The following is a 138,389-nucleotide window of genomic DNA, read 5'->3' on the forward strand; positions in this document are numbered from 1 at the left end:
TTATCTTCTTTATATCAGAAAAAATATTGGTAAAGTTTTCAAATTAAGTGTGAAAGTCACATTCTTTAATTATAATTCAACTTATTTGGGTTAATGGTTACATAAATCACATGAAATCCAATTAATATGGAAGATGTTCAATACAATTGAAAAATAACTTTGTGCTTTTAATTAATGATTAATAAAAAAAAATTGGTATTTAATTTTACAATTGAAAAATATTCTTTTAATTAATGATTAATATACAAATTTTGGTATTTAATTTTAAAGACATACAAAAAATATAATAAAGGATGATACAAAAGAGATTATCAATAAATTCTATGGAAATAATCACGAGGCTTCAAGAAGTGCAATGGCAAATTCTTTAGAAGGTAATCATACAAGAAAAGTTAAATTATCATTGATAGCTACAAACATAAAACAAATGGCATATGCCAATCTCAATGCAATAAAAGAATCAATCAAAAAAATAAGAAGACTAAAATGAAAAATAAAAAAACAATTGAAGATAAATATATTATTTAATATTACAATATCACATCACAACTATTTATTTTCTTACTCATAACTTAAATTCTTTTCATTTCTCATGCACATAATTTATTTAATATTCATAAATTATATAAGTATTTGTTTGACGAATAATTATTTATTTCTAAAATAATTATAATATTACAAATCAATTTAATTTTTAACAGTTATTAGAAAGTTAAATAAAGTAAAAGTTAAATATGAAATAAAAAATGAAAAATAAAAATTCACTATTCCCGGGCATTTACTCACGGGGTTGTTTTCTAGTTAATATAAAACCAAACATGGAAAAACAAATAGAGAACTATAGAAACTTCAAATCTAAAAACAAGCTTATTTCCACCTTTTTATTCATCTGAAAACAAGCTTACAAGTTAATAAACATCCAGAAAGTTTCACTAATTCTTTGATCATATGGTTCTTGAGAATCCTACCCGTTCTGATATCTGGATTTGTGATCAGTGGATAGATCGTTACAGTCTTCAATCTCCCAGCATTTCTGAGGATGTAACTCGCTAATTTTTTCTCATCTTCTGTTCCTTCATAACCTCTCCACTCGAAAGTTTCAAGATGAGAAGCAAAACATGCAGGAACAGAACTAGGTTCTTTCCATCTAACGGTGGGATCTGTAGTCCCAAAGATATGTTTCTGATGAAGCTTGAGAATGCATAGTTTAGGTGAACTTAACAAAACCTTCTCAAGAACATTCCACCATTCTTGTTGACATGTGCAAATCTCCAAACGAACAAGTTGATTAAAGAATACACTAACCCGCATAATCTACAAAAAAAAAAAACAGAACATAGAAATCTAGATCAGTAAACTGTAAACCGAAATCTTGTTGATATTTAGTATGATGATCATCACCTTTGAAGTGACTACACATAACGATAGGCGTTTCACGGATATAATAGCTCTCACAAGCTTCTCGGTATCGATATAACAAACATTGACATCTGCTTCAATGAGCTCGTCCATCTTCTCCTCAGAAAAAGAAACGTTTCTCCAGTGATCTTCAACGTTCAAGTATTTCAAAGAAGGTGCATTAACGCTCAGCCTCACAAGATGACTCCCACAATACTCAGGACATCTAAGAACCGTCAGTCTCTGCAGACAAGGCACCGCAATAGATAGAGTTTCTGTGGACTTATCACTCAAACATCTATCCAAAAGCAAATCTTCGAGACTCGGTAAGCTAGACAAGAGATTAGAGAGAGACGCATCGCTGGAATACCTCACACAGCAAAGCTGCAAGACTTTGAGGGATTGTAATGTGATCTGGTTACCATAACCATCTTCAAGACTAAGACATTCGATCCTCAAGATCACAAGCGTGTGAAGGTGGTAGATTCCCTTCTTTACTTGTAGAGCAACAGGATTAGTACTAACGAAGTTCAGTTCTCGCACATGTAGCTTGGCTAGTAGATATCTTCGGAGCATAACTCGTGAACTAGTTTCTGTTGGAACGATTCTGATATAAAAGCTCTCTAACACCGGAGACTCGAGTAACTCCAGTGTCTTATTAATGAATGCTAAAAACTGAGATTGAGATCTGTGAGAGGTGTAATCATGGTAGAGAGTTGGCAACTTCTTCCAGAGATTTCGCCATCTTTTAGACAAGAGTTGAGCATCAAACGCAGTTTTTGTGTGAACGAAAGACAGAATCCGCAAGAGTAAATCATCAGGCAACTCACTGATTATGTCCATTGTTACTTAGCAGATCCTTCGCTTTGATTTCACAAACTTCTGCTGATATCTTTAAAGGCAATTGATTTTGTGAGAGATTATGGATTTTTTTAATGAACGATTTTTAATGAACGATTATGTTCTTTGTAACTCATATGATCTCATGATTTTAGTTCCAATCAAATATTTTACTAAAACAGTATGATTACCATCAATTTTGTAATCATTATATTATTGGAATATTCTTTTTAGTTAGATTTGCTTTTTTCTCTGTACTTTACTTATTATTTTCTTGGATTTGCGTACAGTCTTAAAAGTGGATTTACATTATTATATATATATATATTATATATATATATATACATTATATATATATACATTTTAATGTACTATTTTATAACTAAATTCTCATGTTCAAAACTACGTTAGACGTTGGGCGGTGAGTCCGGGCCTATCGAGTTATCAAAAAATCGGGTAGTACTCGGAAACTATGCGGAGCCTAGTTTAAAATATAATGTAATATATTTATAATATATTTAGCTAATTTTAAACATAATTACACAAGTTTTTAAACATAATTATACAATTTTTTTATATAATTTTAAACAGTTTCGTTTTGATTTGTCAGATTATAGTATGTTTGGTACAAAAAAAATCTTTAAATGCAGTATATATGTGTTTGTTTTGGGTTTGATAGTTAATTGTAATTATTTAATAGCGAATTACACAAAATCTGTCAATAATGATTAAATAATTAATTGTGTTTAAATTTGATGCGAACGAAAAAAAACTTATTTGTGGTCAATTCGAGAATTAGGTGGAATTAGACGGAATTAGGCCAAAATTAGGCGGTTTTAAGTGGGTACCTACTTCATCGATTTGGTTATATTCGTTATGGTCAATTCCCGAACAGCGCATAGTCAGCTGCGTTTTTGAACACGGTATGAAACATTTACATGACACCTGTTTCTCTGAATAAACCTTAGACTAGTTAGACTTGAGTGGCAAGGTACGTCTACTAAACTAAATCCTCTTTTTGTTCCTCTGTTCTTCAGAAAGATTCTAGTTTTGCTCGCAGACTCGGTTTCAGATTCAATTCTTCTTCATATTTTGTTTTATTTTAGTGTTGTTCTGACAAAATCATCTAGAAAAAGTTTTATATGGACCATCGACAAGACAAAACTCAGTAATCTTTTTTTACCATATAAACTCCAACAATAATTAAGTAAAAACTAAGTTTCACAACATATCAACATTGCATCTTTAGATTCACATCAAAATGTAGTTTTGAGAGAAATTCAAAACAAAGATTCTAGGAAAGGTTGTTGTTGGATATGGGCCCAGATTATCATTAGGACTCGATACTCGATTCGGCCAGTAGAATAACCGCCGCGGGAAAAGAAAGAACGGCCCTGCAAGAGTCCAACTAACGGAGAGTCGGTCGACTTACCTACCCGCCAAGACGATCTGACATACGCAAGAGTGTCAGAAAAGAAAGAAAGGCGTTACATCCTACTATGATTACAAACGTAGCTGTCAACAACTCCGCCGAACACTGTGATGGGAGAAGATGGGGTCGAAACGAAGAAGAGTCTATAAAAAGGGAGCAAGAGGAAGACAGAAAAGAAAGATAGCTATTAACGACCAATTTATTTTCTTTGTATTTTTCCCTTTCGGCATTCAGCTTAAAACTTTAATAAACAAAAATTTTGGAACCCTAAACACTACTCATTAGTTATGAACATTAGGAAGTCGAATTACAAGCTGGCATAAAGTTGAAGCCTTAGGCACAGATTCCAACTCCTTGATCCTCACCAGCTCTTTCTCCCTGAATCGACGACCTTTTGAGTGAACAGAGATCTCAGCCGTTTTTAAACAAGCAGCGTTCTGCAGGATGTAAAGAAGGACTTCTTTTTGTCCCTCAGTTCCTTTGTAGCATCTCCATTCAAAAGTTTTAAGATGGAAGGACAAGCATTCAGGAACGGAACTCGGGTTAGGGAACGAAAGTGGTGGATCCGTGAACTCTTGGGACTTACACAACCTATACGGAGGGACAGGCCATTTCATAATCCAGTGTATCTCACGAAGCTTGAGAACTTGTAGTTTAGGGGATTGTTTGAGCAAATGCAGAAGCAGATTACGCGATATTCTACCGTAAGTAGATAGTTCCAGATGACGTAGCCGCTGAGAAATTGTTTCCGCAAGAAGCAGAACCTGCACGACACAAACATGGAGTAACCAAAATAAGTGTCCGAAATAAAACAGGAGAGATATACATGGCAAGTTTTAGATATAGCAAAATGAAACATAGTCTTTTTCTCCAAATTTTATACATAAATCTTTATAACCCCCAACAAGAAGACCGGCGAGATTGATGATGGTGTTGTGAGGGATGTGGTCACCCTCATCGACAGTCAGATGGAACAGGAAGTGTCTCAGCTTCAAACCGAGGATGACGATTCGACGGGATCGACCGGCTTGCCTCGGGTTCGGATCAACCAAATCGTTGAAGCGGTAAGTTCATTTTTTAAAGTTCAATCCATTTTTATATTATTTAATTTTGACACTTTCTTTTTCAGTCGGTTCCAAAGAAGAAGGGCCGTTTGTTCGGTTTGGCTCGTAGGTCTCCCTCGGTTCCGTCTGCTTCTGCACCACCACCGTCCTATGTTGATCAAGAAGTCCTTCTGAGTCAGATGAGGGACAAGGATGCTCGCATATCTGCGCTGGAGTCATGGTGGCGAGTCAAGAGGCGGGCTGGGAGGCACAGAGGAAGCTGAACGAGCAAATGATGGCGATGATGAGGAGCATGAACCCGAACGCCAACGTGGACTTCCCGACCATGCCAGACCCAGACTTCCAAAACCCGTAGTTTAATTTCTTTCAAAAACTCGAAATGTTTTCTTTTGGTTTGTATGATTTTGAATTTTAAATAATATGTTTGCAATTTAAATTTTAATTTTATATTTTCGAATTTAAAATTTAAAAATATTTTTTCTAAAAAATATTTAAAAAAAAAAAAAAATATTTTCAATATATTCCGAGGAACAGCTGTCCTCGGTATATACCGAGGGAAGTGTTCCTCGGAATATTCCGAGGGACTGTTTCCTCGAAAATGTTCGAGGGCTGCTTTCCTCGAAAATTTTCGAGGAAAATGTCCCTCGAAATATTCCGAGGAACAATGGTCCTCGAAATTTTTCGAGGAAAACTTCCCTCGGAATTTTCCGACGAACTTGTTTCCTCGAAAACATTCGTAGGTCTTTTCCCTCGGTATAATCCTCGGTATATACCGAGGGAATTGTTCTTCAATATATACCGAGGACCTCTTCGACGAAGAACAATCCTCTAAATATCCTCGGAATTATGTTTCTTCGAAATTCCGTCACAAATTTTCGAGGACATTTCGAGGGAAAATAAAATTTCGAGGAGTTTTTTTCGAGGGACATTTTCCTCGGTATTTCGTTGGAATACGCTTATTCCGACGAAATACCGAGGAAAAAGTCCCTCAGTATCAGCGTGTTTTCTTGTAGTGTAAGAAGAATTTTTTTTAATTAAAATTTAAAATAAGACTGGCTGTGAAAGATGATGTGAGTTACCTTGGTAGGATATAAATGTATGGAAAGAAACTCCACGGAAGTAAGAAATCTGAAAAGGTTGTCAGTTTGAGAAGAATCAACAAGGAGACTAGCCTCCACCAACTTGGGCCGTTCCTCATAAAACTCGAAATTGCTACCGTTGATGTATAAATTTAAGTTCTTCAAAGAAGGAGCATTAATCTTGAACCTAGAGGCCTTGCTAGGATAAGTGCTAACAGAAGAATAATCTTTTATCTCCAATCTCTCTAGAGAAGGGACCGATATGGTGAATACAGATTTGCAAGCGGTAAATGAACAGCAACAGCGGAGGTCAGTGGTAACGGTATCCAAGAAGAGCTCGTCAAGAACAGGACAAGACGATACTAGCCTGCAGAAATATTCTTTCCCATGGAACCTCACACGTGTGAGGTGTAGACTTTTCATGGACCGGAAACAAAGCGATGACTTACCAGAAAAATCAAGACGAGTGATATTGTAGAGTTTCAGGACCACGAGTTTTTGGAAGACTGTGTTTGGGAGTTTAAGATGATAACTCGTCTGTTCCTTCTGTCTAATAGTTAGGGTTTGGAGAACTGGAGCTTCATGTAATTTCAGTGACCTTCTACAAAATTTTATAAAGCTACAAGATTTTGCATCGTACTCAAGCATTGGCATCATCTTCCACACAGATGTCCATCGTTTAGAGAGTATGCTTGTATTAACTGCTTCGGTTATTGGGACTAGTGAGAGGATTCGGAAGAGCAAATCGTCAGGTAAATAACTGATCCTATCAGAAACTGTAACATCTTCGCCGATCCCTATTTTTGCAGCTTTCTTTTTATCTTTCATCGCCCCCAAAAGAAGAAGCTGAAACTAGACTAGAGATTGGAATGAGGAAGTTAGTCAGTTAAGAAGGAGAGATAAAAACCCTAATTAGACTTGGCGACTCAGATCATCAACCTTAACAAATTTCTTTTACTTTTTTTTATATATATCTAAAATGTGGGCTTGAAAGCCTGAATCTAAAACCTTCAATCTATACTTCAATCCACCTATCTATCTATACTATTATTTGCGAAGTCATTTTTCGCAGCGGAGCTCCCACGTTAAAAGTTGAAGTGGTTAATATCGATTGTATCCTTAATGAATAAAAAGTATATATATATTAGCTAAAAATAAAAAAGAATTTAAAATAAATTGTTTTTTATTTAACATCTATATTTTCAGATTTTGGATAGTTCTATTCTACTATTATTTGCGAAGTGATTTTTCGCAACGGAGCTCCCACGTTAAAAGTTAAAGTGGTTAATATCGATTATATCCTTGATGAATAAAAAGTATATATATTAGCTAAAAATAAAAACGAATTTAAAATAAATTGTTTTTTATTTAACATCTATATTTTCAGATTTCGGATAGTTCTTACTATTATTAATTTTAAATTCGTTTTTATATATTGTGTTGTAATCCGAAAAAACTTTTAATAAAAAAGTTCAAAATTAAAAAAGACACATATTATTCAAGTAAAATTCTTAATTTATATAATCAAAAAAATATTAAGTGATTTTTAAGATTTATTTATTAATAGTGAAATATAATGAATGAAACATTTTTAAAATTATAATACGTAAGAATTTTCAAATGAAAAAAAATATGATTTATAACTATAATATTTTAATTAGTTATGCATATATTAATAAATAATTATAAAATGTTTTTGTCCCCATAGGCGGACGAAACACCTAAACCCCCGTTAGATAGAGCAATTAGGAGCTGACGTCATCAGATAATGGTCTAACCTCATTTATATGTTTGGTTTTATAAAAAGTTAATTTTAGTGACAAATGTATGTGTATTAATTAATATGAATAGAGATAATATGATCATGTATATAATAAATAGTTATATATGATATGTACTATAATTAAAAAGTTATTTTAATAATTTTATGTTTATCTATTAGATTAGATAATGGAACGTAAATTAATATAATACAACTTTTGGCCAAAAATAAATAAAACAGTTCTAATATATATTATGTTGTTATCTGAAAATAGTATTTTTAATCATAAAGATTAAAAAATTAATTTCAATAATAGTCATGCATATATAAACTTATCATGATAATTATTGAAATAATAATAATATATGTATCAGTAAATATTTATAAGATTATTAAGCCCGCATGAGCGGGCCAACCATCTAGTCTACTCTATTAAAACTAAAATACAAAATAATACTTACTATTATTAAGTGGATATTTATGGATTTTTATTCTTTTTAATTAGTTATAACCATTTCATTATTGTTTTTTCTAATTAACTAGACTTCATTTATTACAAAATACTTCATTAAACATAACTTACCTATTTTTTTAACGCTGATTTATTACGATATTACAATTACGAGAAAGTTTACATAGACGATTCGACAACCGACAATACTACCTTCTTTGTGAGGATCTACACCTAACTGCATCATCCGAACTGTCCTATGAAAATCTCATGACCAAATTTACTTGCATCATGTTGAAGATCTCTTGTACGCTTCTCTTCTGTAGACTGTATTAGTAAATCGTTCTCTCCGGGACTTGAAACCGATTTTATTAAATTGCCTCTCTTCTGTAGTCTGTAGTCTGTATTAGTAAATCGTTCTCTCCGAGACTTGAAACCTAGATTTTATGAAATCTGCAAGAAATTGCATAGTCTGGAGTTCGAACCCCAGACGTGGTTGTAGAAGCTTTTAAACATTAAACCTGGATTTCATAAAACTTACCTATTTTAAAATGTTTTATTACATCTTCATTTTTCAATCTTCCTGATTATTTCATTAATTATATTTACTATAATAATTTACATCATGTATTTTACGTGTTAACCATAATAATTTTATAAGTTTGAATGGAATTACGTCGTGAGAAATTCAAACCAGTTAACAAAAAATTATATTCGTTCAGAGAATCAATTAGACATAGGCATCAATACCCATTCAAGTACAAATTGTTTTTTATATCAGTTTTCTTTTTGTTTTAAAATTAAACTCCTTTCATAAATTATAAATTTTCAAACGGGATTCGAGTCGGATCCTTCCATGTCCGGATAGGTTTATAGGAACCTAAAAATATCTAACCAACCTATATGTTTAAAAATGTCAATAAAAATTTATAAAAACAAATATAAATATCAAAATCCACACAGACGCGCGGATCAAACTATACTATTAAAACTAAATATATTTTAGAAATAACTTTTTCATCCTAATAATTATAACTTTTGTCACTGAATTAATAATTATACTAGATTTTAATATGTGATTTCAAAGCGCACATTTGATTTTTGGGGTAACATATTAGTTGGTATTATGTACTATTTTTTTAAAATTTTGATCTACATATTTATGTTAAAAACAAATATTTAGTGTTTTCATATCTAACCTGGATTCGCGGTTCAACATGTAAATTCAATGGTCCATATATAATCCAGTTTAAATTAATAAAAGTTTTGTTAATTAATTTTTTTTAAAACCCGATAAAAATATAAAAATTATTATTAACTTGTGACATAACTCTAGTTGATCCATTTAAAAACGTAGAGAAAACTAAAAAATGTTTCTAAAATTGAAATTTATATAATTTTAAATTTTACGTAAAGTTGAAAAAATATTAAATTTGTGACTTTTTTACTTTGATGAATTTTTTATTATTCAAAAATTATAAAATAAATATAATATTATAGAAAACCAAGATTTATTTATATGACAATATTCATTTGTTTTGTTATTTATATTGTTTGATGAATAAGTTTAAAGATGTCGGATCATATAAGAAATATTTCAAAGTATTTATTTATTACTATTGTGAATATATAAATTTAAATCACTTAGGGAAATTAAGATATCTTAGCAATTCAATTAAAATATATTTTTGGTTAAATAAGTTAGGATCTGTAGGACATTAATGTTTGTTTATATAAATAATATCATTTTATTAAAAATAACATTAATAATTGTCCCATTTAAGTCGAGAATTTATGGTAGTTTTGTTATAAATATAAATAGATTAGGCTTAAAGGAGTATTAATTATATTATATAGTTTTTAAAAATGTTATTACCAAGACAGACAAGTTGGGTCCAAAAATTGTTTTTCTGTTTTAATAGTATTGATAAATTAATTAATCACAAATCATTTATTTAGTTAGATTGTTCTCAATCCAAACTTACCAAACTTAATTATTAACCAAAAATAATTCATTTTGTATCAAAGTTACCAAACTTAATTGGAAGAAGAAGGAACTATCCGTCATGGTATCATAGGTATCTTAGTGATAGTTGATTAAATCTTCCTCTTTTTGTTTGTTATAATATTCCAGTGTTGTTCAGGCATAATCATCTGGAAAAAGACTATGGACAATTAACATGACAAAACTCAATATTCTCTTAGAACCAAAGAAGCTCCTCTGTGTTCTTTCTGTCAACGAGGAAAAGAACTTCCAATAATAATCAGGTAAAACTAAGTTTCCAAAAAACAAGAACATTGCCTCTTTAGATTCACATGAAATGTAGTTTCCGAGGGAGATCCACAACAGAGATTCTAGGAAGGTTAACCCGACTAGTAAGTCGAATCACAAGCTGACATGAAGTTGAAGCCTTAGGCACAGATTCCAACTCCTTGATCCACAGCAGCTCTTTCTCCCCGAACCGACGACCTTCTGAATATACAGAGATCACAGCCGTTTTTAAACAAGCAGCGTTCTGCAGGATGTAAATAATGAATTCTTTCTCTTCCTCAGTTCCTCGGTAGCATCTCCATTCAAAAGTTGTAAGATGGAAGGACAAGCATTCAGGAACCGAGCTCGGGTCAGGGAACGAAAGTGGTGGATCCTTGAACTCTAGGACACGAGGCGACTTATTCAACACTTGTGTTGAATAACGTATCTCCCGAAGCTTGAGAACTTGTAGTTTAGGGGAATGTTTTAGCAAATGCAGAAGCAAATTACGCGAAATTTTTCCATAGATGCATAGTTCTAGACGAAGAAGCCGCTGAGATATCTTATCCGCAAGAAGCAGAACCTGCACGCCACAAACATTAAAAGGATTACCCCAAAAAAGTGTTCAAAACAAAACAGGACCGAGATACAGGGCCGGTTTAGATATAGCAAAATGAAAACATTCGCCTTGTTCCTTAAAATTTATAGAGTTAATATATATACAAGTCTTAAGGTTCCCAAGATGTAAAAAGAAAATGTTTACTAAAGTTTAGTATAATGTTTACCTCTGTAACATATAAATGTATGGAAAGAAACTTGACTGGGGTAAGAAATATGAGAGGCTTGTCAGTTTGAGAAGGATCAACACGCAGAGTAGCCTCAACCAGATTTGGCATAGCACTAGAAATCTCGAAACGGCCAAAGCTATTGTAGTTGATCTTTAAGTACTTCAAAGAAGGAGCATTAATCTTGAATCTAGACTCATGGCTTTGATGACTCTGAACCGGAGTATAATCTTTTATCTCCAGTCTCTCTAGAGAAGGGATCGATATGGTGAATAAAGAATCGCAAGCGGGAAATAAAGAAGAGAGCCTTATGGCAACACTATCCCAGAAGAGATCGTCAAGAACAGGACAAGCCGACATAAGCATGCAGAAAGATTCTTGGTCAAGGAAGCTCACAAACGTGAGGTTCAGACTTTTCAAGGACCGGAAACAAACAGATGATTTATCTGTGAAACCATGGCAAACCATCGTGTAGAGTTTCAGGACGACGAGGTATTGGAAGACTGTATTTGGGAAACTACTTGGGAGTTGTAAAGAATCAGAGCAATCTCTCAGTTTCAATTTGAGAGTTAGGGTTTGGAGAACTGGAGTTTCATGTAATTCCAGTGATCTCCTAAAAAAATTTAAAAAACTACGAGAAGGACAAGAGTTTGCATCGTACACAAGCATCGGCATCATCTTCCACACAGATGTCCATCGTTTAGATAGTATGCTTGTATTCACTGCATCGGTTATTGGGACTAATGAGAGGATTCGGAAGAGCAAATCGTCAGATAAATAACTGATCCTATCCGAGAATTTAACATCTTCGATCCCTATTTTTGCAGCTTTCATCGCCCTAAAGAAAACCTTGAAACTAGAGGAATTATCAGTTATGAGTATGAAGGAAAAATAAAACCCTAGTCGGACTTTTACGCCAGAGGTCATCAAGCAAAAAAAATATTAGACTTTTTAATTTACCTAAAAAAATTCCAATTAACAGCATACAATAATGGGAAAATAACCAAAAAGAATATTCTTTTTTTGGTCAAAACCAAAAACAATATTTAAGTTTCCATTTAATTTACTATACTATCTCACTAGATTTTGATCATATCAATAATCTTTTGTATGAATATTTATATAAGATAGTGTATAAAATTTATCCGGAACCCAAAAAGAATAAAAAATTAAAACCAAAACCGAACTGAATTTAATAAATAACCAAGATCATCTATATCTAAACCGAAAAAACAAAATCGAACCGAAACTAATTCAAAAATAAAGGGGTACTCAAATTTTAAAATAAAAATTATATAATTAATTTATAAATAACCAAAATATCCTAAAATACAATTTATAAACTGAATTACACAAAATAACAAATTACCCAAATATTTTTATCCAAAATTTTAGGAATTATATATGAATGCCAAGACCTAATATTGTATCAACATTTAAATGGTACGAAGAAAGCATTTTACTTATAAAAAATATCTAACTACTTTTCTTGGATACCCATGTGATTTATAGACGAATTAAAATATAGTTAGTGTTTTCCTGTATTTTTAATAGTACATAAATTAAATAAACTATTTGACCCGAATCGATTTTAAAAACATTAGATATAAGGTAAATGCGTTGAATTTATGTAAAGCATTTTAATTTATAAGTTTTGCAATGATTATTTTAAAGTTACATTTGGGAGTTTTGGAATTAAATTTATAATTAAATAAAGTATAATTGACTTAACTATAAATGTTAAGCATAATTTCTACATAAGTTAATAATTTGTTTGTCAGTGAGAAAAATAGTTTAGACTCAACTTATATATATAATTACGATTTGATATTAGTATTTTTATATTTTGAATACAATTAGTACCATTATAATTTGAATGTAGATATTTTTTTCTCATAAGCATATTATGGGGTTAGGTATGTTAAGAAAATTAAATTTATAGTTGTTAAAGCATCTCCAATAGAGAGTTTTACCCATTAAAATTCTAAATATACATATATGTGTATATGTATATATTATATATGTATACGTAATTATGAAGTCCATTACTTTATGAGAAACATAACCTAAAGTTAAAAAAAAAACATTTTCAGAAACTTTGAGTTGGATTTTCCGTAAATTGATGGATACCATAATTATATACGTATATATAATATATATGTAAATACACTTATATAATGCATATTGAGAACTCCAATAGGTAGAACTCTCCATTGTAGCAGGTGCTCTTGCTGCTTTTATTAGAGTGTCAAGGGAATGTTTGACATAAACTATCGAGAAGAGCACGTGTCTATGTATTTACAAGAGCAATTATTGTCTAAGACCTTAAATAAAATAAAATAAAGGTTGAAGGACAAAAAACGGGGGCTTCTTGATGATGCGGAGAAATCAAATCCGCTAAAAGCCATGGCTAAAAAGACTCGGTTGTTTGGTTGAGGAAGTAGGATTAAAGGATTATAGTGTTGGTGTCTTTCCTACTTACTCACAAGATACAGATCAATGATAAAAATAAGCTACAAGCTAACTAGACAGTTTTAAACTCTGGTCAGCCCATTGTAAGCTCACATGCTATGAAACTCCTGGTTGCAATTTTTCCACTTTCTCAAACATCAGGAAAGATAGCTCGCATTGTTCAAAAATATAAATAGCCATTTCTTTCTCTACTTTTGTTCCCTCATAGCATCTCAACTCAGACGTTATGATGAAATGTAAAAGACAAACATTCATGAACACGCCTCGGTTTGATCCGACAAACCTTGCGATTCTCAACCATCACATGGTCCTGCGATCAAATACATTTCACTGATAAAACAGAGAAACCAAACATGATTGAGAAATTTGGTCTTAGAGAAGAAATGAACCAGTACAAGCTTGAGAGCTTGTTGTTTAGGAGAATGTTGGAGCACACTCACAAGCATATTTGTCCAGCTATCTTCACATGAACATAGCTCCAAAAGCACAATAGCAAAAGTCCCTGACACAAACTGCGACAGAGATCATGCGAGACTACTTCATTTTTCATCACTATCCAAAATCATCAAATATTTGTCCTGGCACCAACTTAATTAAAACAATACGAATACGTAAAATGTCGTGAAAACTAAAAAGGCTCTTGATCAATTTTTTGGCTAAGCAAAGGGTCTTTGATCTAATTCGGAAATTTATCAGTGACTGGAGGAATATGCGATTAACCCTGATTCTTGAATTGGTTAACGACACATGGTCAAACATATGATATGAGTTTATGGGTACGTTAATTTTAGACTTCCAAACTTATATATGCTGCGCCTAATCTCACCACTAAAACTTGGTAAAATTGACCCGTTAGCCCACTTAGAACATTTAAGCATCATATATATATTAATGGGTAAATTTTATTTTTTAAGGACCAAAATGTAAAATCTTACAACTGAGGGACCAAACTTAAACTGGAGAATTAGCGGGTTGAGCCAGGCCCTTGCAGTAGTGCAAGGCATTGACGACTCAGGAAAGCCCAGATAGCAAGCTATCTTAATAAACTTTCACCCTCAAAAAATAGAGTTAATATCGTGTGACCCAATGGGCCACATATCAGATATTAAACTGATAAGAACAGATACTACACTTGATCTTAGCCAAAAGGCCGAGAAAGGTATGAATTTTCCAGTCGCCTCTCCTCTTTATTTATACTACTCCTCATGCCTTACAGCTTGTTCCGTTGGCGATGTGGGACATTTAGAGATTTAGGACAAAACAAAACACTCTGTCTGTTCTAGCGGGTTTGTAACCGACAATAGCGTTAAGCCTAAAAGCCAAATCTTTGTGAGAAAAACTGGGTTTCTTCTTCGTGAGAAAGCTTTACAGATCGAAATAGATAGAAAACCAATTACGCAGCAATCTTTATAAAATAGAATTGTATAGTATATTACAAACTTCATTGATCATCTACACAAAATTCTCAACAAACAAACTTCGACATGAATCTTAGTCTCATTAACAAACTTGTACATATAAACCGAAACAATACTCATTAACCAACTCTAAATACTCTACAAACTCCAAGAGCAGACTCTTTTCCCTGTGAAGATTCTAGACTTGATTCATGACAACGTCTCCTTCTAACATCCGCAACACCTTCATGTACGAGACACAAATTCCAGAGACAAAGAAGATTAGCACTCGGAAAAAAATTGATTTTAAGTTTTTTCTTTTAAAAGTGGCAACAAACCTGAGACATTCGTGGCCTTGAGTTAGGGTCACGGCGAATGCAAAGGTAAGCACATAGCGCCATACAGTAAACTTCTTGCTCGGAGTAACAATTCATCAGACGCGGATCAAGAAGCTCCTTGATGGCTTGTTTCTGCAACAACGGTCTTGCCTGAAAGCAAAACAAAGAATGAATGTTTCTTCTTTACAAAGCATCAGAGCCTTACCCACTGAAACTTTTTTTTTTAGCTTTACCCATTCGGTGAGACATTGTTGACCTTTAGGACGTTTAATGTCCATAGCTTTTCTTCCTGTGATAAGCTCAACTAAGACAACCCCAAAAGAGTACACATCTGCCTTCTCTGTAATCTGTCCGCTTTGTGCATACTCAGGTGCTAAGTACCTAAAAAAACATAATAATACTTCAAGCTTCAATTAACGTGTTCAACAAGTAAATCAAGAATATCTCGATGATTATGCGATAACAGTACCCAAAAGTTCCAATCACTCTTGTCTCCACTCCTTTATCTCCTTCTGGTTGCCATCTCGCTAATCCAAAATCTCCAACCTAGACATTGTTATAAAGTTTCAATCTTTGCACACACGCAAAAAAGAAGACAAAGCTAAAGATGATTTATATTACCAAAGTCTCAAAATCATGAGTGAGGAGAATGTTGTTAGGACGCATATCCCTATGAACAATGCAACCAACTCTACATTCTTCATGAAGGTATCTCAACCCACGAGCTGCTCCAACCGCAATCTTTTGTCTCGCTGACCATCCTAACGGTTCTTTCCCCAAACCTAAAAAACTTTCCTTTATTAGCAAGTTTTTTTTCAAAAATGTTATACACTATACCAGAAGTAGAAAGTTTTACCATAAAGATGAGAATGTAAAGAACCATTGCAGATATACTCATAAACCAGCAATCTTTTCCCATCCTCCACGCAAAGTCCAATGAGCATTACAACGTTCCTATGCTGTGCACAGCTCAAGACCTCAACTTCAGAGCAGAACTCTTTGTCACCTTGTGTGCTAGCAATCTTGTACTGTTTCACAGCAACGATCTGACCATCTGGTAATGTTCCTCTATGAACCGAACCAAACCCACCTTCAGCCAAGAAACCCCCTTTAGAGAAACCCTTCGTTGCGGTCTCCAGCTCGTTATAAGTAAACCATCTTGGAGGGTTTCCGAATCTAGGTGCCTTGTGTTGGCATATGGAACATAGCGGAGGAGGTCCAGGAGCTGGCTTTCTTGATAAGGAAACCACTTCTCTCACGCTTTTGTTTAAGCATGTATCAGTTTTACGGACGTCAGGTTCTTTCTTGGATGAACCTAGCCTTAGAACCGAAGCAAATCTTGATTTTCTTGGAGTTCCGGTATTATGAGGTTTTGTTACATCACCACTGGGACTCAAAATGTCAGATGTTATCACAGGACGAGAAGATGAGGAGGCCATTGATATAGGACTCCACTTTTCACCATCCGACTCAGTATCAGATTCAATGAAACTCTTGTTTCCATCACTGACCCATGGATTAAGGCCCTCAAAGAGTTGTGAAGCTAGAAATGGGGAAGCTCCAGCATCAGAGCTAGATATAGATGAAGTCCCCATTTCAGAACCTTCTTGGTATGGACTGCTGGCTGGAGTCACAAACGGTTCCCTCAGCTTTCTACCTTGTCTTGAGCTTCTCCGGGAGACGACAGACTTTGAAGTTAACCTGGAAACAGCTTCTAGATGCTCTGTATCTGCATTTTTCACCAGATTAAGACGAATAACCTTTGGCTGTGACTTCTTGAATACCACAAGATTGCACTCAATTTGGTCAATACAACATTTCTTCTCATACTTCAGTCCCCTGTTTACAAAATATTCAGAGACAAAAAAAAAAGTAAAATCACAACTCAAAAGCTATGCATTTACAACACAACACACATATATGTTTTATAGTCTTTACCTGTCTAGAACCACCCAGTTTGAGTTAGATTTCTTGGCCTCAGCAGCAATGACTCCATCAGGTGAAGCAAAAACAATCTTGATTCTGACATTTATCTGCATAGTTAAATCAAATAAAACTCTTTATGAATCAGAGTAACTAACCAATAGAAATCTGTTATCTTTTAAAATCTACATGAATAAAAGTGAGTCATGTACCTTGTCTGCATCATAAACATTGTGTAACTGGAACATCATCTGTGAACAAGACTCGTGAATATCATCTTTCTGGTCTGAGTTTGTTCCAGCAAAAAATCCTCCATGGCCTAATGCACAGTTGGTGGTAAGTCTCGAAAACCCCCAAATCTTTTTACCTAAAAGGCCATTACAAGAAAATGAAATATTAATTAAGAATCAATATAAGAAGAGAGAACAAGTGGCAGAGCTCCCTAGTTCTGCCTTTTCAAAATAAAAAAAGAGACAAAGTTTGTCACCACTCAAGACCAAGAAGCTGCCAAAGCAAACAAGATTGTGAATTTAATGACAAGGAGAGATGATTACTTGAATAATTGGAAGGAACAACAACAAGAAGTCTGATTCGATCTCCAGGTTGAGCAACATGAGTTAAAGTCCAAATAAGAGCTGATTTTGAGATTTCCTTTGAAGCTCTAACAGCAACTATTACTTTCTTCCCCACTACAACACTTTTCTCTCTACAACCCTTATGCTTCATTCTCAAGACTAAGAAATCACAAACCAAGAACTCCAAAGAAGCCCTAACTTCTTGTGTCGTCAACCTTTGCTTGCACACACTTTTAGCACTTCCCACTTAATGCAAACCCATTTTTTTTCCTGGAATGAGAAAGTGGAAGTGTCACGCAACCCAAGATGCTCTCAGAGTGAAGCTCACAAATAAAATGAAGTTAAGAAACTTACGCGTGTGTGAGTGTGTATAAGTGTGTGAGATTCAATGTCTCTAAAAACTATACTTTATGTGAGAGACCCAAGAACAACAGATACACAAAACACGACAGCACAAGAACCCACACACTTTCCCTCTCTCTCTCTCTCTCTTAATAGAGCCAATCCCTAGACTCTAAAATTATGTTTCTCTCACTCTCTATCCCTCTTTCAAAGCATTGGTTGGGTTTAGTTAAAAGACTATCTTTAAGCTCCATGAAATGGTGTGAGCATTGCGTTGCTGTAGACAACAAGACTCATCTGCTTATCCTTTGTTGGTTGGTGGACCAGAAGCTGGATGAGGTAAGTAAGATTTTGGATTTTCAACCCTAATATCTTCGACAAGATCAGACGAAGTTGGTATAGGAGAGAACAAATGAAATGTCCAAACGGAAGATTTTAAAAATAAAATCTTAAGTAAAAAGGACAAATTAGAAGTATTTTGGATTCCTTCTTCCTCTTTCTTTATTTTGTCACTGCAATATTATTCCAAGAAGGACAAAAACGAATAAAGAAAGATTCACGAAGGACTCTGCTTTATTCTAAAGAGAAGTAAAAAGAATCCAATGGATAATCCTTAATTCATTATCACACTTTTTCCTTGAATGTTTTAAAGATAAGACCGTTTGTTTCTTCATTGTCAAGTTATTCTCATCATGTATTCAAAAAGTTTTATAGTAATAAAAGTAAAAGATGATTATATAACTAAGGAGGTGAACGTTCCACTTGCATGATTTTCATGTTGCTTTATATATTTCAGTGGAGAAAGTGAGAAAAAAGGAAAATTGGGTAAAGATGATTTGTACTTTATTAAAGAATGATAAGGTGCTTCAATAAATCAACTGTAGTGATGTAATCGAATATATCATGCGTCATATTATCAGAAATGAATATAAATATTTTGTGATTTATAAATGAATATATATAATATTCTGTAAGACTTAACCAAAGTGAAAATATTACTAATCAATAAAAATATTTACTTTTGAGATGTTATAAACTAACAAAAGAAGTCCTTCACTTAAGTCATAACATGTTATCAGTAGGTTGGTCAAAAATGAATTCGGCTATGGCGCTAAGATAGAAAGAAGACTACAAGCAGATAAACATGTTACCGGTCTTGGTGTTAGGGGTCCTCTGATATCCAGTTGAGTTGAGGGATCTGATCTTGGACTAGTTAAAAAAAAAGTTCTGGTCATCTGCGTCATCTCTGTCAACTTCTACTAAAAATTATCATCTTTAGAGCTAACTGTCACATTTGTTTAGCAAACCCTTTCTCAAAAAAAAAAAAACTATCACATTTGTCTCCTTGCGTGAATTACAAGTTAAAGTGGTCTGACCTTATTCTTATCGATAGAGTACAAAATTATTATAAAAGTAAGCGATGTGTTGTGTGATGTTTGATGCAGCTTCCTCTCCAGCTATCTCTAACCTTCTGTCTGATAACCACAGCTTGTCCTTCTGCAAGGCAAATGCACAAGATGTGCGTTTGGAATGGTGACCTCGGGAGAAAAAAAACTAAGGAAGAATCATATGCAGCACAAATTTATTATTGAAATTAATGGATTTACACAATCTGCTGAGTCCAATCACAAAAGAATTGTTACAATGTTACAACAACAAAACATTTTACATTTACAAAAAAAAAAAAAGAAATAATGAAACAACATCCGTGGCTTCTTGACTACAAAATAATGTGTTATAAGGATGACTTCAATGTTCTCCTTCTTCCTCTTTTCCTCAAATCTCTCTAGTGTTTGCTCTATATATCTACAAAAGAGCCCTAAGATTCTCCCTCAGTAAAACTACAACGAATCAGTAGCTGCACACACTTAACCCGATAGGCTTAAGCTTTAATCCCATGTTTCAGGAGAGAGAAGGTCAGGTGAAATGCAACAAGGGCTAAGAGGACTTCTAGGGCTCTCTGCAAAACAAGATGGTTTGTATAATCCATAACCCATCAAGAAATATTCCACTGGGACCAACATTGCATGTGGTTGCTCTTCTGTTACCATTGAACCACATGCCTGCACCTAAAAATTTTATCCAGAGATATTGATTAGCGTTGGAACATCCAAATGTAGAAACCAATTAAAGGTTTTGTTTTTGTATGTGTTGAAAAAAAAAAAGACTTGAGGATTTGGTTTTCTCAAACCTTAACCAAAGCACAGTATCCTCTATCCAAATTTGCAGCCATATGAACAGCTTCTGAGTAGAAAGGAGACTGATCGCCAATAAAGATAAGTGTCCTGCACTTTAGTTTCTTCAGTCCACTTGAGATGTCAGGTCTACTGCAAGAGCAAATGTTTGGTTATCGTAAGATTAGGCCATTCTTAACTAAGCCTAATTTCATTAATTTGGGCATAGTTATTTACATTTCTAATATTTATCATTTACAGTTGACCAGTAGAGCAAAGTTAAGAAAAAAACACAAAATGGGGCGTTCCGAGAATCGAACTCGGGACCTCTCGCACCCAAAGCGAGAATCATACCACTAGACCAAACGCCCATATTGATTGACATGCTTAGCTTTATACTAATATTTTTCTTGGCCAAGAACGGGTCTATTTAACACCAAAAGGTCAGAGATCTTAGCGAACCTCAGCGTTTATTAAGCAAGTTCTCATATTCTTAAACACAAAGTTATATGTTGCTACATTTTTATGTACTCTTAAGTCTATACGTTGTTGAGACATGATGAATATGCTAAAGCATTCTCTTCAGCTAGCTCTCTTGCAGAGACAGAGTCATCCATTTTCTTTATGGATGTTATAAGAGCAGTGGAAAAACACACTCATTTGTTTCCGTGCTCTTATAAAATCCATAACACCTTCCTGCACTTTTGTAATAAAAACTCATTTTCAACTATTTCTGATCAACGACAAATAACTCTTTTATCGGTTGGTCTCCTGTTTTTAAAGAGACCATTACATGATTGGTGTCTGGATATTGAGTTGAAGAGTGGTTTCCCCAGACAATCACGTTCCTCACGCTGCTCAAGGAAACATTCAGCTTCCCCGCAAGGCGAGCCTGAGCTCGGTTATGATCGAGACATGTCAAAACAAGTACTTCATCTGTACCATTTTAAGTGATGTTTAAAGTTTTTACACAAAATTAAGAAAATACAAATTTCTATGCAATTTATTTTGGTTACATAAAATTGCATTAAATAAAATCAGTCTAACTAATAAAAAAACATGTAGTATTTTGTAATTGGTTGTAAATTTCAATTGACATTAAATTTTATTTAGAAATGTAAGAACCTCGCTTATTATGAAACAAAATAAAATGCTTAAACATCACTTAAAATAGTACGGTGAGAGTAATGTTTTCTTCAGGATGGATGGTGCAAACTCTTTCAAAACCAGAGCATTTGTGTTGCCAGGGTTTGCTACAATAATGTATTTTGTTAAACTGTTAAAATTTATTCTGTTTTTATTTAATCTACAGCATTTATACACTACCATATCCATGTAGAGTTTCAGAAGAGTATCTAACAAAATCTCATACAAGATACTTTTACACTCTCTTTCCAATTTTCTTTTTATTATTTTTTAAATGTTAGATATTGGATCAAGAACAAACCAATAATGCTGCTCTAATAGATTCTTTCTACATAATTAAAAGGTTACATATATATTATTATCATCTTCCATGACAAAGCAACACAAAACAATAGAACTAAAATTTTCTGAATGACAGAAGTATAATAACTTCTTCCATTATATTTTAGAGTACAATTGGCTTGAAATCCAAAAACAATGATACCAAAGTGCCATGGAGTGGGTTTTAGAGTATCGAGTTAGTTAGGGGATAAGTTGTGTGTAGAGCAGTGGAGAAGCTAGAGAGAGAGGATTGGGTGCATGTGCACCCATAGTTTTTTTGTAATTTCAAAAGTTTCCCATGCAAAATTACATAAACTAGCTAGATAATTATGAAAACTCTGTTTAGTGCACTCATTATCTAATGAAAACCAGTTTATGCCCCCACTATAATTAGCCTCTAGCTTCGCCCCTGGTGTAGAGCATGCAATTTCTCTATATATTTTACGAGTAAAATACATAGTAAAGCAACAAATGGGTGTTCAAGTATATGTTTCAAAAGTTTATAAAGCTAAGAAAAACAAGAAGAGAACAACAAATTATATGGAAAACTTATAAAAGGACATAACCTGGTACTTGAACAAATTTGCCTTACGTAAACCAAAGTTTTACAAGAAAGACATGGTATCTATGAAAAGAAACGTCGCCGAGTAGTGATCCTCAAAAACTTTTTATTTGTTTCGAATGAAACGTTCTCTGTACAAATTACAAAGATGGGCAATCCGGTTTGTTTTTGACTCAGATTTAACTGGGCCGTATAGGGGTCTAAAATTCCGACATTAATGCCACAACAAGTAAGCCCACTAAAGCCCAAATAAATCATTCTAGGTTTAACTCAGTGTTGCATATATATGTTTCCTTCTCCGCCGTCGTCGCCTTTCTGTTCTCTCGACGTTCTTCAAGCCCTAAGGTAATTCTCTCTCTCTTCCTAGCTTAACTCTGCGTTCATTAATATAATGATCTAGCACTGGACAGATCTGTTTAATTTACGACAAGAGAATCTACTTTCTAAGTTGTTCTTTGGTAATGGATAATGGCAGGTAAGAGTACATCACAGACAAAGAGAAGATGTCTGAGAAAAAGGGAAGGAAAGAGGAAGTGGTGACCAGAGAGTACACCATCAACCTCCACAGACGCCTCCACAGCTGGTTATCTCTCTAAAAATTTACTGTTCATGTTTTAGCTGCTTAAAATAATTTTGGGCTATTTGGTTAGTGTCTGAAAGATTATATGGGCTATTTGGTTAGTGTCTGAAAGATTATATATCAACCGTTACACCATAAAAAATGTAATCTATTTAAATTCATGGTGTTTTGGAAATGTTGTTTTCTGTTTTGGCGTTCTTGAAGCATATGAAATTAAACGAACACTGAATATTGTTTTGGTTTCGGATTTAATTTGCAAAAACATTTAATTTTTAGTGTATACTTTTTTATTAATAACAGAACTTAGCCACTATGTAAAGATAAGGTCTTGTATTATGATATTTAAGGGCTCTTTTGCTGATCACTTTGTTGACTTGTAACAGCACCTTTAAGAAGAAGGCACCAAAGGCCATCAAGGAGATCAGGAAGTTTGCCGAGAAAGCCATGGGGACAAAGGACGTTAGGGTGGACGTGAAGTTGAACAAGCAGATATGGAGCAAAGGAATCAGAGGTCCTCCAAGAAGGATTAGGGTCCGTGTTGCGCGCAAGAGAAACGACGACGAAGACGCAAAGGAAGAGTTTTTCTCACTCGTGACTGTTGCTGAGATCCCTGCTGAAGGACTCAGTGGACTTGGCACTAAGGTCATCGATGAGGAGGATTGAGAAGGGACTAGTCCTGTCATTTAGACAAGTTTTGTGGGTTTTTAAAAAAATTTCTTGTTGTTTTCGTTCAAAAAAAATCTTCGGTATTTTCTTTGTAGTATGACTTCGCAATGCCTAATGCAGTTTATTGGAAAGACCTTGAGATGAACCTGTTTGTGTTCTTGTCTTCTGCATTTTATTTGAAATTTGCTAATAATCAGGGTGTATCTGAGTTTTGCTTATGCAAACAAATCTACCTAAGCAGAGCTTCGGTTTGAAACGAAATTATATATGATTTCTTGTCAGATTAAATGCTAGGAATCTAGTATATTTGTGAAATGAGTTTTAACATAGACAAAGTTCGAATCTACGAATGCAGCATGCTAAAATCTAGTGAATTCCATGTCAGGTTAATTACCTTTGTAACGAGGGAATACATGACAGCCACTCTTTTCCATCATCGTACCACCAAACCATAATGATTTGCAATGAATATTATAGACGACCTCTTATGAATATCAGCAAGAAAAAGAAGCTAAATGCTAAGAATCTTGTATGGTTTATAACTGTGAATTAAATTAAATGGGAAACATGGATGTAGGCCTAAAACTAGTTAACGTTTTGGGTTTATTACGCTATTCTTATGATTTCGCTTTTAGATAATATTAAAAAAAATGAATTAGCGTCGACAGCAGGATTCGAACCTGCGCGGGCAAAGCCCAATTGATTTCGAGTCAATCTCCTTAACCACTCGGACATATCGACATTTGGTGACGGTTGAATCCATATTTACTTTATATAGGTAAAGCATGTTTTTTTCTAAAAGATTTTTCATATTGATGTTTGAGAGAGAGAGAGAGAGATTAAACACCCAAAAACATAAAAGACAGATATTATGATTACACACTTTTATATCACTTACATCTCTTTAGATCTAGAGAGAGCACATTATTGATTTAAAACACCCAAATACATAAAGATAAAAAGCACCCAAAGACATAAATATAGATACATAAACAGATAATTGACGAATATCTATTCCTTAGACAAAAGCATTTCGTCGATGTCTTTGGCCATTTTGACACACAGTTTGAGCAGAGACTCTGGGTGAGCCACGTTTTCGTCAATCCTCTCGTATGACATGTTCCATTTCACCACACCTCCAAGTCCTCCTTTCTTAGGGGTTACCTGGATCTTGAATAGGAAGTTCTTGAACTCTTCCATCAGATCTCCCTCTATCACTCTGAACTTTATCATATTCATTTTTGGGTCCACTGCCTCGATCATCTCCCTAGCAAACTTTGGCTTCCCATCTACACCAAAACGTAGTGCTTACCAATCAAACTTCTTGCGTCTAGCACACTAGAAATGTAAAATAGTTTTGATTACCATAAAAATAGTTCCAGGTGACGAGAGTGCCAACTCTTCCCATCTCTCCCTCTTGCACACTACATCTCTGGACACTTTCAGGAGAGGCTTTAGACACATCTTGTGGTCTCACTGCAAACATGTGATAGAATTTCGTGGCCGAAGCTTTGATCTCAATATCTGCCTCAACCTCTCCTTGTAAAGAGGGCTTCAACATTGCTTGTGCCATTTTTTCAAATGATCAAATACTTCTTTAGTTTACTTATAGAATGAGAGTGAGATAGTGAATGAGTAGACCTTATAGCCCCTTTTATAGAGCAGTTATGAATAAGGTGACAGATCGTGGGACTTAATTAGCTTTATTTACTGGTGAAATTTTTATTCCTTACTGTTAAATAATTACACATATACATCTATCATTACTTATGCTATTTGAAATATGTCGAATTATCTATCATCTAGGCAGATATTGAGATCAGCATTTTGATATTAGCATTTGGTACTGCATGCTTCCGTTTTCAGTTTGCTCCTAGTAAACATTAGGTTATTGGTTATTATTTTATTGAATTTTTGATTTTTGGTATGTTTTTATTTTTATTATTATTTTTATTTGGTTATTGGTATGTTACTATATATATGTTCTAATATTTTATACATACCATTTTGTTCATTTTATGCTGTAAACTTTCAACGCCTTAAAACATATACGGAAATGAAAGCCACCACAAAATAATGGTTGAGGATGTGTTGAAATCCAGTTTCAAGAACATTAATTGTAAAAGAAGAGACTTGTGGAATGTTGGAATATATATGGTCCCTTACGCAACTTAATGTATCATAGACCAACTTGTTGATAACAACTAAAGATTTTTGAACTCTATAATTGTGGGTATTGATTCCGTGATGTGTCTCTTCACTAAAGCGTATCTAACAAAGATAAACGTAAAGCCATCTACAAAAAATTCTCAAAATCATAGAAATTGAGATCATGACTTGAAGTCGCGCTTGTAGAGACTGCAACGAACACATTTTTATCTAAACATATCTTCTCCTATACCTATTCCCATATCAAAAAACAACCTTATATATCCATGTTGGGTCTTCTTTCAAGAACATTCTACAGCGCGCTTGTTCTTGTATGTAGATAGTTAAACATGCATCAATTTGAGACGTGTAATCATGTGATAGATCCTAATTCGTGTTGCTGACAAATATTGGTGACAAGAGGAAGAGACATGGATGATTTTGTGGGACTTTTTATAATCCGAGTAAAAAGAGGGATTAATCTTGTTAGTCGAGAATCTCATAGCTGCGACTAGGCTGCTTACCCTTTTGTCGTCATAACCATGTGTAGGAACTAGGAATCCACAAATCAGAACTGACAATAACGATAAAAATGGGATGCTAAGGAAATATATAGCGATAAGAAATCTATTTCCTTAACTTGTGGTATGAAACGTCGAACTACCAACTACGCCTTGCAATAAGATATCATAATCGCTGGTGTATCTCGTGAGTTGCTTATATATTGATCTTTATTGGTACATGGTCTCTTGTGGAACTGTTGATGAAAAACATTCAAAGATCTAGTGAAATCTCTACGAAAGAATCCAAAAGAATTACGAACTATTTATACAAATCCAAAAATATCAAATTATACAAAAGAATTTACGAAAGTATTAAGACGAAGAGCTGATGTAATGCAATAAATAAAACTAATCAAATGAGTTTAACTAGAATCAACAGTAACTGTGATACGATTTGAAGAAATATATGTAAAATGAACAATTTAAACAATCTAACTGTTTGTGAGCAAGATCCAATCAAAATGTAAAAGAAACAAAATTAATCATAATTAAAATGTTAAAATAACCAAATTGATTAGATATTATATATTTCAAAATTACAAAATAATTAAAATGTTATAATATTATTTAAAACAAAATAATATATATATATATATATATATTATAAAATAAATAAAATTAAAATTAGAATATTAATAATTTTATAATATGTTTATTTTGTAAATATTTATACTCGTGTATGAGCACGGAAAAATTAGTTTGTGATAAAAAAATATTTAGAAGGCATTTCACATTCATAAATCTAGAGGTGATAATGTTATTATTATATTACTATGTGTAAATGAGATGAGACACAGAATCTTCCGATATTGATCAAATAACCAATTTCCATAGATTTATCAAAGGACTTAAGATGGTGATGGGCCTTAAACCTAATAGTAATTGTGAAGTATGGCTCAAGTCCAGACTTTTAAATACAATACAATAAGGCCCTCACACATAAAGAAAAACCTTTTAAAATATTCAATACAATAAGGCCCAAGAAACTTCGTTGACACGGTATAAATACATATCATCATCACGAAAGCCCTAACTCTGAGATTAAGCACACGTATCAGCTTACTGCGGCCGTCAGGAGAAAAAAAACAGTGACGCAAAACAGCCATGGGTAATCCACAGAGCTTCTACATTTCTGCACTACTGCATTAGTGAAAATCAAATCGATTGATCTGTTAACGAGTGATTGTTTGTGTTGATCTCAGGCAAAGTTCACGGATCCTTGGCTCGTGCCGGTAAGGTGAGAGGACAGACACCGAAGGTAGCGAAGCAAGATAAGAAGAAGAAACCTAGAGGACGTGCTCACAAGCGTCTCCAGCACAATCGCCGTTTCGTTACCGCCGGTAATTTATCCGATCCATGTTTAAATTATTTGTCTGATTTTATTACAAAAGTTAGTTAAGATCTCATGTTTATAGATATAGCTCTTTGCTGAGCATACAATAATGTTTAATTGGAACACTTATCTATATATATATATAATCAATTGACTTATGTTGGGTAATGGATTTTTTTTGTTGCAGTTGTTGGTTTTGGTAAGAAGAGAGGACCCAACTCTTCTGAAAAGTAGACGAAGAAGAAGATATGATAACATATGCTTGAGGAAGTTTTTCATAATGGCTATTTTGTGCATTTCTCTTCTTATGTTTTAGTCATGTTTTTTTGGAACTAAACTTATATATCCTTTTGATTCTATGCTATGAATTAAGACTTTACTCCTGAATCTGATTCTCAACTTTCAATTGCTATAGTTTGATTTTTTTTTTTTGGCGAGTTTACACCAACTACAGGTTTTATCATTTAGTTTGAATTCTAAGACCGATAACACGGTAACGGTTTATTGAATGATATGGTTCTACTGTACGGATAATGGAAGCATCCAATAAACTGTGATTATGATGTTCTTGAATTGCTTGGGTAATTCTATGTAATGCACCGGTGAACTGTTTTGTGAAGAATAAATAATAAAACCTGAAAACCCAAAATAGTGCCAATCTTCGATCACTTCACACTCTCTGTCTTTGTTGAAGCTGAGAAAAATCTGTAAAATCTAGGAGAGTTCCTTCTATTGTGACTTAATCAGGGATGACACTGAATCCTGAAGCCATTGCCTCCGTGAACCTTAGGAGTTGATTCTGAAGAAAAGTTAAGAGCATAGGATAGCAAGGAGGAAGAAGATGAGGAAATACTGATCAACTGATGCTTAAGTCAATTCAAATAAGAGAAGACTCCAAAAAGCCCGATTATTTACGAGAGAAGTATTTTTATTTAGGCCTTTTAAGAGAAAAATACATTTGAGATTTGTTGGAAAACATGGATAAAAAAACGAAAAAAATATAATGTTGTTTGAACATGGTTAGTAGTATACTAAAAAAATAATAAACTTAATTATTCAAAAAATAGAAATCTATTATATTATCAAAGATTATCTATCTGAATCACTTTATATATAAACAACGTTCAATCAAATTACCTAAAAATATATTTTGTCTAAAATAATCATAGAACAAAATTTAAATTTTATATATATTTCAAAACAAAATAATAAGTTAAAATTGATTTATATCAAAAATTGATTCAATATATTCAAAAATTGATTTTTACTAAAATATTTTTCAATAACCGTTATAAAAAAATATTTCAATATATATAAGGAAAATACAATACAAAAATCAATTTCAAACACTAACTTAAATCATGGTTTATATATTTAAAATTAAGTTTTTAAAATATAATATATGTGGTTATTTATATGATGGTACATATAAAACACTATTAATTATATGACTACTCATATGATGGTACGTATGATAAGATTAGTTATATGATAACACATATATGATATATAATGGTAACGTGAAAAACAAGTAGCAATGTATTTTTGAAAAATACATCCGCGTAATAAGTTTATATTATTAAAAAAATTGGAAGTCCATTATATTAAGAGAAACTATGTATCTCGACCATCTTTAAAATATACGAAATTAACTCAATCTAATTACTTACAAATATCTTTTGTCTAAAATAAGCATAAAACAAAATTTAAACTTTATATACATATTTCAAATCAAAATAATAATTTAAAATTGATTATATCAAAAAATATTCAATATATATATATAAATTCAAAATTTTCTTTTACTAAAATATTTTTCAATAACCATTATAAAAATATTTTCAATAAATATAAGAAAAATACAATACAAAGCAAAATTTCAAACACTAACATAAATTATAGTTTCTGTATTTCATATTAAATTTTGAAAATATAATATATGTGATTATTTATATGATGATACATATAAAACAATTTTAATTATATAATTATTTATAAAATACAATTAATTAATATGATAACATATATATGATATATAATAGTGGCATCGAAATAAATAATAACGTATTTTGAAAAAAATACATTAGCACATATACGTGAATCAAATTCTAGTTTTATTCAAGACTGATACTCTAGTTACAATACATTTTGGCTTCCTTGAGCCATGTTCCTACACTATCATGTTCTTCTTATTGGTTCGAAATTTTCAATTACATGTAAAATAAAAAAGAAGGAAAAATATCAAAATTTTGAAAAATAAAGCTTTAAGCAAAAAAAAGTGAGAAAGATCATTAATATAATCCATGCAATTCGAGGAACAAATATCATATAAAATAAAATATAATAATAATTCATGCAATTCGAAGAACAGAGTATCTAATATTAATATATATAGTGCATAGCTTAAGCTCCACATCTCCAAACCAAATGCATTGGTTTTTTGCTTGGTGAATCATAACTTAAACTTTTAACTAGACTAGATATATGGTGTGGACATGCAAATATAATCATTTTGCAGTTATTTATTAATATATTATACATGTATTACCATATCGAAAATTATAAAAGATACCAAATATATATGCTTAATACTACATTAAATGTTTTGAAATTTGCACATGTTATAATTATTTAATTTTTATACATTATATTCATATTAATAATAATTTTGAAATGACTTATTTCTCTTTTCAATATATAAAATTAAGTTTTTTATTTGATTACTATTTTATCATGACATTTCATGTTTTTTTAATTTTTAACAAGTTTATTAAAAGATATTATTTACAAATAACAACATAATATCTATATTTTTAAAAATCCCAAAAAACTATACGTAAAAGTATAAAAAGAAAAGAGACCGATGTTATTAAATAAAGAGAACAATACAAATATCAAAATGAAAAATTAAGTACATTAAAATTCTTTTACAAAATTAATTAATTAATTATATAAATATTAAGAATTGTGAAAACTAAGAATATGATGGAATATTCTTCTTTACTAATTTGGAATATATATGGGTGTGTGTATATGCTAACTGTATCTGTCTACTTAATCTGAACATGATACATTGCCAAATCCTTATAAAGAAGAGTATATAAATATGCCAAAAATATTGATCTCAGTTCAATTTTATGTTTTTCTTCTTAGATTAGGATTGACCATATAAGGTTGGGTATATTCTTATCTGACGGACAAATCAACGTAGCGTATAAAAATATCATAATGGTTTGACTTAATATAACTTCTAACAAGTATTTTGTTTTGACATGTCATTCATATTTATGTTGGTCAGATTTTCTTAAAAATTATTTATGGATTTTGTCTTTTTGAGGGGAGGGTAAATCTTGGTGCTACTTGCTAAATAATTAATGGTCAAATAAGACTTGGATTTCTCTCTAAATATAGAGGAAAGTGATTATCCTCTCAGAATCCATCACCATTACAAATGCTTTGTTGTGTCTCCATCAAATCACACATCTACCTAGACGTTAATTCTCTCTCGATCTTTTAGTTTTCAATTCATCTTTTACTTCTCCTTTTTTTGTTGTTGTTGAAGATGATTATCCCTGTCGAAAACCCTGTTTTTGGTACACATATCTATCTTCATTCACTTCAAAAATTACGCCTTTTTGTAAAGAAAGTGTCCATTACGTTAACAAAATTGGAGAAAAAAATTTAATAGTTTTTACTTTATGTTTTTTTTTAAACCAGTGCATGAAGATTTTAAGACACAAAAGAAGACCGAAGATTTACAACTGGACAACATAATTCCAACGTCGAAGACATCACCGGACGATGATGTGTTTTTGGCTCCTGAAGTGAACGCATTTGGTCATCAGTTCAGGTTGGTTTAATGTGTAATTAATTTTTTTTCTTCCAAATAATAAAGAAAAATTAATGATTAATGTAAATTGTGTAGAGACTACGCGGATGCGAACAACGAGAGGCAGAAGGGCGTTGAAGAGTTCTACAAAACACAACACACAAACCAAACTTTAGACTTTGTAAGATCTGTTTTATTATTACAATTATAGTTTACGGTTTATTAGCCTTTTTTTTGTGGGGTTAATGTATGTACGCTACGTATAAAAGTGATTTGTGAACTATAAATGATAACTGTATGTTTAATACTCTAAATACGGTTATCATTCTTTTTCAGGTAAAGAAAATGAGACAGGAGTATGGAAAACTGGACAAGATGGTGATGAACATTTGGGAATGTTGTGAACTTCTTAACGAAGTGGTGGACGAGAGTGATCCTGATCTTGATGAACCACAAATTCAGCATTTGCTTCAATCCGCTGAAGCTATCCGTAAAGATTATCCTAACGAAGATTGGCTTCATCTCACTGCTCTTATCCATGGTAATTAATCGTTAAAAATGGCAAAATACAATAAATAATAATTTTCATATATAAGAATCTTTTTTTTTGGGTCAAATCATATATAAGAATCCTTTAAACGCTAACATTGTAATGAATTTCCAGATCTTGGGAAGGTTCTTACTCTTCCACAGTTTGGAGGGCTTGCCCAGTGGGCTGTTGTTGGTAAGTCTAATTATTAGTGGTTTTATAATGAAAAGGAATTTAATTAATTATTATGTTTTCTTGACTGATTATCTTTAAACTTTCAGCTTTTAGTAACATATGAATCCCATATCTAAACTTGTAGGCGACACATTTCCCGTTGGCTGTGCATTTGAAGAATCTAACATACACCACAAGGTACATAAAAACATATTAGTATTTAGAGTTTAAATTATATTTATAAAACAATTGATTTAGAATTTGACATTTCTTATTTTCATTTAATCTTTTATATTTTTCAGTATTTTATGGAAAACCCTGATTTTAACAACCCAAGTTACAACACCAAAACTGGGATTTATTCTGAAGGATGTGGACTCGAAAATGTTTTCATGTCATGGGGGCATGATGATTACATGTATCTGGTAATATTTTAATTTACCACTGTAATTTATCAGATATTATAATTAGTTTCCAAGTTAAACATTTTGTAAAATTGCTAATTATATGTTCATATAGGTGGCAAAGGAGAACGGAAGCACTTTGCCATCCCAGGGATTGTTTATCATCCGATACCATTCCTTTTACCGTAAGCATAATATATTAAGAAGGCAACTAACGAACAAACTCTTAATTAGTAACATAATGGTTTATTAATTAGCGTTTATATATGTAGCATTGCACAAGGCTGGAGGTTACACTCACCTTATGAACGAGGAAGACAAGGATAATCTCAAATGGCTCCATGTTTTCAAGTAACCTATTTTATTAATACAAAATATATCTTCTTTTTTTTTGAACACCATACAAAATATATCTTAATCAAACATATTTTGATTCTAATTATCGGACTGTAATTAAAAAGTTGTGTTGATAATATAGCAAGTACGACTTGTACAGCAAGAGCAAAGTACAGGTAGATGTGGAGAAGGTTAAGCCATACTACATGTCTTTAATCAAGAAGGTGAGGAACTTTACTTTCATCTCGTTTGAAGATGAATAGTTAATATGATAATTTACTTTACAACATTGTGATAGTATATTGCCTTTCTTTATTTTCAATTTCAATAATATATTTTGGTTTGGATTTTCAGTATTTCCCGGAGAATTTGAGGTGGTGAAACTGCAATAAGGCGTCCAAGAAGTCTTACATAGAAGATAAAATGGTGTCTGATTATTAGTAGTCGTTTAAGTAAGCACTGGAAAGCATTACTGCCCAGTTAATAAAGTTCTATTATCACATTGGCGTTAGCTAATGTTGATACAAATAAAAATTATATCATGTCGTTCTTAAACTATGAATAAAAATAATATAATCATTCTGTTTTAAAAATTCTCGAGATAATAGTGTATCGTTTTTTTTTTCGTTTGAATTTCTAGAGTGCTTGCTAATGGAGTTTAAGGGGGTGTTATTGGTTTAAGATTTTAAAATAGTTTTGATTATTTTAGAAAATAATGAGTTTAATAGAATTAAAAGGAATTTCTAGATTCTTAAAAATCTTGTCGAAGAATTTTACAGATTATAACAGAATTCAAAGCTAGATAATTATAAACTTTTGTAGAGTTTATCTCTAAAGTATTGAATAATATATATCTGTTGCATTTGTTATTATCCCTTCACAACGCAAAGCTCTATAAATTATCTCCAAGTCAAAGACGACTTATGATCAATAGCTTTGCTAGAACTTTTGCCTCTGCAGGTATACTCATTTCTTTAACTTTTGTGTTTTGTATTTGCACGTGTAACATGCATGCATTGTTCATCGTTTGATTGAGTTTTTTTATTTTTATTTTGCATTGCGCTTCTTTTCCTATCTGTTTTGATTTTGAATTATGTGATATATTACTATAACTAGCTGATGGGAGATTCACAAAAAAGTAAAGAAAAAGGTACATATAGTCAATGGGGACCAGAGGAAACAAAACTCTTGGTCGATCTCCTTGTCGATGCTATTCATCGGAATTGGCGTGATGCTAGTGGTCTAATAAACAAGTTTACAGTGGAGCAAAAAATCTTACATGTTCTCATTGAAAAACTTGGATGCCAAAAAGAACACAAGCACTATCTAAGTAGAATAAAAGTTTTACGAACCATACACCAAAACTATTTGGATCTTCAACGCTGTAGCTCCGGATTTGGATGGGATCCTGACACAAAAAGGTTTACTGCTCCAGATGAAGTATGGGATGAGTATTTAAAGGTATGTACTTTGATTACATAAATTTAGTAAGGTTTCAAAAGTATTATAACTGAAAACTATTTTTTTTATCCACAGAAACATCCTACACATACCCATCTACGATATGAATCTATTGCAAAATTTGAAGATCTGCAACTCATATTTGGAAATGGTGTAGCTACTGGTCGTTCTGCAGTTGGAATGGGTGATACTACAGATGCTCGAACGTTTAGAGTTGAGGAGAATACTCAAGTGAGAGAAAACATAAATCTTCATCAAAGCAGTGATGAAATTTTTGAATTGTCATCTCAACAGCCATCACCAGAATGTGGTATGCCAACTTTTCCAGATATCAGTTCAAAAAGCCGTGCAGAAAAGCTTCATCCAAGGAAGAGATCTAAAAGGGAAGCTACTAATGATGCAGATAAGCTGAAAAATGATCAGGATGATTCTATGATCAAGGTTAGCAACAAGATCCTTAGTGTCATACAACAAAGAGAAGAAAGACAACAAAGAGAAGCTGAGAAAAGAGAGGAAAAGGTAAAGCGAGAAGAAGAAGAAAAGGAAGCTGAAAGAAAAAGAGACAACATATGGGAAGCCATGAAGGAGATTCCTAATTTAGACAATCATACTCGCTACAAAGCTATCACCTTGATTCATAAGCTTGAGATGAAAAGTGTCTTCAAAGACATGACAGTAGAAGAACGTTCATTAATGACTGAACAGCTACACTCTGTCCGACGAGTTCATCAAAGAACATCGGTCTGTACTTATTACTCAAACTCTGCATATTTTCCAGTGTACTTCCTTCTTCTTGACTCCTACAACTAGTAGACCATCTTCCCCCATCTAATCTACTTTGAGACTCTAAATCAATCTCTCCGAACTCAGTTGAAAGATCATCATCAATCCCTAAAGATGACCCTCCTCTACTATCACCACCATATCTAAGCAAAGGTACAACACTCAGCTTATTATTACATCTCCTAGAAGAATGTATATGCCTATATTGACTCCCACCACATAAGATGCTACTTCCTTTCCTTTTAGGAGTATCAGAAAACGAAGGTGAGCAGCTGCTCCTACAAAACGAAGGTGAAGGACCGAGGACAATCATACCTGATGGAAGTTGTCTTCACATAATAAAAAGAGATGGTCTCCGCATTCAAGTTCCAAGTCACAAAAGCAGCAATTAGAAGAGGTTTTTAAACCCCATATTACCATACGAAAGCGCGTCGGAAGTCTATCCAGATGAGCGAGCCACATAGTATAAGAATACTTACGGATAGAGCCTTTGAACCACACATTAGAGGTCCATGGCTTCTCCTCCTCGCGTTGTCTAACAGACTCCCATGTCTTCTTTGCCGAGAAAGAACTGAGCTCTTGATCATTTATTCTCCAGCAATAAGAATCATCAACACTTGAAAGGCGAGGGTTTGACAGGGTAGTTAGGTGGATTTGGAGCTGTTCACTCTGAGGAGAGCGATCTCCACAGATATTCCATCCCAAGTCATACACGCATCATGATTTGGTAAGTGAACATAGCAGACAGAGAAGAGAGTTGTCGAGAAACGATCTATTAACTTTTGCAAAACCTTCAGAAAAAGAGTTTTTGAGAATACTAGGGCTAGTTGCAATACTTCGAGAGACATATTTTATGAAGGAAGTTTTCATAAATCAATGATCTAATAACTACAAATTTTAAAAGATGACAAAGTCAATAACTTTCGTTATTTTTTGAATAACACAAAATTTTTATTGACATTATAAAACAATGAATCCAATAACTCAAGATTTTTGTAAACTTCTAACTACTAATTATAAATTCATAAACCAATAACATCAGACTTTAACATAGTTTTTAAAAGTCTTAATTGAATAACACTAGAGTCATTATAAAATTCAAATCTATAAAACTCTCTGCAAATTCAGAATCCAATAACACCCCCTAAGAAACACACATCGTTATCAGTAATAATTTATCTTCAAGTGCATGCAAGCTCACCTTGAATTCAGGAATTAAAATAATAATAATAAAAATTATTTTATAAATTCAAAAAATTAAAATTAAAATAAATTGTAAAAATCGATTAAAATTAAGAAAAACTTAGTAAAAATAATTAAAATCAAAATTTTAACAAAATTAAAAATTTATAAATTCACAAAATTAAAATAAATAAATTATAAAAATCAATAAAAATTAAAAAGGGAACTTATAAAAATCTGGAAAACAAATAAAAATTCAAAAAATCAAAACAAAATATGGAAAGTACTTAAACCCAAACCTTTTGGTGTTTAGGTAGGCATATGAGGGTTCGGGTGTACGGGTTCAAATACTTCTGATCCTAGAGATTTGGATTCAACAAGGCACTTGAAAATGTAAAATTTTGTCAACTTCATAGTTTTTACCAATTTTTGCCAACTTCATGGTTTTATTTTTTAGTTTTTTCTTAATTTTAATCGATTTTTACAATTTTTTGACTTTATAATTTTATTTTTTTCTTGATCTTTATTAATTTTCAGTTTTGGATACTTCAGATCCTAGATATTTTGAACCAACAAGCCACTTGAAAAATTTCGATTCGGATTCAACATAGCGGTGATGGTGACAAATTTAATCATATCACTGTAAAAAGATAGTACGAAATATATTAAGATTTTAAAACATTTTGTTGAATATTAAATTTTTGAATTTTTTTGAAATTATAATTTTTATTTTGACTTCTTGTAAACTATTTTCATTTACGTTATTTTAATTTTTTGAATTTTTGGATTTTTATTTTGACAGGTTTGATTAAAATTTTCCTAATTTTTATCGTTCTTTACAATTATTTTTTGAATTTATGAATTTTATTTTGTTTTCTTTATTTTTCCTGAATTTTTTATCAATTTTAGAGTTTATATTGAATTTTTATCTAATTTTATTTGTTTTTATTAGTTAAAATATTTTTCTTAAGTAAACCGCCACGTCACCAATTTTTACCTGCTCATGAACAGTTAGCGGTTACAATTTTGATGTGTGCAATAAATAAGTTAGTTTCGATGTTTAATGTGTTATTTGAACAAGTTTTATTGTTTAGATTGTTAGCAATTGAACTCCAAAATTTAAAGTGTAAAATTTTGTCAACTTCAGTGGTTTTTATGCGATTTTTCCGGAAACAAACTAAGAATACAGGACTTGGTGATGTCAGCATCATGTACGTAGATATAATTATGTTTTGAGACTGTTTTACGATATAAGTTAGGAGTGGACACTTCGGTTATTTTATCATGTTGGTCTATGTTTATTTGGTTTGGTTAATTCGGTTATATATTTTTTCCAACCAAAGTAAAACTATAATTAGTTTGGTTTGGATCAGTTTCAGTTCAGTTTGAATTTAGTTCGGTTTGTATTCGGCTTGGTTTGTTTTTCGATTCAGTTCAATGGGATTCCCCTAGTTTAGTTCTTTTAAGAGAAACCATGTTTTAAAACATAAACGCATGATCATGATATCATCATGTTTGTGACTATAAAAAAATAAATTATTTTGACTAAATCCCATATAAAACCAAAACAAAAAACTTAAAAAAACATTTATAAGAAAACAATAAAATCAAAGTAAACTACAGTAAATATTTTTTTTAAAAAACATCATTAATAATGCCTCTTAAAAATAAACTATGTAAATTAAATATAATATAAACTGAAAGAAAAACCCTAACAAACCACATAAAAATTTATTAGAACACAATCAAACCAAAATTAACTAAAATAAATAAATTAATTAAAAAACATCATTAGTACAGTTTACAGTGACTTTAGTATTAGGATTTTAGTATATTTTATATTGATGATAGTTAGTTTAATTTATATACAAAAGCACATTGGTTATGAGTTTGGTTTAATTCGGTTCGGTTGGTTTGGTTTGGAAAAATCTTAAACCAAACTATTTGATAGTAGACTTTGATTCGGTTTGCATCGGTTTTGATTCGGTTGGTTCGTTTTTTTTTTTTTTGCCTACTCCTAATATATGTGATATTATTGTCTTCGTTTATCAGGAATGTAAACAAAAGAAAACTCTCTAGTCTTTTAAAGCGCACTATCTCAAAAGAGTCAGGGAACAAGGACGAAGGAAGCTAAAGAACCTCTCTTGTATTCTATAGACACACACCATCACCTAAGAGTTCACTCAAACACTAACTGACATATCTCTGAAACTCTAGACATTTTATTTAACTCTGTACATTTGTCTCCACATCTTGTCGAGAATGTAGCCATCTTTAGACAAGTAGCGCTTGCTAGTATGTAGGCAGCCACTTTCCTCTCTTGCTCTGTCCCATCATATTCTCTCCATTCCAAGAACTCAAGATGCTTCGCTAAACATTCCGGAACAACTATTGGCTCGTTCCAGAGTTCCATCGGACGCTTGAAACCAGCACCACATTTCGACTTAAGCTTGATAGATTGAAGCCTTGGAGCGTCATTGAGTATAGAGCCAAGTAGATCCGCCCATCTAGCAGAACATGTGCATAGCTCTAGATGTTCAAGAAAGAAGAAGACAGTGCCACTAGTATATGGAGTCTTTGAAGTTGGAGAACAGAGAGACAGATGTTGGATGAAGGTAAGAGATCCTATAAAATTCTCAGTTTGTTCACAAACCACCTCGATATTTGCTGTGGTCACCTCGGGCATATAACCAAACATCATAAAGTTACTGACTCTATCCTTAACGTTTAATCTCTCCAAAGCAGGAGCATTTATCGCAAACCCAGGAGCATCAGCGCGTTTCACTTTCGCGTTATTAATAGATAAGCTCTTGAGAGTAGGCACGGTGATATTAAATAACCACACGTTGTCATATTTGGTTCGGGTTATGAACAAGTCTTCAAGAGCCTTGCAACTTTCTAAAAGCTTTGCAACAGATTCATCACACGAGAAGTTAACCGACGAGAGGTGAAGACTTTTGAGCGATGACAGACAAGATCTAGGTGGAAAATCAACCTCGAACATCTCGTAGTCACATTTGGTTTGGTTTATAACCAAAGATTCAAGAACCGGACACCTTCGTAAAAGACGTGTAACAGAATTATTACCGGAGAATATAACGGAGCAAAGGTGAAGACTTTTGAGTGATGATAAGCAGAACCAAAGGGGAGAAAACTCACTATTCACATCGACCACATCACATCTGGTTCGGTTTAAAACCAAATATTCAAGAACCGGACAACTTCGTAAAAGACTTGCAACAGATTCGAGGCCCAAGAACTTAACCGAGAAAAGGTGTAGACTTTTGAGCGATGGCAAACGAAAATCATAAGGAACAACCACGATACTTACTTCACGTAGTATCAACGATTTTAGGGTTGTGCATGAACTCAAGCAACTCGGCAGTGTTTCTAGGGTTTCACCAAACAAGTCGAATCTCAGCTTTCTCAAGTTTCGGTTAACCGCGGTTTGAACCAAAAAGTCGATGGCTGAAGCCGAATGGTACCGGTTAAGCTTGAGATGCAACCTCTCTAGAACTGGAGCATCTTCTGACAGCAAAGATCCATAGACAAAACTTATTAAACTCTCTTCATCGTTATCTTCAAGCGTGACGTCCTGCGCAAGATTCCAAGGAACCTCGTACCGTCTTGATATGAGACGTGTTGCAACGCTTTCTTTAAACGTCGGAAGCTTTGAGAGTATCGTTAAGATCAGTTCATCTGGTAACTCGTTGAGCCTCCCTTTCATCACCATATTTTTTCACTGCCCTCGCGAATTTTAAGCAGAGAAGGAAACGAGGGCTTAATATATAAAAAGAAGAAAAGGAAACAAATCAACAAAAATCTAATTTTTTCAGATCTTTGTTTTTCCAATTTCAATATTTCTTTTCCTAATCCCTTAATTAATTGATTGCAAATTTCTTTCCTTTTTTCTATTTAGATACCTTTCCATTTATACTTGGATTAGGGCCATCAAGTTATTAATGCGGTTATTTTCCTATGTGATAAGACTTAGCTAGATTTCAACTAAATACTACGTTTTCAATGATTTAAATGTAACATCCCGGATTATTGATATGTGAAAATGATTAAGAGAATTGATTTGGCTATTTATATCAATAAAGTTGACTTACCTTTTCCGTCATACATCCGTTTAAAACTTCAGAGTTAAGCGTGTTTGGGATAGAGTAGTGAAAAGATGGGTAACCTATCGGGAAGTGATTTTCTATACCGTGCGAGTGAGGCCAAAATACGGAAAAACACAGTAAATAATGATTTCGAGTTTTGGAAAATTAACGCACGGCCGTCGGATAGGTGGGGCCCACGGGCCGAGTGAGCGGACGTGGGTGGCTAATTAGCAATGGGCGGTCGGGGCGTTACAAGTGGTATCAAAGCTGGTTAGACGCCTCGGTTCTGATCCGAGAGGCATCTTGAAACATGTCGTGGAGCGCAACGAGGACGTTGCGTTTTTTGAGAGGAGGTAAATTGTAACATCCCGAGTTGTGATATGTGAAAATGCTTAAGAGAATTGATTTGGATACCTACGTCATCAAAATTGACTTACCTTTTCCGTCATACATCCGTTTAGAACTCCAGAGTTAAGCGTGCTTGGGTTGACCTATCGGAAAGTGATTTGCGATACCGTACGAGTGAGACCAAAACACGGGGAAAGATCATGTGATAATTGCATGGTCAGTAAACAATAGTTTCGAGTTTTGGAAAATTAATGCACGGCCGTTAGCCGTGGGCGGTCGGGACATTACATTAAAATTCAAATTCGATACTGTTTTTTTTAAATTGTAATTCGATATTGTTTTACTCACTCTTTTTTTTTCTCTTGGTAACAACCTTTTGGATCTTTTGATGAAACATTCGATTCATCCATTCATAAAAAGTTTTGAGGACATGCAAGTATATCAGTATACTTGTTGGCACTTTAGAACCACCTGTTAACTACCTTAGATAAGGTCATCTTCTCTTCTTGTTCTGCATCTGGTATATGATATCTTTTATACTATAAAACAGAAGTCAATTAGCAATTGTGTGATTGACACGTGTTTTCTTTTCAAAAATTAAACAGTTCTTTTTTAAAAAATTGCTTTCACAAACGTATTTTAAAACAACCGAATAAAACTGTTTTATTTCCACTATCTCCACTACTGTTTCTATCTTCCACCATCTTCGTATTTTTTTTCAGTTTTCCACGATAAAACTATATATAACCCCACACGTTTTTACTATTCGCAATGCTCAGAATGTCTATAAAACTTTTGGGGATTGTCTGATAGATCATTTCTTCTATTCTATAAATATTTCGGTTCATCGAACATTTAGATGCATGCATTATTTACAGCTCTTTTATATTGAATTCTGATTACATGTTTATATTAATTCATTTTATTTCACAATTTGCAGAGATCAATGAGGATTATGATGAACACCGTGGAGGCTATCAATGGTTGCTGGAGTCTCAACTTTGTTTTCGAGCCAGGTTATTTACAGTTGCTTTATCTCTTTGATATTTCATCCATCGCAAGCATGTTTTTGTAGCTTCATTTCTTTTAAAAGAAGGAGGTCAACACGTCGGTAGGAGAAGGAAATAAAAATTGTTGTTTGTTGTTTTGAGTCGAGTGGATTTACGTTTCATTTCATCTGAAAATAAAAGTGAACAAATGCATATGATTGTAATTGGTTCTGTCACGCTCTGATCTCTTTTTTTAATAACAAATATAATCATATAAAATTTTAAAAATATATATCCACATTTTCTTTATAAACTGTTTGTCATTATTTATGGATTTGTTATATTTTTTGTTGTTTAACATGATACGTTTCATGCATTTGTTATACTTAATAAACATGTTTTGCGTGGTCTGTTGCAAGTTGTACGGTAACATACTGTAATTTATTATTCTAACAGTTTCATTCATAAACATTTATTATATCAATGTTTTGTTTATAATTAATAATATTAAATTATTTGATTCAGATCATAAAGTATGTGTGTTTAACTAAAATTTTAGATTGGAAAAATATGCTGTGTTAAAAAAAGATTGGAAAATATTAAATATTACAACTATGTCTATGCATAGCATGGGCCAAAATACTAGTGATAAGATACATGATGTGTAATGTCACGAAAGATTATTATTACTTTATGGTTAAAGTTGAATGAGAGTATATTCAAGATAACTTCATCTGGTAACTCGTTAAGCCTAAGTATCACCATGTTTTTGTTTATCCTAGCGAGGTTCACTGCTCTGTCCATACCCTAGTGAATTTTAGGCAACCGAGAAGAAAAGAAGTAATTAAACTTTTACACATATCAAATTCATCTACATAATAAATTCTACACTAAAATGTATACAGTTGAAACCTACCCAGTCATCCACTATATGTGTCTTAAATTTCAATTTGGCCTCTTTCTCATAAGTACCATTTTCTTTTCGTGATTATCAATGATTAGCTCCAAATTTCACAACAGAAAAAGGACTGGGCTAGAGTGAAATGTTAAATATTCAAAGGAAAACAATTTTTTTTTGGCTCTAGCGCAATAGAAACACAAAATTAACACAAATCATATATTGACATAAAATATTATAAATCAATTTTGCTAATATATTAATACTAGCAAACATATTTTTGTATATTGAAATGTTTTCTATATATTGTTATTTTTTCTGACAAATCCCATGCTATATTATATTGATTCAAATAACTCAGCCTTGGAAGCTACCATACTGGAATTATAACAATGGTTAATATATACGATAAGTAATTTATGTGTTTTGATAACAATGTTTCAATTTTTTTTTCAGAATTTAAACACTTCAATAGGCTTTCAAACTTCACAGATCTTGATTTTTGAAGAACTTTCAATTTTATAAATATATTATCGTCAGTTATGTGTTAATCCATGCCATTCCGTAAATAATTTATAAAAAAATTAAAATCATATATTAAAACTTATAAAACCATAACAAATATTTATAAAGTCATTTATTTTTTACTTACAAAATTATATTATAAAATTTAATAAAATTTTAAAAGTATTTTTTACGAAGATTTCTAAATCATTTAAAAGATAAAGTAAATTATTTACATATATATAAAGAATAAGAAGTATATTACTTCTAATGGAAATTACAATAGTTGTATCTTAAAATGTTACTAGATTTTGATCCGCGCTTTCAAAAGCGCGGGTTTTTCTTAGATTATAAAAAATTAATAATTTTTGGATTGTACATTCTTATGTTACTAAGTATGTATTATATGGAAATAGAAAACTTATTTATAATTATATAATTTAGAAATTAGTTTATTTGAGATTTTATGTACATTTTGACGTAATTCTCTCTAAAATTTGGAAATTTTATCTGGATTCAAAAGACTCAGCCGAAACAACCTCAAAAATATATGTTTGGTTTGGGTTCGAGTACATGGCAAAGCACCTATTGTGTGTCTTCTGGACATGCGGGTCTCGGTTTGGTTCCGGATCCTACTGAGTCCCGATCGGATACAAACAGTATGCAAAATATTTTGTGTATATTATGTTTTGGGTATTTCATATATATTTTTGGTATTACATATATTTTTTAACTTTCAGGTTCGAGCTTTTGATTATAGTTTCGAGTTTCAGGTAAAATTTTAAAATTATAAAATAAATATTAGGTATTAGATAAGTTTTTTTGGTATTTTTTGGTTCATTGGTCATAATTCAGATAAAATTATTTTTTTTGGTTTTTTGTATATTTTGAGTTTTTTTTTGGATTTTTGGGTATTTGTTTAGGGTTTGAGTGTTTTTGGGTTTTCATGGCTTAAAAAAGTTTCGAGTCTGTGAAGGAAATCAATATTTACCTAATCCAAAGACTCAAACTCTCAAACCTACTCTCTCTCAGTATATTTTGTGCACATTTTATAAAAGTTACATGTGTTGAATTGATGAGACTTAGTATTTTTAGCAGATTTTAGCCAACTTAATACTATAAATTTGTAGGAATTCTAATATTTTTAAACTATCTTAAACAATAAATTTTTAAAATCAAAATTTTTATTCAAAAAATATTTAAATGTAATATATATCATTTTATTTTAACAGATGATTTGTTAAATTTTTTTTTATCAAATTTGTTTTTGTAAATATTTTGATATGTGTTTGAAAGTTTAAAATCACATTAAATTAAATGCTACCTTTTTGGGTTAAAAAGTTTAGATGGGTGAAGGTCATCGTGAATATTTCATAAAAACCAATACATCAAATCTCACACGTAGCGCGAACCCACCTTAGTTTTCTATATATTGGTGTTTAATATATTTTTAGTAATAGATAATTTTTACTATTTTTTATTTCTCACAATAATTATTTTTAGAACAATTCAGGCCATCCGGGTTATAAAGATCACAATACCTATTTACGGTATTGATCTTTTGATTTTATCAAACTCAAGAAAATAAAAAATATTTAACAGTGTATTTAATGAACATTTTTTGTCACCAAATTTAAATTTAGAAAAATTAAAAATTGATACAACACGAAAACCAAAAATTCATATAATAAAAAAGAAACAGTATATACTAAATAAATAAAAACTAAAAATACACTAAAATTATACATTTTATTGTTATGGTTTTACTTATATGTTTTTGAAAACGTATAAAACTCATTCACAATATTTTTCCCATAGATCAATGAAAATTAAAAACATTGAATCTAATATATTTTCCCCTTTTAAAAATTCTATGTCACGAATTCCAAAAAAAAATCTTGAACATAAATCTAATAGTGATATGAATATTTTAAAAGTTTCACAGCTCAAAAATAAAAATAAAATAAAATATAACTCCACTAAAACAATCTACACAACTGTATTAAAAATTAATTTAGTGCACCAAGATTAAAAAAAAAGAAAAGCAATAACAAAATAATTATTTATGCATAATATATACCAAAAATTTTCAAAACAAAATATAAATATAAAAGGAATATTTTATATACCATAAATAAATTATATCCCGCCCGTAGGACGGAACGGTCCTAGTATATAATATATCTGATAAAACAAGATATTTATTTATTTATCTTCTTAAACAAAAAAAAACATATAACTTGTAATAATTTGTTTATCTATGTGATAGCTAGTGAATGATTACTTTTAAAGATTTTTATTTATCTGAAAATGATAATTTATAGTGACGATGATCTGAGGAAGAAGGACGTGCAAGTTGTTCAGAGAAATGATCATTTTTCCTTGCTTTCTTCATCAATTAATCTTATTGATAATAATTGAACAAAATATAAGAAATATGTTTGTTATTGTGGTTTTTTTTTCTTAATTCCTGATTATACAAAGACGATCTTCGCTCTGGATTGCAAACAAAATTCAAATTGTGATTTGCATCTACGAAATGATTGAATCTTACTTCAACTGAAATCCCAAAGGAAGAACTTATTGGTCATGATGTAACTACAGGACTGCATTAGTTGTTCTGTAATGCTAGTGTCTGACAAAGTTCAAGAAAATTTGGGGTTTGAGTTTGTTCCTCTTCTTATGAATCACAGGTCATACAAATGAATATACGCTAGCAAATTGTCCAGGAGCTCAAAACAAACCAAGCATCGTCTCAGTGTAAACAAACACGCTACCACTTTTTCTATCACAATGGAGCCTTCTCTCTTGTGCTCGAATCATGTGATCAAATAAGCCAGACTATTCTTGAGTACCTTTGTTGTTGTCTGTAAACAAATCACCAAAGGATTCAAAACATTTCTCATGATTTATCACTCTTGCTGATTTGTTTCCCCTTGTTAACAGCTTTTGCTAGGTCTTGTGTACCTGCATAATGAAAGACATGTCATACACAGAGAACATTAAGCCATCAAACCTTCTTGTGAACCATAACGGAGAAGTGAAGAATCTCTGATTTTGGTGTTAGTCCAACTTATCTTTCTAGCTCTTGTTTGTTGACATTCATAACCATGTCTCTTTTTTACTTGTTCACTTCACACCCTGAGAGGATCAGTGGAAGCACATATTACTACAGCGGCACCTTTTGGATTTTAGGCATGTCAGTGTTGGAATGTGCAACCGGAAGATTCCCTCTTGCTTAGAATCTGAAGATCAGAAAAAACCCCCTAACTTTTATGAGCTTCTGGCATAAATTGTAGAGAGCTGCTCCTTCTGATCATTTCTCACCTGAATTCTGCTCCATTGATTCAGCCTGGTAACCAGTAACTCAATCTATGCTTTTTTCGTAAACTTTGTATTGATACACAGAATTAATACAAAAAGTTCCTCCATCAGGATCATCATCCTTGGAACACTTGGTAAGTAATTCTTACTCCCCACTCTCTTTTTCTCTCTTGGTAATAACATTTGGGATCTTTGATGAAACACTGTTTTAAATATATCTTTTTCTGATATTATGTTAGCTGGTTTCATATTGTTAGTTTCGTTTTGTCACATTCTGGAACAACTGTTGGCTTGATCCAGAGTTCCATCTGACGCTTGAAAAAGAGCACTACATTTTGACTTAAGCTTGATAGATTAAAGTCTTGGCACCTCATTGAGCATAGAGCCAAGTAGATTCGCCCATCTAGCAGAACGTGTACATAGCTCTAGATGTTCAAGAAAGAAGACAGTGCCACTAGTATATGGAATCTTTGAAGTTAGAGAACAGATAAGCAAGAAACCGTTATAATATCATCATCTGAAGTAGAGTATGTTGAATGCAGCAGGTGCGACAACAAGGCAAGTTCTATGGCTAAAGAAATTATTAGCATATTTTTTTTTGTGTTGAACAGGTTGAAGCTACAAAGATTTACTATGACAACAGATCTACAATTATAACCAAAAATCCTGCATTTGACAAGAAGTTAGGAATGTACAACTTTGAATCAAAAGAGAGTGCTAACTGGTTCAAAATATCAATCTAAAAAATATCAATTTAGAAATTAGTAAGTATTGGATTTTTTTTTGTCACAAGTATTATTGGATTTAAAGTTTAGTTTAACATGGGATATTTACCATATGCTAGGACTTCAATCTATTATATTAAAAAAAAAGTTATGATTTTTTTCATGTGTGATATTTTGAAATGGACCATTCTCTAGAAAATTTATCATATTTTACATAACTTAACCATCATATCTTTTAATATCTTTATCTTTATTTAAAATAAAAATAAATATTGTCTACGAAAATTTTAGAAAAATCTTTTCAGAATCATTTCAAAACTTACTTTCGAAAATTATTTAATTTAAAATTAAATTATTATAGAATAAAATTAGAGTTTCAAATTATTTTTTATTTATGAACGAAAATTAAATATTTTAATGGTTATAACAATTTAAACTGATTAATTTAAAAAAGCATTTAACAAAGATCTTTAAAAGATTTTGTTAGAAAAAAAATTCATTTCTATTTCAAATAAAACAATCTTATCCAACTACAATATATAATAGTTTTTCTTTTCTTTTTTTTTGTAATTTTCTAAAAAAAAATGTTGTTTTAACGGTATCTCAAAATATTTCTTCTCTGTTATGCAGATCCAATTTAATTTAAATTTCATATACATTTCATATTTAGAAATAAAACCAAATTATTTAAAATGATACTGTTACCTAATATTCTCAAAAAACTTTTTACAATATTTATAAAATTTATTGTTATAACATTATAAGCCACAAAATATAAGCCTTTAGATTTATATAATACATATAAATTACATTAATTTAGTGATATTTTTTATATGAACTAAAATATTATAGTATATTAAAAAAAATTGCACGGTAGTGCGGGTCGAGATTTAGTTATTTGTTATAATTCATGGGTTAGTGGGATATTTATTTTCTTATTTAAATATTCAGTTTTGTAATTTACTTCTTAAGTTTCTCAGGAACTTCCCAACACGCCATATTGAACAATTAGTTTGGAATTGTAGTTGGACCTTTTAGCAACTAAAGGTTCCTCTTTTAACTTAGCTTTTTTCAATCACAAAAACTTCCCATAATACGATGAACCCTAATGTGATTAATGATAGCCTCTTAGGGTCATCAAATTATTAATTCATTTTATTTTCCAGTGTGATAAGACTTGTAAGCCTTATTTAAACTAAACTTTTCAATAATTTGAAATTCAATTATTTTTACTCTCTTGGTAACGACATCGAGGACCTTTGATGAAACATTCGATTCTTGTTAATGATCTCAGAATCATTCATTCATAAAAAATTTCGAGGACAAGGATATTGATCACGGGATACTTGTTGGCACTAGAACAACCACATACAGTAAAACTTCTATAAATTAATAATGTTAGAACTTATGGAATTTTATTAATTTATAGATATATTAATTTACAAAAGTTTTTTTATTTAAAATTTTTATTTTAAGATATTTTTATACTAAGATAAGAAAAATATTTGATTTTAAAGTATAGACATTAATTGATATGGGTACAAATCCCGGTTACTGGGGAATTAACATTTCAGTATCGTTAGGGACATAGGACCGACATGTGACAACACATAACTAGTTTGGACCACTTCTATGGGACCATGATACCTCTGTATAATTAAAAAAAAATATTGACATTTATATTAATTTTATTATATTATTTGGTGTATATAATATATATTGCATAGAACATAAATGTGGTTTTAGATATAATATTATTAAATCTCATCAAAAATATATTAAGTGTTAAGAAAATATAAAGATAATTCCATTATAAATTATTATTTATATTAAATATAAAATAAATAATATAATAATAGATTATTATTTATGCAAAATATGTATATATATAAAATATTAATTTATAATTTTAACGGGACTGTATATTTACATAGAAGTTTTTAAAAAATTATTATTTTAACGATTTATGTCAAATTTTGAACTGACCCAAATTAGGACTGACGAAATTGATTAACTCATAAAAATATTAATTTATTGAATATTAATTTATAGAGATTTTAACTACTTTAAAATCTTAAATAAGTAACTTCTCCTCTCTTCTTTTGCATTTAAAATATGATAAGATACATGATGTGTTATGCATCTGAGTAGTGTCTCGAAGATTATTATTACTTGATCGAAATTAAATGAGATTTTATTATTATGTGATTGACGTCGTCTTCCAAAACAATGACATTTCTACAGAGTTGAATATGTGATTAGATAGACTTATCTATTCACCCAAAACAATGACATTTCATAAAGACCAATTAAAAGGATAAGAATATATCAATATATAATAGTCTTAACATGAGAAAATTAAGAGATCCTATCAACGGAGACTAACATGTGGTGGAGGGTGAGTCAAGGGACTCATGGAAACTCTCGTGGGTCCAGACTCCAAAGACCCATTCCTGTATGTATTTAGAATAGAAGTCAAAAGATAGTCTCACATTACTTTGCACAATGGGGGAATAATATACTTTTTCATTGAAGGATACTTATATTAACCAAAATGAAATGGGTCCAGACTCCAAAGACCCATTCCTGGAGACTAACTCCATATGCTCTTATGGCAGAAAAACCAACCCTCCTATCCCTTCTCTATTTTTCTACCCCTTTGTAGACCCCACTTTCATTACAAATACCAAACTATCCTTTCTTTTCTTTAATATATTTTTTCCACCTCATTCTTCTCATTTATTTCCCACTTAAATAAATTAATAATTATGTGGACCAACAACACAACTTTAACCAATCAAAAAAATTGGGCCCATATGTCTTTAAGTTCCTCACCTTCTTTCTCCCTCCCATCGTGAAACTATCTCATTTCTCACCCTCTATTAGATTTTGAAGCTTTTTTTTTGACAACGGATTTTGAAGCTTTAAAAACATGTAATTCTTGTTCGTTTTTGATAATTTTTTTCTGTAGAATATCATTTAAATATTATGTTAATCATGGATACTTTTTAAAAAGTAAGAATTGATGAAAGTTTTTGAGAGATTAAAAATGACTTTAAAAACTGTGTTTATAGATTTGATGTTCATTTTTGATGATTTTTTTGTCATTTAAATGTTGTGTATATCATGGGTAGTATTAAAAGGTAAGAATTGATGAAAATTTGAAAGATTAAAAATAATTCTAAAAACTGTGTTTATAGATTTTAGGTATATTTTATGTTAGTTTTTGATATATTTTTTGCTGGAATACTATTTAAATAAGTGTATGGATCTTGGCTAGTGTAAAAAAGAAAGATTGGATGTAAATTTTAAGATATTAAAATGATTTTGAAAACTGTGTATGGATTTATGGTATATTTTTTGCAACGGATTGTTCTCAATTGGTGAAGATGGTTTCAGAACTTGAAGAATGACCAGTTTTTGCAAGTTATCTAGAAGACATAAGAAGCCTGAAGAGAAGTTTCACATCCTCGGAAGTTATCTATGTACTTCGGACACAAAATAAAAAGACGGACATGCTAGCACGCAGTGCAAGAAAGAAATTGTCTTTTGTTGTTCACATGGATGTGATCCCTCCAACATGGTTTACAGAGTCTATATAACTCTGTAATATAGTCGACAAAAAAATAAAAGTATATTTTTTGTCTGCTTTTGATGATTTTTTGTGTGTAATTTAACTAATATGAATTATATATCATGGGTAAGGCAAAATTCGACAAAATCGGACTAAAACGTGATTAGTTACTGCAAAGATAATTTCTGGGTATTATTAAGATTACTCGTCTTACTAAGAACAAATGGTATTACTGATATTACAAATGGTATCATGTTCCTCGTATATCTAATTGGGTTATACCAGAAAAAGTTAGAACAATGAAAGTATTTCCTCCATAATTTGAAGTCAAGAAAGGAAAAGCGCAACAAACAATTACTAAGTGTTATTTGAACTACTAATATTACTAAGTGTTATTTGAACTACTAGTATTACTAGTTTTATTATGTGTTATTTAAACTACTAGTATTACTAGTTTTACTAAGTGTTATTTGGACTATATATATATTAGTGGTACTATTTATGTTTAGTACGTAGAATCGATAATATTTCATGGTTATTATCAATTAATAGACTATTTACTTAATAATTATGTATATTAAAACTATTTTTGATGACTATTTCAATTGTTTAAGTAAAACCTATGCAATTTCCCCAAAAACTCCCTTAGCTTTCATTGTTAGTATGTGAATGGTTACACTATACGAAGGAACATCTAAAGAAATACGTATTCCTGGCATATTTTTGCTGAAAATGTCTTCTTTAATGATAAATATAGTGTAAAAATATTGGTTTTACTACAAAAAATCTCATTTTCGCAGAGTTTTACTAGATAAACATGAAAATTACCAAAAATTTACTATGTGTAAGATAGTATTACTAAATCCTTGAAGATTACCAAGAATTACTAAATGTAATTAAAATATTATATTTATGTATATAACGGCTGCATGATTTACATGTGCACTTTTCATCCGTGCACTTTTCATCCATGCACTTTTATATTTATGTATGTAACAGCTAAACATTTTTCATGAGTATTTTTAAATTATTATTTTAACATGTGTTATGCATGCACATTCCAAATGAGTACTTTTAATATTTACTGACAAACAAAATATGTTTCTAGAAAAAAAGATTTTTAATATTTTATAAAAAAATAAAAAACCTATATATATTTTTAAAACGTATAAATATCAAATTATAGTAGTTAAAGAATAAAAAACTCTACGAATACATATCAAGTATCTTACTTTTGTTTTCCAAACATCACAACAAAAATAAAATCAATAATAATTTTTCTCAATAATATCATTTTATACAAAACATCATAGTGTACATAATTGATACAAACCATCGAGAAGCTCCCAACGCTTCTCTGGTCCAGGACAAGGATCCATCGAATATAAAATATAATGCCCCAAGAAGCTCCCATCCCTTCTTTATCATTCAAACAACACTTTTTAAGTTGCAAACTCTCGAGAGCGACAAGACCTCATCAACTTCTCTGGTCCAGTACAAGGATCCACCTTTCCACAAGACGAGATTCTCAGCAGGTCTGTGGTCACAACGTTTCCCATGGTTTTAATCCCATCAAAGCTACCTTCACAACCACTAAGCTCAAGCTTCACAAGTCTCTTACACCATGTTGCTAATATCGTTAAAGTGAAACGCAGAGACTTCCTTGGTTTCTATTTATAAATGAAGAACACACACACTCAATGCAATGCAAGATCCAAAGATTAAATAAAGATAGGCTTGTTCTTACACAACTTAATTGGCTTATGACTATCAGACTTGCGGTGTGATGATCTAAAACAAAAAGATCTTGTTACCTACAAGTGAGGCATACCAAGTGTCAACAACAAGGAGATATTATCGTCTCCGTATTCTTCCATGTAAACTCGAGCAAGCCATAATGTCAAAGACAATACCTGACCTGTAAGTGATGCAAAACTACTGTGTTTCATGGTCACAGAAATTCTTAACTGATCAAAGAACACAAAGCCAACAAATTTTATTCTATCGAGTTTGTCCAAATATACACATTATCAGACTTACCTTGGGCTAACTCATTGGCTTCACAGAGAGGCATCATCAATTCTTTTTCAAATACCTGATCATCCATAAAAAAACCAGACTCCTCATCTGAAACTAGCACACAAACAAGGGATGAACTCATAAAGCAATTCATATCAATCAAGAACAGGACAAGGGCGTACGCCAGTAGGCTGGATCAACTAGACCAGCCGCATTTCAAAACCAACACAATGAAGACAAATACGAGCGGCTTGATGGCGTCGAAAGAAGCAATCGGGTCTTTGTTCTCGTCGCAGAGGGAGAAATCAGGATCGCCGTGACTCTGTGTTCCTGGAGCTGAAGATCCGAAGATATGAGATCAGAGAGATGAGCGGCTTGATCGCTTTGGCTTTGGTGATTTTGATGCTATTCTCAGGTTTGTTCTTGAACAAAAGAGCCTGATCTCCATGGAAGCTTGCTTCTGCTCGTCGATGGAAGCAGAGGCGCATGAGAGGAGGAGGTGGCAGCTCTCGGAAGAAGCGGAGGGGAGTTATGGAGATTTGAAAACAGCAAACGGAGAATCAAGCTCGCTGTTTTTGAGATCGTTTTTGTCGCACGAGAGGGAGAAAGTGTCGTAGAAAAAAAAAATAAACAGAACAAAACGCAGCGTTTAGGGATTGTGTCTAAGAGGATCCGGGTTTGACCCGACTGGGATTGGGCTGGTCGGGTAACTTAGGTTGGATCATGTAGTTTAGTGATTTCATGAAGGGCATTCGAGTCTTTACGCACCCTGAACCCACATTTACTATTTTAAAATAATAAATATTAAATAATATTTTAATAAGGGGATAAATGGAAATTTTTGAAGAGTGATAGGGGTATATGGAGTTAGTCTCCCCCATTCCTGTATGTATTTAGAATAGAAGTCAAAAGATAGTCTCACATTACTTTGCACAATGGGGGAATAATATACTTTTTCATTGAAGGATACTTATATTAACCAAAATGAAATAGGAAGCAACAAGTGTTTTGAAACTCGATCCAAATCTAAAGTCAAACCGGTAAAACCAGTAATCCGATATATAATTCAGTTTGGAATTTAAGAAAAACTCAATATTTAAAGTTTCGATAAAAACCGTAAAAATCATTAAAATCTGAAATTTGATTATCGGTTAAACCACTGGTTGATTTCATAGGTAACTTTTAAATTTTAGTTTTTTTAATTATGTTATTAAAATATGCTTCGTATTCTAAATAAAAAGTTAAAGTTTCAGTTTTTCTACTATTATCTTTCTCTACAGTCGACTCGTATGTCCTTAACTTTTTTATTTTATTTTTATCGTCATTCTCATTTACAACATGACATTTATAAAAAAACAATTATTTGTGAGTTTTAGGTTTCGTTGAAGATTTCACTATCACCTGAAGAAATAAAGTGGAATATGATAATAAAAAGAACCAATTAAAATTAGTTTATATGATTTGGTTTGGTATATTTTTGTTATCAACAATCTATTACAATTAGATATTTTACTTTTCCTTTATTTTACATTTAAAGTCTAATTTTTGTTATCCACATTAGACATTTAAACATAACATCCCGATAGTAAATAAGAAGACTGCTAGCGTAGAAGAAAGAAAATATGGATTATTACTTATAGATTCTAAGTCTTGATATTTTTATTATATGTTATAACCCCTAAATTATTACAAATTATCTTTTGTTAAAAAGTCTAAATTACCTTTTTGATATTTATATGTAAAATAAAAATAAAATCTAAATTCTAGTATTTTCCTTATATTTTTAAAAATAAAATGTCTTTTATATTTTTTTAATAATTAATGAATTATTATATAAAAATATTTAATTTATTAACCTGCGGTCGACATAATAATTCTTGATCCGATAAGTTGTCAAGATCAGGTTTAAAAATACTGGAAGCAATTTACAAAACCGGATGAAGTGATAACAAGCCTAGAGTTTTACTGGAAACTAAGCCCTTGATTGGTAAAAAAACATCAGTATAGACATTATACTCCTTATTATTCAATTAACTATTTTTAGAGAATCATTTAGAAACCATTACAAGATGATAATGCTTTTCAAATATACTTTTCTCAATGCTCTTTTTTGCTCTCAAATGAAACTTTTGTAGAGCATATGCATATATAATATATATATTTTAAAAATATATAACTATATATAATAATTTATTTTATTTAATAAATATTAAAATTATGTTCATATCCAAAAATTACATATTTTGAAAATAAAATTTGAAATTAAAATATATTTAGATTTTTTAAAATAATAACATTTCACATTTCACATTTAAAATGTAATTTAATTTATATAATTATATATGGTTCTTTATTTTAATAATAAAATATAGAATAATATATATTTCTATATTATAGATATAAATATATATATATATATATATTATTCAGAAATAAATAAATTATATACCATACATTAATTTATTGTATGATAATTTTCTATATGAATCATTTATTACTATACCAATTATCTTATTAGATATGTAAATGAGATCATATATTTTCTGCAGCATAGTACTTCTATAGAATACTCAAATTGCTTTATCATCAGTTCTACCAAACCCTATTTTTTTTGAAACTGAATTTATAAATTTATGTCTCGAAAAAATTGCTTAATAAATTGCTTAAGGTTTTCCCATAACTCTGTGTTTTTTGGTCTTTGTTCTTATAAACTCAACATACTGACCTGAGTTTATCAGGAAGAAGACAAAAAAACGAAAGTTAAGGGGAAAACTAAAAATAATTTTAATCGATGGGCAAGCTCAACGACTTTGGCAACACACTAAGCCTATAAGTTTAGACCATTTACAATGTATTTGTATTTTACTAGTTTTTCTTTTAAAGTAGAGAAATTTTGTTATAACTTATCCAATATACTCATTTAAAATACATTCTAGTAAAAATAGACTCGATTATCCAATTTTGAAATGGAATGATATAAAATTATTAATTTCATTGGTTCCATTAAATATTACAATTTAACTTGAATGAAATGAAATGATCATTTCATCTTTTTCACAAGAAAAAACTAAACAAAATATAAATCAGAACATTTTCATTGAAATTTTGATAAATAATAAATTGATTGAATTTATTCTATCTCTTTACTACACTTCATTCATCTTATTTCATGTATATTTTTATGTTTACCATTTACAGCCAGATATTGCTATTTTTTCTTTTAAATATAAAGAAATATTGACAATTTTTTATTTTAGAAAATAATAAAAATGAATTAAGATAATTTTGATTCTAGCTGTTTTTATAAAAATAAAAAACAATGAGTTAGAAATGTGTATGAATCTTATACATAAATTGTTTTCTTCAAACATGTAAACTACGGGTCTCTTTGCTCTGGTTATCTTCTTGAGATGCATACAAAGTATCTATCTTCTTCCTTTTAATACTCTTTAATTTTATTATGATATCGAAATTACATAGTCACAATGTAAACCCGAAAAAAAGCAAGGAATATAGTTATGATATAAATAGGACACATCTCAATGAATCCCCTGCTTTGCCAATTTGTCCACCGTCTGATTTGAGTTTTTGTTTGTCCAGATAAATTGTACTCCAAAGAGTAAATATCTATTCTATTAAAATGTACAGAATATTATTTATCTAATTTTAAGTGATATTTTACATTTTCTTCATTTATTTTTAAACTAATTTTAACCGCTTTATTTATTGTCTCTTTAAAATATTTGTCATCATTTATTATAGAAATTCAAAAACAAAACTTATTTATTTTATGTGTTTTATTACATTTTTACTATTTCAAATTATTTCATTAATTTTATTTACCATAATAATTAGACATTATTTATTTTATGTATAACTATAGTAATTTCATATGTTTGAATGATATCGTTCCATTAGTGAAAAGAGTTCAAACAGATTTAAATAAAGAATATATTTTTATTTATATAATTAGTTAGACATAGACATTCATATAAATGTTCGGATTCATATTGGTATTTTGAATATCGATTTTTGGATTTTAAAATTAAATTCAATTGGAGTATTATAAATTTTGGACGGGATTCGAGTCAGATTCTTTCCGATATAGATAGATTCGTAAGAACCTAAAAATATCTAAATAATTCATATCTATATATGTTAAAACATTACTAAACAATTTATAAAAATGTAAAAACAATCCTGCACAAACATGCTAGTCAAACTCTAATGAATTTTATTGGTAGATTATCTTTTCAAACGTGTAAACAAAACCAGTACTGTTTTCACAAAATAAAGAAAGATCAGGAGATTCAAAAAATTAACCACAAACATGAAACACCAGAAATAGTGTTAGGGCAGAGAACGAAGAAACCTAAGAATCTCATGTATCATCAAGAAAAATACACTATTACATGTCTCTGAACTGGACATTTTCTTTTTACCATGTATAATTGTTTCTACATCTTTTTTTTCCTTTTACCATGTATAATTTTTTCATCTTTTTTTTACCATGTATAATTGTTTCTACATATATCTTGATGAGAATGTCCCCACATTTAGACAAGTAGCGTTTGCTAGGATGTACGCAGCCACTTTCTTCGCTCTCTATGTATCTTCATATTGTCTCCATTCCATGAAGATGATTCCGGAACAATTTTTGTCTTGATTTGATTCAGAGGTTCATCGGATCATTGGAACACTACTATTTTCCTATGTCTAGAAAACGTGATTGTGCAATCTTGTATCACTTAAATCTTTGATAAAGTTTTACATCCAGTATATCCGTTTTATACTGTTTCACCTAATTAACACACTAGTAAAACCTTTTAAAAACGTATCCTTACTACATACCGACTTAAGCCATAGAGATTGAAGTCTTGGAGCGTCATTGGGATACTTCATACTTGTGGCACTTTGGAGTTTGGAACTACCTATTAACTACCTTAGATAAGCAAGTCCTCTTCTCTTCTTCTGCACTTGGTAAATGATATGATAAGATGACATACACTATGTGTAACGTGTCTCAAAAGATTATTATTAATTAATGATCAAATTTGAATAGATTTTATTGTTCACTGTCTTTTTCCTTTAATATTAATATACTGGTTTTGGCTGAATATGTGATTCAATAAACCGAGTCAATTTAAAAATATATAATTTCCCCCACAATTAAGACCAAATCAAAGAATAAGAATATAATAAAGTCTTGACTTAAGAACTTGAAAGATCCTATCTAAGGAGAATAACATGTGCTGGAGATGAGTCATGGACACTCATTCTCATGGGTCCATACTCCACATACCTATTCATGTATTTATTAGAATAGAAGTCAAAGGGTTATTTTATTTACCAACAGAACTATGATTATTGATCAACAGTGAACATTCTTACATATTGTCTTTCATATTACTTTGCACAAGAGAAAAATTCCATCTATTTCATTTTATTTATACGAATCTATCGTTGTTCTGATTATCTTCTTGAAATGCATGAAATTGTTGAATCTTTTTTTTCTTGTTTTTAAAATTGTTGGAATCCTTCTTACATCTAATGTTTTCTTGGGGTCAAATTGAAAACTATACAACTGCTCTGTTTTCACTAAATAGAGAAGGTCCAGATATTATTAAAAAAAAACATGTGTCTTCTAGAGACACACACCATTACATTAGAGTTCACTCAAACACTAACTGACATATCTCTGAAACTTTGTTAAGTTTCTTTAACTTCTTGAGCATGCGATGATATTTGTTTCGACATCTTGTTGAGAACGTCGCTATCTTTAGACAAGTAGCGTTTGCTAGTATGTAGGCAGCCACATTCCTCTCTTGCTCTGTGCCTTCATATTGTCTCCATTCCAAGTTCTCCAGATGCGTTGATAAACATTCCGGACTTACTGTTGGTTCGTTCCATGGGTTCATCGGATCATTGTAACGGGCACTGTGATGCTGAGGCGGAAAAAAGAAAAACATTATGCGTGTTAGTATTATAAATCCGCTGTAAAAGAAGGTAACACAAAAATGATAGAATGATAATTAAAGCTATTATAACGGTTATGTTTCAAACAAAATATAAATCTATTAGTAACTTGATTCTTCTGCTAATTAACGTGCTAAGATATGACTAGGAGAAAAACAAACATGTTTCTGCATTTTTACTATCGAGTGTATTTTTTATTATATGTTCATCTAACATATTAGTAAATTTAAAGTAACCTAAAAAGAGTTGCATACATCATACCGATTTAAGCTTGAGAGATCGAAGTCTTGGAGCGTCACTGAGTCTAGAAGCAAGTAGATTCGCCCATCCCGCAGAACATGTACATAGTTCTAGATGTTCAAGAGAGTGGAAGACAGTGCCACAAGGATATGGAGTCTGCTATTGAACTATATGTTATACACTGTAATGAGAATAACAAACCATAAATGGAGAGATCTTGACACTAAGAGGAAAAAAACTATTTACCTCTGAAGTTAGAGAACAGAGAGAAAGATGTTGGATTGAGGCGATAGATCTTATGAACTTCTCAGATTGGCCACAAATAACCTGAATATTCGCCTTGATCACCTTTGGCATATGTTCAAACTTTAGAAAGTTACTGAATGCATCTTTGAAGTAAAGTTTCTCCAAAAAAGGAGCATTTATCACAAACCCATGATTCTCCGCAACGTATGCGCGTTTCCCTTTAAAGTTCTCAACAGATAAGCTCCTCAAAGAAGGCACATTGATATTGAATATCATTACATTGTCATCTTGGGTTCGTTTCACAACCAAATTATCAAGAACCTCACAACTTTCTAGAAGCTTTGCAAGAGATTTATCACCCGAGAATTTAACCGATAAAAGGTGCAAACTCTTGAGCGATGGCAAACAAAACCAAGGCGGAACAACCTTGAACATCACATTGTCATCTTTGGTTTGGCTTACAACCAAATATTCAAGAACCGGACAAACTTGTAAAAGACTTGCAATAGTTTCATGAGAAATTACCAAAAATACCATTTTCATAGTACCACTTTTCATGTTTACACTAACCACTTTTACCACTACTTTTAATGAAGGGTCTAGATTTAAAGGTTCAGGATTTAGGGTTTAGATTTGATGTTTTAGGGTTTAAGGTATATAGTTTAGGGTTTAGAGTTTAAGATTTAGGGTTTAGAGTTAAGGATTTAGGGTTTATAGTTTAGACTTTAGGGTTTAAGGTTTAGGATATTATATTTAGGGTATATAGTTTAGGGTTTAGGGTTTAGAGTTGAAGATTTTGGGTTTATGGTTTAGAATTGGAGGTTTAGGAATTAGAATTTGGGATTAGAATTTTGAAAAACATATAAAAACAAAGATATAAGAGTCTTTACCATTTTAATAAATAAGGTATTATTGAAAATGTGTCTTTAGTGGTGGTAAAGATGAATAATGGTAACTTGAAAGTGGTATTTTTGAAAATTCCCCTAGTTTCATCGCCCAATGAGGAGTTCACCGACAGAAGGTGCAAACTTTTCAGCGATAGCAAACGAAAACGAGGCGGAAGAACGTTGATATTTACTGCATGGAGTATCAACGACTTTAAGGTTACGCAAGTACTCAAGCAACTGGGCAATTGATAGAACCCTGGTTGTAATATGGTTCACTTTCCCTGATCTTTGAAGGTTGGATCAATGGTTTGATGGTTTGATGGGTGTTTGCGGAATGGTAAAAGGGTGATGATAGATGGTTTTGTGGATGGGCACTCACGGATGGATGATTGATGGATCGATGAGAGACTTTGATCAAGAGAATGAACTCAAGTAAGGATCAAAGCCAAGTTGCAATTGGAGAATGAACTCCTCAGCAGATCGATGTTCAAAGATGAACAAAGGATTCACAATGATAAGAGAGATTTTTAATCAAAAGGTGAATGATCTTATTGAAATCGAAAGCAAAGTATTTGTAGAAAAGGAAAACAACATGGGAAAACAAAGCAAAGACTAAGACTTGTAGTTCACGAGAAAGAAAGGAAAACTAGGCAAGACCAAAGACTAAATGATTAAAGAGCTTGACTTGGTTTTGATCATCGATTTGGTTTGGTTTGGAGTAAACCAAGGCTGCAATCGAATTCTTCAATCTTCTGGTTTGAGATCTTGTGATTGGCCCTTGTGATAAGTAGAATGGGTCTTGAGTTTGATCGGATATGGGCTTCTCTTCTTTGGATCGAGCTGCTTCTACTTCATCTTCTATGTCACTCTCACTTAGCTCCTGATCAGCTTCTGGTTCAGTGTCACTCCTACTTAGCTCCAGTTCAGCTCCGACACTCTCCTCAGCTCCATCACTCTCTTCTAGCTCAACCATGGGTGCATCATCCCCTCCTCCTTTAAAAGGATTTGACCTCAAATCTAGATCAACATAAGAAACCAACTCGTCAGCATGATAAGGAATCAGATCAGCAATATTGAAAGTAGAGCTAACAGTGTACTTCCCTTCAAGATCAATTTTATAAGCATTGTTGTTGATCCGTTCAAGCACTTTGAAAGGACCATCTGTCCTTGGTAGAAGTTTAGACTTCCTTTCAGCAGGGAACCTATCTTTCCTCAAGTAAATTGACACCAAGTCTCCTGGCTCTAGAATCAGCTCACACCTCTTTTTGTTAGCTTGCTTTGCATAAGCCTTAGTTCTTTCTTCAATGTTCTTCTTAACCTGCTCATGCAAAGAAACAACATACTCGGCCTTGGCCTTTCCATCAAGGTTAGTCTGTTCATTAATGGGCAAAGGCAAAAGATCTAATGGAGTCAAAGGACTAAAACCATACACAATCTGGAAAGGAGAATGCTTAGTGGTTCTATGAACTGAATGATTGTAAGCAAACTCAACATGAGGTAAACAATCTTCCCAAGACTTAATGTTTTTCTTAACCACAGTACGCAAGAGAGATGACAAAGTCCTATTAACTACTTCAGTTTGTCCATCAGTCTGAGGGTGACAAGTAGTAGAAAACAAAAGCTTAGTTCCCAATCTAGACCAAAGAGTTTTCCAGAAGTAACTAAGGAACTTAGTATCCCTATCAGACACAATGGTTCTAGGCATTCCATGCAAACGCACAACTTCTCTAAAGAAAAGATCAGCAACATTAACAGCACTATCAGTCTTGTTGCAAGCAATAAAATGTGCCATTTTTGAAAACCTGTCTACTACCACAAAAATCGAATCCCTTCCTCTCTTAGTTCTAGGCAATCCAAGCACAAAATCCATTGATAAGTCTACCCAAGGTGCATCAGGAATAGGGAGAGGAGTGTACAAACCTTGAGGTCGGTTCTTAGCTTTAGCTTGAGTGCAAACTATGCATCGGCTGCAGTGTTTCTCAACATCTTTCCTCATGCTTGGCCAGTAGAAGTGTTCCTTCAAGGTGCTGAGTGTCTTATCAACGCCAAAGTGTCCCATTAGTCCACCTCCATGAGATTCCCTAAGATACAACTCTCTCAAAGAACACTGAGGTAAGCATAGACGAGTCTCATAGAAAAGAAACCCATCAGACCTAAAGTACTTCCCACTAGCATGCTTTTCACAATCTTTGAACACTACTTTGAAATCAGGATCATCAGCATAATAAGTCTTAATCTGATCAAATCCTAACAGTTTTGTTTCCATGGCAGCAAGCAAGGCATACCTCCTAGACAAAGCATCAGCTACCACATTTTCTTTTCCTTGTTTGTAATGAATCACATAAGGAAAAGTTTCAAGGAATTCTACCCATTTGGCGTGCCTCTTGTTAAGCTTGTGCTGCCCTTTAAGATGTTTGAGTGATTCATGATCAGTGTGGATCACGAATTCTTTTGGCCAAAGGTAGTGTTGCCAAGTCTCTAGGGCCCTGATCAAAGCGTATAGCTCCTTGTCATAGGTGGGATAATTCGCCATGGCTCCTCCTAGCTTCTCACTGAAATAAGCAATTGGTCTCTTCTCCTGCATCAGTACAGCCCCAATTCCTACACCAGAAGCATCACATTCTATTTCGAAAGTCTTAGAAAAATCAGGTAAAGCAAGTAAAGGAGCTTCAGTCAACTTCCCTTTCAAGGTTTGGAAAGCTTCTTCTTGTGCATCATCCCATTTAAAACCCACATTCTTCTTGATTACCTCAGTGAGTGGTGCGGCTATGGTGCTGAAATCTTTCACAAATTTCCTGTAGAAACCAGCCAAACCATGGAAGCTCCGGACCTCACTCACATTCTTTGGAATAGGCCACTCTCGGATTGCTTTGATCTTTTCTTCATCCACTTTGATTCCTTGAGCTGTAACAACAAAGCCTAAAAACACAAGGTGATCTGCTCCAAAAGTACATTTCTTGAAGTTAGCAAAAAGAGACTCCTTCCTAAGCACTTCTAAAACAGTTTTCAAATGATTAACATGTTCAATCATATTTTTGCTGTAGATCAGGATATCATCAAAGTATACTACAACAAAATGACCTATGAAAGCTCTTAGAACATGATTCATCAATCTCATGAAAGTGCTAGGTGCATTCGTAAGCCCAAATGGCATAACAAGCCACTCATACAACCCATGTTTTGTTTTGAAAGCAGTTTTCCATTCATCCCCTTCCCTCATCCTAATTTGATGATAACCACTTTTCAAATCTATCTTAGAGAACACACAAGAACCGTGCAATTCATCTAACATATCATCGAGCCTAGGAATAGGATACCTGTACTTCACAGTAATGTTGTTAATGGCTCTGCAGTCAACACACATGCGCCAGCTTCCATCTTTCTTGGGCACTAAAAGTACTGGCACAGCACATGGACTCATGCTCTCTCGGATGTGCCCTTTCTCCATCAGCTCATCCACTTGTCTTTGCAGCTCCTTGGTCTCATCTGGATTGGTCCTATAGGCAGGCCGGTTAGGAAGAGAGGCGCCTGGAACCAGATCTATTTGGTGTTCAATACCTCGGAAAGGAGGCAGACCTGCTGGACTATCTTCTGGAAACACATCACCATAATCCTGCAAGATGAATTGAAGGTCTTTCGGAAGCTCCGGTGCAAGGTTAGAAGCAGTTAGTGCACCTTTAAAAACAAAGAGAAGTAAAGGTTGTTTAAGAAAGAAAGCTTTCTTAACCTCACTGTTTTTGGCCATAAGATTAGACCCCATCTTATGTGATTCAGTTGAATCTTTCTTGGCTTCTTGGCGTCGGAGTTTTAGCTGCAGTTGATCCTCATGCACTTCTTGTGGAGATAAGGGAGCTAGAACAATCTTCTTGTCTCGGTGGGTGAAAGAATGGCGGTTTGTAAAACCATCATGGATTGCTCTTTTATCAAACTGCCAGGGCCTTCCTAAGAGGATGTGGCTGGAATCCATAGGTAGAACGTCACACACTATCTCATCCTGGTATCTCCCAATGGTTATAGGAACCATTACTTGTTCAGTAACCATCAACTCGCCTCCTTCATTCAGCCATTGAAGTGGGTAAGGTTTAGGATGCTTTCCTGTTTTCAATCCAAGCTTTGCTACAAGAGATTCACTAGCAACATTAGTACAACTCCCACCATCTATAATCAAGCTACAAACTTTATTATAAACAGTACAACGAGTATGAAAGAGATTCTCCCTTTGATCTATGTCTTCTGGTTTGGATTGGACCTGAAGGGATCTTCTTGTAACCAGGAGCTGACCTCGGACTGGATAGTCTATCAACTCTTCTTCTGAGGCATCAACATTCTCTTCCTCAGATATCATATCACCATTACCCAAAAGTAGCATCACCTTCTTGTTGGTACACTCATTGGCATAGTGTCCAAAACCATGACACTTGAAACACTTCACATCTCTTGCTCTGGTTGCTGGTGCCTTTCCTTTATCATCACGCTGATATCCCTTGAGTTCCTCCTTTGCATTCACAATTGGTTTCTCATCCTTGGTAGTGGACGTCTTGTAGTTGTTGCCATAGGAACCCTTGGTTGGATGCTTTCTCTTTAGTTGCTGCTCTATGAGGATAGACTTGTGTAGCAACTCAAAGATATCCTCATACTCATACATCTCTATGCGATCCTGAATATCTCTGCTTAACCCAGCCTGGAAGCGAGCCATGGTAGCTTCAGCTGACTCGTCTACACCACCTTTAAGCATAAGAGTTTCCATCTCCTGATAGTATTCCTCTACTCCCCTCGTGCCTTGGGTAAGCCTTCTGAGTTTTTGATGCACATCTTTCCCATAATAGCTTGGCACAAAGCGTTTCTTCATAAGAGTCTTGAGTTCATACCAGGATGCAACTTGTGCTTCTCCAGTCCTCCTTCTTGAAGTAACAATCTGATCCCACCAATGCAACGCATAACCATTGAACTCAGTTACAGCAAGCCTCACCTTCTTCTTTTCCGAATAGTCTTGGCAGTCAAACACCAATTCAATCTTCTTCTCCCAATCAAGATAGTCATCGGGATTGCTAGTGCCTCCAAAGACAGGTATCCGAAGCTTAAGGTTCCCAAGACGATCATCAGGTCTCTCCCTTGGTGCACGTCGAGTAGTATGTCTAGTTTGAGACATTGCACGGTCTGATCTGGTTTGAGAAGCTGCACGTCCTGACCTGATGGACCTTTCTGTTCGATCTTCATCTGTGCTACGTCCAGAAGAGGAGTCTAGATCATTAGCAACGGTAGGTCGTTTTCCTCTCCTCTTTTCCCTAGCTGCTCTCCTAACCTGTGAAGTATTACCCAAAACATCATTAGTAGAACGGGTAACCCCAGCAAACTCAAGCTTTTTATCCATCTCATGCATAAGAGTAGCTATCAAGGCACCCATCTGAGTTTTATCCAGTCTAGCTGCTGGTCTTCCCTCTCGTTCCAGATCACTTTCAGACATGACTTCCTGTTAAGAAACTCGACAAGAAAAGTAAGTACACAAGGAATATAGCCGAAGCCTCACAAGTGTTTCTCTCAAGTGTTTCTCTCAACTTTATGGTGAGTTTTCTTGTGAAACCAATAGCTCAGCAGCCAACAAAGATCAATGCTTCAAAGAACAAAACCCCAACCCCAACTAAAGAAAGAGATAGACAGTATTAAGAGATTTAAAGGGGCAGGGAGCTTTACCACCAGAGACTGGATTTCTCTTCAGTCTAGCTGGATTTCTCTTCAGCTTTCTTAGATACTTTGATCTTTCTTTTTTTTTTTTTAACTGGTTGGCCCCCCCGCAATATTAGATAGATAGATAAGAGAATGGAGTTTCACAGAGATCAATCGAGGTTCCCAAAACGAAAGAGAGAAGAATTCAAAGAGTTTTTGTGAAACAAACCCTAGATCACGAGCCTTCAATCTGCTCTGATACCACCTGATAGAACCCTGGTTGTAATATGGTTCACTTTCCCTGATCTTTGAAGGTTGGATCAATGGTTTGATGGTTTGATGGGTGTTTGCGGAATGGTAAAAGGGTGATGATAGATGGTTTTGTGGATGGGCACTCACGGATGGATGATTGATGGATCGATGAGAGACTTTGATCAAGAGAATGAACTCAAGTAAGGATCAAAGCCAAGTTGCAATTGGAGAATGAACTCCTCAGCAGATCGATGTTCAAAGATGAACAAAGGATTCACAATGATAAGAGAGATTTTTAATCAAAAGGTGAATGATCTTATTGAAATCGAAAGCAAAGTATTTGTAGAAAAGGAAAACAACATGGGAAAACAAAGCAAAGACTAAGACTTGTAGTTCACGAGAAAGAAAGGAAAACTAGGCAAGACCAAAGACTAAATGATTAAAGAGCTTGACTTGGTTTTGATCATCGATTTGGTTTGGTTTGGAGTAAACCAAGGCTGCAATCGAATTCTTCAATCTTCTGGTTTGAGATCTTGTGATTGGCCCTTGTGATAAGTAGAATGGGTCTTGAGTTTGATCGGATATGGGCTTCTCTTCTTTGGATCGAGCTGCTTCTACTTCATCTTCTATGTCACTCTCACTTAGCTCCTGATCAGCTTCTGGTTCAGTGTCACTCCTACTTAGCTCCAGTTCAGCTCCGACACTCTCCTCAGCTCCATCACTCTCTTCTAGCTCAACCATGGGTGCATCAGCAATTTTAGGGTTTTTCCAGACATATGGATCCTCAACTTTCTCAGAGATCGATTAACTGCGATGTTAACCCAACAACTGATGTCTGAAGCTGAATAGTTCCGGCTAAGCTTGAGATGCAATCTCTCTAGAATTTGGTGATCGTTAGACAACAAAGATCCGTAAACAAAACTCATAAATGTCACTAAACTCTCATATGATTCTTCATCGTCATCAAACATGACATCAGACACCAGTTCCCAAGGATTCTCCCACCGCTTTGACAGAAGATGTGTTGCCACGTTCTCTTTAAACAGCGGAAGTAATGAGAATATCTTCAAGATCAAGTCATATGGCAACTCATTGATGCTCGGATCCTCCATATATTTTTGTCTGGTGGAGTTTCACTCTCGGTTCCGGAAAACCCTAATTCGATTCGAATTAACCTGAAAGGGATACTTGGGACACAAACAAAGAAGAAACCTAAGAACCCTATATATATATATATATATATATATATCTATATCTATAGTTTATAAAGAATAAAAACCGCCGTAATCAATAAAAGTTAATTTCCTAATCTTAAACTTTTTCCAATATTCCTTATTTTTCGTCATGTTTCTATTGCAATTATAATCTTATCCTCTCGATTTATTTTCTTCACTTTTTGATTGATTATATTAAAAGAATACAACGATGAATTACAAATAAAACAAGAAATCATAAAATCACCTCTCTAAACCTGTCATCAGTCATAAAAGTAGAAAAACAGAGCATAATCATGGCAATTCATGATGAAAATACTATTGTGATTAACAAAAAAAAAAAGTTAGTATCTTCATCATGAATTGCCATGATTCTGATCTGTTTTCTCTGCAGAGCAGAATCTATTAACGGATAATACCATTATAAATAGAATAAGACACAATGGAATAGTATCTTACTTCTGTATTTGTGATTTGTTTCACAGATATCTGATTTTTTTATTTATTTTATTTCGTAAAAGTATGGATATCTAAAAATTTAGGATACTTCATCACTCTTTTTCAATACAAGTAAATCTAAATAAATAATGTTATTTTATTTTTAAATATGTTGTACATAATAAAAGTATAATGTAAAAACTAATAAAACTATATGTTTTATAAATTTTTAAAAATTAATAATGTTTTCTTATAAAAAATGTTTTTTAGAAAAAATGTAGTTTTGTATAAAGATTTAATATTATTTTCTTATTTTAATATTTATATAAGTAATTTTAAATAAAATTTAATAAATTATATGTTAAACAACAAGTATATAAGATTATACATTTAGAACTCTATATTCAATGTTAGATATACGCCTATATGTAAACGTCGGAGTGGAGCGGATGTCCATCTCTAAATTCTTTAGAATGTTTCGTTTTTAATAGATAATAATTTTTAATATTTGTTTTGCTTCAAAAATTTATGAATATCCGGATTTTTTTGAATCGAACCAATAACGAATCAAATAATTTAATAGATAAAATTATCAGCCCTAATTATAATTACCTTGTCAATTGTTACATTTCTGAATTGCAACTTATTCAATTATTAAATATTTTACTTTTGAATGTTTTATTCAGTGTTCATAATATAATCATTTGAAATTAAATATTTATTTCATTTTTAATAAATGAAATTTTCTATTTTTATATACAGATTAAAAATCGATTTATTTTTATATATTTAAAAACAAATATCCTATTATCTATTTATATAATCACAATTAAAAATAAACTATAGAATGTAAATGATTATATAATATATAAAGTTAGTTCTGAAATTGAAAATGTTATGTTATGTAATTTGAACAAAAAACATAGAGAGTAGTTGATATTTTGCTCTAGATATTCGAAATCATTATTTCAGAGAAGAAAAAAAGAGGATGTTTTCTTCATATGTCGGGAAAAAGCTGTCTGAAGCCGGACAAGATTCTTGTTTTAAGGTTATAACGTAATTACCAATATACCTAAAATGTCGATATAAAAAATATTTAGTGGATAGATATACCATTAAATATTTCTAAAAATTAGGGTAAAGTCGTTACTAGTGATGGGAACTAAAAAAATTTGGTCCAATTAACATTAAATCGGTTAAAATAAAATTTAAAAGGTAACGATAGTGGTGACGAGGACATGATACGGATATGTTTAAAAGAATTGGTCTTATCCTCTTTGCTAACACACTACCATGTGGAATTGAAAACTCCTAAAGAAATCTAAACAATATACTATTTAATAAATAAATCTTACTATTTAATTACAAACCGACGTTGTAATATTTTATCCTCTCTGCAATCTTTAGACCTAATCTCAGATCTCTCTTATCTAATATTTATTTTTGGAGTAAATGCCTATAGTTACCTTATTATCATCTTTTAAACTAGAAAGAAGCAATGGTTTTGGGTATTTTTCTTAATTTTCATCGTTTTTGATTATTGTGATGGTATAAAAGAGAATATTATCTCATAAATGACAAATTAAAGAAAAAGGGAGTTACCAAAACAAAAAGCGGGAAATGAAGTGACGGCCCATAGAATGAGAACCGCAAATCAGAAACACAATAATAGCAATTATCATATCATTTGCAATAGATAACAATAACAAAAGATGAAAGAAATATTTTGAGACAAAAAGTGAAATTAAACAGAAGGGTCAACGTTATCCACGGCTTGCACGTAAGTAATACCCACACATATTTATCCTTTTTTCTTTTAAAATTTTAAAAATAAAACTGGAACCTCTTCACATATATATAAATGTACATGTATATCTTCTTATTGAACTCATGTTTCTGTGTTCCCAATTGTAGAACAACAACACACATCTTGACATAAGAACTCTCTTGTTCTGTTTCTTATCCTGTTTCAAGAATTCGTTTTTCTTGATTTCTGTTGGAAGATGAATCTGAATATAAAGCACATGGGCAAAATGATCTATCAAGATTCAAGTAGGACAGAAGAAGAAGAAGACCTTGTTGAAGGAGTTTCAAGATCAATGTTAGAAGCTGAAACATTCTCCGGGGAAGAAAAAGATTTGTCATCTTGTTCATTATCTTCCATGTGTTCATCTGATTTAACAGAGGAGGATGATGATGCTTCTTCATCTTTTTCAAATGGACCTCTTGAAGATCTCTCTGACCTCATGTTACACCTCCCAATCAAGTGAGAAAACATTCTCCGATCATATTAATCTCTTAAAAACTTCTCTTTGAAGCAATTGATATAGGGTTTTTTTATACTTAATGATGAATGGATCTAAAGATTTCCTCATCTCAAGATCTCAACTATATCAAAGATTGTCTGTTTTTATTGATATTTGTTTTAATCTTTTGGCAGGAGGGGATTGTCAAAGTTTTATGAAGGAAAATCTCAATCATTCACATCACTAGCAAATGTTAAAAGTCTTGAAGATCTTATGAAGAGAGGTTTTAAAAATACAAGTAATAAAGCAAGAAGAAAGGCATGTAAGAGCACCGGAGAAATAATAGATCAAAGCTACAAAAGGGTTTATAGCCCAAAAGCTACAATCTCCAAGAAAGCCAACAAAACACCTTCTTTTGTTCTCTCTTCTCTAGCCAGGAAAAAACTTTAGATCCGAGAGGAACATTAGTCTTTCTTTTATTTTTATTTTTTAAATCCTTTTTACGATTCACCAAATCGGTTTCAGTAACATGACCAAAAATAAAACATGTTCACCTTAAATCTTAAGCCTGTAAGAAAGATATTCCCAGTGTCTTAAACGTGTAGAAAAGTTAAATATTTGTACACCCTTTTTGTTGGAACTATTTTTTAGCAATGTATTCATATGCTAAAAATAGAGTTAGTGTGAATGAGAAATGGATGTCTAATGTGTGTGATTTGAGAAACTTGTATAAAGTTACAAATATACACGTTAGATATTTGGATTTGGGTTTTGATTTGTTAGTTGGACTTCATGTTCATTAACTTAATCATATAAACCAAATATATGTGATCTTTTATATTGATAAAATATAAAAAAGAAATCCATTTAAAGTATATTATTTTGTTTGAATGAGTCAAATAATAATAATTATACTCTTTAATTTTTTGGTCAAAATGTAAAATTGAATTCACATAATAATGACAAGAAATAAATACTCCATTAGTGCACCATGGGAGGTTTCATTTTATGTTGAAAATGAAATTTGTGCTTCTCATTATTTTCTATATAAAGCCTCATGGCAATGAAGAAAAATAGACACATCAAATACCAAAAGAAAAACCACATCCTCCTATATTCGATAGTTATGTTAGAATTTATTTTTCTTTGTGTCTGAGAGTACAACACAAAACTAGTTTCGCCAGGCTTCTGATAGAGTGACGCAAATTCAGAAGATTGTTTGCAGTTGTATCCTGGGACTCATTACGTTATCGAACCGTCGCACTACGGGACGTATTTTGAGCTAAGGAAAGAGATAATATCTCGCCTCTGCAGTTGTATCATCCTTTTCTTACTCTTTGATATAATTTTATCATTTTTATTCTTTACAATATTCAGTAATCCGTAAGAAGTAAAATACGGTTCTATCAGTCTTAACTCAAAATATTCGTTTATTGCTTTGCACTAACCGGACTGATTATTGTAAAAGAATTTTTTTTTTGTAAGAACAGGTTGATTGATCTTTGGGAAAAGATGCTGGAGTCAAACCTATAGCATTATTTCAAAATAATCATTCTAGTAATTTTTTTTTGTTTGTATTATTATACTAACAAAACTGATTATTTTGTGAAGTGTTTTGTCATGAAAACATGAATTGGAGATTTCATGGTGATAAAGAATCTGTTCATTCCATCAGATTATTTTTTGATGATTTCTATGGGGATTAAAATCATTAATTGATGGATCCAGTGGTTACAATCATTTTTTTTAATATTAGTCAAAAATGTGACTAGAATAAAACGTTTTTAGTCATAGTGCATGTTAATGCTTTGACTTGGTTAAAGACAAATTTATTTGATTTAATTATCAAGAATGCCTAACATTTTTTGTTTCATTGTGACAGAATTTTTCTTTATGGTGTAACTTAATTTAATTATTAAGCATATGGATGACCATGAGAAAACATGAGAAAACAAAAAGGAGTCAAGTTTAAAAAATATGGTGAAAACATATTTATAAACAACATTTTGATCTTTTGAGATCAAGTTGTATGAATGGAAATTGATTTTTGTGAGTCGACGCCCCAAACTAAATTTGGGAGAGGTCTGCCACATATAAATCATTTGCCATAAGAAATAAAATGTTTGTTGATATTGATCAAAACATTTGTATTTCGTCAATGCTTAAATGCATTTTTTAAAAAGGTTGACCATAAAAAACCAATGAAAATTTTTCATACCAATATGACTGAAATTGACATATGTATTGTAGTTTCAAAATTCAATATGGTTAAAAATAATCATAGAAAATTGTGGTTTTGATGGTACAAAAATATCATGAAATGATATGTATATTTGCCAAAAGGCAAAAATATGTTTTGAAAAAAAAAAACATATACAAAGTTGGATTTATACATCAACTTGAGAGAACTATGAAAATAGTTTTATCTAAAATGTGATCTCCTGAGAATGAAATACATTTTAAAGAAAATTGTAATAATTTTCGAAATTGTTTTTATTATTCATTTAAATCTAAAGGAGTTGTAGATTAAATTTCTAAACTCTTAAGAGATGTTAAATGTAAATATGCATGTTTTTGAGCTATCTCAAGAAATGTGGGGGAAGCTTTGCTTACCAAATAAAGTCATTGGCAAGAGGCCAAATGAACTTAGTGATAGTTATCAAACTATGGTTTAAAAAAAAACTAGTGTCATACACTGAGTTTTGTGTATAATGGTTAATTGTATCTTGAGGAAAAAAAAAGATGACAAAAATCATTAGACAATTGATCTCGACTAATCTCAATTGATTATGTTCAATGTGATGACAACCTAGGATCCTGTTATTAAAGGTGTGTCATGAGATCAAATTGTAATATCATCAAGAGGAATGGGTTTAGCCTATGAACTAAGATGAAGTTTGGCGGTAACTCTACTTATCAGATTGGAGATCCCAAGAAATAGGTTCAAGGAGACAACTAAGTCAAACTAAATCTGCCCAAAGCACTGTAAGACTTCGGTCTATACCCAGTTCCTAGGATGATTAAACAGTGCTACATGTAAGGAATAGAGGATAAGCATTTGCTTTTAATGATTTGTGCCAATTGTTTTGAGATATGAATGGAGTAGTACATGATACTTCTCTAAACAAAACTAATGGCAAATCACCTTGTGAGTGTGAAATGGGGCCGTTTCTAGGAGAATAAAATGGCTATATTCTCTAAAGTTCACTCATGATTACCAGGAATGTTCATGGCCAAAATGAACACAATAGAGAAATTGGTTTTGTGAGAGAATGAAACTGTGTTTTGGCTATTGTCTAGGTTTACACCAAAGCCCGGGAGGTTCAAGACATCATGGCCACCTCCTGGCCAAGTAAATCCGATAGCTATTAACAATGACTGGTTCAAGGCTGAAAAATTGCTACCAACTCATCATGCAGTGAATTTCTCGTTTGTACTCTCAAAAGTCCTTAGTTGAGTCTTGTCGAGTCTTGTTGAGTCTTGTCGAGTCTTGTCTAGGAGGTCAAGTATGTCGAGTCGTCTAGTGTCTAGAAGCATTTCTATTCATGTGGGGGATTGTTGGAACTATTTTTTAGCAATGTATTCATATGCTAAAAATAGAGTTAGTGTGAATGAGAAATGGAGGTCTAATGTGTGTGATTTGAGAAACTTGTATAAAGTTACAAATATACACATTAGATATTTGGATTTGGGTTTTGATTTGTTAGTTGGACTTCATGTTCATTAACTTAATCATATAAACCAAATATATGTGATCTTTTATATTGATAAAATATAAAAAAGAAATTCATTTAAAGTATATTATTTTGTTTGAAATTCATTTAAAGTATATTATTTTGTTTGAATGAGTCAAATAATAATAATTATACTCTTTAATTTTTTGGTCAAAATGTGAAATGAATTCACATAATAATGACAAGAAATAAATACTCCATTAGTGCACCATGGGAGGTTTCATTTTATGTTGAAAATGAAACTTGTGCTTCTCATTATTTTCTATATAAAGCCTCATGGCAATGAAGAAAAATAGACACATCAAATACCAAAAGAAAAACCACATTCTCCTATATTGGATAGTTATGTTAGAATTTATTTTTTCTTTGTGTCTGAGAGTACAACACAAAACTAGTTTCGCCAGGCTTCTGATAGAGTAACGCAAATTCAGAAGATTGTTTGCAGTTGTATCCTGGGACTCATTACGTTATCGAACCGTCGCACTACGGGACGTATTTTGAGTTAAGAAAAGAGATAATATCTCGACTCTGCAGTTGTATCATCCTTTTCTTACTCTTTGATATAATTTTATCATTTTTATTCTTTACAATATTCAGTAATCCGTAAGAAGTAAAATACGGTTCTATCACTTTTTTCGGCCTCTGGCTCTGTTTAGTTGAATGTATCAAAGCTTGTTGCTTCACATAGCAAGAGACAGCTTGTCTGTGTTCCATATCGATAACCTGAGAAAGTTTATGTAATGGATCAGACCATTGATTGGTATGGCTATGCAACCATTGATTGGTACGGCTATGCAAAAAAATAAAAAGAAAACAGATGAGAACTGTATATGGCAATTTGGATTAGAGTGTAATTTGTTGTAGTACTCTGATAAGTTGTAGTGGTGCTCCTTCGAGAAAAATAACTTGAGCACTTTTATCTTCTTTAACCAACTTATCAACAAATTAATGGATAGGATTGTAAAGCTTTCTACCTGTGACTGTCATTGTTATTTTATACAGAAGTTATGCATTTCAGTATTTTTCTTGTTCTGGCTGATCATATATATATATATATATATATTGTTATATAATATAGAACTTATCTATTTATCAGTATTTTTCTCGTTCTGGCTGATCAAATATATATACTACCTTCTCTTCAAACTCAAGTCAAAGACGTTGATAAATCTTAGTAAACTCAATTCTGATGGTCTCACAATACTTACGCCAAACCTTGCAATGTTTAAGATTATCAGCTCTCAGCGAAAAAGGTAGAAAAAAAGTAATACAGTGGTTTAGATTGTACTGCGACCAAGGTGTGGAAAGAGAACGCCTTTGAGAAAGGTGGTTTGTTACTACCCGTAGACGGACCACACCTTTCTATGCCTTCTCCATGAAGACATGATCCGAACTAAACTTGTGCTTCTAATTGTAAAATACCAGTTAGATATAGCTTGAGGTTTCTTGGAATGGGTACCCTTTCCTTTGATCTTGGAACAGAGGTTTATTTGTTAACGGCAAAACAAATATAGAACAAGAGTTAAGTAAGCGAGAAAGGAAGTTTATTTGGGAATTGAATCATGGCTTCCATGGCCACAGTTTACTGTGTGTTTTGGTTGCCAAAGTATGTCTCCAACACGGTTGTTCTCAATTTGACTTTCTAGATAACGTCAGAAAAGCAGAAACACTAGCAAGTTCCAGCAACCAAGAGACGAGACACTTAACTACTGTCGCAGATAAGATGTCTTCTTGCGTCCTATGATTTAATAGAAGCTCTCAGCCGTTCTATTTGAACCGGATATTCCTTACTAAACATTTAAAGTGTGATTGGTGGATTTTAGAGTAACTAGGAGAAATTAAAATGGAGTAATTAAAAGTGACAGAGTAAAACAAAAGGAAAATAAAATAAAATCAGGTGTAACTCACATTCCACTTCAGAAACAGTGAGGTAATAAAGTGTAATACATACCTGCAGTTAAACAGTGATGAGCGTAAGAGTGAGAGAAATTATTTTCACCTAATTGGCAAAAGTATGAATTGAACTAAGAGAACAAATATTATCGCTCAAATATTCTCTCTAATAGTGCTATCCAATCAGACCCTAAATCTTTCAATTAGTATGTAGTTCGTTTTGAACGTAAGCTTTTATGGATTTGTTTTCGAATAAGTTATTTCCCAAAACTCTAGTACTAGGTAGGGTTGGACCATATATATTGTTTTTTTTTTTGAAAAAAAAAAACCATGTATATTGTTCCACTTAGTATGAGATCATTTGAGGAATAACTGATCCAAAAACAAATTTATAAGATCTGAAACCCAACACAGATCATATCATACAAAACGAGATGTTGGAAAATATGATTATAGCCATTAATTTGATCGAAAAATGTATTTGGTGTGTCTCAACAAATTGATATCAGAGCTAAAGTTTATTGATCTTTTGGTAAGGGAAAGATCTTAATCTCATATCGAATACTATACTAACGAAAGTCTAATATATATATATATATATGTGTGTGTATATGTGGTATAACTCTATTTAGAGTATTTCTAAAAAAAAATTTAAACTTTAAATATAAATCTTCTTATTCTCCAATTTTTTTTCAAAACTTTAGATTAGAAGTTTATATTTTTATTTGTATTTTGATCTTTTCAATTACATATCAAATTTATGATTTTTAAACATTTTCTCGTTTATCGTTTTAATCTATAAATTTTAAATTTTATGAAATATTTAAATATTTTAAAATTTTACACATAAAATTAAATAATTCTAAAATAACTTTTAAAATAGCTTTATAAAACAACAATATTACAATAAAACTTAACGTATTCATTAGTTGATCATATATGAGAGTGCTACATAAATAGTAGTATGAAACAATATAGTATTTTACTTGTAATTTAATATCTAATTTTGTATTTCTATGTAAATTTTTATATTTTAGTAGAATATATTTTATATATGTACTAGTTATTTATAAAACTTTATAGATTAAAATAATTATGATAAATATAAGCATTGTATAAAATATAAAAAAAAAAAATTAAATTTAAAGTTTTGTTTTCAGAGAATAGCACTTTTAAACATCAAATATAAAATTTTGCAAATTTCAAAACATAGTATTTTTTGGGAATGATCTTAGTAAGAAAAGTTTTCTGGAAACTAACCTATCCAAAAACAAATTTATTTGGGTTTAAACCTAAATGGTACAATATATTAGACATATGGTGATAGATATCTAGCTCTATTTGAACGTCTGACCTCCGGCACGCATCTGATCTGGCTCTAATAGAGTCTGTACAATGACTTTAGTTGTTTCATTCGAGTAACTTCTGCAACGAGTAAACACCGAAACACCTACGACGCAAGCTAACAAAAACAACCAAACCTTTCGACAGGTTCCAATCACAGTCAGTGCACATCGTTGAGAAATTAAAAGCCCAAGTTCCGCTAGTACAAATAAACGTAGGATGATGGGTTTAATGGGCCATATATAGGGATTTAAACAAAGCTAAGCTTATGCTGTTTAGAAGGTAGTTTGGATAGTACATCCAATCATACTATCAATGGAAACAATTGGTAAAACATGTGTCAGTACCAAACGAATTTCTTTTTGGTATGAATTAAAATTATTTAACTACAATTTTTAATATTAGTTGCATTCTTAAAAAAATATATGCCATGTGAATACTTAAAAGGTGTTTGCTTTTTGTCCGCTCTCACTTTAAAAAGGAAGCATATTAGCCAGCTTTGAGTTGCTTTTATATTATAGAATTCGAATTTAATTAGTAATACTGTATAGGACTAAAGATCGATAACCTAACCAATGTTGAGAAGACTAACACAAACCGCATACATAAATATTATATTAGATTATTAGATCCAGGCATTCAGCTTAACCGTATGCAAATTTCTCGGTTTTTGTTTGCAACATATACCTTTTAAGATAATGAATTAATATATCAAAAGAGGGAAACAATTATTATTGATATTAGGACGAGTCTATTTCAATAACGTTACATGGAAGAAATAGATCAAACTGAAGACATAAAATCAACAACAAGAACTCAACGAGACGCAAACAAGAGTTACAAGACGAGGCTTAAAACAACGGTTAAATGATTTTATTTAAATAACTTAAAACATAGGAAGGGGAACTTTTTTCAAAAAAATAACATAAGAAGGGGGAAAACTTCTTAAAATAGTAATCCAAAGGCCAAAACCGTGACGGAGGCGAAGAAAGTAGGGATAAACGAGAATGCATCGGAGGTAGGGCTCGGGGCAGGGGCGTCAACCGCTGCAGCCGACTGTTGAACCGCAGAAAACGCTATCAATGCAACCATAACCGCTACGAAAAGCTTCATCTTCATTGCCTCCATTGTTGGTATTTTGGATTTGAGACTCAGAGAGAGCAGATGAAAAGAAGGAAAAAGAGATTTTAGTGAGTATTGTTGTGGTGTTGATGTTTTTGATGTGTGACTTGTGAATTACATTTGTTAGTGTTTATATACCCGAGAACGCATGAAAGGCCAAGTGTGTACATGTAACTTTACACCAACGCCTTGAACAATTTAATTTTAATATTTTCAAAATATGCCCTTCGTCCAAAAAAAAAAATTCAATACATTATAATATATACCACGAACAATTTTAATTCAACTGTATAATAAATGTGTTATATTGTACTGTGGAATTGGTTTATGACTCGTAAAAGGTTTTCGTTCTTTTTTGACCAAAAACATAAAAATAAAAGAACTGTGGTTACTATAATTGAAACTAGAAATAAAAAAAAATTGTTTGAGCTTTAAACCTAAAATCTTAGAAAAAGATGGAGAAGAGAGATACTCAAAGGATACAGCGATACAGGTTAGTCGCTTTGAATAACATCGAAATATCACTGATTATCTCAGAACAAGTAAACTATATTTTAGGATAAAGAAAAACTTCAAATACTGTATAAAGGTTAATGGTAGCTTTGATAAAAAAATATAATATCAATCAGTTAAAATATAATATTGTTGAGCGTTTGTATTTTTCTATCAGACAAGTAATTTATATGTTTCTCTTTTTCGTTATTTATTTTCTATTTGTTTAAGAGTTAGGTTTCATTAGCCCCTAAAACAAGAGTTAGGTTTCAACTTTTCAGTGTGCTCGTCCAATGAATGTTTTATTTTTTAACCTTTTTATCATTCCGAGTGCTTTATATTCAGTTATTTTCTTTCCATTTACCATCTGTATCAGATTTCTTCATAATATAAATGATCAATAAACTTAATATGTTTTTTGTTTGTGTGAAATGATTAGAGATGAGATAAGCAATGACCTGTTGAGTTGTGTCTTATAGGTAAAGAAGATAGAAACTGGTTGATGGTTCCATGTGCTTAAGTAACATGATTTGGCCCAACCCATAATTTCTCCAAATTATTGTTCTCTTTTTCTTCTTTATTTCCCTTCTGTTTATCCTTTTGTTATTTATCGGCTTTGATATTTGATTTGGCGTATCAGTTTTTCGTATATTAGTCAGTATATCAATATTTAGCTTCAGCATTATGAGTAATTATTGGAACGTCTAATACATTATCATAACTCATTGTATTCTGTCCTAACCTTTGTGAATCATCAGAGGTTCATCCAGTCGAATAATAATGTTCTGTTACATCCTTAAATCTATGATATATCATACTTTTACAATTTTAAATTGATATTATAGACTATACTTAAGCCTTTAAATCTAACATGCATGATGAATGACGATAGTTTAGCCTTTAAATCACAGACAAAAATGTAAATACTTTCATTTGCAGCCCTTAATTAAATTTATGTACTTTCTAACAACAGTGGTATTTATTTACTTCTAACTGAATAAATTAAATCAAATTAGTCTGCTTAGTTTTTGTCAACTTGATTAGTTATTTATGAAAAGCAAACCACTAAATTATCATTTTCCCTCAGTTAAAACTTAAAATTCATTATTAAACACTTGTAATTGACAAAAAAACACTTAATAGTTGAAATGTCATATGCTGTCATTTCATTGATTAACAGAATAATTAGTTGGTGCAGTGAATCAAACCTCCATCATTTCATTACCAAATGCAACAAAGGAAAGACTCTAAAACAACTCAATGATCTGCAACCTTCTCGTCTTTGAAGGTTACAAGAGATAAGACTAAACAGATTCTCTCTTTCACAATTACAAACTACAAACAAACTTGTTCAAGCTCTCTCTTTCCCACTTACAAATTCTCTTTTCAATAAGCAGCAAATGCACCAAAAGGAAAGACTCTAAAAAACAACCCAAAAGCTCTGCAACCTCCTTGTCTTCAAGGTTACAAGAGACAAGACTTCTCAAAATCTCTTCCACACTTACAAACTGCAGTCACACTTGGTCTCTTCCAACCCAAGTAACAAGTAAGAACCCCCAAAAACCGCAACTAATACCTAACCAAAACCTAGAAACCAAAACAAAAAGTGTTCTGAAAAACCAGATAGTGTAAGAATAAATCAACAAAAACGATATTTCCACACAGCACAAGTGTTACTCTACATCTTCATCAATCATCATCATCTTGTTTCTTCTGTTCACCATCTACTGACAATTAGGGTTTCTTCCAGGGCCACCATAGTAAAAATAATGCCCCCAGTCATCATTCTTACCAACCTCAACATCATAGCAATTAGACTTCTCAGTGAAAGTGTTGAGCCCTTTCGGTTCTTTCAGGTTATTAGAGCGATCAACAACTTGAATATTCCGAAAGTAACTTGCTCTCGAGAACCCTGCATCAGGAAACAGACCGCTTCCCATTTGAGTGGTGGTATGGTGACCGTCTTCTTCCATGTTCACTACTTCCCCACCCCATTCCACTATCGACGCACTGTCTGCTAAGTACGAGAACAGAAAGCTTGGCCAGTACCCCAACACGTATCCGTCTCCAAACTGCATCCACCAGTGCCCTTCTTTCGGATCCTACAAGTATCAGTTTGAATGAATCAAAGTTAACATCTTTTGGTAAATGCTGTTAATGGGAAACTGGTTCTTATCTTACCTTCCAAATGGTAATGCTGATATCGTATTGGGAGTTATGGAAGCCAGATACTGGAGATATACTAGCTCCCATTGCTATTTGACTGTTGATTTGTATAAAACCGGAACAAAGGAGATTGTAGCAGCCAGTAGCTTGGTAAGCATCACTCTGTTGTTTTGTTCCAAACAATAGAGAAAGTAAGGAACTAAGGATCATCAGAAACAGGGGAAAAGTTATGGAGCTTTACCGTCCAGTATGTGAAGAGTCTTGTATTGTTATCACCATATAGATCCGGACTAACCTGGTTTTGTATATATATATGTTAAAAGAAGGTAAAGATGTTAATGGAAAGAAAGTTAAAAATAGATAGGTGTGGTTGTTTACCTGCCAACCAGCTTCAATGCTGTTGAGGTCTTGACCAAAAGCACCACCAAGAATCCACAGCTGAGACAAGCTGAACTCATTTGGGCTCTGTACTTTGGGTTCCCAAACATTTATCGTCGCCTTGGCTCCGTAAAACTTGCCTCCTTCCACATAAGCTATAGCGTGCTAAATGCACATACAAAAATAGAGCTTTTTAGAATCAAGAAACTTTTCAGGCAATAGAATCAGAGTCTCTACCTGATGACCACTTTGGTTGGCGAGGTCAGGATCAGCAGAACGAGGCAGGGGAACAGTACGGTGCTTCTTCTTACCGTAGCGTTTAACAGAACTTGCTCTCAGAACATCTTCTTTCTTTGTCCTCCTCACTGGTATTGTTCCTTCGGAACACACTCCGCTCTGGTGCCATAACTGAGTGACTGGATTGATTCTCTCTTTTGGTTTCTCAGTCACTTTGTTCTCACCAAACAGCAGGTCAGGGACTGTACTAGGATTCATCTGTTCGAATTAAAATATATATATATATATATGTTAGAAGACATAGACAAAACTAAAAGGAAAGGCAAATGCTAAATCAAGAAGATGACCTGAATCTTGTGATCTTTGAGGAAAGGATGGTCAAAAGCTGGTTGCTTGGAGATATGAACACAGTCTATTATGTCTCCATCTGGACTCTGTTTTGAAAATATCACACAAAAGGAGTTAGATTTTCACATAGTAGTAATCAAAAAGGTTTCAACTTTCTTCCTATATCTTGTTACTAAACAACTAAACGAAGGTTCCCATCAAAGCTTGCATAGTTGCATGAAAGTAAAAGACTCAAAAACCTGAATGCTCTTAACGGCTGGTTTGTTCAATCGTTTCAAGTGTTTGTGCACTTCCAAGTTCTGACTTGAGACACTGAGCCTCCCTGTTACGCATGTTAGAGAGAGCAATCCCCACCAGCAGAACCAAACAAGAAACCCTCTGAACACCCTCTCGTTGCTAAAATGCGCCGCAGAGCCCATCTTCCTAGATTAAAGAGAAAGAAAGGAAGAAGATTTGGGTTTGGGGGTTCTCACTAATCTAAGTAAGCTCTTTTATTTGGTGAAAAAAGCTAGCACCTTTTGTTCTATCTTCTTCTCTCTACAAGACCTCCTAACCCACCACCACTAACACCAGTGATTCTGCAGCGACATTGAAGTGGGTCTCTCCTTTGATGATGTAAAGTCTCCACCTTTTTTTTGTCTCTCTCTCTCCCCTTTTTTGGCCACTTTCTCTCTCTCTTTAGGCTTTTAGTTTTAGTTAACCATTAAAAATACACAGTTATGAGTAATAAATACAAACTTATCCAATTACCTTTACCGCCCTCAAAAGTAAATAATTACGAAACGAAACCGTCTAAGAACATCATTCGGAAACCCCCCCCCCCCCCCCCCTCCCCTCAACTTTCTCTAATGGGGTATTCAAATGATTGTTTGTCTAATTATAAAAATTAAAGGTAAAAAATACTACATGTGTATAAAATGAATCATTCGTCACTAAAAAATTGCATGGATGTTGAGTAAAATATGACTATTCGTTTTCAATAATCATAAAATGTTTTTTTTGGTAATCTAATAATAAAACTGTTTATAAAATCTGAAGGTAAAATGTTAGATTTTGCATATGAAACTGGATTCAAAGTCATTCAAACTCTTTAAGATTAAATGGATTGTAAAAGTTTATCAGATATGAATAACATAAGATTTCAATTTTCAAATTTTAAATTTAAATCATTAAATGAATAATAATATATTTCAGATTTTTTAAACTAAAAATTTGTTTTCACGTATTTGCTGGAAACTTTTGGATTCATTAAATAATTCCTTTTGATGTGGATCGAATTCGAGCAGTAGAAGATTACTAGCATTTTCTTTATCATTGGACTAATTCGATGTAAATTTTCAAATTCTTTTTTTATGGATTCCAAATTCTTTTAATGAAAAATTGTAAATTCAAGAACCAATAATTTCTGAAAACATTTTAAATACAATAATCAATAGTTTAGAAATTTAATAAATAATTTAAAATAAATCATTAAATAACCATAGATTATAAAACCTAAATACTTAACTATAAATCCACTATTGAATAACACCTTCTAAGAGAACTAGGTGGCATGGCTCTGCTTTGGAAGAGGAATGCTATGTGTTGTTAATCACGAATTAATATTAATCCCAACAAAATTAGAGTTTGACATATGCATATTTAAAAAATAACACTACTATAAGTTTAATAACTGTAAAAAAAACAATTTGAAAGAGCGGCCCTTGCATTAAATTGCATCTAACCAATTTATCACTAAGTTTGGTAGTTTAGTGTATCCACTGTATTAACGTTGAAAAGCCATAGAATATATCAAAATTTTAATTTGGGTACTTTTCAAGCATATATTCCTCTTTTACATTCGTGTTTCTTTCTGTTAAATTATGATTTCCAAACGAATAAATTCTGAAACAAAAGAAAATGTTAAAAAAAATACTCCTATATATCTGAAACATCGTATCGAACGATGTCAATAAAGATAAAATAAATAAAGAGAACAAAGTTCTGCATAAAGTGTTAACTTTGTCAGTAAAATATTAAACATATTGTTTTGACCCATCATGCTACTGGTCCAATAGCGTACTACTTTTTGTTAGATACATCTTTTTGAGCAACTCAGATTAAACAACTAATTACATTGTTTTGTTATAAAATATATACGTATATAATTTTCTTTTATCACGAAATAGATAACTAAAACTACACAGTTATAACTTATCCAATCCCACTCCATAATTTACTCCAAATTAAGAAATGGAGTGGAAAATAGAGTGATGACCAAAAAATAAAAACATTACTCCATAAATAGAGTAATGCTTTTATTTTTTGGTCATCATTCCATTTTTCACTCCATTTTCAACTTCATTTCTCAATTTGGAGTAAATTATGGAGTGGGGTTGGAGATGCTCTAACGAATCTTCAACGAAACAAAGCTACTTTCCATTCAAATAGCGAATTTAGGGTGCATGGTACCTGTAAAGAACATATATAAATCAGCATTTTTATAATAAATCAGCTTATCTATAGAAAGAATTTGATCATTTTTATGGAGTTGGCTTATACACTATCGTTAAGATAAGACTTGCGCTATGCTCATCGTGAATTTATATAATTAAAATACAAAATAGATAGAGTTGAAAACTTTAAGATTTATATATTATTAATTTTTTGTATGTATACTATTGTAGATTATCTGTCCCATTTACATTTTTATTAGCCTTTTATTTACCAGAAATTTAGTTGAGCAAATATTTTTTCAGGCATACGAATGTGAATAAGATCTTTAAAAAATCCAAAATCAAAAATTATGTTAAATTAAAACAAACTATAATTCAAATAAAAGAATGTGTAACAGTGGTGGAAATTAATCTGAATTTTGATAGTAGAAATAAAATCGTATGTTATAAATATAAATGGGTCCGTGACTGATCCTCTCTCTCCTCCCTCTGGTTTCTCCGCCTTCTCTCCTCTTCCTCTCTTCCACTTGTGTTTTTCAGATGACCGGCGCGTGGCGGTTCCGTTAACGCCAGCGCCGGTCCCAATCTCCATAGTTTTTCTTCTAGTTTAATATATGTTCGGCGTGTAGCGACTGGAGCCTATTTTGATGGAGATTTGGTTGGAAAAACTTAGCTTTCTCCCCTCAGATCTGTGTTGATTTTGGGAAGCGAAAGTACCGGATCGTTAGATCAACGGTTTGTTTCTTCATTCCTTTCTCTATCTTGTTACTGGTGGGATTTTGGGTGGACTTGTTCACTTTTTTGGAAGTTTCTGTGGATTCTAATCGGTTCTGTGTTGAGCCAATCATGTGGAATTGGTGTCTCTGAGTTGGTTAGGCTTGGCTCCTTGTTTCTCTGTCAGATCTAGGTGTGATCTGGTTTCTTAATAAGCTCCATCACTAGGCATTGAAAGGCCGTGACTGCCTTGCCGTTTCCGAGAGTGTGTGGTGAATCTGGTGATTCCAACTTGTCGGAAGGTGGAGTTTGGTTACTTGGTTCCTGAGGTATACCCTCGTTGTTCAAGGAGAAAGTGGCTTATTGGTGGTTTGGCCGTGGACAATCTCTATAAGCATCTTTTATGGAGTTCTGAATTTGTTGTTTCATGTTCACTTGAAATCTTTGTCTGTAATTTTTGGTTTCAGTTGTTTTATTTTTCCTTGCTGTTAAGTGTTTAAGTGTATCTGTTGGTTAATTAGCATCCCTTGTATGGGTTTAGATTCCAGGGTCGGTTTTGTGTGACCGCTAGTTTGTGTACCAGATGTAATCCTTTGGTTTAAGAATGTATCTTGTAATCTTTCATGTTCTTCTTAATAAAATCAGGTGAAAAAAAAAAAAAAATAGAGGTGTAATTTGTGAACTGAATAATTAATATGGTTAGTACGAGTTGCCTGGTAATAATAATGTTGTCTTTTGTTTGTTTGCAAATAGTTCAAGTCTAGTTAAGGGCTATAACCTGTATATTTTGGGGAAGCAGACACAAGATTCTCTGTCCCGATGTAGCTGTTGGTCTCTCTTCTGTTTCGGTTTACTCGCCGTTACCAAGGGAAACGAGACAGTGCCAATCCCCGTTTAAATTCTGACGGCGTCATCTCGTTGATTGATTTATCACCATACACGTGTACGGTGTGTAGCGTCTATTCTCGACGAAGGGCAAAGACGGATAAATAAATCAAATCTAACGAACGGTGGGGAATTCAATACGAGTCAAAGACTGCAGCAGAGCATCATTATATTTATAATTTTTTAAAGAAACATACAAAAGTGATTAACGCAAATTACATCAACGGTTCATATAAACTCTCGGTGCTATAATCGGATTGTTGGATTCATCTGGTTTCATGTTCTTTTCAATTTTCCTAACCGTTTTGATTAAAGACTGATCCTTAGGAGTTCGAAATACAATCTTATCTGCTAATGTTACAAGGGGTTTTAAAACGTCGGTCAGTCCCCATTCTGTTATAGGAGGGAGGACATGACATATGGCCCCATATCCACATATGCAATGTTCTTACACCAGCTATTTGTCATTGCAGAATCAATGGTTCTTATAGTTAAAGGCATGCGTTTCATCATTACATAAGTCTGTCTTTTAAGCATTACTTCTTGTTAAATATGGAGTTATATATATAATGTTGCGATAATTATCATCCGCCGAGATAGATCGAAGAGAAAGACTGAATCAGTTTTACGTTCCTATTGATTAATCTAAATCACAATTTGGAAAAATTGCTTATTTCAATATGAACTTTACGCGTCGTGCCTATTCATTCACGAACTTTGTAGTAGTGCGTATTTCACACTGAACTAAACAATTTTTTTAAAATACTATATGAACTTTATGCGTCGTGTCTATTCCTTCACGAACTTTATAGTAGTGCATATTTCACATTGAACAAAACCAAAATCAAAAAAATACTACATAGACTTTCAAAATCGTGCTTATTTCAATATTGAGTGTTAAATGTGTTAGTCATCCGTTAATGTATCAAAACAACATCATTTTGTATAAATTTGTGAAATTAAAAATTAAAAATAAAATACACTCTCAAAATTTTGCTTATATATATTGACTGTCAAAAGTAATAGTCATCATTGATTTTATCAAAAGACTATTTTGGATAAATTCTATGAAATTGTCCGTCGTTTTTTAATTTTTTTCATTTTACAAAAAATTTATCCAAAATAACGTTGTTTTAATAAATTAATGTATGACTTGACTAAAACCTTTCACTTACTGACAAAGAAAGACTAACATCTTTGACGGTCAATATATATATAATCACGATTTTGAGCGTCAAAGGTGTTCGTCTTTTTTTGTCAACAAATCAAAGGTGTAGTCATATATATATGTACATTAACCGTCAAAAGTGTTAGTATTTTTCTGTTTAGGAAATCAAAAGTGTTAGTCATACGTTAATTTATCAAAATAACGTCATTTTTGATAGATTTTATAAAAAAATAAAAAATTACAAATTGACGGATAATTTCATATAATTTATCCAAAATAAAATCTTTTGATAAATTAAAACATGACTAACACATTTGACAGTCAATATATAAGTACAATTTTGAGAGGTTTTTGGTAAATTAAAGGATGACTATTACATTTGACAGTCAATATATATAAGCACAATTTTAAGAGTCTATATTTTATTTTGATTTTTAATTTCACAAAATTTATTCAAAATGACGTTGTTTTGATAAATTAACGGATGACTAACACATTTAACGTTCAATATTGAAATAAGCACTATTTTAAGAGTCTATGCAGTATTTTTTATTTTTGTTTAATTCAATGTGAAATACGCATTACTATAAAGTTCGTGAAGGAACAGACACGATGCATAAAGTTCATATAGTATTTTAAAAAAATTGTTTAGTTCAATGTGGAATACGCACTGCTACAAAGTTCGTGAAGGAATAGGCACGACGCGTAAAGTTCACGTTGAAATAGGCATTTTTTCCATCGCAATTTTCTGATCCTCATTTAATTCTCATTTCATGAATATCATTTTTTTTGGTCTTTCTAATTTTGTTTCCAAATTGAATACGGAACTCGTTGCCACTTAAGCCTTCATCGGTTCATCATATTCGCATGGACTTGGGCCAACCTCAATCCTACTCGCACTGACTCGGCCCAGATTAGATTTGTTTCATTTATAACCAATGGTATTATCTAATTATCTTGATCCACGCGGATAATTTTTACTATTTTGATAAAATTTGAGAAAATTTATAATATTTATTAGAAAATAAATAATTTTAAATTTATTATATTATTTCTTCAAAATATTTGTTATGATATTTATGTTTAATACTTTCGAGCAATGTTTTCGTATCTTAACAAAATCCAAAGTTGAACCGATAAATCCAACGATTTGCATAATTTGGTTTAGATTTAATAAAAATTTATTAATTAAATATTCGATTAAATCCGGTAAACAATCTAAACCCGATATTAACCCACCATTTGATATTGGATGATCCACTAAAAACCCAAAACAATATGATAATATTTTTGATTAAATAAGTCATAGTTTTTAATATTATATAAAACTGAAAAACTTATAATTTCTTAGACTTTGATAAATAAATTATTATGTCATTTGAAGAAACTGAAACAATAATAATAGAAAAAGCATAATTATCAATATAACAATATTAGTTTTTTCTTTACTAAAAATCTATGATAAGTTTGTATTTTTATTTATTTTATATCTAAATTTTTAATTATAAGATAATCTTTAAAATATTTTTGAACACTCAAAGTTTGCATATCAATATTATGTACAACACGACAGAATAAATAATACTTTTTTAAATAACATTTTTAAAAAAACTTTCATGTATATATTCATATTAGTTCGTCAAATAATATTATACACGTAAAAATATATCCATACTAAGTGGAGAGTGTATAAGCATAAAAATAGAATTATTTATCATTTATAAAATATGGAAAATATTAGTTATCATAAATAAATGAAATGTTATCATGATCATAATATAAATTTTGTTTTAATAGTATAGATGGCTCATGAATTTTTCTAATACCATTTTCATATGTAGCTGCTTGTGTAATATATGTTTTATAGTTCGGTATGATCAACATCATAAGTTCGATATAATTCAATGAAACTTTAGTCGACAAAAATAAAGAGTGAGATGGGAAAATTATAAATTAAATGGTTCACTAAACATAATTGTTTTAATATATATTCAACTTTTTAAACATAAACGAATTCTAACAAACACCTTAGTTAAATAACTGGAAGGAACATTAAGAGTGATATACTAGAGGATTCTTCAAGAATTTGAAGTTCGGTCCCCATATGAAGTACCTCAGAACACTCGGAAACTTTTAAAAACCTTTCACGTTTTTGGGGAAAGAGGCTTTTCTTCAATTGAAAATGGCTGCAAAATAGTGAATTAGATTCCTTTAAACTCCTCAAACCTGAAGAAAAAAAGTCCAGCAAGAAAACAGTAGACAGTAGACACACACACACACAACAAAGCTTTAAACTTCAACCGAAAATAGACCCAAGTGAATTTTTTGAGATAGTTCACTGATCTGATAAATGCAATTTGGTCACTCTAAATGAAGATGATAGTAGTTCCGATGATTAACAACCGAAGAGGAAGAAGAAGAAGATGATGATGATGAATCATCATCGTCATCCCAATCATCATCAATTTCTGGCGGTGCAACACAGATGTAATTCCAGAACCACAACACGAATCGACCCAATTGTTGAAGCGGAAAACAGCAAACGAGCTGCAACATCTCGCTGCTTCTGATTCTATCAGACGACGGAATCATCCGTAACCGCTGAAATATATCCGCCGATAAATGGGCTACGGACATCACCGTGTCGCCTCGGAACACCATGTCTCTCTGCAAAGCCGCCCGTCTTATCTCAACAGGTTTGGAATTTTGTTTTCTGTTACAATCGATCTCTTTGATTTGTCTTTGTGTGACTCTGTTTTATCATCTATGTTGGCTTTTCAACCTATATGATTTTTGACACGTTGACTCTTTGATTTGTCTTTGTGTGACACACTATTGTATTCAAGATCGTTACAGTTTTTCATCTTATTAATTAATGTGTTTCATAAATTGTGGAAAGCCAACACGTATGAAAACCATGAGGCAATGACTATTAGGGTTGAACATTTTATTAGTTGAATTTAATTTGATTTGTTATTCGTTTCGACTTGATCCTGAAAAATCTGGATATCAAAGCAAAACAAATAATAAAAATCAATATCCGTAAAAACAAAACAAATCACAAATACTAAAAAAATTTAAGGCGAATACCCGTTCCGTTTTAACTTTTATACAAAACGAACAAATATAAAGTTTTAAATTTATAATATTACATAATTTTAAAATTATTTATAAAAATATTAAATAAAAAAAAGAATATAAAATATTTATACAAAACTAAAAAAATTCTTAGAAAACTATAAGAAAACATTAATTTTAAAAATTTATAAAACATATAGTTTCATTATTTTTTTACTTTATATTTTTATCAGCTGGTTTGTAAAAGCTGAGCTGAAGTCCCAAGAACTTGACAGCCACGACAGAGTCCTCATCATTCTGTGGAGAAGATGATGACATTGACACGTTGGTGATGATTTTGGTTTGGCAGGAGGCAGCTGGATGCGAATGGGATCTGTATCACAGGCGAATAAAACTTAAAGATCGCAAAATAGAGTTGATACTATATTAACAAGGATCTCTCAAAGGAAATCTTCTCAGCTTATTTCATCCGGTCTATTGTTTCTTTCTCATCTATCTTTTAGTTATGTCATGTGTTTGTTGTTTATATTATTGGATATGTATGTGCATAACTTGTTTACTCTCTAATTAATAAATTTATTTTGATAAAAAAGAATTACTTTCAAGCGTTTACTCGAGTACAAACCCTAGCTTCTCTATAGACTTTACCTGGCCTACACATATAACCTTTGTTGGGAGCACAATGAGAATCCTCCGAACAAATACACAGCCCTTCCAAAGCACATCCTTGTTTCACAATCGTTACGTTCCCTTTTAACCCTAGAATCTGATCGGTCCACTCAGTGGAAAACAACCCCAACGGATCCAACCTCTCCTTTACTTTCAAAAACGCATTTGCGTTCTTATATTTTCTAATGACACCATCAAACGCTATATTCCTATTCTTCCCCCAGTGTGGTAACCCTTTGTATTTTAATATGGCCATTTGCTCGATCTCTTCGACATAGTCCTCATAGAGACGTGGTGTTAAGGGATCCTCTTTGCTTCGGTAGTAAGTTAGGTCAAAGTCTAAAGCTTTCTTCTCTTTCCCGAGAAAAGCAGGAGAGGATGTGACATAGCGCATTAGAATACCGTTGCTGCCTTCAAGGACGCAGAGGGATTTGGGTTCGATCATCACAAGTGCTTTGATGTCGTTGATGAAATCTTTGACATGTGTGAGAGGAACACTGATCGTTGTTTGATGAAAAAACTCGCCGTCTATGCGTGGATCCCACGGACAAGCCGTGATCAATCCGTCTTGATGGCTGTCTAGACACGCACCGGATGACATCATACGGTCTTGGCTTCCTATAACCGGATAGCCTGTATATATTAAACCTGCGGTAGAAAATGTAAGTGAAATACTGATTAAAATTTAGTCAGTTTTGTATGAAAAAGTCATTAGATATAGTGGCTGACCCAGAAATAATTTAACATGGGGCACAATATATATTTGTAAAGTTTCATTATTATGATAATAATCACTATTTAAATTATTCATTAAATTTTATGCTATGTTGTATTTAAAATAAATAAACGTACTCTTTTAAATTTTATATTTATTTTAAAAATGAGTCAAATAGAAAGTTAACATTTTTATTATGTTAAATATTTTTTATAATGCTATGTTATACTTTTATTTATAAAAAATATTAAATACTTTTAAGTAATATCAGAAAAACTTATATATATATATATATATAACTTTATTATGAAAATTTATTTTTAGTTATATTTTAATTTAAATATTGGAAAAAATAAATTTGAAAAAAATAATTTTAAAGTAAAACTTAAATAAAGTAAACTTTATTTTGAAAAGGAAAACTAATATCAAAGAAAAGAAAGAAAACAAAATTATTCTATTAGGTAGTAAAGAACGAAGGAAAAATGAAAACTTGTTTTATGGAAAGTGACTAAAATGTGTTAAAAATTTGAAAAACAAAAACAAGTTCACTGAGTTAAAAAAAAAAAAAAAAAAAACCAGTTCACAGGTTTGAACTTGAGATACAAGGAGCAATTATGATTTTTTTTAACAGAACTGACAATTTCCAACTGCATCTATTTTATAGAAGAATTTTTATAAGTTAGCAGGTGGCATGAAGGCGTAGATCCGCCCTTGATTAGATGTATAAGCAGTCAATAAATTACCATCATTGGTCACGCCATATGAGATTGAAAACAAGAACGACGATGTTTTCTCTGTTCTCACACACCTCCTGTTTGCATCTGCAGATGCCTCTTCATTCTCCTCTACAAACCATGAAAGCAAAGATATAACAGAAACACAATAACCATTCAAATGATATATAATAATTTTAAATATCTTGAATAATAAAGAATCAACCTACTAATCTGTTGATGGCTATTGCTGTGGAGAGTTGCGGGCGGAATGGGAAGAAATCGAACAAGCCATCGCCAAAAGTGTTGAAAGGAACTCGGTCGTCCATTCGATACACCACTTTGCCTTGGCTCGGTAACCATATGAAATCTGCAAACTCGTGCTTTTCTCCAAATGTCACGGCTTGATCTCCAAAATCCGAATCGTTTCTCATGACATATGTTAACGATCTCTTGAACATTGTTTGCAATTCGAGAGTTACCTTTAAACATTTCAAAAACTAGGTGATTTCACAAAATAACCAAATATTACTTTTAAATTTTATTTGCTTATAGATTTTAAAATTTTCTTTTGTAATTTATATGTATAAAAGTAAATGTTGAACATCATGATAAAGTATACTTCCTCCGTTTCGGAATGATGTGTGTTTTAGAGTTTTCGCACTTCTTAAAAAATCACGTAAAATTTTGACAATAAATGTATTACTTTCTGTGTTTAACTATTTTCTATGGTTTTAAAAATTTTTATCCAATCAAAATTTAGTAAACACAATTAATGTCATTGAAATTTACAATTTATCATTATTTTTACACATTAAAAAGATAAAATATAGATTTTTTAAGAACAATTTTTATCTAAAACATGGATCTTTGAAACGGAAGGAGTAATAATTAAGAAGGTTCAGTTATTCATTTTAGGTATATTTGATAGCATTTATTTCCCCAAATTTAACCATAATTATTTTTTGTTTTAAATATATTTAAACCAGATTATTATTTTATTGCATTTGGTTTATTTCATCTTTATAAATTTGTAAGAAAACTAATAAAATTATATAGTTCGATATATGATGTTCTATTAAAAATTGAAACAAACTTAAAATATCAATAATGGGAGTTGCATTAGCGAAAATAAATAATAATATTTTTGTAACTCATGCAGATACATAAATAATTCCAAAATAAATAAATAATAATAACTGGTTAATATTTCTAAATAATTGGTTAATATTTGACTTGCACTTGTTTAGAATGTCTAAGACGTTTTGTAATTTGTATGTATAGAATTAATAAATATATATATATATATTTATAATTATTTGATCAATATATACTCTTGTAGAAATATTTTCTAAATATTTTCATATCATTTTATAAATATTTTCAAATTATTTTCTAAATATTTTCTCATTATTTGTTTCATAAAAATAAAAAAGTAGAGTTGTTGATTACAAAATATTTAATAATGTATTTGTCTGGTATTGATTATAAAATCAATTATTTAATCCAAAATAATAGTTTTAGATAAAGTTATATATCTATCATATATAATTGATTATACTGCTTATTTTAATATTTAGATACATAATTAGTTATGAATATAATTCATTAATAATATTTATAATAGATTTCTAAGGTTTAACATAAATGCGACTTGGAACAAAAATATTTCTCAAATAATATATTATTTTAGTATTTTTATTTTGTTATTTACAAAATATTAAAAATATATTATTAATTAAAAATTAATAATGACAGTTGACGTTAATAAATATAATTTATTTAAAATATCTTTGTAACTGACTTTTTAACGTGAATTTGACGATTAAAAATTGACTTGTAAAAAAATAGTGGAGATTTATATGTATATATACCTGGGAGATAACACCAAGAACGCCTAAAGAAACTTTGGCTGCTTTAAATTCTTCAGGATTCGTGGTCTCACTAAGAACACGAACCTTGACATACCCATCAGAAACAGAACCGGGACTTACTATTCTTATCTCAGTCACATAATCATGAACCGCACTTCCTTTACTCCAAAGTGAACTTCCATGTGCACCTGTTCCCATTATTCCTCCAACCGTAAGTCCCCACCAATACGGTGCGTATGGTAAAGCAAGCTCCAGCTTAGCCGCTTCCCCAATCAGTTGCCTTAGCGTTACGCCGCACTCGACCGTCAAAGTCTTGGCTCTCGGATCTGTTCGCACTACGTGGTTTAGAAACTTGGTGCTTATGAGAATCCCGTCTTTGCCGTCAGTGCAAACGAGCTTGGGGATGCTGTGTGAGTACCTAGTAACAACCCGCATTTTTTGACCGGCTCTAGTGGCTGCAGCTACCACAGAGACGAGTTCAGCCTCGGTCTTTGGGTACTCCACCTTTGCCACTTCGCATATAGAGCGGTCGGGAAAGGCTCCGTATGAATTCGTAACCGTGCACATTGTGTTGCCCGACTCACACTTGACCGGATCATCCGGTGAAGTTGAGGAAGCGACTAATGTGAATAAACAAAAGATCACTTTAATTAGCCAAACTATCATTTTGTAAGGAAGTTTCAAAAACTAAATTTAAGGTAAAATGTTTGAGCATCGCTTCATTTATAGTTTCCACATATCATCGCATGGTCCCATCATTAAATCTAATATTATTACAATCGACCGACCAGTAATTTGAGCTTCTGTGGGTATAAATTATTGGGACCCTATATTATGTGGCATCACATGATGTCAAAATAATGTTGCAAAGAAGAAAACAAAATTGTGTGTGGAAAATAGACTCAACTGTTTAATATTGGGGCTTACATGGGGTAGTTACACCCTAACATCACATAGTTACTCTTTTGAAAATGTTATGATGAGTTTTGACTTAGCAAAAATCTCTCATCTAAACACTTATTAAAAACGACAAATTATAGAAAATTAGTAGCCTTTGGTGGACCGGTTGATTTGGGCTTCGATAGTTTGTCGTAATATGCTACAGTATTCCGAAATTGAACTTTACCCTTAACATCTCACCTCATCGTCATCCATTTCACACTATACAATAAATCAAATTACACGGAAACTAGCTATAGGGGGCCGTATCCATATTTGTAGATTTTTTTTTCTTTTACGTCATTAATTAGGCTATTACCGACTGGCCTACACTTTCGGATTATTCAAGTAATATCAGCGTGGTCCAATACTTATTAGCTGGACTCAAAATTAAAAGTTTATAACTATAGTCGTTAGATTGGGATAAATAAGAATATTTTGTAATTAATAACCACATATCTAACCATCAATAAAGACGTGAAAAAAAAAACATAAGGCAGCCTGAGAGACACATGGGAATTGAGTTATATGTGCCTACATTACAGATGTGTCTACATGAGATGTTCAATTATGTATTTATTTATTATGGGGTATATTGCCATTCCTTTGTCTCCTAACAATATTCCCAACTTCCCTTCAACTAAATTATATGTCAAATGAAACTGTAGAATGTTTGCTAGGAAGAATGTCAAAACCAAAATGGAAATGTGGAAGAAAAAAAATTTCCGAGACGAAAGAAGAAATTTTATTTTTTTATCCATGGAGTTTGTGGTCGAGTGGTAAAGAGAAAGGTTTATGATGTCACCACATTTCAGGTTCGATTCATCTGCCATGCGAAATTAAGTTATATTTCCTGGTCATTTTACATGGATATAGACTACTGCATTTCGGTCCATTTGAATAATCGGGAGAAGGTCTATCCGTGGATTGCACCTCTCATCCGAAAGTTAGGCTTATATTTTTAATAGATCCGGATTTAACTCTTATTTTACCAAAAAAGAAAATCTATTTTGGGGATTGATTATCAGCAACAATTTACTATGAAAAATAGGTCAAAAGAGTGCGCTTGGCTTTGTCCCAAAAAGAATGCAAATAGTTCCCTTAAAAGAATGATTCAACATTTTCACTTAAGGAATTGATTAATCATGATCGGGGAATGGATCACAAGTAGCATTGCTGTTAGGTTCTGGAGCTCCAAGCGTAAGAACGTATCCTTAAATGATCTATTAGAGGTCGGAGCCTCGGAGGAATCCGTTAAGGTTTGTATGAGCTTCATCTAAAATCAGAAACACTAACATGGGGGTGTGAAGTCTGATAGGATGAAACAGTTGCTATTTTATATCTGTATCTGAACTTTTATATGAGCCTTTATGTTATACTTTTGGTTTAAGAATACTAACAATCAATACAAACTTCAATCTAGCGAAAATGGGTTTATACTGATTACTATTATTCCTAAACCAAAACATGTATATCAAACAAATTTAATTTTAATTCTCAAAATATTCACGTTGGTATTATTAAAATTCATTTAGCTAGAGCGAGTCAGTTGACCTGTAATTTTAGAATCAATATGTTCGACCCACTCTGAATCAGATCGTTACAATTTTGTTCAAATTAAGTTGCATTAACGAACCCATTGGAGGGCCATTTTATATTGGGCCTTACGAAATAACATACTGTACATGAATCGGGAAATCGGCCAATTCATACATATCAATAGAGTATCGCGGTCCCGATCAGTACATCAACACAGACCCTGTGCTAAAACATACATCAACACCAATATATTCAAATTTCATATATGAACAAAGATATTTAGGTCTATACATACATTGAACGTATCTCTGTTAGTCAAAAGTAACGGATGCTGACGTGGCTTTGACGGATGCTGACGTGGTTTTTATATTTTATTTAAAAATAAAAATAAAATAAAAATCAAATGTTGTTGGGTGGAGTCGAACCCGGGTTCGGTCAATAGTAAACCTAACGCTCAACCACTGTGCTAAACAAGATTATTGTGTCTTATTTATATCTAATATATTTTGTTCATATATTCTAATTATCTACAATTAGTTCCACATATATATATATATATATATATATATATATATATATATATATATATATATATATATATATATAAATTCCAAGAAATTTTGTTTAGTTACCTTAATTATTGTTATTGTGTTCTAAAAATAGTAAAATTTCAAAAAGAAAAATTTGAAAATCAAAAACGCATTTTCAAACTTTAAAAAGAAAATATGAAAAAACAATTGAAACGATTTTTCCACAAAATTATTATAAAAAGTATGAATTGAAAACATATAATTCAAAACTATTTAAAAATATTTTATTTATTCTTTATTTAAATAATTATTTATATTTATAGAACTATATTTATTTAAATAATTATTTATATTTAAATAATTGTTCAAATAAATCATAAATAAAAAATAAAATAAAAACTAAAAAATATTTTTGAAATAGTTTCAAATTATAAGTTTTTAAATTCAAAAATTTTATAATAATATTTTGAAATTGTTTTTCAATTTTGTTTTTAAAAAAGTTATTGCATATTCTCTTTTAAAATTTTGAAAATGTTTTTTGATTTTAAATTGTTTATTTGAAATTTTGATTTGTTTTAGAACGCAATAACAAGAATTAAGGTAATTAAACACAATTACGTAGAATTTTTATATTTGTAGAACTAATTTTAGATAATTAGAAATATATGAAACAAATATATTAGCTATAAGTAAGACACAATAGATACACAACCAATAATCTCGTTTGGTATAATGGTTTGGTGTAAGGTTCAGTTTTGTCTGAACCCGGGTTCGACTCCACCCATGAACATGGAATTTTTATTATTTGTTATTAATTAAATAAAATATTAAAGCCACATCAGCATCCGTCAAAGCCACGTCAGCATCCGTTACTTTTGACTAACAGAGATTCGGTCAATGTATGTATAAACCTAGATATCTTTGTATGAAATTTGAATATATTTGGTGTTGATGTATGTTTTAGCACAGGGTCCGTGTTGATGTACTGATCGGGACCGCGACCCTCTGTTGATGTATGAATTGGCTGATTTCCCGTACATGAAACCTCCGATTTATGCTAGATATGGCAAACAACTTTTACTCTAAAGTACAACCTTGGACTTAGAAGTGAGAAGAGAACACACAGGTTAAAAGCTCTCGCTTAGAAGGTGATTGGTAGAGGCTATAAGAGCTGGGGACAGCTCTTTTAATTTCTACGAACCTTTTTAAAGCAATCGTTCTCTTATTTTCAAAACTTAATCTAAAGCCGAAGCATTACAAAAATAAATATGTTATTTTTAGAAAACACTTTCTCTAGAGTTTTTATTCAGTTCGCTGAAAATTTTCTATAGTAAAGTAAATTAACACCAAAGCTAAAAATCTAAAGCTTAAATCTTAGAGTAAAAATAGAAAGCTATAGCTTCAACCAATCAAACCTTTAATCTGTATTTTGTAAGATACACACAAACACAATCTAATTTTGACTTTGAATCTGTATGTTAAAGAAAATAAAAGAAACCAAGTGATCTAATTACACTGTGACTTATCATCTTCAATAACCTTCTTCACATCTTCAACCTTCTTCAGTTCTTCAACTTTCTTCAACCCATTCTTAGGAAATTCGTCTATAATGGTGATAACTGCTTTTTGAACAGTGGGGACAAGTAAGGCTTCATCTTCTGTTGCCTGAAGAGGCTCCAAAGAATCCACAATGTCACGCATCAAGGGCCGAGCCTTAGGGTTCCGGTTAAGGCAATGGTAAGCTAACATCGCAGCCTTCTGAACCGACTTAACAGGGTATTCGCAGTTCATTCTCGGGTCTACAATGTTCAACACTTTCTTCTTCTCTTTCAGCAGTGGAAGAGCCCAGTCTATGAGGTTTTGCTCACGTGTAGGCCGTGACTTGTCTAACGATTTTCTCCCTGTGAGAAGCTCTAGAAGAACTACACCGAAGCTGTACACATCACTCCCTGGTGTCAAATGACCTTTGCACCAAGAAAGTTGTCACATATATATGATCATAAAGATAAGATATCACAATACTAAAAATGGTATCTCTTAGAAACTTACCTGTCATGATGTATTCAGGAGCTGCATAGCCGTAGGTTCCCATTATACGTGTGGAAACGTGAGATTTATCTCCTACAGGACCGTCTTTAGCGAGTCCAAAGTCAGATAACTTCGCATTGTATTCCTGTTGCAACGCTAATATGAAACCTCTAGAACTATATTTGCGTATATACAAGAGAAGAGCTATATGGTATACTACTACTACTACTACTACTAGCACTACTTGTACAGTTGTACTAACCATGTCTAGAAGAATGTTGGAGGTTTTGAAATCGCGATAAATGACTGGCTTCTCTGCTTCATGGAGGAAGGCTAGTCCTTTGGCTGCACCAAATGCAATCTTCATTCTAATGGCCCATGAAAGAGGAAGCAAGACTCCTACCAAGAATTACAATCCATTTAAAAGTGATCTCCATGCAGGATAGACATTTAAGTGTAAGAACCCTAAAACTCACTTGAGAAAAGATTGTTCTCCACGCTACCACGAGCCATGTACTCGTAGATTAGCACCCTATGATTATCCTCACAGCAATAACCGACCAATTTCACCAAGTTTGGATGTGAAAGATGCCCCAAGAATATCACCTCTGCCTATACAATATAAACACAGTAGATAAGTATCTCGGTCCATTATCTGAAACTTGGGATACAAGAAAAAGACAGAGACACAACTAACCAGCCATTCTCTGTGACCCTGATAGCTATTATCGCCGTCGTGAACTTTTACTGCTACAGGGAGTGGTTGAGGAACTTTTTGATCATCGCCCAAATCCTCTTTAATAAAACCTTTGTAGACACTTCCAAAACCACCACCACCGAGAACTCGGTCTAGTCTGAAGTTACCTGTAATGTTTTTAAGCTCATCGTATGTGAAAGCTGTCAGAGGATTCGCAGCTGAGTCACGTCTTAGATCTTCTACTTCTTTTGGGTTTGATGGCAGCTTTTGAACTTCTTTAATATACGTCCCTTCTTCTGTTGCACTCTGGTCTTTAGGTGATTCTGTAAAAAAAAAAAATATATTAGTTGTTTCGATTATGTGGATAGGGTTAAAGATTATACTTAAAAATGTTGTGGAATTGATTGATTTTGGAAATATTCTTCTAGGGGGTCTGAATAAAGTCCAACAACATAGAATATATAATTAAAAACGTGACTTTTGAAGGGACCAATCTAAAAGAAAACAAAAGCATAAAACCACTCTGATAAAGAAGAGAGTATTGAAATGGAGGGTGACTATAGAACATAAAGCCACAGATACGACTTGGTAGAGAAAAATATTCTAAACAAATGAGTCCAAACTTGGAGAATATAGAAACATGAAGTAATTTTATCCGAAAAAAACCCTTAACTTAGAACAAAAGAAACCTAGAAAAGAGGAATATTAACAGAGCATAATCGGAGTAAAGTAAGAGAAGAGTTCAATTTTAACCGACAGATGTTACATAGTTTGCGCAAGCTTTTTCGGATAAATCCATAAGTAAATCTCGTAATTTCGGGCTAAAAATAGTGTGATTCTTTTGTTCCATAACACCAAAATTAAAAGCAGAAGAGATAAAGAAAGAAACCTGATTTAGCGTTTGCAGAAACTTTGTGATTAAAAGGCTCAGAACTACACCAACAGTTACCCATTATTCTCAACAACGCACAAAACAAAAGAAAAAGATTACTATATATAATGAAAAATGAAAAACAGCAAACTTTATTCTCTTGTACGTTACAAATGCATGCCCATAAATAAAAACCTAGCACTCGGTTTCTCTTCTTGGAATATATATATATCCTCTGGGTTTTGTTTATTTCGTTCTTTTCTCTTTTTCTAAGAACCAAAAAGGTAAAGATGGTTGAAAGAGAGACACACTAAGGAGATGTTTCTTCTTCTAGAGAGAGAGAGAGAGAGAGAGAGAGAGAGAGGGAGATTCTTCGTGGCAATGATGGGCACAGAGGTATGAGGTTGAAGAGGAAGAGGTCGTTTGCCTATGGCGAAGATGGGCCCATTTTTTTTTTTGCCAAACCATAACTTTTCATTGAAAACGATTGGGCCTCACACTGGGTTTAAAGCCCATAATGCTTGTTTGGCTACATGATCGGCATTGGCATTAGTCGATTTAGGAATGAAACTAAACGTGATTGAAATAAATGAAACAGAGAGATGGTAGATATCACGGATGATATTGAATATCTCCAACTGCAATTCCTTCTTGTTGATTATCGAGATGAGAGATTGAGAATCTGAGAGTAGCGTGATGGAGTTAAATCCGCAAGAGAGGGCAAAGGTTAAGGCTGATCTAACAGCCAAGGCTTCTGCTATAAGAGGCGACGAGACATGCAAAGAGGTCGCCGAATGGTTGGTAGCCGAAACCCGATCATCAATGATCCAACCGAATCCTGCAGATTCCGAAGATGGATTCCAAGCAGCATCTGCGTATATGGTTACTCCAGATCGCATAGGGTTTGGTTCGAGCATGATCAAAGGCTTCGACTGAGGGATCTTCATGGGTGGCTGCGCCAGGAGCCATTCTCTTGCATCAGTAATGGCTTTTAGGATGGTTTCTTCTGGGGAGAAGTCGCGATTTTGGAATAGAAGATGATTTCTTGCAATCCAGATATTCCATACAATCGACGCTGCCAGAGTGCCGGTTTCGAGACCCACTGGGGGCAGAGATTGTAGCTTTCTAACTCTCTCCCATCCCTCCAGCGTAGAGGTGATGTCTCCTGTATCAATTGGTGAGGAGAGAGGAGCAAGTGCCCATACCTGTGAAGCGTAGGGGCAATAGAACAGCAGATGTGTAATGGATTCAGTGCCGTTGCAGCGACGGCAGAGAGGGCTGAGGTGGATGTTTTTAATCGCAAACTGTTCTCCAACTGGGAGACCTTGATGATATGTTTTCCAGAAGAAAGTTTTAACCTTTTCCGATGTCTTGACATTCCTTTCTGTTAAGCCTCCCGCTTCTGCCTTCCACGGGGAAGTACTGCCACTCGGATTCATTCCTTTCTGTTAAGCCTCCCGCTTCTGCCTCCCACGGGTGGAGGAGTATACTAGCTGGCAGAAAGTTCTCCACAAGCAACTAGGATGGATGATAGGGCCCATTTTCTATTTCTCTTTATTCCACTGACAAATCAAAACAGAAAGTCAGGAAAGTAAAGCAAGAACCATTAATTGTTTCATTTTTTCGTGGGATGTTTTTATTTGTCTAATAGTGCGCATGTATCACTATGAATGACGATGCGCATTTTCAGTCCACAACTCTTTTTGTATTTTTTTTTCTCTCGATCAGTTTCCCTTTGTCTAAGACTCTAAGCGTGGGCCTTTGCTTTTCCCAATCTCTTCTTTCTTCTTATTATTATTTTTTTTGTTCAAGTTTATGTGTTCACATTTCTTTCTTTTTTGGCGTCACTTCACATATATTTCATTTTTATCGCATACTATGTTTGTGCACAGTTTCACAACTTATATGGGGAGTGCTCAATTTACACAAGTAGAGCTATCGACTGGCCTATTTGTTTAAAAGACTAAAACAAATAATAATAAATTTTAAATCTGTTATCAAAGCAAAACTTACTTTGTGTTCGGCTTTCTCAATTGAAATAAAAGACATATATTTCCTCTGAATAGTCCTATATAAAGATAGTATTTTTTTCTGTCGTATAATCTTATCTCCAAACAAAAATATACTAACTTGTAGAACTGGAAAAGTGACTAGTGGATAAATTTGATTTGAATAATCTATTAGCATCAACTAATATCATTAGATGAAGGAATCTCATAGACACCTTACCTAATACACACACTTATTTTCTTTTCAGATATACAAACGTACAAGATTAATTAATGTTCCACCCAAACTAAAAGCTACCAATATAGCGATATGAGTTCTCCTTTATCACCACGCACATTTAACCTTTATATCTCTTGATTATTGTTAGACTAGTAGATACATTTGGGGAAAATTATATCTTAGTTGACGTAAAATTTATGTATATTATAGTTACACGAAATCCATAATTCAAAAAGGAAGAAAGAATCATGGTTAGCTGTTCTAGATAGCTGTTTCATAATAAATGATATTTTCATTATTGTAATTGAAATTTAATGTTATTCAAAATTTCTGACCAATTACAAAATAATGTACTATTATTATTGGTTAAATTAATTTTATTTAATATGATTCTATGTAATTCTGTATTTTTTTAATATTTGTGTAAAAATCTTAAACATCACTTAAAATAGTACAGATAAAATATAATTTAGAAGTTTAATTTCTTTCTGGTTCCATCAAAACGGTAAATTGTTTAATTAATCTTAGTAACTATTGTTTATATTGTTTAACTAATCCTAGTTATCTAAGCTTTATATGGTTTATAAGCTTATTTTTCTGGTTCCATCGAAACAGTATTTTTTTTTAATAAATCCTAGTAAGTTAGTAACTATGCTTTTTTGCTTCCTCTCTATATAACTCATCTAACTGTCTACCCCCACCCCCAAAATAAATACTGTGTTTATCTCATTTTGAAAAGTCTGGCACATCCCACAATTATTTCCTTCCATAAGCTGAGTTTTACAAACAAACCAAAAAACTTGAGAATTCTCTTATTAGACATTTTAAACAAATCTCTGACCCTATTTGATTTTTCATTTTTACTTCATTTAAAGAAAATTTTGTTCTAACTCTATATCTTCTTTTGATTCAAAATGAAGCTGTGGACTTTGTTGTTTCAAATTTGTAGATATATTATTTACATCTTGATTTGTAACTATAAACTGATCATTAAAGTTTACTTTTCCCTCTAAAATAAATTAATTATATACGTTAATATTATCTTATTACTTTCAAAATTCAATAATTATTTTATCTAATTTATGTTTATATATAAGAAAATGAAAATATTTCATTTCTAAGAACTTTTAATTTGATTAAAGATCAAAAATAAATAAACTCATTTTTATTTTTAAAACACTTTTGTTAATCACTTATAGAAAAAATATATATGCAAAGTGTTTCTTTATAAACCATAATATTCTTTGTTTGTTTATTTGTGTTATTTAACAAATTTGTTAGATATTAATTTTAGTCAAAATTAAATACTAATTAATTTGTAAAATACTAATTATGTTGAATTGTTGTTAAAATAAAATAATTGAGTAACATTAGTAAACATGAAAATGAAAAGTGTTATTTAATATTTAATGATAAACTAGAAATGAAATCTATTTGGAATATATTTTTTACAAAAGGAAAGTAAACTAAATCATTAGAATAAATGTTTGTTTCATTTTTTCTTATTTTGGAAACAGAAAAAGAAAACTTTTGAAAAATAAAAATGAAGTCAACTAATGAAGATGTTTTTAACCAAGTCATAACTTTAGGTTCGAATGAATGAAGCTGAAGCTATGATCATATTTTATTGTTGAGATGGAAGGTTTACTTTGGGTAGCCTCATATATGAGAGACAAAAGGATAATCTCAATACAGTTCAAAACGAACTGCTCGGACTTAGTAGACATGACTACAAACCTGGTGGATTAGCCAACATTCATGACAGAGATCGAATTAATATTCCAGAGATTACATGAATTGAGAATGTGAACCTGTCTCGTATTCCTTGGAGTTGGAATGATCGGGCGAACGCGTTAGCATAAGAAGCAAGGATCAAAGACTATATTTTCCATATAAATCAGACCCGGTCATACGGAGGTGAGGTAGCCGGGCCTATCATATCAAAAGGGTTGTAGAAAGAGAACCATGCTCCCTATTTCATTCGACGTTCCGGGCAGGGAAAAAATCATTCGACCGACTTTAGTTTTGGGTAACAAGAAAGAAGGCGAGTTGATCTGCTTTGACCAAGGAAAAAGCCCAGTCAGCCACCAACTCAGTGCAGGTCACGTGACCTACAGCTTGGCCACTCATCTTTCTTTCCCACCTCAACAGAATAAGCCAAAACCAGGGAAATGACATACCAGGATCGGATCACATAAAAAGATTGGAAATGCTGCTCCGAGCTAAGGCAGCCGGCTAATTAGAATAGAAAATACTCGGACTCAGCGAAAAGGGTTAGGAGGAACCCTTTTTCTTCCACTAGGTAAGTTGGGAAGTCCAACATAAGGCGGGTCACTTACATCGAACCTCAATTCCATCGAGCCTTGCTCGAGGAATGCCTATGGTTGATAGTGAACAGCAGATATGCTACATCAAGCACTCACTTTATGTCTTCGTTTACTCTTTCACAGCACAACAGTGTGCTTGTGCTGAATAGATAATCCAAGTAATATAAGTGTTGCTCTTCCTAACGAAGAAACCACAAAGGCTATAGTAGCACCAGATGAGCTATCTGCCTCGTTGAGTGGCAAAGTGATTCATTTATTTTGTAAGTGGAAACTGAGGAGGCTAAGTCTTTTCTCCGATTCCTTGACATATTTTAAGAACCTGACTCAAAAGAGAAAAAAAAACCGGACTAAAAGATAGATCATTTTCGACGATTGAACTGCACCTGGATTTGAACGTTTTAGAGAATCAGCTCGTCTGATCACCACTTGATCTAGTTTAGATGGACAGCTAACAAAAAAACTATCATACGTTATTGCTTAAAGTTTACTCATTGAAATGCAAGAAACCAGATGTGTGTTGTTGCTTAAAGTTTACTCACTGAAATGCAAGAAACCAGATGGGTGTGAATGCAGTACACCATGGGTGTCTACGTGTAAAAACAAGTGGTAGAAAGTTGCTTCAACAAGAGATATAATTTAACACCCACTAGTTTGTTTCTGTGGATTCTTTTTATCGCCTCCAGGTGTTAGGCTTGAATATCAACTTTTTTTCTTTTTATTGTTCGTTTAAAATTAGGCTTGAAATTTCTTGTATTCCACCTAATAGCAAATTTATGTGTTCTCTTGGTTACCGAAGAAATCGAAATTCTCTGACTTGTGGATGGAAAATTGCTACATGTACATTATTCGTTCCACACCCTGTTGTACTTTTATCCTTTCTATATTCTCAGAGTAAGAAGTCCCCTTAAGATATTGCTAGACGATACCTGTCGTACTCTCTTTTAGTAAAAAGATAACTACATTTACATTTCATTCACGGAACGCCAGTTAGGACCAAAAAAACATATGCCATATGTGTTATACATAAGAGATTCTATACATAATCACCTATTGAGCACACAAATCTAAAACTGAAAGATATTTAGTGGTTAAGTTGCAACAAAAATGAGAGAATGATATTAGTGGTTATAACTTATTGCTTTACTGTACGTACGAGTGATACTTATTAGTCTTTCAGTGACATCATCCTAATCTGGTATAAGATTCGGTCGAATACAATAATAATAAAAAGAAACTGTACATACGTATTAAATTTATACCAGTTTCGATTTTTAAATGTCGGTTACAACGTTGTTCAAAAAAAAAAAAATGTCGGTTACAACTTATTATGAACGCATTCCAGAAAATGTTTTCCTTGAAACCACACAACTTTGGACCAGTAGACCGTTGGTGAGTGCTGTCTACTATGCTCTCAAATATTTCTGGAAGAGAAATGAGGACCGAAGCTTCCATCTGCCGTTCGCCATAGATATTGGTCGTTCCCCTTATCCGGTGCAAGAGGAGGAATTGTGGTTAGGACAATTTGGAGAGTTTGAGCAGACGGTGATCTGGCCGCAAGTAACAGCCTGCAGCCTCCAAAACAAAAGCACCCTTCCTGAGTCTCAGCATAAACTGTCCATTTACACCTAGAACAGATATCAAAGGTCCCAAGAAAGTCCATGCACAAACCAGAAAGAGGAAGTGGCACCATTTTCTTACCAAACAGCGCAAGAAGTCATTGATCATCGGTTTGAGCTTTATCATACTCCTTACAATAAGAGAAAATCTGGTTGAATCCTGTGCATGGTCGGCCCTGAGAATTTGGGAGTGTATTGCAATGTCTATGTAAAAAAATAATTTGGGGGTCTAAAAATGTTTTTGAGAGTTTATGTATATGTAGTTTTTTTTCAAAAAATTTCAAAAATCTGTTGCAAATGTTTTATTATACATGATCCAGAACCGGTCCTGATCCTGTGTGAGCCAGTAACCACTCCTAAAAACATACTTCTTCAGCCAAGAAGCACATAATGATCGAGGATTTGAGAAATAGTTCCAAACATGTTCCCAGTCTAAAAACAAGCTGAAAATCTTCCAGATGACAAATGCCAAATCCACCTTTTGATTTTGGTCTACAAAGACCTTTCCAATTTATACCTTGTTAATTTGATAGACGCTTATGCAGTCAGATTTATATGTAATATGTTAAGTTTAAAGTTGTGTCGAAGTACCATAACTTATATATATGAAAATAAAAATACCAAAGATTACATACCAAAAAAACTTATGTATATCTAAATTACTTTTAAAAAATTTAAATCATTTTTTATCTTAAAATCATATTAATATTTAAATTTCTAAATTGTAACCAACCAGAATTTTATTTCTTAAAATCATACACAGTGGCTTAACTTGTATGTTACGATTTATATGTGCTCATATATTAAGAGGATTAGAATATCAGAGAGGGTTATGTTTTTATCATTTAATATTACTATACGTGCATCATCAATGGTTAATGTTATAACTGAAATAGTGAACCAAATCTAAGAATCTTCATATACATATATAAAATTAGTAAACTATAGCAAGCATTGCACCATATTTCTGTGATTCCTTTTCTCTCTCTCTCTTTTCCAGTTTTTCTTTCTACTAGGAGATTTTTTTTGATAACATAAAACTAGATTATATAGTAGGCCATGTCGGTCCGGAAAGTCAAATCAGAGGAGAAAATCAACTTGAGTAAAAATTCTTTGCACTGATACAAACTTGTCTACCATTATGTTTTATGCTTTTAAATATGTCTGATCTTGAAATGAGAAAAGAAAATTTTATTTCGTCGAAATTCTTCCAAATGCGTAGAAAAAACTAATTATTTTTCAGGTGATGACATTATCTTCGCCAATTAAAAATAATCTGTCGCTAAAACTACATCAGAGTATTGGAAGGTTTTCATGCGTTCTGTTTCCCAAATCAGAGCTTCACACTCAGCATGTTAAGTTTAACATGCACCTCTTTTTTTTCTTTTTCATTTTGACGACCATGTACCTCCTTTCTAAAAGACTTTGCAGTACACACACCTAAAAGGCTGAAACACAAAATTATGTATTTCTAGTAAACCGGCCTGCTAGTAAATCATATAATATTTGACTAAAGACAATATATAAGACTTCTAAAACTAAAGTGTTACTGTATAGACTTGTGTGTGTATGAGGAGGAAACAAAACAGTACCGCTCGCTATTTCCATGTTTTTTTTTCTTTGGGTATTTATAATGACAATTTTAAAAATTATTTGGGTATTTTTGGATCAACGTTGTTAACATCTAAAGTTTGTGTTAAGATAAACTCTATGCAAAACTAATTCAGTAAAAAACGCCGTGGTATACGGTGACGGTTATAGCTTTATTATATTTTCAGTTATTATCTTCTTCTAAAGAATAATGGGATAAACATCAGTTAAGTTTAGTTTGATTGTGCGTTCTCATCATTACTAGGGTTTTCTACCTAGAGAAAAGCAAGAAACCTTAACCTTTTTTCACCATCCGCAACAAAATTAATGAAAACTTACTGAAGGGGTTAGGGTTAGCAATGGATAGGTTGAGTGACTTGAGTCTGTTGCCAGATGACTTGATCTTTAAGATACTCTCTTTTGTTCCATCCAAAGTTACAGTGACCACAAGCCTTTTGTCAAAACGTTGGCGTTCACTTTGGAAACACGTCCCAGCTCTTGTGTATGCCGATCCATATATTGACAGTGAATACTGGAGAGCTTCACGTTTTATCGACAAGTTTTTGCTACTACGTGACACTCATGCATCTCTAGAAACTGTGAATTTATATGTTGGTCAAAACTGTCCTCCTACAGATATTGAGACATGGGTTGGTGTTGCAGTTTCTCGCGGTGTGCGCCATCTTCTGTTTTGCCAGTGTAGTCCTAGACCATATTTCCTGCCCATACGGTTGCCTAGGAGTTTGTATACATGTGAAACCCTTGTGACTTTAAGGCTACAACAGGCCTTCATCGTTGATGTTCCTTTGAATATTTGCTTCCCGTCACTCAAAAGTTTGTCTCTTATATTTGTGGACTTCTCTAGCGATGAAACCGTTCATCAGCTTCTATCTAGTTGTCTTGTTCTTGAAGACCTAAAAGTGGTTCGAGGCAACTATGACGTGAAAACTTTCAAAATCATGGTTCCTTCATTGCAAAGATTAACAGTCAATGCTGTTTTTACAAATGGCGATCCAGTTACCGTACCTGATGCTGGGTTTATGATCGAGACTCCTTGTTTAAAGTCGTTAGCGATTATTAGCCAGTTTGGTTGGATCCATTCACTAGTGAAAATGCCATACCTGGTGAAGGCTAACATAAAGCTTCGACATGGAGATTCTAAGAATCTGCTCGGATGTGTTACTTCAGCCAAACACCTATCGTTATGTGTGAAAAAACCAATGGTAATAATCTATAGTTTATTTTATATGTATTGTGATTACAATTACATATCAATAGCATTCATTTATATGATGCTATTTGCAGGGTTCGTATCCAGTAGGCGACTTCAGTCAGCTCGTGTCTCTTAAAGTCTGTACATGCTCTTTAGAGTGGTATCGTCTTATACTCAGACGTGCACCTAAACTCCGCTTTCTCAGATTCCAAGGTCAAGCAAATTTGCTTCCATCTTCATACATAGATGATCTCAAGAAATGTTACAGAACTTCCGGAGATGTCGAGACTCAGTGGGAGCGACCGAGTTCTGTTCCTGAATGTTTGATTTCGAGCCTCCAAATTATCGAGTGGAATGATTACAAAGGAACAGTAGCAGAGAAGTCAGAGGCGAAGTATTTGTTTGAGAACTCTAGACAGCTAAAGACAATGTCTTCTACGACAAGTGTAGAGAGCCTACATGAAGGAGTTTTATCAAATGACGGTTTATAGACATAGAGTTCTAGTCGTTTTTTTTATATTCTTGGAGCATTATTAGTACCTAGGTTGTTTTGAATCATACTTTTTACAAGTTTTGATTGATGGAGCCCACACTCTGTTTTCAGAATTCTAGCTAATGACGTTTTATAATTTTTTTTTTTGTCGGTGTCTGGCTATGACGAGCGGTTCTACTTTTAAATGTTTTGATCATTGTCTGTGTACACATTTGAAACCCTTGTGTCTTTATCCCCCTAGTATCTTATGTCAGCTTGTACACTTGGAGCTATGCACATCTACAAGTGGGTGGTTTAAGTTACTTTCACACATGTTCCCATAAACTACGAGTTCTCTAGCTTTTCAATGTAATGCAGATTCCCCTAGTTTGGTCTAATTATATGTTCTCTTTGTTTTGGTTCTCACTGATCCGATTAATACAATGCCTTTCCTTTTCACTCTGGTCTTAGAGACATTCTAACTGGTGGATGCGTCCTTTGGATCGGTGGGACTTGCCGAGCACTAGTCCAGAATGGATGATGTCCTGAAGCATTCGGTGTGTTTGAGGTAGCTGAGGAAACAAAGGTTGAGAACCTGGCGGCACTGAAGATGATGGGGCAGAGGAAACAACAGGAGGAAGCTAAAATCATTGAGATAAGGCAATGAAATCGATTTAATTGGAGCCAAAAAAGGAAAGAGTATCAGGGATGAAAGAAGATCAGGGGGAGCTAGGGATGTTAATATGGGTAAATCCAGCTCGTTTAGATCCACTCCATTTAAAACTCATATAAGTTTAGATTCATATAAGATTAGACCTATTAGGACTACCCATTTAAAATCCACAAAATTTACATGTACTCATTTAAACCCATTTAGACTCAACTAGATCAGTTTTTTTTTGTATTAGTTATCTTTGTAAAACGGTTTTGCATAGATAATTTCCTTTTTTAATTTTATGAACTCTAAAAAATCATTTTTCAATAACCGTAAAATCGAGTTTTCCCGCCAAAAACGCAATTTAGTTTTTCCGCCAAAACAGTAAAATCGAGTTTTTTCGCCAAAAAGGCAAATCGAGTTTTTCTACCAAAATCATAACCGTAAAATCGAGTTTTCCTGCTAAAATCTTAAAATCGAGTTTTCCCGCCAAAATCGTAAAATCGAGCTTTCCCCGCTAAAATGCAATCGAGTTTTCCCGCAAAAATCGTAAAATCGAGTTTTCCCGCCAAAACCGTAAAATCGAGTTTTCCCGCCAGAACCGTAAAATCGAGTTTTCCCACCAAAACCGTAAATTCGAGTTTTCCCGCAAAAACGCAATCGAGTTTTCCCGCCAAAAAGGCAAATCGAGTTTTTCTGCCAAAATCATAACCGTAAAATCGAGTTTTCCTGCTAAAACCGTAAAATCGAATTTTTCCGTCAAAAATCCAAATCAAATTTTCCGCCAAAATTGCAAAATCAAAATTTTTCCGCCGAAACATCAAAATCAGAAATTTTCCGCATAAACCAAAAAATCGAATTTTATATTAAATTACAACAAAAAACATAAACATGTTAAACGGGTCCTCATTTATTTTAGTGAAATCCCATTTAATAAATACTTAAATAGGTTTTAAAATTATCCATTTAAAACCTGATAAACTAAATGGGTTTAGACGGACTTTTTTTTTTAAACCCATTAAGAATCCGCGGGTTTGAACCCCCAGGGAGTGATGAGGAGAAAGGGAAAAGATGAGAGTAAATTAATACTTTAAACATAGAAACTAATATTATTCTCACCCAATAAGTGCATAGGAAAAAAAGGAAACCGACACACACACAAAAAAAGGGAGAAACACCCAAAGAGATAAATAACCCAAATCGGAAAAGAAACCAGGTGACGAGCTAAATTCTTATTAGCCCCAACCCTTCCATTACTAAGTTTTTCAACCTAGAGAAGAGCAAGAAGCCCTAAACCTTTTTTCATCATCCGCAACAAATTTAACTATACAACTTTGAGATTTTGAAGGGGTTAATTAATTAGGTTAGCAATGGATAGGATGAATCTGTTGCCAGATGACTTGATCTTTAAGATACTCTCTTTTGTTCCATCCAAAGATACAGTGTCCACAACAAGCCTTTTGTCAAGACGTTGGCGTTCACTTTGGAAACACGTCCCAGCTCTTGTGTATTCCGATCCAAATATTGACAGTGAATACTGGAGAGCTTCACGTTTTATCGACAAGTTTTTGCTACTACGAGACAACGCTCATGCATCTCTAGAAACTATCCGTTATGTTAGTCAAAACTGTCCTCTTACAGATATTGAAACATGGGTTGGTATTGCAGTTTCTCTTGGTGTGCGCAATCTTCTGGTTCACCGGTCTAGACCATGTTTCCTGCCCATACGGTTGCCTACATATGAAACCCTTGTTACCTTAAGCCTTCAACATGCCATCATAGTTGATGTTCCTTTGAATATTTGCTTCCGGTCAGTCAAGAGTTTGACTCTTATATTTGTGGAGTTCCCAAGCGATGAAACCGTTCATCGGCTTCTATCTGTCTGTCCTGTTCTTGAAGACCTAATTGTGGGTCGAGGCGGCTATGTCAAAGTGAAAACTTTCACAATAATAGTTCCTTCATTGCAAAGATTAACACTCGAAGATATTTTTCAATATGGAAATCCAGTTCCAGGACATGATATTGGGTTTGTGATCAAAGCTCCTTGTTTAAAGTCGTTAGTGATTGCTAGCAAGTTTGGTTCGTTCTATTCACTGGTGAATATGCCCTTCCTGGTGAAGGCTAACATAATGCTTCAGCATGGAGCTTCTGAGAATCTTCTCGGACATCTTACCTCAGCCAAACACCTATCCTTATGTCTGAATCAGGATTTTTATCCAATAGGGAACTTTAATGAGCTCGTGTCTCTTTTATATGTTTTTACCAAGCAGGAAGGTTATCACCGAAACAGAAGAGCTGCCTTGCGAATCAAGTCATCTCATAGGTAACATATATAGACCACATCCACATCTCTGTTTTTTAAATAACGACTTTTTTTTTTCATTCTCTTGTATCTGGTGTTTTTAGCAACTGAAGCATTGGATATCTGAAAAATTGAGATCATACTAAAAGACCCCAATAATGTGAGACTCCAATTGTAAACAGAAAAAATGTTCCAAGCGCAAAGCTAAGATGCTTCATAGATCATTTCACTCAAAACACAAGCTGAGACTATATATATTCTTATTCAAACAGAAGATGAGACATTGGTGATACTCTAGACATAAATTTTAACTCCTTTAACAACTTATCTCTCACGCTAGCGTTTAATATGGGTAATGTGAATTTCGCTTTCTTTAAACACTGATTTTGAAAAGATGTACCTCGAAAGTTATCTTTCTTCTTCAGATCCTCTATAATATTTTTTTTTTTTTTTGAAACAGGGCTTTCATATTAAAAACAGAAAAGAAAAAAAGATCATCTATAATATTTCCACTCAATTATATGTAGATGGAACGACAAGCATCTAGGAAGAAAACTCGGTTGGTTCCTTGACAATGAAAGCATCCTGGGTTCAAATCCTCTGACCTTGATCCAACCACATCAAATTCAAGAATTGGGATAAGAAAATAAGTATAATGTAAATAGATATTGTATTGTTACTTACATAAGCTATATGTAGAAACCGAAGGTTGGGAGACTTATCGAGAACAACACGTAGAAGCTGATTCAACCAGCAGCCATTAGCAATTGCCAGTAGCTCAAACCGCTGAAGCCTTGAGAAGTTAAAATCCATAGCATGCAATGATTATAGTTCAGTGTGATCATGTTAACGACCTAGAGAGGAAGAGGAAATTGGTACCACATGAAATTTTGAAAATTAACGTGAGAGACGTGACCAAGGGAAGTGATATGAGAATCGTATAAGTATTGTATACTAATGACAAAGAATGTGATTGTAAGGCAAATCCTTGGTCAAATTCAAAACTCTTGATCAACTCAGTGACTTCATCTACATATAAGTGATCTTGTTTATTTATCCGTTCAATGGTTGTTTTGGGATTTTTGACAGGTTAATATGATTTTTACAGGTTCAACTAATTTAGATTTTGTTATCAATCTAATTTGGATATGCTTTTGGTTCACGATTTAATCTGGTTCAACCATCAATCCAAGCCGAATTTAGAAACATTGTTCAAAACTCAAAATAAACTGAATTAAATTACACAAAATACAAAAAGAAAATAGAACCTTGATCTAGAAGACTAAATGTTTCAAAATATTTTTTTAATAACCTTTTTATTCTATAAGTTGGAAGTCATAATATATATAAGTTCTTTAATAATATAGAAATTGAAGTTAATGTTTTATTGGTCGGTCCAGTACAATATTATCATGTCTGCATAAAGTAAAGAAAATAATTTGGTTTGATTTCCCCCTTCAAAAATAGATCCAAAATGAAACCGGGAAAAAAACTTGGAAAAAAGCTTCTCTCTTCACACGCTCCAGCTTCTCGGCTGATCAAGATTTGATTTCCGTTTCCGGCCGACGGTGAGGCTCTCTTAGCCACCGTCGGTTCGGCGTCCGTCTCTTTCCCTTTTCGTTTTTTCTTTCGTCTTGTTTTGTAAACGTTTCTCTTTTATTCCGGCGTCGCCCTCTATTACGGTGGGCGGCTGGCTTTTTGACTCCGGCGTGGTACATGTTCTTCTCAGGTGAACGGTCGGCTATCTGTTTTCCGCGTTGTCTGGTCTTCGCAGTCGACGGCAGTCTTTTGGTGAAGTTAAGAGGCTTCGACGGTGAAGCGGATGTTAGGAGGGTGTTGTGATCTTCGGTCGTCAGAGCTGATGTGATAGATCCGGATGAGATCTTGGAACTGGTCCGATGGTGCTCTCTGGGGAACAGAATATCGACGACGAAGATGGGTGAGGTGTTTTTCGGCTCCGGCGTGTTCCGGCGGAACGGTTGTTCGTTTCGTCGTCTCCGGCGATGTCTCGGTGAATGGATCACCGTGTGTGACGTGGTGATAGGTTGAAAGGGCCGGGAAGCGTGTTCCGGCGAGTTTCGGTATCCCGGTGAAGCGTATCGTGGCCTACTCCGGTGGTAATTCCTTGGCGGTGACGACGCGGTGGGTAGCGACACGTGTTATCTCGTTTGGTGAGATCTCATCACGTGTCCTTGGGTGATCTCAGTGTTGACGCGTGTCTCGTTACGCGTTTCTGCGTGAAGCGTTTACACCGAAAAGATCAATCGATTGGGTCTTTGGTGGGCTCGGGTACTTTGTTGGCCAATGTCTGGGCCTGTAGTTTTAGTCTATGTTTGAGTTTGTTTGGGTGGACCTCTGTTCTGGGCTTGTAGTGTTTTGGGCTTTAGCCTCTTAATCAATAATATTACTTTTAGATGGAAAAAAAAGATCCAAAATGAAACCGGCCTGTCTGTCAGTGAATTGATCCAAAATCAAAACTGGACCGATCCAAAATTAAAACCGGCCTGTCACTGTTGCCTTTTTTACCTTTTTATCGCACAACTTTGTCCGAGAAAGAGAGGAAAACTCCTACACAGAGATTAAAAAAAAAAGAAAGAAAGGAAAGAGATAGAGATAGAGATAGAGAGAAACTGTCTACACAATCTTGGCAGGAATCAACACACTCATCCACTAAAGCAACCATCTTTCTGTAAAATCGTAAGTTTTCTCTTTCTTTTTGCTCTTTTCTTCTCATCCCTGTTGGGTTTTAAATCAAAACCTTTCCTTTATTGGTTCTAAAGGTCCTCTAGGTTTAATTGATACGAACGAATCAGGTCCGTAGTCATTCCAGGTCTCAATTCAATTGACAAAAAGGTTGAATCTTTTGAAAGGTTTCTTCTTCCAATGTTTGGAATTGGGATAAAGTTGTCTCCTTTAAGATACCCATTTTTTGTTTCTTTTACAGGTGATTCTGAAAAAAAAAAGGAAATGAATGATTACAGGGATAGGATCAGTAAACTACCAGACGACTTCCTTTTACAGATCCTCTCACGTCTCCCGACAAAAGACGTCGTGGCCATGAGTCTCTTATCCAAACGATACCATTTCCTCTGGACACTACTCCCCAAACTCAACTTCGAACTCATGCTTCACTCCAACAACACATCCCCTAAATTCACAAAGTTCGTAGACAGGTCCTTGCTGCTGCACAAGGCCCCCACCTTAGAGACTCTACGCGTCAAGATCGGTTCCGTCTCCCACACAGCAGACGTGGACGTCGCCGTGTGGGTCAGAACCGCCGTGGACCGCGGCGTGCGCGAGCTCGACATCAGCTACTGCCCCGCCGAGGAGCCTGTAAGACTCCCCAAGTGCTTGTTCCCTTGCACGTCCCTCGTGGCTCTGAAACTCGAGAACATGAGCCTCGTCGATGCCTCCTCTTCCTACGTTTGCTTTAACTCGGTCAAGACTCTGCATCTTCTCGACGTGAAGTACTTTGACGAGCAGTCGCTTCCTCGTCTCTTGTCCTCTTGCTCGGTTCTGGAGGATTTGGTTGTGCAGAGGTGTCCTGGTGACAATGTTAAGATCGTCTCTGTGAATGCCGTGTGCTTGAAGACTCTTACTCTGCATAAATCTTCTCAGGCTTTTGAAGGGGATGACGATGGGTTCTTGATAGCTGCGCCTAAGCTGAAGCGGCTTGATATTGAGGATTATTGGGGTGGGTTTTGTTATATTGAGAACATGCCTGAGGTTGTTGAGGCTAATGTTGATGTTATTTATAAGAACACTGAGAGGATTCTTGGATCTCTCACCTCTGTTAAGCGTCTTGCGTTGTGTCTGATGACTTCAGATGTAATCTCTCTCTCTCTCTCTCTCTCTCTCTCTCTCTCTCTCTTTCTATTTATTTTTCAGATGTAATCTTTAACCAAATCTCTCAAATGCAGGCAGCTTATCCAGCTGGTACGGTCTTCTCTCAGCTAGTTCATCTAGAGCTATGCACATGTGCGCCACGGTGGTGGGATCTACTCACTCGAGTGATTGAAGATTCACCTAAACTAAGAGTTCTTAAACTCCGCCAGGTACATTATAACACAACACACACAGTTTAGGTTTTTTGATTGTGCAGAGTTTGTTTATTGTTTCTCTTTTGTTATTCAGAAACATATTAGACGTACCTCTAGTCCGAGGGCTAGCTGGAAGCAACCTGCTGCTTCTCTTCCGAAAGGGTTGTCTCTGGAGACCTTCAAGTGGGAGCTATACGAAGGAACGCAGAAGCAGAAGGAAGTGGCGAAGTTCATCTTACAACACGCTACTCGGTTGAAGAAAGTGATCGTCTCTCCCAAGCCAAGCACTAGCCTGCTGGAGAAACACGAGATGCTCAAGGAGTTGTCTTCTGCTCCGCGCGGTTCTAGTACATGCCAGCTCTTGTTCCTCGACTGAAAATAAGAAAAAAAAGAAGAAATGGACTTAAAAGTCACCTTTGTTATTGTATGTGTTTAGTTTAACATTGTTTGGATTGTTTGCCTTCATTGATCTTTAATGTTAGAACCTCTCAAAACTATTGCTCTGTATTTTGGTTTTATAAGCACTAGCACATATTAAAAGAGACTCAAAACTGCTAAAGAACATTCCTAAGGTAAGATCCATTACAATAAAACAAAGTGTTTTTCAGTTTCTACTGATCAAAATTTTCTTCACCAACTTACACATGATAAAGTCAAAGTCTACTTCTAATATTCTAGTTATTTATTAGTAAAGGTGAAAAAATAACTAAAGAAAAAGAAACATATAGTTTAGCTATAAAGAAAGACCTCATCAATATCAAGATTCCTAGATCAAGTCTGCAAATATTATCAAGAGCTGATTATCATGTGAGTTAAGTTTGGTTTCATTTATTTTTCAGTTCTGTAAATCTTTAACCAAATGTGAGTTTAAGATTAGTTTTTGTTTCTTTTCATGTTTTGTAAATCCTTGATCCTTATCTCACCTATGATTATTTTTTTTGTTTCTGTAAAATATTCAGTTGCTATTCTCATCTACTAGTTTTTCTTACCATTTTTGACTCTTTCTTTTTTGGGTTGACTTTTACAGAATGGATAGGATCAGCGAGTTGCCTGATGCTTTGCTCTTGCAGATACTGTCTTTGGTTCAGACCAAAGACCGTGTTGCCACGAGTCTTCTGTCAAAACGATGGGAGACTCTCTGGACGCTGGTTCCTAAACTTGACTTCCATCTTGAATGTGGAAGCGACTCTGAGTTCGTCAACAGGTCTTTGCTATTGCATAGAGCTCCGGTTCTTGAAACCTTTTCTTTAAAACTTGATACGTTTCAGATTAATCCTCTAGACATCGGGTTATGGATTAGAACCGCGGTTGATCACGGTGTTCGTGAGCTAAAACTTGATCATACCGCCACCAACGAAGAACCTATCAGACTACCTAGGAGCTTTTATACTTGTCAAACACTCGTTGTCCTAAAGCTTAAAAACGCAAGTCTTGTGGGTTTTTCTTCAAAATCTTCCTCGGTTTGTTTCCAATCTCTCAAGATCTTACACCTTCTGTCCGTGATATACTCAGATGAGAAGTCTCTTGAAACCATTTTATCAAGCTGCTCTAGTCTCAAAGATTTGGTGGTGGAGTGTTGTCCTAACGACAACGTCTTCATTTTCACTATTAACATTCCTTCGCTACAGAGTTTGTCTCTGAAAAGATCAGCAAAATATTATCGGAAAAACTGTGTTGGGTTTGTGATTAATGCTCCTTCTTTGAAGTACTTGAACGTCAGAGACTATCGTGGCTCCTTTTGTTTGGCTGAAGATATGCCTCAGCTTGTGGAAGCTAATGTTGAAGTCTGTTATGACAAACTTGATGAGCTTCTTGGATCTCTCACTTCAGTCAAGAGTCTTACGATATGTTCAACCAATCCCAATGTAATCTACTCTGGTCTCTTTAAAACATTATATTTTGATTTTTTGTGACCAGACAAAGAGATGAGATAGTTTCTTTGTGGTTTACGCAGGCTCCATGTGCTATTGGTACAACCTTTCAACAACTTGTGCATCTAGAGATATGTACATGTAAACCAGACTGGTGGAATCTACTAGTGTGTCTGCTCACAGCAACTCCTAAACTACGAGTTCTCAAGCTTAAACGGGTATAAAACCGTTTTCTGTTAACCTACATGTGTTCCTTGACTTGGTTCGATGATCTGATATCAAAATGTTTATTTCACACATAAGGATTGTAGCAAAGGAGGGTGTTGGAACGAACCTGGCTCTGTCCCGGTTTGCCTGTTAACCAGTCTTGAATATTTTGAGTGGAGACATTACAAAGGAACGAAAGATCAGAGTGATCTTGTGACTTATATCTTGAGGAGTTCTTGTCATTTGAAAATGGTGAAAATCCTCACCGAGACAGATGATCATGAGGAGCAACTTGAGATGATTAAGAAGTTAGCATTCTCACCTAGAGCATCAAATACATGTCAAGTTGATTTCGACTAATGAACATTAATTCTCTTATCCAATTGAAAATTGGATCCAATGATAAACATTGAGTGTTATTATTTCGGTGAAGCGCCTTTTTTTATGTTTACCATACTAGTTAAATATCGTAGTCAAGAAGATATTTAACTAGTATGGTAAACATAAAAAAAAACGCTTCACCGAAATAATAACACTCAGAATTCCCGAAGGGCAATGATAAACAACGTTCGCTTCAACAATATTAATGCATTTCATTTTCACTATTAACGTTCCTTCACTACAGAGTTCATCTCTGAATAGATCATCAAAAAATTATCCTTCTTTGAAGTACTTAAACATCAGAGACTATCGTGGCTCCTTTTGTTTGGCTGAAGATATACCTCAGCTTGTGGAAGCTAATGTTGAAGTTGGTTATGATAAAATTGATGAGCTTCTTGGATTTCTCACTTCAGTCAAGCCTCTTTCGATATTGTTTAACCAAATACAATGTAGTCTACTCTGGTCTCTTTAAGATATTTTTCTCTTTAAGATATTGTTTAACCAAATACAATGTAGTCTACTCTGGTCTCTTTAAGATATTTTTTCTCTTTAAGATATTTGTAGTAAAGGCAGGTGTTGGAACGAACCGGGCTCTGTCCCAGATTGCTTGTTAACCAGTCTTCAATATTTTGAGTGAAGACGTTATAAAGGAACCAAAGATCAGAGTGATCTTGTGACTTATATCTTGATGAATTCTTGTGATTTGTACGTGGTGAAAATCCTCACCGAGACAGATGATCATGAGGAGAAACTTGAGATGATTAAGAAGTTAGCATTCTCACCTAGAGCATCAAATACATGTCAAGTTGATTTCGACTGAAAAAACATTCTCTATCTATAGTCCACTGAATGAATGACGAACGACCCGGGGTTCAGTCATTTTATAGTATGTGTGATAAACGATTGATGTTATTTGTTTATAGTTAGTCTATATCAAAACATAGTGATTCATAAAGATTAAGAGATTTTCACACTCTCTAGGGATTTGTTCCATTACTTTGTTTCTATGTTCCTGCACGTCACTGTGACACTATTCTTCAGTTCTTGGTTTCTCATAGAAGTTAAATCATATGGATCCGTTTGGTAGACTAAGTTTGGAATTTCTTTTGTAGGTGTGAAATATGATTGGTGTATACAAAGTCCGGCAAAGTTATTAAAATTTCGTTTAATGTGTGCGGGAGTCCAGTCGCATCATGCCATGGACGAAAAGATCATTTCGGCTTTCACTGTTTCACATGCCGACGTAACACTCACTTCTTTGAGGTTTCTACAAAGTCGAAAAAGTTCAAAAAGAAAAAAAAGTTTCTGTCATTGTCTAGTGATCAAAATCTTCCTAACAACTCCACAATCTTTCTAAAGCCTACCTTAAAAAAAGAGAAGAAAAAAAGAATAAGCAGGAACGCTCGGTGTCTGCTTACTCATCAAATTCTAAAAAGTAGTTCCTTAAAAATGAAGAAGTCTAGCGTAACATCCAACTATAAAAGAAAACCTCATCACTAGATCATGATCCCTTTATCAAGTCTGCGAATCTGTTAAGACCTGATTCGATTTTACCATCATGTGAGTTTAAATTTTTTTTTGAAGTAGCTATTTGAATTTCTAATCATGTTTGTTTCCAAGTTTGATTTGTCTCTTTTTTCTGATTTCTTGGTGTTAACAGCCATCATGGTTTTGTTGGTTTTTTTTATAGATGGATTGGATCAGCGAGTTGCCTGATGCTTTGCTCTTGCAGATACTATCTTTTGTTCCGACAAAAGATCTAGTATCCACGAGTGTTCTGTCGAAACGGTGGGAGACTCTCTGGATGTTGGTTCCTAACCTTAAGTATGATGTTGAATATGGAAGTGATTCACGGTTGGTTAGCAGGTTTTTGCTATTGCATAAGGCTCCGGTTCTGGAGAGTTTGTGTTTGAAGATTAAGAAGTTTCATTATAGTCATTTAGATATTGGGATTTGGGTTAGAACAGCAGTTGATCGCAGAGTGCGTACTCTAGAAATCGAACTATATCCCTCCGGTGAAGATCCTATCAGGTTACCTAGGAGATTTTATACTTGTGAAACACTCAATGTCCTAAAACTTACGAACGCAAGTCTTGTCGATTTTCTTCTTCTTCTTCTTCAGTTTGTTTTCGATCTTTAAAGACCTTACACCTTCTATCAGTGAAGTACTCAGATGAAAGGTCTTTTGAAACCCTTTTATCTAGTTGCTCTAGTCTTAAAGATTTGGTGGTGAAATGTTGTCCTCTTGACAATTCTTTGATTTTCGCCATTAAGATTCCGTCCCTACAGAGATTATCTCTGGATAATTCATCAAAAGGTTCTCTAACAAACTGTCAGGGGTTTGTGATCGACGATGCTCCATCTTTGAAGTACTTAAACCTCGTAGATTATCGTGGCTATTTTGTTTAACTGGAGATATGCCTGAGCTTGTGGAAGCAGATCTTGATATTGTTTATGATAAACTTGATAAACTTTTGGGATCTCTCACTTTCGTCAAGCGTCTTTCAGTATGTTCAACCTATTCCAGTGTAATCTTCTTTTCTCTTTAATCAAATATGTTTTGAAGTGTCTTTAGCACATTAAGTGAAAAGCATCATAGGTAGAGATCACATGATCAAGTGACCCTCAGGATTATATATATATATATATATAATATATATACACGATATTCTAATTTTTGGACTTGGGGACTTAATGATACTTAAATTTAAGATGGTTCTTTTATTTGAGCAGCCTCCCATTGGTACAACCTTTCTTAAACTTGTTTATCTAGAGCTGTGTACATGTGAGCCAGAATGGCAGAATCTACTGGTGTGTCTGCTCAAAGTTACACCTAAACTACGAGTTCTCAAGCTTAAACGGGTATATATGTTTCTTTAAACTTGATCGTTCTCCTGTTTTTTCCCCCCTGGTTAGATGATCTAATTACCAGAGTGTTTATCTCAGACACATAACGACTGTAATAAAGATGGGTGTTGGAACCAACCCGATTCTGTGCCGGATTGCTTGCTAACCAGTCTGGAAATCTTTGAGTGGAGAAAATACAAAGGAACGAAAGATCAAAGATATGTGGCCACCTATATCTTGAGAAACTCTTGTTATCTGAAAATGGCGAAAATCCGCACTAAATCAGATGATAATGGAAAGCAACTTGAGATGCTCAAGAAGTTATCATTCACTCCTCGAGCTTCAGCTACTTGTGAAGTTGATTTCGAATAAAAACTTTTCCCGTTGTCCAAATAAAATGTCCCTTGGATTAAGTCACTGATATTCCTTGTGAGTCAAGTCTACTAAAATAAAATTAAAAAGCTCTGTTTTGAAAACTAAAGATCAGAGTGATCTTGTGAGTTATATATTGAGGAATTCTTGTCATTTGAAAATGGTGAAAATACTCACTGAGTCAGATGATCATGAAGAGCAACTATGATTAAGAAGTTAGCATTCTCACATAGAGCATCAAATACATGTCAAGTTGATTTCGACTGAAAAAACATTCTCTATCCCTAATCCACTGAATGAATGAATGAATGATCCGATTCAACGGTTTTATTGTATGTTTGCATGTGTGGATAAATGACTGCATGTTTCTTGTTTATAGTTAGTCTATATCACAACACAATATATTTCTTTGGAAAACTGGAAAATACTGTAAAATTTAGTTAATTGACCCCTATAATATATGTTAGTTATGAATTGACCCCTTTAATAAATTTTCCTAGCTCCGCCACTAGTCACTCTCTAGGGCTTTGTTACACTACTCTGTTTTCATTCTTTAGCTATGTTTTGCTTTGGGAGTCAAGTCTCATGTAGTAAGAGATGATCTCTACTTTTACATGGGGACAACTTTAAAAGAAACGTTTAATTAGACAAAAGAAAATTCTCCAGACATTGAAATAACTAGACAACCATACTCTCTTCGTCTTAACATTTTTCAGATACCGAATCAACCTTGAAATAAAGAGACAAACATATATAAAAGGAAGTAGATAACAATATCAAGATACATCACTTCTGTTTTCTATCTTTTCCTTTCTTCCTATGAACAATCTCATCAGAATAGCACACTCCAATACGCTTGTATGGCTCTGCTGGCCTCCATTTCCTTACCGTAGCAGCAAACTGCCCAATCTCTCACACTTATCATATCCACTAACTATGACTATTGTTATCTTAACTTTTTCACCTTTATCAGTTATAATCTTCTTATCCACTTTCACTTTGAGACTATCTGGTATCTCAATCTTAACCGGGTGAGAAAACCCAAGATTCAAAACCAATTCTTTTCCTTGGACCGTCGCACGATAACCAACACCTTTGAGCTCAAGCGTCTTCTCAAATCCCTTTGATACTCCCACAACCATGTTGTCAGTAAGCGTCCTAACATTAAAAAAGGGATGTCAGCACTGAAGTTAAAGTCTTCGGTTGATGAAAAAGGCTGAGAGTTTTTGTAACCTGAAAAGGCCATGCATTTCTTTGGCTCTTCTAGTTTCCACGGTTTTTCTGACCCTCAAGAAACCGGTGTCTTCTTCAATAAGCTCCACTTCTGGTGGGTAGGTTAAAGCGAGTTCTCCCAAAGGTCGACCCTTCACTTTCAAGTCTTGACCTTGTAATGAAATGGTTACATTGGACGGTACAGCGATTGGCTGCTTCCCTATCCTTGATTCTTTGCGCTTGGTGGTCTTAGTGGAGAAGCCCACTTGAGCAAATGGGGTAGTTGAGACATTGAGTAGACTTCTTCTGTCGCCTAAGAACCCTGACCTGAAAAACAAAGGGAGCTTATATATCTTCAAAGAGATAACATTCTTAAAAAGTAATCGGACAGTAAGATACTAAACTTGCAAATATAATTCTTTAAAAAAAAATCTAGAATGTCAAAAGCGAGAGCTGATATGAAAACCATTTTAAAGATATCCTTTATACTAGCGAAGCTAATTAGTGATATCCATTCTTAAGGGATTGTGATAGAAATTTTACGAAGTTTTAGCAAACAAACCTTAATGGAAATCAAGAAACTAAAGTGGAGATAAGAATTTATGGTATACCTTGGTAGAAAACAAGAGAGGAGTGAGGAAGCCATTACTTTGCTAAGAAGAAAGTTGAAGGAGTTCTCTGATCCAGAAGGCGAATAATGAAGAGAAGAGAGTTTATGAGCCAGTTAAGGATTAGGCGAGAAGATAGGTTGCGACGAGACGTGACGTGCGTGTGTGGAGAAAGGAGACAACGTAAGTGTGTGTCTCGATTAAGGAGACACAGCTGGTAAGCATATTAACAATATTTTAAGCAAACTAAATAAATAAATTATGTGACTAAACTACACAACAATAGAAACTGGAGCTTTTTATTTGCTAAAATAGAAACTGGAGCTGTATATATTTTTTTCTGATTAAAAGTTAGAATTATTATGATGAAAAAAGGGGTTAAATTATTATATCAATTTTCGAATTTGTGATAGGAATTACAAAGACAACTTCAAGCCCTACGTATCTGGTATCTCAAAAACGAAAAGGAACCTGGTTTTAAGCCGTATACCCAAAGTCATAGTAAGAGTTCTGAGCTTGAACCAGGTTCAAGCCCACCAAAAAAAATTTTTTTTTTTTTGATCAAAAAATTAAAGAGATTAATCTCTGCTAACAGGCCGAAGGGAAGTAGACGTGTGAGCAGCAGTAAAAGAAAAGAACAAGTCACATTAGGTTTTTTTTGGGGGCTTATTGCAAAAGTGACTCAAAACTTGAATTCAAACAGAAAACTAACCTTTTCTTTTGACTCATTTTTTTTTTGAGTTTTTAACCCCACATCTGCATTTTATCTACGAAAATGCCATTAACCCTTTTTTTTTTTTTTTTTTCGAAAATGGCTTCTTTACTGTCTCAACCTCATTTTCTTCAAGTATTTACAATATTGCCACTGCCATGAATAGTGGGAACAACCTTGTACGAACTGTTTGGAGCTTTTAATGCCCTTTAATGCACGTAAATCTCTTTACACTCTCTCTGTTTCAATTGTTATGAACTAAAAACAACATTTCTTTCACTTTCTCTCCATATTCATCCAAAAAACTGAAGCTTTTGATTCAAAATTGTTTGGAGCCATATTTCTTTCGTTTTGACTTACGGTTGCTTTCGTTTGAGGTTCTGGGTGGTTGGAGAAGACCCTGTGTGCAAACAAAGTCATCTCACCTAGTTGAAGGTACGAATTTGAATTTTTTTCAAAATCTGTTCGCGTAGAAGACTTACAAGTAAGTCATCTGTATGTAGAAGACTTACTGATGAGTCTTCTGGTCAAACGGACGACTTAAACTAAGTCGTCCAGCTTTGTTTGGTGAAAAAAAACAGTCCAGACGACTTATATATAAGTCGTCTACGAGAAACAGGCTAGTTTTGCATTTGACCGAATCGTGTCAGATCTTTGACTATTTCTGGACGACTTATAATTCAGTCGTCTCTCGGAAAGTTAAAATTTCAATATTTTATTAAACTAGACGACTTACGTGTAAGTCGTCTTAGGTTAGTTTTGTAGTTGAAAAATAAAACTTCATAATTTAATTTTTACCAGACGACATAATATAAAGTCGTCCCGTCAGAAGACTTAATTTAAAGTCGTCCGGGGAAAGCAAAGTCGTCCAGAATTTTTCCCAATTAAGTCGTCCAAACCTTGCTTATCCCGGACGACCTTAAATTAAGTCGTCTAGCTGGACGACTTTTAGTTAAGTCGTCTGGAGAAAGTTAAATTTCAAGTTTTATTTTTCAATTACAAAACTAACCTGGGACGACTTACGTGTAAGTCGTCTAGTTTGAATAAAATATTGAAATTTTTACTTTCCAGAGACGACTGATTTATAAGTCGTCCAGAAATAGTCAAAGATCTGACACGATTCGGTCAAATGCAAAACTAGCCCGTTTTTCGTAGACGACTTATATATAAGTCGTCTGAAATTTTTTTTTTAACAAACAAAGCCGGACGACTTAGAATTAAGTCGTCCCTTTTAATTTTCAATTGCAAAAGTGACCTCTTTAGACGACTTACCTTTAAGTCTTCTGGACGACTTAAATCTAAGTCGTCTGCGATAATGTTTGTTGAACTTCTTCATTTTCTCTATGTTTACTAATGTGTTTTATTTTGAATATTTGCAGATGATTTTTAAGTTACATGCAGTGTATGGAGAATGGTTGTTGAGAGATTTCCGTTGGGATTTTGTGGTTGATGATCTCAAAGGAGCAAGATTGTTTTTATTGAATGAAGATTCAACACATGCTGAACTTGTTGCAATGGCTCAAGAAGATTATAACCTGGACATGAGATCAGTGACTGTGGATATTAGCTACTCATTACCAGCAGAAATGATGATGACTCCAAGCAGTCCTCCCATTCATGTTACAAGTGATAGACAAGTTCGAAACTTGCTCGAGATACTCAAAACGCATAGAGTATGTCTTTGTGTATCAAGCCGCAGCAAGGTGGAAACGGTTTCAGAGAAAAGAGAAGAAGCTGGTGATAATGATGAAGCTGGTGAATGGGAAGAAGATGTTGGTGATAATGATGAAGCTGGTGAATGGGAAGAAGATGTTGGTGATAATGATGAGGCTGATGAATGTTTTGAAGATGTTGGTGATAATGAGTCTGTTGAAGATGAAAATCAAGATGGGGAGGAGGAAAATGGGGAGGAGGAAAATGGGGAGGAGGATGCTGATAACACTATTGTTGGTGAAACGGATCAGAATGGTGGGGATTACAGTCTTTATGGAAAGGTTCTAGATGAGGACGAGGAAGATGATGATAATATTTGTTTTGAAGAAATTGAAAAGACATATGCTAAGACAAATGCTATTGAAGGAGGAAAATCGGATTGTACCAGCATCTATGTCAACCAGAGTTTTGTTAGCAAGGATGCACTGCTTTCAGAGCTGCGGTTGACAGCAGTGAGGGGTAGGTTTTCTTTCAGAATATACAAATCAACAAAAACTCTCCTTGTGGCAATATGTCGGGTTAGCGGTTGTGGATGGAAGATCAGAGCGAGTGTGAAACATGGGTCAAACACGTTTTGGGTAACAAAGTATGTGGAAAAACATTTATGCTCAATTGGAGACCGAATCGCTCAGCGGAGACACTGTACTCCAAAGTATGTTGGTAGTCTTTTCATTGATCGTGTTGGGATCATTGATGGGATAACTCCACAGCATATCACTGATGCAATGAAGAACATGTTTGGCATGACGCTTGATTACACCACTTCATACAGAGCACTGTTATATGCACAGAAATTGGTGAGAGGATCAGCAGAAGAAGGGTATTCGCGTCTGCCTTCATATCTCGAGCAAATCTCCATTGCAAATCCTGATTCTATCACGGCTATAGAACTTGATTCTGAGAAAAGATTTAAGTATCTATTTCTCTCTTTTGGAGCTTCTATCAAAGGTTTTAAGTATCAGAGAAGGGTCATTGTGGTGGATGGAACTCACCTAAGTGGAAAGTATGGAGGTGTTATGTTAGTTGCAGCCGCACAAGATGGCAATTTTCAGATATTCCCATTGGCTTTTGGGATCGTGGATGCTGAAGATGAACCTTCTTGGGAATGGTTTTTCACAAAATTGGCTAGTTGTATATCTCATGACAAGCCTCTGGTGATAGTCTCTGACCGGCACGCGGCCATTAAAAGTGCGTGTGAGAAGGTGTTTCCTTGGGCAACCCGAGGAATATGTTATTATCACCTTCAAGATAACATTGTCAAAAAGTTTAAAGGGAAACATCTCATGTACTTGGTGAAAGGGGCTGCTTATGCGCACACGGTTCACGATTTTAACCGGTACATGGCTGAGATACGGAGTGCAAACCCGGAACTTGCAACGTATTTGGAGAAGGCCGACGCCAAGCTATGGTCAAGGGTTTATTGTAAGGGGAACAGGTTCAACATAAAAACAAGCAACATCGCTGAATCTATTAATTCCGCACTGAAGCGAGCAAGAGGATTTCCGATTCCGTTCCTGCTGGAGTTCATAAGGCAGAAGTTAGGAAAATGGTATTGGAAAAGGAGACAAGATGCTTTGAGTCTCCCAACTGTACATAGCCGGGGTGTTGAATACTTGCTTGCTGTTCGATCAGAGATAGCGGATACGATGACGGTCGAACCAATTGATGGATGGCGTTTCTTTGTCAAAGGTGGCAAAATGGACTGTGCGGTTGATTTGGAACATGTAAAGTGTGGTTGTGGTGTCTATGGAGTGGAGAAAATACCTTGCTCTCATGCTATAGCAGCTGGAACACATGCTGGTGTGCATATCGACACACTTGTATGTCCACTTTACTCAAAGAATCATCTGTATGCAGGATACTCAGAGAATATATATCCTATCGTGTCACAACATATTGAGGAACGAGAATGCTTTCCTCCAAACGTAAAGCGTGGTCCGGGGAGACAGAAGAAATCAAGATGGCAATCTTGGTTGGAGCTATCTAGGATGAGGGGACACAAACCCAGGAAGAAACACAGGGCACGGAGATGCTCAAACTGCAAGGAAACTGGCCATACGAAACCACAATGTACACAACCAGTTGACTAGTTGTCCAGACGACCTAAATATAAGTCGTCCAGTCTTGATTACCCGTCCAGACGACTAATTTCTAAGTCGTCCAGTGTTTCGTCTACCTTCTACGAAGTCGTCCAGTGTATTAGACTACCTTCTACTATCCCTTCAAGTGTATTTTTTTAGACGACCTTTTACGAAGTCGTCCAGTGTATTTAAGTCGTCCAGTGTATTTAAGTCGTCCAGTGTTTAGACTACCTTCTACTATCCCTTCAAGTGTATTTTTTTTTAGACGACCTTTTACGAAGTCGTCCAGTGTATTTTATTTTTAGACTACCTTATTTTTTTTAGACGACCTTATTTGTAAGTCGTCCAGTGTATTTTATTTTTAGACTACCTTATTTTTTTTAGACGACCTTATTTGTAAGTCGTCCAGCTGGAAAACCTTCCAGACGACTTATTTGTAAGTCGTCCAGCTGGAAAACCTTCCAGACGACTTATTTGTAAGTCGTCCAGCTGGAAAACCTTCCAGACGACTTATTTGTAAGTCGTCCAGCTGGAAAACCTTCCAGACGACTTATTTGTAAGTTAGAAAATCTATACAAGTTAGAAAATCAAATAAATCATACATGCCCACAAACATACAAATAGATTTGTGTAAACAAATAGTTCAAATATACAAATAGATTTGTGTATACAAATAGTTCAAATATACAAATTGATTTGTGTATCTATACAAGTTAAAAAATCTATACAAGTTAAAAAATCTATACAAGTTAAAAAATCTATACAAATTGATTTGTGTATCTAATCATACATGCCTACAAACATACCACCATCCTCATTATCTTTCAGATGCTGATCAACAAGCTCCGTCCATATAGCCAAAGCCATAGTATCCCTCATAGTCTTCGCATTGGACCTAGCAAAGTCTTTAGGGCTAAAGGGGACCCCAAGAGCATGACATTCAATGTACTTTGCAGCGTACACGCCACAATCACCATTGTTGGCCGTGGGTACATCTTTGAGGAGTCTCTCATAAGTGTATCGCTCCAACCCATGCATCTGGTCTCCGCACTCCACAATCAGATAAGGGACCATCTCGAGAAAAGGCTCCATTATCTCATCCCATCTTTCTGGTATGGTAGTTGAAGGTATGCTGTCCCAGACGACTATGTGCCTCTTAGGGATCGATATCCAAATAGCCACCCAATGTTTGTTGTCCAAGTTCAGTGGCGCATAGATATCATCAATGTCCTCCCCCCACTTCTTGTTTGATTGGCAAAATGAAGGCATTGATCCGTCATACAAACTCGCCGCCCCACTAGGTAGCATTTTTCCTAAACCATTGTGATCAGACGACGATGTTTTGAAGACCAGATACTGTTCTCTCCAAGACTGGGTAAAGTTGTGATCCAGGAAGCACATTCGCTCGCTCCGGAAACATTGTGGGTTCTCCTTATACCTCTGCCTCAGCACATTCATCCAAGCATCTATATGCTGCATATAAAATAATACAAGTTAGAACCTTCCAGACGACTTACAAATAAGTCGTCTGGAAGGTTTTCCAGCTGGACGACTTACAAATAAGTCGTCTGGAAGGTTTTCCAGCTCGAAAACCTTCCAGACGACTTATTTGTAAGTCGTCCAGCTGGAAAACCTTCCAGACGACTTATATATTTACAAATCTATACAAAGACAAGTTACCAGACGACTTATATATTTACAAATCTATACAAAGACAAGTTACCAGACGACTTAAAGATAAGCAGAAGACTTACTACGTCTTCCAGCCATGCTTTGGATGTCCGGAGTTTTGATACCACCAAGTTGGTGATGTACGTGGTTTGTCCTCTTCCTTAGTGAAATAATCACTGCAAACAAAAAAGCAATCAGTTTTGGTAGACTAAATCAAGCTATTATGGGTAAAGCAATCACTTACGGATCAGTTTTCAACCAATCAGCGAGCTCCTTCATCTTAGGTCTGTTTAGTGTGGGAAATGGATTATTCTTTCCCACTCTAAGGAGTTTCCTTCTCTCTGCCGTATAAGGAGATATCTGCGTGGGAGCAGGTTTCTTCGTTCGTTCACTCCTTGCACGCACAGAAGCAGTGGGAGCTGTTTGGTCCAATACAACCAGGCTCGGTTCTGAAGCTGAAGCTGGATCGGTGGAAGCGAAGCTCGGTTGTTGATCGTTGGAAGCGAAGCTCGGTTGGTCAGTGGAAGTGAGAGGAACAATCTCTTTGGAGGTGACACCATCTGCTTTATCCTCCGGCAAGATCTTATATACCGAGATCGCCTCATCTGCTGTATCCTCCGGCAACAATCTCTGCAATAAAAGAGAACAAGTTAACCCTGGACGACTTAAATAAAAGTTGGGAGAGGATTTGGTTCCTGCTGGAGTTCAGACGACTTATTTGTAAGTCTTCTGGAAGGTTTTCCAGCTGGACGACTTACAAATAAGTCGTCTGGAAGGTTTTCCAGCTGGAAAACCTTCCAGACGACTTATTTGTAAGTCGTCCAGCTGGAAAACCTTCCAGACGACTTATATATTTACAAATCTATACAAAGACCAGACGACTTAAAGATTTGATACTAACCTCTTTGGGCAGAGGAGAAGGCTGTTTCTTTTGTGGAGAAGGCTTTTTCGTTTGAGGAGCAGGCTGTTTCGTCTGAGGAGCAGGCTGTTTAGTTTGAGGAGCAGGCTGTTTCGTTTGAGGAGCAGGCTGTTTAGTTTGAGGAGCAGGCTGTTTAGTTTGAGGAGCAGGCTGTTTCGCCTTTTGAGGAGTAGGCTTTGCCTTTTGAGGAGTAGGCTGTCTGGTGGGAGGAGTAGGATGATTGGTTTGAAGTGGAGGCTGATCCTTTTGAGGAGTAGTCTGTTTGTTACTAGCCCCGGTTTCTGGGGCTTGTGGGGTAGGGTGTTTTTTACTAACCCCGGTTTCTGGGGCTTGAGGGGTAGCCTGATTGGTGACACCAACCTTCTTCTCCACAGCTTCCAATCTATCGGAGATCTTCCTAATCTCCCTGATGCACTTCTTAAACCCCTCTTTCATCATGTCACCTAAGTCCTTGAACATGTTTTCTAACTCCTCTCTGGTCACCCAACTAGCCTCTTCTCTAGCCTCTTCTGTAGCCTCTTCTGTAGCCTCTGTAGGAGCCTCTTCTCTAGCCTCTTTAGGAGCCTCTTTAGGAGCCTCTTTACGAGCTTTCTTCCGAGGTCTCTGATTGTCTTCCTCCACCTCCTCCACAACCATCTCTTTGGCTCTTTTCGATGGAGTCACAAACTTGGGTTTTGTACCAGTGACTTCCCAGCAATCCATGGTCCACTTCCACGGTCTCCGATCATACATCACTTTAATGATGTTCTCCGCGGGCACGTCATCAACCTCAGAGTCCCATTTTGGCCACATTTCACTAATGTCCTTCTCAACAAAGTTGATCACGCGGGTCTGCAGTAAATAGAAGAAGAATCGAGTTAGATATTTGAAACAAAATACTAAATAGACGACTTAATTATAAGTCGTCAACTAAGTCGTCCAGCTGGACGACCTTCCAGACGACTTATTATAAGTCGTCTACTAAGTCGTCCAGCTGGACGACCTTCCAGACGACTTATAATAAGTCGTCTACTAAGTCGTCCAGCTGGAAGACCTTCCAGACGACTTATAATAAGTCGTCTACTAAGTCGTCCAGTTGGAAGACCTTCCAGACGACTTATAATAAGTCGTCTACTAAGTCGTCCAGCTGGAAGACCTTCCAGACGACTTATAATAAGTCGTCTACTAAGTCGTCCAGCTGGAAGACCTTCCAGACGACTTATAATAAGTCGTCTACTAAGTCGTCCAGCTGGAAGATCTTCCGGACGACTTAATTAAGTGAAGATGGAAAGGTACCTGACTCAAGATAGCAGCTTTCATGAATCTGCGGCCTCTGCTGCCGTCGTAAGCCAGAATCGGTGGAGACGGACTGTTTGCTCTGGGTAGACCAATACTAGCACCCAATCCCGGAATAGCTTCGTACGCCCAGACCTGAAGAACTTGTATAAAGCCATCCACGGTGTAACAGCCAGTAATATCTTTGTTCCACAAAGAGTCCATCAGCACCTTAAACGCGACTCTCCCCATGGATAATTCTCAAACCTTTCTAAATCCATCACTAGCCTTGCGAGAGTAGCTCGTGTAGCGCTTGAGAACTTTTTCCCTTCAATGAATCCAGTGAAGATGGAAAGGTACGCGAGTCGCTTGCGATCTTCCCTGGACCAATCCCCGCATCTCTTCAGTGCTGCTATTATCTGATCAGTACTTGGCCCAGCTTCCCGATGAACTCCCATCATCTCCCAGAAAGAAACCATCTGTGGGGTAACTTCACATTCTGGTGTCTCAAGGTCCTCGATGTAGTCGCAGTTTAGACCAGTGATGTTTTCAAACTCTAACAGTGAAAACCTCGCAGGTTCTGGACCAACGAGACACCACATCTCGTACTTCTTCTTAATGTCCAGCTTTAAACCGAGCAAGTGGTGAACCAGCCTTGAAGCCCAACCAAATCCCTGCTCCTTGAACTTGATGAAAACTCCCAATCTCGACTCCTTGAGCTCTTCAAATTCAGCATCAGTGAGAGCTTCCCTAAGAGCAGTATGCAACTTCGTGTTATCCGTATGATACGAAATGCTATTGTGGGGTTCTGGCTCTTCCCCTAATGTGTATAACCTACGGGGGAGTTCTGGAATATCCATCCTTTTTGTCTGCAAAATAATCAAAGACAACAATAGAAGTCAGAACACAAGCTAAATCAATCACGCCTTAATTGTTACTCCAGACGACTTAGTAGACGACTTAAATATAAGTCGTCTAGAAAGTCGTCCAACTGGACGACTTAGTTGACGACTTATATTTAAGTCGTCTGGAAAGTCTTCCAAATGGACGTACTAAGTCGTCCAGGTTGAAGACTTTCCAGACGACTTACTTACAAGTCTTCCAGTAGAAAAATTTCAAGCGGACCTGATTAGTCGCAGAAGGAGTTCGAGTACTCGTCATTGTGGTTATAGATCTGAAAAAATAAACGTGAAACGGTGAGAATGAGTAAATTGAAAGAGACAACGTTTTATGTTCATCTTTTCCACGAGTTTGATGACTTACCGGCGTTAGGGTTTACAGAGAAACGGCGCTACGGTTTACAGAGAAGAAGCGGCGGCGCTAGGGTTTAGAAGAAGCGGCGGCGCTAGGGTTTAGAAGAAACGGCGGTGCTAGCTAGTGTTTAGAGTAAGCGGCGGTGAGAACGTTGGTGAGCACGGTGGCGAGGGCGACGGTTTGTTCGGAAATAGTGGAAGCGGGGGCGCTAGGGTTTAGAGGAATCGGCGGCGCTAGGGTTAGAAGAAGCTGCGGCGACAACGGTGAGAATGAAGTGAGATAGATAGCCGACGTTGAGAACGATGGTTGTTCGGAAATAGTGGGAATTCGAATCGCCTTTGATATCGCCGGTGAGAGAGAACTGTTAGGGTTTCTGTTCGCGGAAAATGAAAAAAAAAAAAAAATCACCTTATATATTGGGTAAATAATCCGGTTAGCTTTAAAAGTACATTGGTAAACTTTAAGGTTTGGTCCGGTTTAGACGACTTATTCTGGCTGATAATGTACATCAGACGACCTAATATTTAGTCGTCTGGGAACAGAAGACTAAATATTAAGTCGTCCAATACCCTAAAATGAACCCCTAAACTAAAATGACTAAATTAACTTACTAACCACGTTATAAAATCAAATTATACTTCAATAGTGTTTACTATACACAGAAATGAACACGCCTAGGTAATTTTAAAAATTTTCAAAAACGGTTTTAATGCTTTCCAAAATCTAACCCTAAGAACACATACAATACTACAACATATGTTGATGAAACATAAACTAAAGAATATCATAACTCACTACTTTCACTCATCTGGGCTGAAAACAATTGAAATTTGTTATATATTAATTTATATCTCTTAAGACATATGTTAATTACATAATTCCAATTTTTCACTTATCAAAATATTTTTTACAAAATTTTTAAATTATGTTTAAGAATAACTGTCCAGACGACTTAACTTAAAGTCGTCTGGACGACTTATTTTCAAGTCGTCTGTTTACAGACGACTTGCGAGGGGTAGAAACGTAAAAAAAAATCCGTTTTTTTGTTTGTTCACAAGGAGATAGTTGTAATTTCAATAGCCTTTTAAGTTACTTTTGCCTTTGACCCAAGTTGGGGTACTCTTTTGGGTTTGACTCCAAGTTTTGAGTCACAATTGGTAATTCTCCCATAGATTAATAAATCACAAAAAAAAATCCCAAGTTTGAATATTTCACTCAAGAGTAATTTGTTCTAGAGAGTAGTTTGTTCTGGGCCTTCTGGCTCATCACATTGGGTTTTTTTGGTGTTGATGATTCAATATATATATTTCTCTGTTACAAAAAAAAAAAAAAAATTCTCTCTCTAAAAACTCAAAAAAATATTAAGATAAACACGGGTCTGACCAGCCCCTTAGAAACAATACCAATCCCTGACGGTCCAGTTTTTCAAAACATTGGTTTTAGCCTTTTAGGGTTTGTTATAAAGATGTTCTTGGCTGTACAGCGAAAGATTAGCGTAGTTTTCTGACAGTTCGTCTTAAATAATTTGTTTTGATTTGAAATGAAATGAATCAGTTCGTTAACGACATTACGTTCGATTATTCTATAGTACCCTGTGAGTTCCCATTTCTTTATGTACTTGTTAGGGTTTTTGATTGCCTTCCGGTGTTATTTGTTATTTTCGGCTTCTTATGACTTATATTTTTGTTGGTTCCAGCGAAAATTACAGATAGATTCGGAAGCTAAAGCAGCTCAGTAATTTTATAACATAAAGATTTAGGATCTGGAGAAGAATGGCGCATAGGGATAGGATAAGTCAACTTCCTGAGGAGTTACTCTTGAGAATACTGTCGTTACTTCCTGTCAAAGATGTGGTAGTCACGATGGTTTTGTCTAAACGATGGAAGTTTCTATGGATGTTAGTGCCAACACTTGAATATGATCATGCCATGTATCAAGACGCTGAAGGCAGTAGATTCTCGCGGTTCGTTTACGGTTCTTTGCTGTTACACGAGGCTCCAGTTCTAGAATGTTTGCGTTTAAAACTTGATCGGGAGTCTGGTACTGCTGTAGATGTTGGGGTATGGGTTAGAACTGCTGTTAAACGCTATGTGCGTGAGTTAGATATCGACATTAATAGTCCTTCAGTTTTGACTCCGGTGATACTTCCATGGAGCTTGTATGCAGGAGGATGTAAAACGCTTGTGACGTTGAAGGTAAGCAACATGGCCCTTGTGGACGCTTCTTCCTTGCCAGCTTCTTTCCCATCTCTTAAATTTTTGAGCCTTGTAAAGATGAAGTACCCGAGTGAGGAGTTTATCAACACGCTTTTAGCTAGTTGTCCTGTTCTAGAGGACTTGGCTGTGGAACATTGTGGTGATGACAACGTGACCGTTCTCGCTGTTCAAATACCATCTCTAAAGACTTTATCATTGCGCAAACGGCCAGACATAGATGAAGACAAAGCTACTGGTTTTGTGATAGACACTCCTTCTCTTGTGAGCTTTGAAATTGTTGATCATTGCGGTGAGCTTTGTCTCGTCCAAAGTAATATGCCTGAGATTGTGTATGTATATCTCGACATTAATTATCGTCATCCCTGGAAGATGTTGAGTTCTCTTTCTTCAGTCAAGCAGCTCGAGTTATGTTTAACATCCTCAAAGGTAAAAATGATATATATTTAGTGTCCCCTATGCGTTTTACCAGCTCAGCTCGAGTGGGGTTTGTTTTAGATATAATCAACATGTTGGCATTAATTATATTTGTTTTTGTATATATTATGCAGAAATATCCTATTGGTATTGTCTTCCACAATCTTGTACATTTAACGATATGCACATGTGAGACAGCGTGGTTGAATCTACTTCTTTGTGTTCTCAAAGATTCACCTAAGTTACAAGGTCTCAGAATTGAACAGGTACTCTTGTATATCATAAAACCAAACTATATTCAGGTTCTTTAATCAGGGAGTTTTCCATTACGATGTGATAATGTTGTTCTTCTTCTACATCTCAGTACCATCCCATTCGCACTGGCGAACAGCGCCCCTGCTGGAATGAACCGGGCCAAGTTCCCGAATGTGTGTTAACGTGTCTTGAAACTGTGGAATGGGTAAAATACGAAGGAACAGAAGAAGAGAAAGAAGCAGTAGCTTTTATTTTTAGAAACGCAAGATGTCTCAAGAAGGCAACTATCTCATCTTCATCTACGGATCCGGTCAAGAAACTTGAGATGCTCAAAGAGTTGTCATTTCAATCAAGGTGTTCAAGCACCTGTCATCTTACATTCGACTGAGAAGTCACTACATTATTGAAGGTAAATTAAGACATATTCAATGGAAAATTTGGTTGGGTTCGTTTGCTATGTGTTCCCAGTGGTTCACTGTTTCTGCTTTTTGAGGAACACAAATCAAGGAAATATGAAGATTTTTTTTTCTGTGCACATACTTATATTATAAAAGGCTCAAAGAGCAACTATTACGAAGATTAAATCCTTAAAAAGAGCCTTTAGGGGAAATTGCGATATATAAAGTGTCTTTGATTTTCCTTCTTTTTCTTTTAATGAAAATTTGAATCAAATTAAATATTTGAGCCTATATATTTAAAGAGTCTCTGACTTTATTTTTTATGCTACTTTGAATCAAATTAAATTAACTATTTGGTTTGGACTGTTCAATCCGAATTTCAGTTTGTTTTTTTTTTTTTGGTTTTTAGGTTTTTGGTAGTTTGGTTAACAAAAATTATCTACCACATCAGAACCATATCTAATTTGGTTTTGTTTGGTTTATATACTATCAATTTTTGGTTTATTCGGTTTTATACCAAAAATCCATAGTTATATTTACACATTTAAGAATATATGATTATAAAGAAGATATTAAAACGCAAATACATATTCTTTACTTAAAATTTTAAATATAATATTTTGTATTTTGTTTAACTAGTAAAATAAGATTAAGAAAATAGTAGTATCATAATATTATTTTATAAATATATTTTAGCAAAAATAGTTACCAATAAAAAATTATGTTTTATTTCATTTAATCAAAATGAGAAAAGGATTATATTTTTAACCTAAAAATAACAAATTAAAATCAGAATATTATATTACTCAAATAAATAATGTATATATTATTAGTCTTATCATAAAATTTATATTTAATTTATACAAATATTTTCGATTAATCGATTTTCTCGGTTTGTTTGGTTATACAATACCAAACTATATCCACATACTGCAGTTTTTGGGTCGCCGATTTTTTCCCCACGATAACTATCATATAGCATCAGATCCTCACCAAACTATAACCTCGTGCTATATCTCCACGAAATAAAAGTTGTAGATG

At 33.6% G+C, this 138,389-nt stretch overlaps 24 protein-coding genes, 3 non-coding genes and 3 pseudogenes across 33 annotated transcripts; 12 read left to right on the forward strand and 18 right to left on the reverse strand.

Moving 5' to 3' along the window:
* Positions 1–879: 879 nt before the first annotated feature.
* On the reverse strand, positions 880–2,324 carry LOC108837727 (F-box/FBD/LRR-repeat protein At5g56420-like). The gene is made up of 2 exons (XM_018610750.2): positions 1,402–2,324; positions 880–1,314 (listed from the first exon to the last, which is right to left on the reverse strand). Exons 1-2 carry the CDS (start codon positions 2,239–2,241, stop codon positions 886–888), a joined length of 1,269 nt encoding a protein of 422 aa, XP_018466252.2. The 5' UTR covers positions 2,242–2,324; the 3' UTR covers positions 880–885.
* A 3,444-nt stretch (positions 2,325–5,768) lies between these two features.
* LOC130508630 (putative F-box/FBD/LRR-repeat protein At5g56810) lies at positions 5,769–6,730 on the reverse strand. The gene has a single exon (XM_057004225.1). It carries the CDS (start codon positions 6,639–6,641, stop codon positions 5,769–5,771), a length of 873 nt encoding a protein of 290 aa, XP_056860205.1. The 5' UTR covers positions 6,642–6,730.
* A 3,608-nt stretch (positions 6,731–10,338) lies between these two features.
* LOC108841287 (putative F-box/FBD/LRR-repeat protein At5g56810) lies at positions 10,339–11,982 on the reverse strand. The gene is made up of 2 exons (XM_057004226.1): positions 11,063–11,982; positions 10,339–10,860 (listed from the first exon to the last, which is right to left on the reverse strand). Exons 1-2 carry the CDS (start codon positions 11,894–11,896, stop codon positions 10,339–10,341), a joined length of 1,356 nt encoding a protein of 451 aa, XP_056860206.1. The 5' UTR covers positions 11,897–11,982.
* Positions 11,983–14,501: 2,519 nt separating this feature from the next.
* Positions 14,502–14,697, reverse strand: LOC130508801 (U2 spliceosomal RNA). Its single transcript, XR_008942980.1, has one exon. It is a non-coding gene; the product is annotated as a U2 spliceosomal RNA (small nuclear RNA).
* A 230-nt stretch (positions 14,698–14,927) lies between these two features.
* LOC108842771 (inactive protein kinase SELMODRAFT_444075) lies at positions 14,928–18,105 on the reverse strand. Its single transcript, XM_018615792.2, has 9 exons — positions 17,747–18,105; positions 17,405–17,559; positions 17,208–17,302; positions 16,126–17,108; positions 15,891–16,051; positions 15,739–15,815; positions 15,503–15,650; positions 15,270–15,419; positions 14,928–15,175 (listed from the first exon to the last, which is right to left on the reverse strand). Exons 1-9 carry the CDS (start codon positions 17,916–17,918, stop codon positions 15,131–15,133), a joined length of 1,986 nt encoding a protein of 661 aa, XP_018471294.2. The 5' UTR covers positions 17,919–18,105; the 3' UTR covers positions 14,928–15,130.
* Positions 18,106–20,582: 2,477 nt separating this feature from the next.
* TRNAP-UGG (transfer RNA proline (anticodon UGG)) lies at positions 20,583–20,654 on the reverse strand. Its single transcript has one exon. It is a non-coding gene; the product is annotated as a tRNA-Pro (tRNA).
* Positions 20,655–22,564: 1,910 nt separating this feature from the next.
* Positions 22,565–23,703, forward strand: LOC108842776 (60S ribosomal protein L31-3). Its single transcript, XM_018615799.2, has 3 exons — positions 22,565–22,657; positions 22,788–22,895; positions 23,276–23,703. The coding sequence occupies exons 2-3, from the start codon at positions 22,816–22,818 to the stop codon at positions 23,553–23,555; spliced, it is 360 nt and encodes a 119-aa protein (XP_018471301.1). The 5' UTR covers positions 22,565–22,657; positions 22,788–22,815; the 3' UTR covers positions 23,556–23,703.
* Positions 23,704–24,217: 514 nt separating this feature from the next.
* Positions 24,218–24,299, reverse strand: TRNAS-CGA (transfer RNA serine (anticodon CGA)). The gene has a single exon. It is a non-coding gene; the product is annotated as a tRNA-Ser (tRNA).
* Positions 24,300–24,410: 111 nt separating this feature from the next.
* On the reverse strand, positions 24,411–25,195 carry LOC108842774 (MLP-like protein 31). Its single transcript, XM_018615797.2, has 2 exons — positions 24,924–25,195; positions 24,411–24,847 (listed from the first exon to the last, which is right to left on the reverse strand). Exons 1-2 carry the CDS (start codon positions 25,129–25,131, stop codon positions 24,570–24,572), a joined length of 486 nt encoding a protein of 161 aa, XP_018471299.2. The 5' UTR covers positions 25,132–25,195; the 3' UTR covers positions 24,411–24,569.
* Positions 25,196–27,273: 2,078 nt separating this feature from the next.
* LOC108842777 (40S ribosomal protein S30) lies at positions 27,274–27,989 on the forward strand. Its single transcript, XM_018615800.2, has 3 exons — positions 27,274–27,377; positions 27,472–27,609; positions 27,790–27,989. The coding sequence occupies exons 1-3, from the start codon at positions 27,374–27,376 to the stop codon at positions 27,834–27,836; spliced, it is 189 nt and encodes a 62-aa protein (XP_018471302.1). The 5' UTR covers positions 27,274–27,373; the 3' UTR covers positions 27,837–27,989.
* A 3,053-nt stretch (positions 27,990–31,042) lies between these two features.
* LOC108842773 (inositol oxygenase 5) lies at positions 31,043–33,467 on the forward strand. The gene is made up of 11 exons (XM_018615796.2): positions 31,043–31,195; positions 31,320–31,452; positions 31,528–31,612; positions 31,768–31,972; positions 32,096–32,155; positions 32,280–32,332; positions 32,437–32,559; positions 32,654–32,723; positions 32,811–32,889; positions 33,017–33,098; positions 33,229–33,467. Exons 1-11 carry the CDS (start codon positions 31,165–31,167, stop codon positions 33,253–33,255), a joined length of 948 nt encoding a protein of 315 aa, XP_018471298.2. The 5' UTR covers positions 31,043–31,164; the 3' UTR covers positions 33,256–33,467.
* Positions 33,468–33,550: 83 nt separating this feature from the next.
* LOC130498906 (uncharacterized protein At2g29880-like) lies at positions 33,551–36,256 on the forward strand. Its single transcript, XM_056992731.1, has 2 exons — positions 33,551–34,335; positions 34,411–36,256. The coding sequence occupies exons 1-2, from the start codon at positions 33,994–33,996 to the stop codon at positions 35,143–35,145; spliced, it is 1,077 nt and encodes a 358-aa protein (XP_056848711.1). The 5' UTR covers positions 33,551–33,993; the 3' UTR covers positions 35,146–36,256.
* Positions 36,257–38,479: 2,223 nt separating this feature from the next.
* Positions 38,480–40,106, reverse strand: LOC108832411 (putative FBD-associated F-box protein At5g56560). The gene has a single exon (XM_018605900.2). The coding sequence runs from the start codon at positions 40,031–40,033 to the stop codon at positions 38,480–38,482; it is 1,554 nt and encodes a 517-aa protein (XP_018461402.1). The 5' UTR covers positions 40,034–40,106.
* A 5,349-nt stretch (positions 40,107–45,455) lies between these two features.
* On the forward strand, positions 45,456–57,738 carry LOC130508631 (mitogen-activated protein kinase kinase 6-like; annotated as a pseudogene).
* A 626-nt stretch (positions 57,739–58,364) lies between these two features.
* Positions 58,365–59,786, reverse strand: LOC130508632 (putative FBD-associated F-box protein At5g56560). The gene is made up of 3 exons (XM_057004227.1): positions 59,250–59,786; positions 59,025–59,159; positions 58,365–58,732 (listed from the first exon to the last, which is right to left on the reverse strand). Exons 1-3 carry the CDS (start codon positions 59,784–59,786, stop codon positions 58,460–58,462), a joined length of 945 nt encoding a protein of 314 aa, XP_056860207.1. The 3' UTR covers positions 58,365–58,459.
* A 452-nt stretch (positions 59,787–60,238) lies between these two features.
* Positions 60,239–66,793, reverse strand: LOC130508633 (uncharacterized). Its single transcript, XM_057004228.1, has 9 exons — positions 66,545–66,793; positions 65,094–65,606; positions 64,418–64,979; positions 62,261–64,252; positions 62,057–62,203; positions 61,857–62,014; positions 61,173–61,454; positions 60,861–61,100; positions 60,239–60,373 (listed from the first exon to the last, which is right to left on the reverse strand). Exons 1-9 carry the CDS (start codon positions 66,791–66,793, stop codon positions 60,239–60,241), a joined length of 4,278 nt encoding a protein of 1,425 aa, XP_056860208.1.
* A 2,788-nt stretch (positions 66,794–69,581) lies between these two features.
* On the forward strand, positions 69,582–70,577 carry LOC130507896 (protein OXIDATIVE STRESS 3-like). Its single transcript, XM_057002633.1, has 2 exons — positions 69,582–69,970; positions 70,145–70,577. Exons 1-2 carry the CDS (start codon positions 69,708–69,710, stop codon positions 70,398–70,400), a joined length of 519 nt encoding a protein of 172 aa, XP_056858613.1. The 5' UTR covers positions 69,582–69,707; the 3' UTR covers positions 70,401–70,577.
* Positions 70,578–77,630: 7,053 nt separating this feature from the next.
* LOC108840820 (arabinogalactan protein 14-like) lies at positions 77,631–78,159 on the reverse strand. The gene has a single exon (XM_018613639.2). The coding sequence runs from the start codon at positions 78,047–78,049 to the stop codon at positions 77,867–77,869; it is 183 nt and encodes a 60-aa protein (XP_018469141.2). The 5' UTR covers positions 78,050–78,159; the 3' UTR covers positions 77,631–77,866.
* A 1,675-nt stretch (positions 78,160–79,834) lies between these two features.
* Positions 79,835–82,332, reverse strand: LOC108817323 (uncharacterized). Of its 3 annotated transcripts, none has more exons than XM_057002634.1 (8): positions 82,180–82,332; positions 81,904–82,083; positions 81,664–81,750; positions 81,317–81,574; positions 81,080–81,244; positions 80,943–80,996; positions 80,717–80,863; positions 79,835–80,637 (listed from the first exon to the last, which is right to left on the reverse strand). In XM_057002634.1, the coding sequence occupies exons 2-8, from the start codon at positions 82,081–82,083 to the stop codon at positions 80,260–80,262; spliced, it is 1,269 nt and encodes a 422-aa protein (XP_056858614.1). In that variant the 5' UTR covers positions 82,180–82,332; the 3' UTR covers positions 79,835–80,259. The 3 variants fall into 3 exon arrangements, with proteins under 3 accessions (XP_056858614.1, XP_018445493.2, XP_018445486.2); XM_018589991.2 differs by having other exon boundaries at positions 81,904–82,087; positions 82,180–82,324; XM_018589984.2 differs by having other exon boundaries at positions 81,904–82,305.
* A 6,467-nt stretch (positions 82,333–88,799) lies between these two features.
* Positions 88,800–89,606, reverse strand: LOC108836005 (uncharacterized). The gene has a single exon (XM_018609223.2). The coding sequence runs from the start codon at positions 89,525–89,527 to the stop codon at positions 89,228–89,230; it is 300 nt and encodes a 99-aa protein (XP_018464725.1). The 5' UTR covers positions 89,528–89,606; the 3' UTR covers positions 88,800–89,227.
* Positions 89,607–90,503: 897 nt separating this feature from the next.
* On the reverse strand, positions 90,504–94,587 carry LOC108837749 (probable L-gulonolactone oxidase 1). Its single transcript, XM_057002635.1, has 4 exons — positions 93,916–94,587; positions 92,268–92,523; positions 92,072–92,173; positions 90,504–91,261 (listed from the first exon to the last, which is right to left on the reverse strand). The coding sequence occupies exons 1-4, from the start codon at positions 94,579–94,581 to the stop codon at positions 90,546–90,548; spliced, it is 1,740 nt and encodes a 579-aa protein (XP_056858615.1). The 5' UTR covers positions 94,582–94,587; the 3' UTR covers positions 90,504–90,545.
* A 3,721-nt stretch (positions 94,588–98,308) lies between these two features.
* On the reverse strand, positions 98,309–102,288 carry LOC108839817 (probable serine/threonine-protein kinase PBL16). Of its 3 annotated transcripts, none has more exons than XM_057002636.1 (7): positions 100,538–102,288; positions 99,816–99,971; positions 99,649–99,698; positions 99,428–99,563; positions 99,214–99,350; positions 98,973–99,096; positions 98,309–98,887 (listed from the first exon to the last, which is right to left on the reverse strand). In XM_057002636.1, the coding sequence occupies exons 1-7, from the start codon at positions 100,599–100,601 to the stop codon at positions 98,430–98,432; spliced, it is 1,125 nt and encodes a 374-aa protein (XP_056858616.1). In that variant the 5' UTR covers positions 100,602–102,288; the 3' UTR covers positions 98,309–98,429. The 3 variants fall into 3 exon arrangements, with proteins under 3 accessions (XP_056858616.1, XP_018468097.2, XP_018468096.2); XM_018612595.2 differs by having other exon boundaries at positions 99,649–99,701; XM_018612594.2 differs by having other exon boundaries at positions 99,649–99,971; positions 100,538–102,287.
* Positions 101,014–101,958, reverse strand: LOC108837757 (uncharacterized). The gene has a single exon (XM_018610780.1). The coding sequence runs from the start codon at positions 101,956–101,958 to the stop codon at positions 101,014–101,016; it is 945 nt and encodes a 314-aa protein (XP_018466282.1).
* A 6,231-nt stretch (positions 102,289–108,519) lies between the features above and the next one.
* LOC108841408 (putative FBD-associated F-box protein At5g56440) lies at positions 108,520–110,122 on the forward strand. Its single transcript, XM_057002639.1, has 2 exons — positions 108,520–109,504; positions 109,587–110,122. Exons 1-2 carry the CDS (start codon positions 108,641–108,643, stop codon positions 109,983–109,985), a joined length of 1,263 nt encoding a protein of 420 aa, XP_056858619.1. The 5' UTR covers positions 108,520–108,640; the 3' UTR covers positions 109,986–110,122.
* Positions 110,123–111,991: 1,869 nt separating this feature from the next.
* On the forward strand, positions 111,992–115,123 carry LOC108837769 (putative FBD-associated F-box protein At5g56440). The gene is made up of 3 exons (XM_018610790.2): positions 111,992–112,944; positions 114,780–114,867; positions 114,968–115,123. Exons 1-3 carry the CDS (start codon positions 111,992–111,994, stop codon positions 115,121–115,123), a joined length of 1,197 nt encoding a protein of 398 aa, XP_018466292.2.
* A 360-nt stretch (positions 115,124–115,483) lies between these two features.
* On the forward strand, positions 115,484–117,460 carry LOC108817609 (F-box/FBD/LRR-repeat protein At5g56420). 3 transcript variants are annotated; one of them, XM_018590356.2, is made up of 5 exons: positions 115,506–115,620; positions 115,704–115,776; positions 115,868–116,751; positions 116,844–116,978; positions 117,058–117,460. In XM_018590356.2, the coding sequence occupies exons 3-5, from the start codon at positions 115,891–115,893 to the stop codon at positions 117,337–117,339; spliced, it is 1,278 nt and encodes a 425-aa protein (XP_018445858.2). In that variant the 5' UTR covers positions 115,506–115,620; positions 115,704–115,776; positions 115,868–115,890; the 3' UTR covers positions 117,340–117,460. The 3 variants fall into 3 exon arrangements, with proteins under 3 accessions (XP_018445850.2, XP_018445858.2, XP_056858618.1); XM_057002638.1 differs by having other exon boundaries at positions 115,511–115,620; positions 115,704–115,736; XM_018590348.2 differs by lacking the exon at positions 115,704–115,776 and having other exon boundaries at positions 115,484–115,620.
* Positions 117,461–117,679: 219 nt separating this feature from the next.
* LOC108840813 (F-box/FBD/LRR-repeat protein At5g56420-like) lies at positions 117,680–119,765 on the forward strand. Its single transcript, XM_018613632.2, has 4 exons — positions 117,680–117,770; positions 117,991–118,828; positions 118,918–119,052; positions 119,138–119,765. Exons 2-4 carry the CDS (start codon positions 117,992–117,994, stop codon positions 119,399–119,401), a joined length of 1,236 nt encoding a protein of 411 aa, XP_018469134.1. The 5' UTR covers positions 117,680–117,770; position 117,991; the 3' UTR covers positions 119,402–119,765.
* Positions 119,766–120,865: 1,100 nt separating this feature from the next.
* LOC108841019 (F-box/FBD/LRR-repeat protein At5g56420-like) lies at positions 120,866–122,664 on the forward strand (annotated as a pseudogene).
* A 681-nt stretch (positions 122,665–123,345) lies between these two features.
* Positions 123,346–124,786, reverse strand: LOC108837778 (50S ribosomal protein L6, chloroplastic-like; annotated as a pseudogene).
* Positions 124,787–135,432: 10,646 nt separating this feature from the next.
* On the forward strand, positions 135,433–137,355 carry LOC108840605 (probable FBD-associated F-box protein At1g32375). The gene is made up of 4 exons (XM_018613439.2): positions 135,433–135,659; positions 135,762–136,707; positions 136,830–136,961; positions 137,060–137,355. Exons 2-4 carry the CDS (start codon positions 135,838–135,840, stop codon positions 137,336–137,338), a joined length of 1,281 nt encoding a protein of 426 aa, XP_018468941.2. The 5' UTR covers positions 135,433–135,659; positions 135,762–135,837; the 3' UTR covers positions 137,339–137,355.
* The last annotated feature ends 1,034 nt before the right edge of the window (positions 137,356–138,389 follow it).

Source organism: Raphanus sativus, chromosome 2 (genome assembly GCF_000801105.2).
Source record: "Raphanus sativus cultivar WK10039 chromosome 2, ASM80110v3, whole genome shotgun sequence".
Taxonomy (NCBI): domain Eukaryota; kingdom Viridiplantae; phylum Streptophyta; class Magnoliopsida; order Brassicales; family Brassicaceae; genus Raphanus; species Raphanus sativus.

Coding starts and splice junctions, on each gene's coding strand:
- LOC108837727 (XM_018610750.2), bottom strand. CDS start 2,241: ATGGACATAATCAGTGAGTTGCCTGATGATTTACTCTTGCGGATTCTG. Junction 1,315..1,401: donor TATGTGTAGTCACTTCAAAG/GTGATGATCATC, acceptor TTTTTTTTGTAG/ATTATGCGGGTTAGTGTATT.
- LOC130508630 (XM_057004225.1), bottom strand. CDS start 6,641: ATGAAAGATAAAAAGAAAGCTGCAAAAATAGGGATCGGCGAAGATGTT.
- LOC108841287 (XM_057004226.1), bottom strand. CDS start 11,896: ATGAAAGCTGCAAAAATAGGGATCGAAGATGTTAAATTCTCGGATAGG. Junction 10,861..11,062: donor TACATTTATATGTTACAGAG/GTAAACATTATA, acceptor TGTGGCGTGCAG/GTTCTGCTTCTTGCGGATAA.
- LOC108842771 (XM_018615792.2), bottom strand. CDS start 17,918: ATGAAGCATAAGGGTTGTAGAGAGAAAAGTGTTGTAGTGGGGAAGAAA. Junction 17,560..17,746: donor TGTTCCTTCCAATTATTCAA/GTAATCATCTCT, acceptor ATGGCCTTTTAG/GTAAAAAGATTTGGGGGTTT. Junction 16,052..16,125: donor TTTACATTCTCATCTTTATG/GTAAAACTTTCT, acceptor AAAGTTTTTTAG/GTTTGGGGAAAGAACCGTTA.
- LOC108842776 (XM_018615799.2), top strand. CDS start 22,816: ATGTCTGAGAAAAAGGGAAGGAAAGAGGAAGTGGTGACCAGAGAGTAC. Junction 22,896..23,275: donor CACAGACGCCTCCACAGCTG/GTTATCTCTCTA, acceptor GACTTGTAACAG/CACCTTTAAGAAGAAGGCAC.
- LOC108842774 (XM_018615797.2), bottom strand. CDS start 25,131: ATGGCACAAGCAATGTTGAAGCCCTCTTTACAAGGAGAGGTTGAGGCA. Junction 24,848..24,923: donor CACCTGGAACTATTTTTATG/GTAATCAAAACT, acceptor GTTTTGGTGTAG/ATGGGAAGCCAAAGTTTGCT.
- LOC108842777 (XM_018615800.2), top strand. Junction 27,610..27,789: donor TCGCCGTTTCGTTACCGCCG/GTAATTTATCCG, acceptor TTTTTGTTGCAG/TTGTTGGTTTTGGTAAGAAG.
- LOC108842773 (XM_018615796.2), top strand. CDS start 31,165: ATGATTATCCCTGTCGAAAACCCTGTTTTTG. Junction 31,196..31,319: donor TGTCGAAAACCCTGTTTTTG/GTACACATATCT, acceptor TTTTTAAACCAG/TGCATGAAGATTTTAAGACA. Junction 32,156..32,279: donor TGCCCAGTGGGCTGTTGTTG/GTAAGTCTAATT, acceptor CTAAACTTGTAG/GCGACACATTTCCCGTTGGC.
- LOC130498906 (XM_056992731.1), top strand. CDS start 33,994: ATGGGAGATTCACAAAAAAGTAAAGAAAAAGGTACATATAGTCAATGG. Junction 34,336..34,410: donor TATGGGATGAGTATTTAAAG/GTATGTACTTTG, acceptor TTTTATCCACAG/AAACATCCTACACATACCCA.
- LOC108832411 (XM_018605900.2), bottom strand. CDS start 40,033: ATGGTGATGAAAGGGAGGCTCAACGAGTTACCAGATGAACTGATCTTA.
- LOC130508632 (XM_057004227.1), bottom strand. CDS start 59,786: ATGGTATTTTTGGTAATTTCTCATGAAACTATTGCAAGTCTTTTACAA. Junction 59,160..59,249: donor TCTGTTCTCTAACTTCAGAG/GTAAATAGTTTT, acceptor GTTCAATAGCAG/ACTCCATATCCTTGTGGCAC. Junction 58,733..59,024: donor GATCTCTCAAGCTTAAATCG/GTATGATGTATG, acceptor TTTCCGCCTCAG/CATCACAGTGCCCGTTACAA.
- LOC130508633 (XM_057004228.1), bottom strand. CDS start 66,793: ATGGTTGAGCTAGAAGAGAGTGATGGAGCTGAGGAGAGTGTCGGAGCT. Junction 65,607..66,544: donor AGAATTCGATTGCAGCCTTG/GTTTACTCCAAA, acceptor GTTTCTTAACAG/GAAGTCATGTCTGAAAGTGA. Junction 61,455..61,856: donor ATCTTTTCTTTAGAGAAGTT/GTGCGTTTGCAT, acceptor TTGCATGAGCAG/GTTAAGAAGAACATTGAAGA.
- LOC130507896 (XM_057002633.1), top strand. CDS start 69,708: ATGAATCTGAATATAAAGCACATGGGCAAAATGATCTATCAAGATTCA. Junction 69,971..70,144: donor ATGTTACACCTCCCAATCAA/GTGAGAAAACAT, acceptor ATCTTTTGGCAG/GAGGGGATTGTCAAAGTTTT.
- LOC108840820 (XM_018613639.2), bottom strand. CDS start 78,049: ATGGAGGCAATGAAGATGAAGCTTTTCGTAGCGGTTATGGTTGCATTG.
- LOC108817323 (XM_057002634.1), bottom strand. CDS start 82,083: ATGGGCTCTGCGGCGCATTTTAGCAACGAGAGGGTGTTCAGAGGGTTT. Junction 81,751..81,903: donor CAGCCGTTAAGAGCATTCAG/GTTTTTGAGTCT, acceptor TTTTCAAAACAG/AGTCCAGATGGAGACATAAT. Junction 81,245..81,316: donor CCAACCAAAGTGGTCATCAG/GTAGAGACTCTG, acceptor ATGTGCATTTAG/CACGCTATAGCTTATGTGGA.
- LOC108836005 (XM_018609223.2), bottom strand. CDS start 89,527: ATGGTGTTCCGAGGCGACACGGTGATGTCCGTAGCCCATTTATCGGCG.
- LOC108837749 (XM_057002635.1), bottom strand. CDS start 94,581: ATGATAGTTTGGCTAATTAAAGTGATCTTTTGTTTATTCACATTAGTC. Junction 92,174..92,267: donor AGCCATCAACAGATTAGTAG/GTTGATTCTTTA, acceptor CATGGTTTGTAG/AGGAGAATGAAGAGGCATCT. Junction 91,262..92,071: donor ATATGGCGTGACCAATGATG/GTAATTTATTGA, acceptor TTTCTACCGCAG/GTTTAATATATACAGGCTAT.
- LOC108839817 (XM_018612594.2), bottom strand. CDS start 100,601: ATGGGTAACTGTTGGTGTAGTTCTGAGCCTTTTAATCACAAAGTTTCT. Junction 99,351..99,427: donor GGAGAACAATCTTTTCTCAA/GTGAGTTTTAGG, acceptor AATTCTTGGTAG/GAGTCTTGCTTCCTCTTTCA. Junction 99,097..99,213: donor CCAACATTCTTCTAGACATG/GTTAGTACAACT, acceptor GCGTTGCAACAG/GAATACAATGCGAAGTTATC.
- LOC108837757 (XM_018610780.1), bottom strand. CDS start 101,958: ATGAATCCGAGTGGCAGTACTTCCCCGTGGAAGGCAGAAGCGGGAGGC.
- LOC108841408 (XM_057002639.1), top strand. CDS start 108,641: ATGGATAGGTTGAGTGACTTGAGTCTGTTGCCAGATGACTTGATCTTT. Junction 109,505..109,586: donor TATGTGTGAAAAAACCAATG/GTAATAATCTAT, acceptor TGCTATTTGCAG/GGTTCGTATCCAGTAGGCGA.
- LOC108837769 (XM_018610790.2), top strand. CDS start 111,992: ATGGATAGGATGAATCTGTTGCCAGATGACTTGATCTTTAAGATACTC. Junction 112,945..114,779: donor CGAATCAAGTCATCTCATAG/GTAACATATATA, acceptor TTCGGTCGTCAG/AGCTGATGTGATAGATCCGG. Junction 114,868..114,967: donor CGACGACGAAGATGGGTGAG/GTGTTTTTCGGC, acceptor ACGTGGTGATAG/GTTGAAAGGGCCGGGAAGCG.
- LOC108817609 (XM_018590348.2), top strand. CDS start 115,891: ATGAATGATTACAGGGATAGGATCAGTAAACTACCAGACGACTTCCTT. Junction 116,752..116,843: donor TGTGTCTGATGACTTCAGAT/GTAATCTCTCTC, acceptor TCTCAAATGCAG/GCAGCTTATCCAGCTGGTAC. Junction 116,979..117,057: donor GAGTTCTTAAACTCCGCCAG/GTACATTATAAC, acceptor TTTGTTATTCAG/AAACATATTAGACGTACCTC.
- LOC108840813 (XM_018613632.2), top strand. CDS start 117,992: ATGGATAGGATCAGCGAGTTGCCTGATGCTTTGCTCTTGCAGATACTG. Junction 118,829..118,917: donor TATGTTCAACCAATCCCAAT/GTAATCTACTCT, acceptor TGGTTTACGCAG/GCTCCATGTGCTATTGGTAC. Junction 119,053..119,137: donor GAGTTCTCAAGCTTAAACGG/GTATAAAACCGT, acceptor TTCACACATAAG/GATTGTAGCAAAGGAGGGTG.
- LOC108840605 (XM_018613439.2), top strand. CDS start 135,838: ATGGCGCATAGGGATAGGATAAGTCAACTTCCTGAGGAGTTACTCTTG. Junction 136,708..136,829: donor TATGTTTAACATCCTCAAAG/GTAAAAATGATA, acceptor TATATTATGCAG/AAATATCCTATTGGTATTGT. Junction 136,962..137,059: donor AAGGTCTCAGAATTGAACAG/GTACTCTTGTAT, acceptor TCTACATCTCAG/TACCATCCCATTCGCACTGG.